Source organism: Martes martes (genome assembly GCF_963455335.1).
Source record: "Martes martes genome assembly, chromosome: 10".
Classification (NCBI taxonomy): Eukaryota; Metazoa; Chordata; class Mammalia; order Carnivora; family Mustelidae; genus Martes; species Martes martes.
The window spans coordinates 55,366,925-55,502,605 of record NC_137898.1 but is presented as its reverse complement, the minus strand read 5'-3'; the positions used below and the strand labels follow the sequence as shown (position 1 = coordinate 55,502,605).

General features: G+C 40.7%; 5 protein-coding genes across 6 annotated transcripts; all 5 read left to right on the top strand.

Annotated features, from left to right (window-relative positions):
- Positions 1 to 16,207: 16,207 nt before the first annotated feature.
- LOC308350154 (olfactory receptor 52B6-like) lies at positions 16,208 to 17,188 on the top strand (the record flags this gene model as incomplete). Its single annotated transcript, XM_080815157.1, has 1 exon — positions 16,208 to 17,188. The coding sequence occupies one exon, from the start codon at positions 16,208 to 16,210 to the stop codon at positions 17,186 to 17,188; it is 981 nt and encodes a 326-aa protein (XP_080671283.1).
- A 16,922-nt stretch (positions 17,189 to 34,110) lies between these two features.
- LOC308350163 (E3 ubiquitin-protein ligase TRIM34-like) lies at positions 34,111 to 84,108 on the top strand. The gene is given in 13 exon segments (XM_080815166.1): positions 34,111 to 34,584; positions 35,061 to 35,156; positions 35,843 to 36,073; positions 39,994 to 40,129; positions 40,405 to 40,431; positions 71,306 to 71,337; positions 71,339 to 71,794; positions 72,631 to 72,726; positions 73,371 to 73,601; positions 79,573 to 79,595; positions 80,814 to 80,914; positions 81,208 to 81,234; positions 81,535 to 84,108. Coding segments are annotated over 13 exon segments (2,445 nt in total). The 5' UTR covers positions 34,111 to 34,161; the 3' UTR covers positions 82,101 to 84,108.
- Positions 54,409 to 55,353, top strand: LOC308350084 (olfactory receptor 52B4-like; the record flags this gene model as incomplete). The annotated part of the gene is made up of 1 exon (XM_080815086.1): positions 54,409 to 55,353. One exon carries the CDS (start codon positions 54,409 to 54,411, stop codon positions 55,351 to 55,353), a length of 945 nt encoding a protein of 314 aa, XP_080671212.1.
- A 2,375-nt stretch (positions 84,109 to 86,483) lies between the features above and the next one.
- Positions 86,484 to 105,395, top strand: LOC308350136 (tripartite motif-containing protein 5-like). 2 transcript variants are annotated; one of them, XM_080815140.1, is made up of 7 exons: positions 86,484 to 86,606; positions 94,664 to 95,150; positions 96,038 to 96,133; positions 96,769 to 96,999; positions 101,966 to 101,988; positions 103,208 to 103,308; positions 104,797 to 105,395. In XM_080815140.1, the coding sequence occupies exons 2-7, from the start codon at positions 94,725 to 94,727 to the stop codon at positions 104,808 to 104,810; spliced, it is 891 nt and encodes a 296-aa protein (XP_080671266.1). In that variant the 5' UTR covers positions 86,484 to 86,606; positions 94,664 to 94,724; the 3' UTR covers positions 104,811 to 105,395. The 2 variants fall into 2 exon arrangements, 1 of the variants encoding a protein (XP_080671266.1); XR_013967501.1 differs by having other exon boundaries at positions 86,494 to 86,606; positions 103,208 to 103,906; positions 104,797 to 104,964.
- A 6,014-nt stretch (positions 105,396 to 111,409) lies between these two features.
- On the top strand, positions 111,410 to 125,917 carry LOC308350003 (E3 ubiquitin-protein ligase TRIM22-like). Its single transcript, XM_080815004.1, has 8 exons — positions 111,410 to 111,516; positions 115,958 to 116,425; positions 116,997 to 117,092; positions 117,735 to 117,965; positions 120,834 to 120,856; positions 122,062 to 122,162; positions 122,441 to 122,467; positions 122,726 to 125,917. Exons 2-8 carry the CDS (start codon positions 116,015 to 116,017, stop codon positions 123,319 to 123,321), a joined length of 1,485 nt encoding a protein of 494 aa, XP_080671130.1. The 5' UTR covers positions 111,410 to 111,516; positions 115,958 to 116,014; the 3' UTR covers positions 123,322 to 125,917.
- Positions 125,918 to 135,681: the final 9,764 nt, after the last annotated feature.

Sequence of the window (135,681 nt, the reverse complement as noted above, 5' to 3'; positions counted from 1 at the left end):
AGTTCCAAGATTATCTTGTCCTCACCAAGTAATTCAGTCTGAGATTTCTCAAAGATGGAAGTACTGAATATCTTACCAGGCACAAGTCTCAGTAATATCTTCACTGAGGTATCCATTCAAAGAAATAACAGGGACCAGGCGTGAATTAGTAAGTCTGCATTCTTCATTGCCAATAAATCATTAGGACTCTGGCGAGCCAATCTACTACTGCCTATTTGTTCCAATTCCTTAATATCTGGAAGAAAATCTCCATCTAAATATTCTTCTGTAAATTCATGGACAATTCTCCAAAACCCATTATTTCTTCCACCTGCCAGTTTCCTGACCAGCAGCATTTGTCATCACATCATTCTCCCACCACCGGAGCATGGTGGTCAGAGGGTTGACCCAGACTCTTCCTCCTTCAGTCCCTATGTCTCATTTGCTGGCTATTCTGATCCTCTTTGAAATCCTGTCTGATCTGCCTCCTCTACTTTTCCACTTCTTCACCTTTTCAAGTCATTAATCACTAACTGGAGCCATACAGTAAGAATCCCAGTTCTTCCGATATCTTGGGAGTCTCTTTCTTTATCTCATGCTGCCAGATTGCTCTCTTAAAAATATGAAATTATTAGAACATTCGCAACCTTGCTTAAAAGCTTGTCATTGGGATGCCTGGGTGGCTCAGTCAGTTAAGCATCTGCCTTTTGCTCAGGTCATGGTCCCAGGGTCCTGGGATTTAGTCCCCCATTGCGCTCCTTGCTAGGCAAGGAACCTGCTTCTCCCTGTGCCTGCAGCTCCCCCTGCTGGTGCTAGCTCACACGTGAACTCTCTCTCTCTGACAAATAAATAAAATCCTAAAAAGTATTAAAAAAAACAAAAGCTTGGGGCGCCTGAGTGGCTCAGTGGGTTAAGCCTCTGCCTTCGGCCCAGGTCATGATCCCAGGGACCTGGGATAGAGCCCCGCATCGGGCTCTCTGCTCAGCAGGGAGCCTGCTTCTTCCCCCTCCTCTCTGCCTCTGCTGACTTGTGATCTCTGTCTGTCAAATAAATAAAATCTTAAAAAAATAAATAAATAAAATAAAAAAATAAAAGCTTGTCATTGCCGCCATTACACATACAGAATATATTTTATTTCCTGCTTGGCAAATCAGTAGTTTCCTTATGTATTTTTGTTCTACCTATGTGAATGTGTCTCACATTTTTCCTACAAGGTGTCCATATCGACCCCCACAGATTTCTCCTTTATTCCTACAATTCATTGCTTAGATTGCTGCCTTTTCCATCAGTGTAATCTTGTTTTCTCTCAACCTGTGTAAATTCTATTCATTGCTCTTGATCCTTACCAACACTGATGCCTCCAGCACACCTTCTCCTGAACCAAGCAGTCCATTCCCTCGCTTGTAAAATCATTTTAATAATTTTACCAAACAAATTACCAGATGACTGCATTTTTACATTATTTTCATGCTTATTCTCTTGGATTCTCTTTTCTAGATATGTGAGCATCCTTTGTTAATGATTGGGAACTCCTCTTGAGGACAATTTTCTGTCCTCATGCATCTCTTCTAGAATAAAAGAAGGCAGGATTTCACATAGAATAACCATTCATACAATCTCAGGAGTAAAACTGGTATTTCAAGCTTGTCATTCTTTACTTATTTTTTCATTGTGTCCTGTTTGGGTCAGAAAATATTGAATATATAGCTTGAATACACACACACACACACACACCCCACACACACATTTCCTTGGCTTATTGTCTCATCCTCCATCTTCAAAGATAATAAAAGTGGGTTGAGTCTTTTTTTAGTCTCCTTATTCTAACCTCTACAGTCACATATCTCTCTCTGACTCTGAACTTTTCTATCTCCCTCTTCTACTTTTAAAGACCACTGCAATTACATCAGAATCACCCAGATAACCCAATGTAGTATTTTAAAGTCAAGTGATTAGCAGTCATAAATATCTTTTGACATATAAATAACTTATGTGCAGGTTCCAGGAATTAGGATATGCATATCTTTAAGGGGTCATTCATTATTTTAGCTACCATAATCTTTCCCTGGATTTTTCCCAGGATCTTCTCCAGTCTGCCTCCCCAAGACACCTACCAACATTACCACACTCAGATTATACTCACAGGCACCTTATTCTGATGTTAGGAAACCAATAAAGGGCTTGAAGAGGATAGCTCCAAGATAAGAACAGAAAAAGATACAGGAGGTAACACAACACAGTTGGGGAGAACATATAAAGAGAAGGGTACCCAGACAAGAGGTGAGGCATAGGAACAAAGAAATTTAATTCCAGCCAAGAAAGACAGGCACACCTGGACAGCATAACCTTTTATTTCTCACTGCTTTTCTCAGGGGATGGAAAGACTGAGAAATGAGGTGTCTAAATTCTAGGGGGACTCCAGGGACTCTAGTCACCAGTCAATACTATTAGTATTAGTATATAAATGTTTCCATTAATGTTTTCCTGGTCTAGAAACATGGCATGATTCAGGGTTTGGGACAGAGAGGAGGAACCAGGAAGTGCTGGAATACTTCAGCCTGCATAGAGTAGTCATTTACAGAGAATTCAAGAAATAATTTTTTTGAAAGAAAAAAAAACTAATTTAAATTAGCTAGGCTCCAGGTTCTGACTCTGAAGAATCGTGTGATAATAACCCTTTAAACTCAGATCTCAGATGTTTATGTGAGTGTTTGGAGGAAAACAATCGATTGATTAGGGATGTGGGTGAGTTCCAGATATGGTTGTAGGACAGATATGAGTATCACCTGTTTCACCAAATGGGGCTTTCTGTTCTCTACTTCTAACGTACTTTGAAGAAACTCTATACTCCTGAGCAAGATAAGTTAATCTTTTACATAAACAACTCCCTTAGGTCTTTGCATATTATCGAATGTTTAACTTACTGCTGGTGATTATCATTAACAACCAGATGCTTATGGCAGAAACCTTAAAGTTATTCTTGAAACCACTTCTTCTCTCACTTCTCTTATTTTCATTTTATTGATTCTGTTAATGTATTGCCAAAAAGAAAACAAAACAAACAAAAAAAACACAACAACCTACCACAGGTCTTAGTGCCTTCCAGGGACATTTCACACTTGAATTGTCTTGACAGTGTAACAGATCTGCTTACTAAGGAAAGAGCTGAAGAGACATTGCAATTTTGTGGTACTAAGCTTTCCATTTTACAAATCAGATAAAAGTATCAAGTTCAGAGTATCTCAAGGGAAAACAGGCCAGAGTATTAAAGGTTGTATGCTGGCCAGCTTGGTATATCAATTGTGGCACATAAAAATGGGTAAAATAGGGGCGCCTGGGTGGCTCAGTCGGTTAAGCGGCTGCCTTTGGCTCGGGCCATGATCCCAGCGTCCTGGGATGGAGCCCCGCATCAGTCTCCCTGCTCAGCAGGGGAGTCTGCTTCTCTCTCTACCTCTGCCTGCTGCTCTGCCTACTTATACTCTCTATCTGTCAAATAAATAAATAAAATCTTAAAAAAAAATTGTTTTAATGGGTAAAATAATCTCCTCCTCCCCTAAAAATGTATTCTTTTGACTCTGCTGTGCCCCTGAGTTCTTGCAGATCTTTAAGCAACTTACATGAAATTGACCTTCTTTCATCTCAGCAGGTCAAAGTGGAAATTCCAGAACAAAAAATCAAACTCAGCACAGGGTAACACTAACCCCATCCATTTCAACAATATAAAAAAGTAAGTCTAGCATTCTAAAATAAAAACACTTAGTATACACAAAAACTCCATTTCAAAAACATCAAAGTAAAATAGTGACACACTGAAATATTTTAAAACTAAACTGTTCCATCTAAGAAGAGCCTAAGGAGATATGAAACTAAATACATGAAGTTTCCAGGATAGGACTCTGGGACAGAAAAAGTACATCAGTTAAAACTAGAGAAAACTGTTATGGCTGCTTGTACTAAATTGTCTTTGTCTCTGGCCGAGGAATTTGTGTCTTCTACCAGCCACCATGAAACTGTGGCAAGATAACTTGGTTAGCTTGAAAGGAGAGGAAAATTTCAGACTCCCCACAGTTCTTAACATAGACAATTTGGGAATATAGAATAAATACATCATACTTTGAGTATAAAACCAAGTAAACAAAATATCCCTAAGAAACAATGACTCACAGAAATGAAACGATCTTTATTATCAGCTGTCCTCTTTATAAAGGCGTCAAGATTGATTCTTTGGAACAAATAAATTTAATTATAAAATGATTTGTTGAAAATGAAACAGATATATACCATTCTAGGATGCTATATCAAAAGAAGTAGTGTTGAGTTATAGCTCTTTCTAACAAGGTTGTTTTCTGAACCTATAAAACATATAGTAAATGCTCAAAAGATGTTTAACTATTATAATTAGTTCTTGTATATAAGAAAGAATATATGGGGTGAGCGTGGTAGTGGTATTAGGGAGGGCACATATTGCATGGGGCACTGAGTGTGGTGTATAAACAATGAGTTTTGGAACACTGAAGAGACATAAAATAAAATGAAAAAAAAAAGAATATACATGTATGTATGTATCACCTATAATTATATCATCATCTTTTTTTCTGTACAAATAATCTTAGTTATATATTGGTATTTCTACTGCAAATATACTGTAAACAGAAGTAAATCTTTCTGATATAAATTATATCTGAAATGAACCTTTGTTGATATCACTTTACCTTCATTAATAATAATGTGTCAATATTGGTATATTGGTTATAAAATGTACCATACTAGTATAAGATATTAGTGATATTTTATTATTAATTATAGGAAATCTCTGTATAGTCTTTGTAAGTTTTCTGTACCAGAAACTACTAAGATAGGAGTTTATTACAGTAAAGGGATACAAGATAATGTTTTTTTTAAAACTCACCAGCATTTCTCTTCTCTTACATAGTCCTAAGACTATGAGAAAAAATGCTCCCCTCATTATAGTTTCCACTTCTTTCTTCCCATTCTTTCATGAACACTCTCCAGTCTCTACCACCCACTAAAACTGCCCTCTTTCTGGTGCCCAGTGACCTCCATAACATCCAGTCTTATGGGTAATTCTCAGCTGTCTATCTACTCAACACATATGCAGCATTTGGAAACTACAAATGCTTCCACCTACTCCAATTTTTTTCTTTCATATCTTGATTTTTATATTTTCTCCTGTCCCTTCTTCTACCTCATTGGCTGATTCTTTTTTTCTCCCTTTCTAGGTCCTCTTCTTTCCTTTTTTCTGAATCTTTTATTACTCCAGTGCTCCGTCTTCAGCTCTCCTTGCTCTAGTTTTATTCCACAAAGTGTGTGTGTGAGTGTGTGTGTGTGTATTTTAAGCACCATTTATTCAGTCATGACTCCTAAATTTATATTCCAGATTCCTAGATTCAACTGCTTTCTCAGCACATCTACCTAATGTTGTATAGGCATTTCAAGCGAAACATGTCCAAAATCAGACTCTTCCTCCTCCTTAAACCATCTTTATCACTGTAAATAGCAACTCCATCATTCCAGTTGCTGAGACCAATAACCTTTGAATCATTCTTGATTCTTTCTCTTATACCACTTGCGCGATCATCATTAAATCCTATTAGCTCTACTATCAAAGTGTATTCAAAATTTATTTTCAAAACCTCTAATTCTCCGTCCCTAGTCCATGTGGCTATAATCTCTCATCTGGAAAGTCAAAATACCTTCTTACATGGTGTATCTTCAATTTACTTACCATAGAAAAGTCAATAATATCTCTAAACACGTAAGCCATAACATGTAATTTCTCACTTCAAAATCTTTTTGACGACCACTATGGAAAATCGTTTGACAGTTCTTTTCAAAACTAAAAACAGACTTTCCATGTAACCCAGCTATTGCACATTTTGCAGTAGATATTGGGCATTTATCCCAGAGAAACAGAGATTTTTTTTCATGCATGAATTTATAGTTGGATGCTCATAAGGCTTTATTCATAATAGTCTCAACTGAAAACTACACAAATATTCTTCAAAAATGATGGTTAGACAAACTGTAGTATCATGGAATACTACCTAGCAATATACAGAAACGAACTGTTGGCACACTCAACAACTTGCATGAACCGCAAAGAAATCGTGCAGAGTGAAAAGCCATTCTCAAAAGAGTGCATACTGCATAATTCCATTCATGAAACATTGGTAAAATATAATTATAGAGATAGAGACTAGAATAGTGGCTGTCAAGGGTTAGGAAGAGGGAAGGGATAGTCATGGCTATATAGCAGTAAAATGTGGGAATCTTGTGGCAATGTTCCATTTGAATATCATGATTTTGTTGGTAGTTTAGCAAGGCAATACATGTAATAAAATTGCATAGAAATATACATACAGACACAAATGAGTGCATGTATAAATGGTGGAATTGGAATGAGCTCTAGGGGTCCTTGTCAATTTCTTGGGTTTGATATTTTGTGATAGATATTTAAGACATCAACATTGAAAGGCTGGAATAAAGGTGCATGAGATTTCCTAGTATGTTTCTTTGTGAACTTCTATGAATTTATAATTATGTCAAAATTTAAATAGTTTTTAAAGACCTCTTATTGTGCTTTTCTAGTTCACTAAGAATAAAATATAAAATCTGTATTGCATGACTTACTGAAGCCCCTGAATCATGCAGCCTCTTCCCCACCCAATCACTTATCCCCACCAATCCTCCAGTCATAATATACCACTACCTATTCTTCAGACACACCAGTCAAGCTCATGTCTCTAGGTCCTTGCTCTTAATTATACCCCTGCTAGGGAAGACCTTTAACCAAAACTCTGAATGTTTGCTTTCAACGTCTAATTCAAGTATCTGATATGACATCACTCCTGATTGATCCTATGCAAAATAGAACCTATCTGTGCCCCCATCATTCTCAATCCCTAAATCCTTACTTTATTTTTCTTCATTTCTCTTATCACAACCTGCCATAATTGTGGATTCACTTATTTATTCACTTATTATTATCTACATGTTTCTACTGGGATATAATTTGCATGAGAGCGATGACTTTATCTGGTTATCACCAGTAAGTACTCAATAACAAATATTATTGACTAAATAGTGTTTGACTCTACAGGAAAGAGGGCTCTCATACAGCGTACATATAAAATCACATGACTGTTGGTTTGCAGAGAAACTCTAGTGAATGATAATAATTTTATGTATACTAAAAATATTTGACAGAATCAAAGGAACAATTTCAAAGAACAGAGCAATGACTGCCAGAATGGTATTTTACTAAGGCAGCTACTATATCCAGGGTTACAATTTAAAAAAAAAAAAAAAAAACAAGAATCAAGAAGCTAACACTTCTGCCATGAACATTAGCACAAGTGATTCTCAGTTCCCAGAATAAACCTCTATACCCTACAATCTAGGGGTCACAAGTTAGAATCAAGGAGTCACCAAAGACAGCACCATCAATGGCTATCACATCAACATATTAGTCATACTGGAAGAATGCGAGTGAAATAAGTCAAGCAGAGAGAGTCAATTATCATATGGTTTTGCTTATTTGTGGAGCATAAGAAATAACACAGAGGACATGGGGAGATGGAGAGGAGAAGGGATTTGGGGGAAATTGGAGGAGGAGACGAACGATGAGAGACTGTGGACTCTGAAAAACAAACTGAGGGTTTTGGAGGGGCAGGGGCTGGGAAGTTGGGTGAGCCTGGTGGTAGGTATATGGAGGGCACGTACTGCATGGAGCACTGGGTGTAGTGCATAAACAATGAATTCTGGAACACTGAAAAGAAATTAAAAAAAAATAATAAAAATTAAAATAAATAAAATAAATAAAAATTAAAAAAACAGATTAAAAAAACCTTCACTTTGAACATTTTTGGGAAAAAAAAAAGGGAATCATTATTTCTGACTTACTCTTTCCTGATAGATCTTTAAGAATACATCCAATTGAAGGAAGTTAAATTTCATTCAGATGTAGATATAGTGTTCCAAATTTTTCAAAAAGAAGGAATGTTAAATGGAAATTTAAAAAACCAACTGACAGAATTCAGGGCAAATATATTCTCAAATACATATATTAAACATACAGGTGTCTTTGTCTTTTCTTTGCCTACTTATTTAAAGACTTTATTTGTTTATTAGAGATCACAAGTAGGCATAGAGGCAGGCAGAGAGAGAAGGGAGGAAGCAGGCTCCCTGCCGAGCAGAAAGCCCGATGTGGGGCTCGATCCCAGGACGCTGGGATCACGACCTGAGCCGAAGGCAGCGGCTTTAACCCACTGAGCCACCCAGGCGCCCCTCTTTTTTTATTTTTAAAGATTTTATTTATTTGACAGAGATCACAAGGAGGCAGAAAGGCAGGCAGAGAGTGAGAGGAAGGGAAGCAGGCTCCCTGCTGAGCAGAGAGCCCGATGCGGGGCTTGATCCCAGGACCCTGAGATCATTACCTGAGCCGAAGGCAGAAGTTTTAACCCACTGAGCCACCCAGGCGCCCCCTATTTGACCCATTTTCTATTGCAATTTTTGTCCTTTTTTCTTATTTATTTATTTATTTATTTATTTATAGGACTGCCTCATAGTTATTTTCCCATTATTAAAAAACTACTTCCAGGCTGATACTTATCATTTTACTTATTTTATATTTGTCTATACAGACATTTTCTATGTAGGTATAATCAATTGGTTAAGCGTTAATTTTATTATTTGTACTTTTTGGGTTCTAATAAGAAATAAGTTCTTATCCAGTTGTCATAAATTTATTTTCCTATATTTTATTCTATATATTTTACATGTTTGCATAGAATATGAAACACCCCTCCCTTTTTAAAATGACAAAACTTAAAAAGAAGGATTGGTAGAGAAAGACACAATCAGTTTTTGAAACTCTTTCAAGCCAGCTCAAGCACACTTCTGCTCCTATGTTTAAGAATGCTTTTTAAAATTTTTCCATTTGGATGTTGTTTTATTTTCCATATCTGTATTATAAAATAGGGGAAATTCTCCCCCCAGTGTCCCAAATGAGGTAAAAATTATGATGAAAGTTTACTATAGGTTCACAGTTTCTCCCTAAGGGATGTAATCTTGTACATAAAAGGGTCAGAATAGCTCCCTTGTGCAAAATGGCACAAGGCTAATCTTTTTAAAGTTTTGTTAGTGAGACTACATCTGTTTATTTGATTGTTATTTGCTTCTATTTGTTTCTTTTTTTTATTTTGTCTTTTCTTCATCACCGAAAGAACAACACCTGCTTGGGGTTTAGATGTTCATGGAGAATTGAAGAATCTGACCTTAAAACAGAGAGCTGAATACTGGGTTAGTGCTATTTGAACACCATTTATCATTATTTTAATAATGAAGAGAAAATCTGTTAAGACTTATGACCAGGGCTTATCAATATGTCCTGAAATTTCAATCTCATTTTAATATTAAGACAACCAAATTAAGGAGATGACATGGAAAAATGGATGAGTAAAGACCTTTAATAGTTTGCCCTTTGTAAAAGTTATGAAAAAAATTAGTTAAATAATAAGGGTCAACTTATTCATAATTCTGGGAGTTAATCAAATGCTTGAAGCCACTTGCAGAGCATTTATTCAAGAAAAGTGGCTCAACAGAGCAAGAACAAAGAGCTTTGTGGAGTTTTAAGTTGTCTGAAAATTATTCTCCTCTCTCCAGCTATGTAGAGCCTTAAAAATAACAGCTTACATTCCCAGAGAAGTTTGGCAGCCACTGGAGGAAGCAAAATGGAAACTGGGCTCATTCAAATCCTCATTCCCAAAGAATTTTCATTATCTAACTTGTCTGGTAGTTCCTTGGAAGACCTGACTTACACAGTTGAACAAAGTTTGTCCAGTATTAAAAGGTTTCTGGGAGAAGGAGACATTTATTGAAAACAAAGCTGGCAAGTGTTTTAGTTTTGTTGCTGCTTGAGGCAACATAGACCATTACAGCAGACAGTAAACTAACCAAAAAAACTGAAAAGTTAAAGCTGTAGAAATGAGACATCTGTAGAAGCTTTGGAAAAGACTGGCATATCCTTGTGAATCTAGACACTCAGAGACATGTGAGCAGTGAGCATGCTCAGGAAAAACCTAAGAATGCTCTAAGTTCTCACCTCTTGCTAACCTCAGGCTCTGCAAAAGCTGGAAATAAGCTGGAAATGAAGGCTAAGGCAGGGTTGTAAACTGCATGGCTGAGTAGTGACTATGTGCTCTAAAATGCACACAGAGCCCCTCAGTAAAGACTGGGTGGTTTATTGTTCTTGGTATTTACGAAAATCTCTGTTTAATCATTAGCTGAACTCTAGGATAACCTAGTAGAGACTTCAGTGATCACATGAGACAAAAAATATAAACTTTAGAGAATTAGTTCAAGAAAGTGATTAAACAAACAGCAGCTAGAACAATTAGCAACACAAGCATACCCTAGGAATAAGGGAAAATCCAATTTCCAGAGTTACCACAGTTTAAACCACTGCCCAGTGTCTTTGCATGTCTCATATAATTCACAGACTAGAAAAAGAATAATCAATAGAAACTGTTCTTTAAAAGCCCAGATGTTTGAATTATTATACAAAGACTTGATATCAGCTATTTTAATATGTTCAAAGAGCTAAAACCAACCATGTCTATAGGATTAGAATTATAAAAAAGGAAAAGAAAAAGAAAACAAATATAAATACTGGAGTTGAAAATTATAATAACCAAACTAAAAGGGGCTCAAAGGCAGATTTGAACTAGCAAAATAAAGACTCACCAAATGAAAAGACAGGTCAATTGAGGTCAACCAATCTGAGAAACTAAAATTTTAAAAAGTAATAAAAAATGAATAGAGCCTAAGAGACATGAGACACTACCAAGTGTACCAACATATGATACATAATGTGAGTCTGAGAAAGAAAGGAAAGAGGGAACAGTGCAGAAAGAATATTTAAAGAAATAATGGGAGTGTCTGGATGGCTCAGTTGGCTAAATGTCTGCCCTTGGCTCAGGTCATGATCTTAAGTCCTGGGATTGAGTCCCACTTGGTGGGGAGTCAGTTTCTCCCTCTCCCTTTACTCCTCCCTCCTGCTTGTGCTCTCTTTCTCATAAATAAATAAATAAATAAATAGATAGATAAATAAAGTGATAATAAAGAAAAAAGAAAGAAAGAATGGCAATAAACTTCCTAAATGTATTTTTAAATGAATCTACACATCCAAGAAGCTCAATTATTTTTTGGTAGGACAAATACAAAGAAATCCACAATGAGACATTTCATAATGAAATTGCTGAAAGCCAAAGACAGAGTATTGAAAACATGGAGGGAAGCAACTCATTATGTACAAGGACTTGTTAATAGGACTGACAGCTAATAATTCATCAGAAACCATGGAGGTGAGAAAGCAATGGAATAACATTCAAAGGGCTGAAAGAAAAAAAAAAATCTCAACTAAGAATTCTATATCTCACAAAAACTCTTCTTCAGAAATGCAGATGACACTCAACAAACTAGGATAGCAGTTCCCTCAACTCAATAAGTTGCATCTGTGTAAAGTTCACAGCTAACATCGTACTTGATGGTGAATGATTGGATATTTCTCCCTAAGATCAAGAAGATAGGATGTCTGCTCTTGTCACTTTTATTCAACAGTGTACTGGAGGTTCTCGCCAAGGCATCTAGATTGGAAGAGAATAAGTTAAACTATCTCAATCTATAGTTGACATGATCTTTATATAGAAAATCCTAAGGAATCCACTAAAAATAAAAATAAGAAACCATTAGAACTATACATGAGTTCAGCATGTATAGTTAATTACACAATATTTAAGGTCAATATACAAAAATTGCTTATATTTCTATTCATTTGTAATGAACAATCTTATAACAAATTAGTAAAATGATTCAATTTATAAAAACATCACAAAGAATAAAATACTTAAGAATAAATTTAGGGGGTGCCTGGGTGGCTCAGTGGGTTAAAGCCTCTGCCTTTGGCTCGGGTCATGATTCCAGGGTCCTGGGATTGAGCCCCGCATTGGGCTCTCTGCTCAGCAGGGAGCCTGCTCCCTTCCCCCTTCTCTGCCTGCCTCTCTGCCTACTTGTGATCTCTGTCTGTCAAATAAATAAAATCTTAAAAAAAAAAAGAATAAATTTAAGATGTATAAATTGTATACTCTGAAAAATAGAAAATATTGTTGAAAAATTAAAGGAGACGTGCTCTGCATAATGAATGGGGGAAATATCACATGTTCATGGATCGGAAAACTCAACATTGTGAAGATGGCAATACTTCCTAAATTGATCTGCAGATTCAACTCAATCTCTATAAGAATCACAGCTGACTTCTTCATAGAAATTAACAAATTGTTTCTAAAATCCATATGGAGTCTCAGGGATCCAGAATAGTCAAATCAATTCTAAAAAAAAAAAAAAAGCAGTGTGAAATAGGAGGACTCCTAATTCCTGAGTTAAAACTTATAATGAAACAGTAATCAAGAAAGTGTGATGCTAGTGCAAGAATAGGCAATTAAATCAACAGAAACTTACAAAGTTCTTTCACATTCATTGTCTCACTTGTCACTCACAATAAAATCATAAACACACATGCACACACAAATCTGTGCACACCACATACTTTCAGTCCCAAGTGCAATTGGACACTCCCTGAAGCCACCCTAACTTTACCAAGCAGAATTATACTTCTAGCCTCTGGATTGCCATAGGTCTTTACACCCACTGTCTTACTTAATTACGCGTAGCTGCTCACGGTAAGAAGACATGTTTCCCTTACCTGTAGACCTGGAATATTTACTAAAGAAAGGAACACTCTTGACTTTTCCAGTTTTTAAATGAGCAAGATAGGAACAATAGTCCCTATATATCCTTTCCTTCAGGATGACATTTGAATACAACAGATTTTAGCAATGAAGGGGTAAAGAGAGAGCATTAACATAAAAAAGGAGCAGAGGTTTGAAGACAGACACTAGACAGATGGTGAATGAAAGAAGCCCAAGAGGAAAATGCTCTAGGAAGGACAAAAGGATGAGAGAAAGAGAGGAGAGAGAGTGGGATTGAAGGCATGGAAAAGAACTAGTATCAGGAAGGAGATGCAAAAACAAGTTCAATGGAAACTCTCACACTAAGTAAGAGCCTCTGAGTTGGTGCTGACCATCCCTGCACCACACTCCTTTGGTTCTCAGAGTGTCTATCAATTGATTTCTTTTCTCTGGCTCTATGCCAGAACATCTCCTTGTGTGCCTTAGATCCTGTGTTGAATAGAAGTATATTGGCCCAAGTGTCAGGGGAGGAATTCGAAACTAAGGGGGAAAGGACATAAAAAAGGAGGAGAATCCGTATCCCCAAAGGAAAAGAGGAAACAAAGACCATATTAAGCAAGGCCCTAGATTCAATTCTATATATTGAGGAAGGCTGAGCTGTGCAAGAAACATTGAATGGAAAAACTGTGAACCTGAAAAGGTGGTCTCAGAGAGGTAAGTCTGGGTCATATATTTTCAAGTTGGAGAGGAGGTTATTAATATGGGGGAATGAATGGGTAATGGGTACAAGATAAGTAGACAGCTCTTAGCAACATTCAAGGAGATGTGAACGATGAAGGGGAAGAGTGGACTAGGTCACCCGAGGGAATTATGTTCTTCTGCAGGGTACAATGGGGGAAGAACAGTTTGAAGGGTCACTTTTTATAAAGGGTCTCTTTTATACAGGTGAGGATTGATGAGCAGATGATCCTTGGCTTATAAGAAAGATAGTAGACTCATAAATGGCACACAAACACTATCCTCTGACATTGAGAAACAGTGGGGAAAATGTTATTCTACTGCAGTTGCGGGGGGGGGGGGGGCATTTATAAAGGATAAAGTTCCTGGATGGAAGAGTCAGTTAAAGGACTCCAAAACAGGTGGGAGTTGGAAATAGAAGGAATACTTTTTCTGGTAGTTTCCCCAAAGCTGAGAAAAGCAAGAACTAGAGGGCAAGGGAATTGGGCATAGAAGGAGTGGGAGATCTGAAAACAGGGGCTTCCAGAGAGAAACTTGTGAGTGGAGCTCCTAGGGGTACTCCCTAGTTTGGGGGTGCAGCAACATCAAGGCTGCCTCAACTGGACTGAAAACACAAGCCCCATGGATTAGCAATAGGGAGCTGCTGTAAACTAAGGCTGCCTTGGAGGCTGATTATGGAGAAGGAGAACTGAAGCCAGAGAAGAATGTTGACTCGGGCAAATGGGACCCAGGAAGGTGGGAGCACATAGTGGAGGGTGCCCATGGTGAGTGATGCTGGAGGAAGAATGAAGGCAACAAGTGGCATGGGCTGTAGACTAGAAGAGAGTGTGAGAACAGAGGGTCTGTGCAAACCCATGGTTTTTATGGCATGAGTGTATGCCCTTGACAGTGTGAACTTATGTGGCCATGTGAGTGGAGCCTTACCTATTCTCTCATCTTTCTTAATGCTCACCACATGTCAACTCTGTCCCAGACACCAGTGAATAGGACAGCAGTCCTGACCCTTAAGGAGCTCACAATATATTGGGGCTGAAAAGATTTCAGTGTGGTAAGTTCTAGAGGGAGACAGGTGCTTGCAGGGCAATGCAGGTGCCTTGAGGGTGCACACAGCCTCCCTGGGGGATAAGGAAAGTCTTCCTGAATGAGAAATACAAACTGGGTAAATAAAAGTGTGGATGGAGGTAGAAGAAGCAGAATATAGAAAAGACCACAGAGAAAGAAGAACAGGTTCAGAGACAAGTATTTGATCCAGTTTCAGCAGAGGAAGCAGGAAACATATTTGGGTGAATCTTTCAGGCAGAGGGAGATTATGATTTGTAATCAAGTCAGTACTGTGCTCAAAATTATCTTTAGGAAACAATTTACATATGGAGGCTGGTTTAGAGACTGGAAGAAGTGCAGACTAGGTGGTGGGAGGGGGGGCAGTGTTCAGGTAAATGGATCTGAAGCCTGGTAAACTGGGTAGATGACAAATATAGATTTGGGAGGTATTAGCACCTGCACACTGAATGAAGCCCAGACCGTGGACCAGATCAGCCAAGGCGAGTGGGCGAGTGAGGAGAGTTTGCAGACAGCCCAGAGGAAATAACGACAGTCCTGGTGGGACAGCGTAAGGCTTGATGAGGATTGGAAAGCAAGGCCAGGAGACAAGAGAAGAACCAGTGGAGGATCAAGAAATCAAAACCTAAAGAGGTGTTTATGGAAGGACTGACTTTAAAGGAAAGAAGAAAGAACAGGTTACTAGAATAAGATGTTTATATGAGAGCTGTTGTTGTTTTGTTTGTTTGTTTTCAAGGTTCTAAAGACGTGAATATTTATAAATGCAAAAGATCTAAGAAAGAAGATTCAAGAAAAATTGGGAGAAATTGAAGATATAGAAGAGAGAAGTAATTGACGGAACAAAGTCCCAGAGGAGGTAGGAAAAAAAGAGGATTCAGAGAATAGATGGGGAAATTATTCTTTTAGACATGCATACATACTTACACACAAATGTACATATATACATAGGCACACATGCAGGAATGTGTGTACGGGTGTGTTTACGCAGCTAGTTTTTAAAAATAGTTCAAGAACACACACACACATGAAAGTAACTATGTGACTTGCAGACCCAGGTCTTTTCTTTTTTTTCCCCACATAATGTCCAGTGCTCTTTCTAAATGCCACAGCAGACTTCACTGCCTCCATACTTGTCAGAGCATCTGTGATGGGGGGAAAAGAGATGCAGTGTCTTCAGTGCCCACTGCCCCCAATCCCACTATCCCGCATGGTCTGCCAAGTAAGACAATTGCTCGTTGGTGTGGGGCTTTGGCCTTCTGGGCAGAGCCTGGGGCTTTCACAGAGCTCATTACAGTTCACATACCTATAGCAATTACAGAGATTGCTTTTGGTGTTCTAGCTGTTCCCATTCTTTTCAGAACCTGTGGCACTGTACTGGGTTTGGCAATGTTTTCGAGCCCTATGAAAGTCCTAGGATGATACTGAAAGCCTCAGAATAAGAATACAGACCCCTTCTGTGGGCAGGGTCTATAACCATGCCCTTTGTGCAGAGAGCCTGTGGGTCATTGTCTAGAGAGAATACGCCTGCACAGAGCCCAGAGTGGTTGTAGGACCTCTGAGTGTGTGCAGACCTTGCGGCTGTTTGCAAGCCTCTCCGTGCACTCTGCTGGTGTGTACGAAGTCTGAAGCTACATGTTTCCCCTTTGGTACAGGAGAAGAAAATCATGGCCCTTTCCTCTGCCAGCAGCACAGCTGCCGGGAATGACTCTGACACTCGAGCGGCAGGCTGCCTCCTCACTGGCATCCCTGGGCTGGAGCACCTGCACATCTGGCTCTCTATCCCCTTCTGCACCATGTATGCAGTTGCCCTGGCAGGCAATGGCCTTTTAATTTGTGTCATCCTCTCCCAGCCAGGCCTGCATGAGCCCATGTATGTATTCTTGGCCATGCTGGCCAGTGCTGATATCTTGCTCTCCACTTCCACAATGCCCAAAGCACTGGCCAATTTCTGGCTGGGTTCTAGCCACATTTCCTTCGATGGCTGTCTCACCCAGATGTTCTTCATCCACTTTCTCTTCGTGGCCGACTCTGCTGTCCTGCTGGCGATGGCCTTTGACCGATTTGTGGCCATCTGCTTCCCGCTAAGATACGCCACAGTCCTCACGAGCTCAGTCATTGGGAAGATCGTCGCTGCCACCCTGACCCGCAGCTTCATCATCATGTTTCCGTCCATCTTTCTTCTCAAGCGCCTGCACTACTGCCGGATCAATGTCATCGCACACACTTTTTGTGAGCACATGGGCATTGCCCGTCTGTCCTGTTCTGATATCTCCATCAATGTCTGGTATGGGTTGGCAGCTGCTCTACTTTCCACAGGCCTGGACATCATTCTTATCACTGTTTCCTACATTCATATCCTCCGAGCCGTCTTCCGCCTCCCTTCTCGCAATGCCCGGTCCAAGGCTCTGAGCACTTGTGGCTCTCATGTCTGTGTCATCCTGCTCTTCTACATCCCTGCCCTCTTCTCTGTCTTTGCCTACAGGTTTGGTGGGAGACGCATCCCACACTATGTCCATATCCTCCTGGCCAACCTCTATGTGGTCATCCCACCTATGCTCAATCCCATTATTTATGGAGTGAGGACCAACCAGATTCGGGAAGGGGCTAAACAGATGTTTTCCCATCTTGCCCAGGAATCTAAATAAATGTTCTCAACTTGACCTCAACCTAATCCTTTCTGTATCTATCGGTTATTCCTATAGTCACCCTATCCTTACGTCTACATCTCCCAGGTATTGCAGAGCTATTCTCATCTATGTCCCAATTTATTTAAATACACGCTCTACTCAAACCCACCTTCAATTTCTTTATTAGAAATCTACAGTAATACCCACGCCACTTTATTCTACCTGTTATTCAATATCTTTTGATAACCCACTGTCCTAAGAAAAACTGATTAGGGGAAATGTGATAACTTATCTGAATCTACCATCCAAATTAGACTTTTCTCAGCATCCACTTGTATCTTCTCTTTAATATATGTATAAGAATATGTATTATATGTATTCCTATATACATATAATACATATAATATATAAAAAATATATATCGTATACTATATATATATATACAGTGCTTGGTATATAATAAATGCTTTGCAAATATAGCTTTATTTGTATTGTTGTTTTAAGTAATAGCTCATCCAACTCAATTAATAACTAATTATCTCATAATTAATAATAAGTTGTCCTGAGAAAAACCATAAAAGACTCTTAATTATAGGAAACAAACTGAGGGTTGGTTGCTGGAGGGAAGAGTGTGGAGAATGGGGTAACTTGGTGATGGACATTAAGGAGGGCATGTGGTGTAATGAGAACTGAATGTTATATGCGACTAATGTATCAATGACCTCTACTTCTGTAACTAATAATACAATATATGTTAATTAATTGAATTTTTAAAAAAATTAGTCCTGGGACCCAAGCAGAATCATACATGAATTTTATCTCTACCTAGAAGAATAGAAAAGAGAACATAAGATTTAAAAAAGAATTAATCTAATATTTATAATAAGGGAATTCAACCAAATATAATTTTTAAATATAAAAATTAAACATATTTAGAAATTGTTGTAGACACTGTTTTAAGTATACCTACTACAAAATACATAGACATTATTGCTGTTTTGCAGACACACCAAGTTCATCTCCTCCTCAGGTCCTGGTACCTGTCAGTCTGATGCTTGAAACACCCTCTTCCTTTATCTTTACATGACTCAATCCCTCCTTTCATTCAGTTTTCTATTTATATGTTTCTTCCACAGAGATATTCCTATGATCTTCCAATAATAAATATTTCCCTTTTTTTTCATGGCAAAACAACCAAAACCAAAGCCCTCCCCCCCAAAAAAATCCCCAAAATAAAATGCCATAAGCAAAATCAAAAGTCAAGGTCAAACTGGGAAGAAATATTTTCAAATTATATTACAGGTGAATGGTTAAGTTTTTCTAATATATAAAAAGCCCATAAAATGTAGGGAAGAAAAGATCAACAATCTAATGAAAGAGGACAAAGTCAATTGGAATATGCTTAACTATTAACAAAAGAAAATGTTAAGGCTACACCAAAATACAATTTCTCACCTGTCAGATTAGCAAAAATTAAAAGGAATATCTCTGTGTTGGCAAAGATTTAAGAAAACAAGCTCTCTCATACATTGCCCATGAATATAAAATACGACAGAATTTTTGTGGAATTTGGAAATATCTTGACAAAATTCTTATGCATTTATCCTTTGATCCAGCAACCACACAGGAAATTGCCTTTTAGACATATCTTCACAGGTACAAAACAACATATACACAAAGTTGGTAATTATGGCAAAGTTTTTATAATACTAAAGTAATTGAAAAACTTAAATGGAGTCTGAATCCTGGGCCCCAGTGCTTACTAGGAGTGGTATATCCTCCAAGTTCCACAAAGACTTTAAAGCCACACAGATTTGACTTAGAGAAATTCACCATATTCAATACATACCAGCCATTTGTCACTAGGCAATATATTGAACCTCTTCAAACTTCTTTTCCTTCTCTGTAAAATGTAGTAACACCCACTTCAGAGTTGTTTTGATTATTAAAGAGATTAGCCTGACATAACAAAATAAATGGTTTTTTAATGGACATTTTGTTGCTATCAAATTTGTCACTACTGGGGCTCCTGGGGGTTTGGTCAGTTAAGCCTCCCACTCTTGATTTTGGTTCAGGTCATGATCTCAGGGTTCTGTATCAGGCTCTGCACTCACCTGGGAGTCTGCTTAAGATTTTGTCTCCCTCTCCTTCTGCTTGTGCCCTTCTTTGTCTAAAATAAACAAGTAAATCTTTATTTAAACAGGTGTCACTATTATAAAATAGCTGGAAATACACTTCCTTTCAGGTGTATTTGTGTGCACCTCTGGGGGAACTGTATTTCTATAGGTTTAATACCTCAAAGTGGAACAGTTGGATGACAGACTATGCATATTTAAAATTCTAATAAAGTATGTCACTTTTATTACAAAGAAGGCTTTTTTAAAAAGCCTTATTCACATATTTTTGTTCATATCAGTTATGACTTGAATTAAACAACCCTACGGTATCTGTTCCATTTTAGCAAAGTCTTGGTAACTGCTTTAGTGATTTTGGTAATGTATTCTCTTTTTTTTGGTCCTTCACCCCTTAGTCTGAATAACCTTTAAAAAATCGAGAGCCTTGAAGGCCTTGATGGAAAGAGAATCTCACCAATCTGAATTAGGAAAGAGTTGCTAATGATGAACAAGGAAAGAGATAACCTGTGTCACCATCCTGGACCTTCTGACAATACCCTTGAGCACCAACTATGTCCCCAGCATCCAGAGAGGCTGGCTGCATCCTCAGAATCTGGGAGAAGTAGGAGTCAGCCAAGGAAAAAGCCAAGCCTTTTCTACTGTATCCCATGTACTGGATCATCTTCCAACCTAGAACACTGTACCCTTTCTCTATCTGGCCATCCTGGCTGAAAACTGCAGGGCACTGAAGCTGGGTCCTAGAGAAAAACTTCACAAGAATTGTCAAGAAACATTGGCAAAGATTTGGAAATGGGAGAAAAAGATTATTGGTGCTCTTGGAGTGGAATTTTGGATGTTGTCTAGCAGACTCTGGGAATTATCTGGTTCTATAAGGATGTACTACTGTGATTATCTTTGATGGACTGGGGTCTAGGCTATTTTGAAACCCTACAAATTGTAGAAAATGTTAACAAAGCAAATGTTTTCTGTCTGGCATCGCAATTGATTTCTGTTCATGGCAAATGAAATTAATTTTGTCTGCTGAGAATACAAATTTCTTGTCAACTGCTGGCTTCCTCAGAGTAACCCATAAATAATCTGCTGACAAAACAAGGCAAAGTTTAGTCTTAATGTAAGAAAGGAGCCAGTGTCTTCAAAGGGAGAGTGGTAAAGTTGAGATATTTATGAAAATTTAGACTTCTATTCAAGATAGGTCTTGCAGTTCGGGGGCTTAATTAAGACTGGGTGAGGATAACACTTTAAGATTGATGGAAACAGTAAGGTAAGAAGAATTTTAAGATAAGGAGGCTTGAAAAGTCTTGAGGAGTTAATGCTGTCTATTAAAGTTGATCACATATAATTGTATTTCTAGGTTGAATAATAAACTTATTTGAAATTTTTACCTTCCTGGACAAGAGCCTCCTAAAATAGCAAAATCATGTTGGAATAGTAAGTTTTTATTAATGTAGAGGGTAAGTTATGTAGGATGTAGAATGCTTCCATTCTCATTCCTCAAGTCATAGTCTTATTTGAACTGATTTTAGTATCTTACTGGCTCCTTCCTTAATTAATGAATTAAATAAATCTTTGACATGTGTTTATTTATAATTGTGTAAATGTTGTCCATTTTATCTTTGTTTTAAATCCCTTAATGAGAAAGGAGATGAGAACCTAGGAGGATGAGGGGGAGAGAAAAAATTATGTGACATTAAAGACTCACGTGAATTTAAAGTGAGGGGTGCATGTGTGTCAGCTAACTGGAGAGAGAAGCAGCAAAGAGTCAAGTAAAAACAGAATTTGTATTTTGCTAAGAAGCCACAAAGAAGATGGAGAATGGCAAAGTCTTTGAACATGTCAAAGAGTGATTATAATAGTGGAGTTTAAACTGGGAAAATTAAAGAGTAGTACAGACATGGAGGGAGTACTGTAGACAGGGAATAGGAGGCAGGAACCAGTTTCATTAAGGTGGGATTAAAAAAAAATTATGGTGAAGGTACCTACAGACAGAGAGTGAAATAATTGAAACCGAGGTCATATAGAGGTTTTGTAATTACGTGACAATAGGTATGCAGCATGACCATGGGAAGGAGGGGCTGAGAAAGGACGGAAGACAAGCTTATTTTAGGAAAGATAGTGAACAGAATGAAGGTCAATAGAAGCAAGGATCCTCTATGAATAGAAATATTAAAAATCATGATAAGAGAGTTATGGATAGAGAGAGAGAGAGAGAGAGAGAGAGAGACAAAGAGCCAGAAGCAAGACCAAGAATGTAAAGATAATATTCCAAGAAGCTGAAAATACAGGGAATTTTACTGATAGATGACTATAAGTCTCAGATTGTCCAGTGGAGAATTTCAAAAGTTGGAGAGGGGTGGAATATGGAATTAAAACTAGGGATATCCAGGGTCTTATGGCATGAGAGTCTGCCCAATGACCTCGAATCATGAGCTTCTTGCATGTGACATAACAGGGATAAAATGCATAGTGACATTGTTCCTAATGGTCTCAAACCAGTGAGTGGTGGTGAGTATCCTGAAGAAGGAGGTGTGACAGGTCAGTCCAGGAGAACTCATCGTTGTCTGCTCCAGCCTCTGGAGATGTGGAGGCTGGGGAAGGGCTGGTCTTCTCTGAGGCAGAGGGTCACTGTCTTGATTCCTGGGGCATCACTCCAACATTCCATGCTCCTTTTGGACAAGATGGACATCATCTGTTCTCCACAAAGCAGTCAAGTTCTCCAAGGCTCCCTTCAGCCTTAAACGCACAATGTTAGACTCCAGGACCTCTTAGGTGCTTACGAAATATTTGATTCTTAAAAACAATATTGCCTATAATATAGGGGACGGGTAAGCTTTAAAAACAAAATTAATCAATACTTAACTGTCTATTAACCATACTGTTAGGTTTCAATTCGACTGTCCTAGTTAATTATTTTGAACATGTGGGATGTGGGCATTTTTTCTTTGTTTTAAATCATGGAGGAAAAATAAACATCCCTGAGGCCAAGGCCTCAACATCGCCATCTCCTAACCTCTGATAATACCCAAGTTCTTTGTATTTGCTGTTCTTCAAGATCCTGTCACCGTGAGGCAGGCATCTCTTCCTCTTTCAATTTTACCATAGATGCTGTAGCATTCCTGACAAAACCCCACACTGAAAATAACTGGATATGCTTTGAAAACCTCCCTAGAGCCGGCTTTCGGGCTCCTCCAGTCCCATCCCATTCTTTCCTCATATACCCCTACCCCACCCCCAGAAATTGTCCTTGCTCTCTGTCCCAATCTGCACATGCATGTATAGGTGAATGAAACCAGGCGTCCTTCATCCTCCCTCCAGAGAGTTTCACCACCCCTGGAAGACTTCAGAGGTGGGCTGGTGTTGAGTGGAGAAGTGTAGGGGATTTTGCAAATTTTAAGTTGTGACCTGAGCTTGGGGAGAGAGCACAGAAAAGCTGATCTTGGGCCCAAAGTAGCTGTGTAAAGGCCATTGTCCAGCAGACCCTGATACAGAAAGCTAAATGGAAGAGGAGAGGCAGCCCTGAAGCCCTGAATAAAGGGATGGGGCCATCCGATGACAGAGACTGAGAGGCCCGCAGCCCACATTTCTCTTTCTCTTCCTGCTCCAGGAGGTAAGCCCAGTTTCTCTCTTTCCTCCTAGCTGCCACCTTCGTCGGACACCTTAAAGAGCTACCCAAAATACAAGAAGTTACACTTTCCATTGCTTATAGGATAATAAAAGTAATCCCCATAAGGACCCCTGGGTGGTTCAGTCAGTTAAGCATCCACCTTCGGCTCAGATCATGAGCCCAGGGTCCTGGGATCGAGCCCCAGCCTCCAGCTCCCTGCTCAGTGGGAAGTCTGCCTCTCCCTCTGCCCCTACCCTTGCTTATTCTCTCTCTCTCTCAAATTAAAAAAAAATAAATAAATAAAATCTAAAAAACACAAATACAAACAAAACAAAACAAAAACAACACATAGAAGATATTTATTGAATGGAAAGTAAACTAGCCGACACATTACAGGACAAGGTCTATTTAGTACCTGACATGCCAGTTAATTTTAGGCAAACTAACGTACGTTGAGTTTCTTAGGGTTTCTTTCTAAAGCAGATTTCCATCTTTCACTATCTTTTCTGTGATAAGTTGAATTTTTCAGGGTGAAAACTGAATTGTTAAAGGCCTGTGAAGGGTGAGGGTGGGTGGACTGGGCTTGCATGAAGTAGGGTTTCAACACTGTGGGGAAATAAGAGTCCGGGAAATAAGAGAGATCAAGGAAAACTTGTTAAGAGAACTCAAACTGATTTGAAAGATAAAAAGACGTTTTAAAAGGAGCAAAGCAGTGTGGCATTTAACGTGGAATTTTGGAGTAGCTAGTCCTTTGAGAGAAATACAAATCAGAAGAGAAATGCAAATTGTATCAATTGGAATCAGGTATCCACTCTGATTTATTTATTCTCATGTTGAAAAAAGATTTTGATGATGGGGCTCCTGGATGGCTCTGTCGGTTAAGCAGCTGCCTTAGGCTCAGGTCATGATCTCAGGGTCCTGGGATGCAGCCTCACTCATGTCAGGTTCCTTGCTCAGTGGGGAGCCTGCTTCTCCCTCTGCCTGCCACTCTGCTTACTTGTGCTCTCTCTCCATCTCTCCGTCAAATGAATAACTAAAATCTTAAAAAAAAGATTGTGATGAAAAGAGTTTTGAGCTAATCCCTATGCTAGATACCATCTTTCCTTTGTATCTTTTCCAGACCTAGACCTCAGACTTCTCCTTTAAAAAAATTGTTATTGAGGGGCACCTGGGTGGCTCAGTTGGTTAAGCAACTGCCTTCGGCTCAGGTCATGATCCTGGAGTCCCAGGATCAAGTCCCACATCAGGCCCTCTGCTCATCAGGGAGCCAGCTTCTCCCTCTGCCCCTCACCCCTTTCATGCTCTCTCTCTCTCTCTCTCTCAAATAAATAAAATCTTTAAAAAAAAAAAAATAATAAAAAATTGTTATTGAAGTACAGTTGACATACAATGTTGTATGAGTTTGACACGTACAACATAGTGGTTCGACAATTCTATAGATTACTCAGTGTTCACTACAATACGTATAGTCACCACCTGCCACCATAGGATGTTATTACATATTATTGACTATTCTTTATGCTCTTTTTCATTGTGACATTTATTTTGTAACTGGAGCTGTGTTAATTCCCTTTACCTATTTTGCTCCCCACCGAACACACACCCCAGGCCTTCTTTAATATTGGGGTTCCCTTGAGCTTTCTCTTTGACCCTTTGCTCTGTTTCTCCAAGGTGCTTTCCCTGGAAGGATGTGCCTTCAGTGTACTCCTTTGAATATCACTTCATATATCTTCTTACTTGTATTCTTCATCTCTTAAGATGTGAAAGTAAGAAATCTGGATGTATATCTAGAGTTACATATCCTTAATCCTCATATACATATTATCACCAATTTGTACGGAGAGAAAACAAATTATTTCACAGATCCACTCTCTTTTATCTGAACTCAAGAACATCTAGTTAAGCATGTTTTCCTCTGCACTAAAGCAATAGCTAGACATTTACTCTCCCTGGATTGAGGCATTTTGTTACTTGCAGACCTCTGTACCCTGCTCACTGCTACTAGGTGATCTCTTATGTATCATTTACAAATTCAGAGCATATCACTCCCCACCTGCCCCCTACCATCTCACATCTCACACACACACACCCCCACACACATACCCCTGAATAAAACTCTTTAGTGGCTTGCCAGTGATGTTAAGATCACCCAGTGGGGCAAGAATATGGTCCTGGGACAACTGGATATCCATGTGCAAAAGAATAAAATTGGACTTCTATTTCACACAATAAAAATGAACTCAAAATAGATCATAAACCTAAGTATAAGAGCTAAATCATAAAACTTTTAAAAATATATAGGAGTAAATCTTGATAACCTTGGATTATGTAAAGCCTTTAAAGATATGACAACAAAAGTCTAAGTGACAAAAAATAATGACTTTCAGCAAAAGTCAAAATTTGTTCTTCTAAAGGATCCAGTCAAAAAAAAATGAAGAGACAACCCCTAGCATGGGAGAAAATATTTAGAAATCAGAATTCACAAAGGACTTTTATCTTGAATATATAAACCCTTACTTAATAATAAAATGACAAATAACCCTTTTAAAAAAAAAAGGGGGGGGGGCTAAATAGACATTTCTCCAAAGAAGATATGCAAATAGCAGTAAAGTATATGAAAAGATGTTTAACACCATTAGTCCTTTCGGAAATGCAAATTAAAATATCAATGAGCTACCACTTCACACCTACCAAGATGCCTATAAAAGTCATAATAACAAATACTGGCAAGGATGTGGAGACATTAGAACCCTTTACACTGCTGGTGAGAATGTAAAATGGTGCAGTCACTGTGGAAAACAGTCTGGAAGATTCTCAAGAGTAAATACATACTCGGGCAATTCTATTCTTAGGTATATGCCCAAGAAAAACAAAAAGCCTATGTTAAAAACAAAACAAAACAAAACAAAAAACAAACTTGTAAAAGAAAATTCATAGTCACATTATTCATAACAACCAAAAAGCAGAAACAATCCAAAATACCTAAAACCTGATGAAATGGTAAAGAAAATGTGGAAAATCCATACCGTGGAATGTTATTCAGCCATCAAAGGAATAAAGTACTCACACACATGCAACAATAATGAACTGTAAAAATAGTATACTAAGTGAAAAAATTCATGTTACCCAACTCTTCTGTCCTGACTTTTATCATGACATCCCCCGCCCCCAGTCAGCCTCTCTGCAGGCCCTCCTCCCCCAACCCACTTTCCCAGACCAGGTCAGGTTCATTTCCTAGGTTCCCTTGGGTCCAAAGCTTGCCCTTCCTTTTCTTCTCAAAAGTCGCTGTGCCGTTGAAACATTATAGTTAGCTCTCAGGCTTCATAACCTTTGCATGGATTCACAAGGACATAAAAACCCATATATATGGTCTCTCATAGGGTTCATAGGTCATATAGGTTAAAATCTTGGTATAATTTTTAGAGTTAACGGTGTTTTTGCAAAACATACCATTATGATGCGAAACGGTTATCTTTACCTACTCGTTTAAGTTTGGATACTCTTTATTCAGACATTTTAATCAGGCGTATTTTCAGTGTTCCTCAACTCTGACACGAAGTCGGAAAACCCAAGGGATGACCACTTGCAAGCGCCATCTCCGGCGTTCAGGTGTTCTCCTGGGCCCCAGGACGTGCGGCGCACAGGTAGGCGGAACAGCGCCCCCGCCGGCAGGTGGGGCCCGCGGGACCACACCCCTGGAGTGTCGGACCCGTGCGGCGCTGGACTGGCGGGCCCTATCAGCAGCCCTCGTCCTCCTTCGCCCCGCCTCTGGGCCGGGAGTCTTCTCCGCTGGGGTGGAGGAGGCCGCTGCGGTGTGTCCTCGGCTCCCATCCAGGCCCCAGAGCCCAGGTTAGTGAGCCACTCTGTTCTCAGGCCAGCCACCGCTGTCCGCGCAGGTTCTGGGAGTTCGACCCGCCCTGCAGGCTGGGTTGCGGGGTTCGCGGGTGGACAGGAGTGAGGGAGCCCTCTGCGGTTTTGAGTTGACTCACTTTTGCATAGGAGCTCCTCAGGCCAGGCTCCTGCTGGCTCGGGACCCGGGAATGGTCTGTGCAAAGGGTCGTGACAAGGGACCGCAGGAGGTAGGGGAGGCGGTCCTGAAAGTTTTTTGAGTTCGGGAACGCGTGCAAACCATGGGACTGGCGTGGATTCCGAGGTCAGCATCCCCTCCCCCATCTCTGCCTCTCTGCCCCAGGAAGTGACACCGCTTATCCTCCACCCGGGAGGCCCTGACCTCTCCACGGGGAGCAGGAGGGTGAGGCTTCCGCCCTCGCCGGACCTGAGGGTCTGTTCCAAGGCTGGGTCCTCGAGCCCTGCGTTTCAGGGAAAGGAGCAGGCCCACGCGCCCCAGGTCCGTACAGTCTACCCAGAACTACTGGGAGTCTTGACCACCTGGGGCTGCTCACATCTGGATCCTCTAGGGCTTCTCATTCTGTCGGTATGCCGGTCACAGGGAGACGTCTGCCCTTCTGTGACGGGCCACTAACTGTCGCTCCTGGCAGAGGTGAGAGAGCAGGAAATGATGCGGTCCCTTCGCTTTCCGAGCTCATGATATAGGTCATTTTATTTTTATTTCCTTTTCATCCTTCTGACACTAACCTCTTGGAGCTTCCGTGTTTTCTTCCATCTGTAAAATGGACCCAGTAATATTTATACCCTAGAGTTTGGGTGAGAATTAAGTGAGGGAGAGGTTTAACATGGGCGACTGCCTGACAAAGTGTAAATTAAGTCTTTATTCTTGAAAAAGTCAATGCTGAGCTTTTAAAAAATAGCCAATTTTTTTTTTTTTTTGCAAGAATAGAGCGGGGAATAAAATGTGTTAAAATGCACTATGGTAAAGAATATAGAGGGGCGCCTGGGTGGCTCAGTGGGTTAAAGCCTCTGCCTTCGGCTCAGGTCATGATCCCAGGGTCCTGGGGTGGAGCCCCACATCTGGCTCTCTGCTCGGCAGGGAGCCTGCTTACCCCTCTCTCTCTGCCTACTTGTAATCTCTGTCTGACTTGTGATCTCTGTCTGTGAAATAAATAAACAAAATCTTTAAAAAAAAAAAAAGAAGAAGAAGAGTATAACCAACATCTAAACAAATGAAAATATAATAAGAGTTTTAAAAATTTGGAATTGCAAGTGGAATATCACAAATGCAGGAAAAAAAATAAGAATTTTGTGAATTAGCCTTTAAAAAAAACCAGTTATTGGACTGTCTAAAACTCTGGGAAAAGAAAACTTGTGCAGGACAGTATTTTAAGAATTTGCAAAGTTATTTAATTGTACGTTTCTGAAATGGATGGGATAGAGATTCTTTTGAAGTAAATTTTAAAAAGAATTTGAGACTGATTATGTTCCAGTTCCAATATTTATCAAGTGTCACCTGTTAGATTACCGTTCCAGATAATAGGTTAAGATAGAATATAACCCTACACAAAGATAAAAAAAAAAAAACAAAAAACAAAAACTGTTATTCCCGAAGTACAAGAAACTTAACTCTCTAATAAATGCAGCTTCTACCTGTTTAGGTTTTTTACCACATTTTCAGTAGAGCTCCCAGCTGGTGGGTAGCCTGCCCATCTTATTTCTAACTCATTCTGAGGCCCCATCCTGGGCTAGCCTGTAGTATTTCTTGCCCTGTCACTGACTTTTATTCTGAAGCCATTTGATATGGAATTGTAAGCTTCCGTTGGAGTGGATGCTTCTGATCTAACTAGGAGCTTGTCCTCTGACTTTTCCTCCCCACCCCACCCCCCCTTCTAGCTGTTTTGCCTCCAGTTTGCATCTGCCTGGGAAGGACGTGCCTTTACGTAAGACAGGGCTTCTGAAACCTTGCTGTGCATAGATGTCGCCTAGAGATCTTTATTGACTTGCAGAAACTGAATTGTCCACGATGAGGCTAAGATTCTGCATAAAAAGCCCCAGGGATGCCAAAGCTGATAGTCAGCAGACCACCAGACATCCTTTTTCAGGCATCTGCTTCTGATATAATAGTTCCACTGGGACATGAATTTGGGCTCTTTCATTTGCAGATTTGATCCACAGGGCTCTGGCATCTCAGCCTCTGGGATCTGCTCTCCTCCCACAGCCAGGTTATCATCTCTCAGTCCGACCACACTGCTCTTGAGACAGGCTTTCCTGGGAGACTGAATTGACCCGCCTTGGCTCCTTTGGGCTGCGCTCTGGTGTCTTGGGTAGTGGGCAACAACTACTAGACATGCTAACTGTATGCTTCCCTCCACAATTTCTTCCTTTCTGCAGCCTCAACTTTATACCCTCTGACAAGACACATGAACTCTTTCAGCAAAAATCTTTCTCTGTCCTGAATATCTATAGTACTGCATTAGATGGAAAAGAAATACAGAAATATAACGGGACCACTTTTATCATTTTAAATTTCCCAATGGCCTCATTAAAAAGAAGAAACAGGTGAAATTGATTTGAATATATTTTACTTTACTCAGTGCATCAATAATATAAAATATTAGGATGTGTAATCTATATAAAAGGTGTTAGTGATATGTTTTAGATTATTTTTTCTAACAAAATCTTGGAAATCTGGTGTGTATTTTATACTTAAAACATCTCATTTTTTGACTAGTCACATTTCAGGTGGCTACAATATTAGACAGCTCAGTTCTAATTTATGCTTAGAAGATCAGAAAGCCAAGCCTTTAACTTTTCTCAATGTGTTTCTTTGTTCTGTTTTTGTAGTAATCAGCTCTAATAAGTTATAATTTACATCTATAAAATCAATTTTAAAGCATACAATTCTGTGAGTTTTGTTTCATATACAGTTGTGCAACTGCCAACACAACCATTTATAAAGGGCATTTCCATCACCCCCAAAAGTTCCTTGTGTCCTGATGTAGTTAATCCCCTTCTCACAACCCTGGGTTTTGGCATCCACTAGTCTGTTTTCAAATAGCATAGTTTTATTTTTTCTAGGATTTCATATAAGTGGAACCATACAGTAACTTTTGATATCTAGCTTCTTTCCTTTTGTATCACACTTGAGATTTATCTTGTGTAAGTATCAGTTCCATTTTATTGTTTGGTAATATACCATTGTATGGAATATACCACAATCTTTTCATTTACCAGTTAATGGTTTTATGGATTATTTCCAGTTTTTGGCTGTTATTGCATTGCATCTATGAGGCAGAAATGCCCTGTGTCCTGTCCTGTACATGAAGGTCACAACTGAGACCCCAGGGCTAGTGTGCCTTCAATGAGGTGGTGCATTTGTGAGTTGGCTCTTCTTTAATGTCCCCGAGAAGAGTCTAGCTAGGTGAGCAGAGCAAATGGCTTCCAAGGAAAGTGATTAAATGCAGAAACACCTACTCACTCACTCTATACATACATAGATACATACATAAGAAAAAATGTCTTTAAAAAATTCTCATTGTGATTGAAGACAATAGTAATATAATTGCACAACTGAAAATGTCTAATAATTGAGAATAAAATAGTGTTTTTCAGTGAGACATCTGTCTTAATTCAGCACAAACAGTAAAGTTAGAGTAAGTTCTAGGATCTCAAGTTGTATAGTTAGAGAAGCTTCTAGCTTGCTTTTTTTTTTAAATTTTATTTTATTTTTTCAGTCTTCCAAGATTCATTGTTTATGCACCACACCCCAGTGCTCCATGCAATACGTGCCCTCCTTAATACCCACCACCAGGCTCACCTAACCCCCATCCCCCTTCCCTCCAAAACCCTCAGTCTGTTTCTCAGAGTCTGCAGTCTCTCATGGTTTGTCTCCCCCTCCGATTTCCCCCAACTCACTTCCCCTCTCCTTCACCCAATGTCCTCCATGTTATTCCTTATGCTCCATAAGTAAGTGACCATATGATAACGACTCTCTCTGCTTGACTTGTTGCACTCAGCATAATCTCTTCCAATCCCGTCCATGTCCATGTTGATGCAAAAGTTGGGTATTCATCCTTTCTGATGGAGGCATAATATTCCATTGTGTATATGGACCATATCTTCTTTATCCATTCATCTGTTGAAGGGCATCTTGGCTCTTTCCACAGTTTGCCAACTGTGGCCATTGCTGCTATGAACATTGGGGTACAGATGGCCCTTTTCACTACATCAGTATGTTTGGCTAAATACCCAGCAGTGTATTTGCAGGGTCATAAGGTAGCCCTATTTTTAATTTCTTAAGGAATCTCCACACTTCTTAACTGATCCTTTCCACAGGCACGCGGAGACAACTAACTCAGGTCAAGCTCTCTCCCATTGTCCTTAAATGCCATCTCATTAAATCTTGCTATGAATTTTAATAGTGGATTTTTCTCCTAGTTCCAAAAGAAGTAAGAAGAAATGAAAAGGGGTAAGAAAGTAATTCATAAATTCTTATAACAGATATTTATAAAGAGCTATCTCTCTACTACACTTTGCTTTGTCCCCGCTAAAAATATGAAGGAGCCCTTTTCCTCCTGGTGGCAGGCAAGAGCACTGCAGGATGAGAGAGAAGCACGAGCATAAGGGTAACCATAATTAATCTTTATTGAGACTATTCTCTGCATTGGCTTAGGTAATTATCACAGCTATACTCCTAAGGGAGGAATTGATCTCAGCAATGCACAAAAGACAGAGCCGCATCTCAGATCAGGAATCATTCCAGTGTTCTAAAACTAGATCAATATATTTAGGATTTAGACCTGCGTCTATGTTGCTCTAGCACCAGTGCCTTTTCTGCCCTACACTGCCAGGGAAAAGAAAGCAGCTTAGGTCTGTACGATGTGCTGCCAGGAAGGAAGCAGAGCGGGACTGTGGAGGGAGCCTACAGATATCTTAGGAAGAGCTGTAGGGTGCTTTTCAGTGCTAAGAAGAACGGAGCTATCATGAATCAGCGCAGCGACGTCACGGCCTGAGTGCCCTTGCAGGTGGTGTGGGTAGCGTGAAGAAAACATTCCCTTTAAGAACCAGATGGGTCCCTGGTTAATAACCTGAGACTGGGAGGTGCATAAAACTGGATTGTAATCTTTACTTTGTCACTTACTCACTCTGAGACTTTTGGCAGTTAAATACCTTCTTAAGAAATTCATTTTTCAGGGTGCCTGGGTGGCTGAGTGGGTTAAGCCTCTGCCTTTGGCTCAGGTGATAATTTCAGGGTCCTGGGATGAATCCCCACATCAGGCTCTCTGCTCTCTGCGGGGAGCCTGCTTCCCCTCTCTCTGCCTGCTGCTCTGCCTACTTATGATCTCTCTCTGTGTCAAATATATAAACTAAATTTTTAAAAAAGAAAGAAATTCGTTTTTCACCTTCATAAAATAGGTGTTATTAAACTTCCCTTATAGAATTATTGAGGGATTTGCTTTTTTTACAGTATCTTTTTTTTACAGTTCAGCCATTGCCTAGCACTTAAGAAGTGATCAGAAAATGGTACTGATGATGATTTTCCGCCTTCCTGTTACTGTTCTTGAAACAAATACCTTCATACATCATTATCTCCCCATACCAGCCACAGAACCATGCTTGACTCTCTAGTCTTTTCCCACAAGCACACATCTTCCTGGGGTCCTACACTAGAATGCCTGTGGCCTTCACCACCCCACCTTTCCCTTCTCGCCTTTCCCCCCACCGCACAGGTCCCTGTCAAAGTTTATGACAGGCCGTGTTGAAGTTTCACCAAACAGAACCTTTGTCATTGCACATTCCTAAAGCACTGGGTCTGTGTTTGACTTTTACTACCTTTACCACTGAATGTCTGGTCAAAGTTCTGAGGTTGAGGACGGGGCCTTGAGCTAGGACTGTGGACATGTTAGGTTCTGCCAACTCTGTGACTCACAAGATGTTTGATTTTATAATGTCATTCATGTCTGTTGTTTTATCAGAGAGCCACAAATACTCTTACTTATTTGGAGTTTTTCTGTGAGGGATAAGGAAAGCAGGGAAATGTGAGTTTTAAATCACAACTAGGTATCAGAGTGTTGTAAAAATACTACCTCAGGGTTATTATGGTCATTGTTTTTTCAGTGTTTCTGGGAAGGTGACCATGACGGATGAGAGGGCCCCATGAGGAGCAGAATTCTGAGAAGCTGCAAGTGTCTTCACAGTAAAAGGATTCTCACGGGAAAGCTCATGACAAAGGAGGTTCTAGATGTTCATTCCTCAAAAGTTGAGGACCTTAACACACTTGAAACTAATATAATACTGTATGTTAACTCTACTGGAATTAAAATTTAAAAAGAAGTTGAGGACTTGTGTGTAGACACTGCTATTTCTGAGGATACAGTACTGAACAAAACCAAAACAGTCTCTGATTCCTAGAGCTTATATTCTAGTGGGAGGATTTAGGCAACAAAAGGTTATACATTAGGTAGTGATAAAAAGAAAAATCAAGCAGGTTGGCATATGGAGAGTGACTGTGTGGGTGGCCAAGCTTTAGTTAGGCTACACAGAGCCATCTCTGCCGATAAGGGAGTGGGTAAGGCGATGCGGAATGAAGTCACTGAGTCAGGCGGATATTCGGGTGAAGGGTCTTTCTTGAGGAAGTAACAACAAGTATAAATATCTGGAGGCAGCACTGTGATTTGGTGCTTTTATTTGTTTTTTAATTTTATTTTATTTTTTCAGTGTTCCAAGATTCATTGTTTATGCACCACACCCAGTGCTCCATGCAACATGTGCCCTCCTTAATACGCACCACCAGGCTCCCCAAACCCCCACCCCCCCCTCCAAAACCCTCAGATTGTTTCTCAGAGTCCACAGTCTCCATGGTTCGTCTCCCTGTCTGATTTCCCTGAATTCACTTTTCCTTTCCTTCTCCTAATGTCCTCCATGTTATTCCTTATGCTTATTCACAAGTAAGTGAAAAACCGCAGTGAAAAGAAGGGCCGTATGTACCCCAATGTTCATAGCAGCAATGTCCATGATCACCAAATTGTTCCAGTGCTTTTAACACCAAGGTTGTATGAGAAAAGATCAAACAGATGGTGGCTCATTCAAGGCCACTCCTCTCACGGGCTTCACTTGGTCCCTCCATCCACCAAGAGTGAAGGAAAATCATAACCCTTGTTCTGATGAGGGTACAAATTGATGTCTAATATGAGCTGGGGATGAATAACATGTTTGAAGCTTGAATAAGAAGCCCTTATGACCCCAGGTATCTGGCCTGTTTGTCCAGGATACTCAGCAACCTTTTATTGACACTTGTTTCTTACCCTGAACCTTTTTATCCCCCCCACCTACCCAGGATTCTGTAAACAAGAAGCACCTTAGAAATTTTGGCTGGGCAGGCAGGAGCCAGGAGAGAAACTACAATGACCTCAGCGCTCCTGGTGGACATACGGGATGAAGTAACCTGCCCCATCTGCCTGGAGCTCCTCACAGAGCCCCTGAGCATAGACTGTGGCCACAGCTTCTGCCAGGCTTGCATCATGGGGAACAGCACAGAATCGGTGATGGGCCAAGAAGGGGAAAGCAGTTGTCCTGTGTGCCAGACCAGCTACCAGCCTGGGGATCTGCGGCCAAATCGGCACCTGGCCAACATAGCGGACAGGCTCAGAGAGGTGGTGTTGGGCCCCGGGATGCAGCTGGAGGGGATTCTCTGTGTGCACCATGGAGAGAAACTCCAGCTTTTCTGTAAGGAGGATGGGAAGCTCATTTGCTGGCTTTGTGAGCGGTCTCAGGAGCACCGTGGTCACCACACGGTGCTTATGGAGGAGGTTGTCCACGAGTACCAGGTAGGATTCCAGAGGGAAGGCAGGGAGGAGCAGGGCCCTTGGCAGGAGAGTGAACTTTTCTCCATGCTGTAATCTCATTTCTTTGGTTTTCCCATTTGCCTAGAGGATGACCCTAGAAAATGCCCCCCTGCCTAAGAGTAGAGACTTTATCTCTTCCTTGCTGCTCAAGACCTGCTCCGCATGAGTACAGGTTGCTGCGGAGGGTAACTAGGGGGCTCGGTGGTTGAGTGTGGGGGATATGGTGGTGGGGAGTGGAAAGTCCTGCATGGACAGGTTCCCTGGGAGGAAAGAGAATCTGCCTGCGCCCATTGGCTTTTTATGCACACCCTCCTGTGCATAAAAGAGCCTTAGGCCTTCTTACTTCTCGGCCCAGCAGGACAGGCTTCTGAGGTCAGCGTACTCTCCCCCCATTCACTACGTTCTGAGCACAGGGATGAGGTAGTGCTTGACCCTGCTTGCCCTGATGTTTCTTTAAGGAGAAGTTCCAGGAGTCTCTGAGGAAGCTGAGGCTAGAGCAGCAGGAAGCTGAGAGACTGGCCGCGGTTATCATAAGGAAGAGGACATCCTGGAAGGTAAGGATTCTTCTGGGAGGTCTGATGGTGTTCTGGGAGAAGAATTGGGGCAGGGCATGGGAGTCTGGGTCCTGTCTCTTCCTGATTTGTCTGGCAGAGCTTCTCTTTGCATAATCCTTCACTGCAGCCCTTCCCAACAAAGGCGTTGTTCATGGCGCAGGGATAGAGAAGGGGGAATTAGAGAATGAACATATCAAAAAGGAATTCAGGTTTTTAAAGATACTTACATAGGAGGGGAACCATGGCCATTGGCATCCCGCAATTCCTGATTCCAGACCTTGTTCTACAGTTGGAAGTTCTGAAAGCTCCCGGAAAGACAGGTCACACACCAGCTTATCATTCCGACATGGGTACTCAAAATTGGAAGGGGAGATGGATGCAGAGGCCCAGGAGGCTGAGAGGCAGCTTTAAATCTAGACCTCCCCTGGGAGCCACAGTCTATGTCTTAGAGTCCTAGATAAGGTAGCCTGGGGCTCACAGTTTGGGAAGAGCTGAAGAGAGAGCAGAAGGAAAGAATAGGTTCTGAGGGACTCCTTCCCATCTCAGCTCCTCCTTTCCCGGTGAGACCTGACCAGGAGAGCGGTGCTGAGCCTGACCCTCCACCCCTGCGCACCCCCACCCCAGTCGGAGAGCAGAGACCCTAGCTCAGCAGATGAGCAGGCTTTTTCTCTTGCATGTTCCCAAAGAATCAGATGGAACCCGAGAGACACAGGATCCAGACAGAGTTTAATAAGTTGAGAAGCATCCTGGACAAAGAGGAGCAGCGACAGTTGAAAAAGCTGGAGGAGGAAGAGAGGAAGGGGCTGAGTATTTTAGAAGAGGCTGAGAATGAGCTGGTCCGGCAGAGCCAGTCACTGAGGGAGCTCATCTCAGATCTGGAGCTTCGGTGTCAGGGGTCAGCGGTGGAGCTGCTGCAGGTAAGGCTCATGAGGAGCCCCCAGTCTGAGAGTCAAGGCAAAGGGAGAGCAACATTCCTTCCCTTCATGCATGGGATTCATGACCTGGTAGGGGTAAGAAAAAGATTTATTTGGCCCTGGATGGATGGCTCAGTGGGTTAAGGCCTCTGCCTTAGGCTTGGGTCATGATCCCAGGGTTGTGGGATTGAGCCCCACATCGGGCTCTCTACTTGGTGGGAGCCTGCTTCCTTCTCTCTCTCTCTCTGCCTGTCTCTCTGCCTACTTGTGATCTGTCTGTCAAATAAATAAATAAAATCTTTAAACAACAACAACAACAACAAAGAATGATTAAAGTACAAATGCTTGGGGACTGTCTCATTTTTATTTATTAAATACAAAGTGTAGTCGAAAAGTTTATTTGTTACCGTGGAGATCTGTTATACCCACTGATGTTCTAGAGCAACATTTCTGAATCTCAACACTACTGATACTTTGAGCTGGAAATTTGTTGCCATGAGGGGCTGCCCGGTACCTTGTAGGATGTTTGGCAAGCCTCCCTGGCCTCCATGTACTGGATGGATGTCAGTAGCTTCTCCCCTCAGCTGTGACAACCCAGAATTTTCCAGATATTGTCAGATGTCCCTGTGGGGTAGGTACATAATCCTCTCTCCTCCTATTGGGATTCACTGGCCATGTGGTACCTGTTGTCTCTGAGGCTGTGTTGGGATTTGTCGGGTACTTTTTACCCCAGCTTAGTCACAGACACACACACGTCAGGCTCAAGTACTTAGAGATTCTGTATGTCATCATCATTCCTTCTTTGCTTTCACTCTCTCCTCTTGGGAGGAATCATTTAACATGTTGTAATAGAAGTATAAACAGCTCTTTTTAAGGTACAAAAAAGGCTGGGCTCTGGGGTGTGTGTGTACACACGTGTGCATGTGTGTGTGCTAGGAGGGTACAAGGTGTCAAATTTGGACAGATTTGATGCAGGAGCTTGAACAGAAGTTGAAATATTTTCAGGTGTTTTCTACATAGAGTGAATGGTGTGACTGATGATGGAAACAGGATGTATTTTGTAACATTCTGGAAACTTCAGGTTATTCCTTACTTTTTTGCTTTCCTCTTGCTCTCCATTTGTTGGTAGTATAATCACTTCTTTACTTATTCTTGGGCCCTGGCGTTGGGGTCATGGAGAAGCTACACTCTACCTATTGGGGCTTTTCTCACGTGTCGCTTCTGGTTTCCCATCTTCGTTTTATTCCTCTTGCCCTTTTTCTTCAGCTTGGATATTGGGTTACCCTAACCTCCCTGCCGCACTCTAGCTCCTCCATGGATTTTTTAAGCTGTAAAAATCACTCCATAAGTGCAGAGAGATCATCAGTTTATATGATCTCACCCAGGTCCCTGTCGAGACCCTCACACCTCTTCATATGACTGCCCAGTCGGTCTTTTAACTTGAGTGCTGTTTCACAGTCAGGGTTTCTAGAGCTCACCCAGCACACTATCTTCCTCCTCTTCTCCATATCTCTGTGACTTTGTTGCTCGTTAAGATTTGATAACGGATGGAAGTCTGCAGCTCTCAAGTTTCAGTGTGACCCTTGAGAGTAAAGCTAATGCAAGAGAAGGAGCCAAGAAGTGGCACCCAGATTTGGCCATTTGAGTTCCTCCATACAACCATGCCTTAAGACTGATGCATCCTGGATATTCGGTGTAAATTGACACATCTACCCCCTTTGCTGCTTTCTGTATTCAAGCCGTTTGAGCTGTGTTTCTGTCAAATGCCGCTGAAAATATCCCCAACACAGAGAAAATAGTTATTCCTGTGTTATGTAGATCAAGCCTTTTCTTCAGTTGGTGTGGTGTATAGAACAGAAGTCAGGGAGACCAAGGGGGAGGCCATGAGATAGTTTTGCTCCAGGGAGACCGGCAGTGACAGTAATGACAGTGAAGAGCAGGTGGCTAGAAGATGGGGACTGGCTTTGTTTGAGATGGGACATCAGGGTGAATAGAAGGTAGTTTTTAGGATCACCCTTTGTCTAAATTTAGTGATTAAATGGATGGTGGCAGCACTGAGGGAGATCAAAGGAAAGAGACCTCACAGTTGTACGAAAAGTAAGGTTTTGTTTTTTATTTTTTAAATGTCTTGATTTTGTGGTGCCTATGGCTCATTTGCTGGGATATGTGAGAGAGATCTGAGCAGGACAGATTTGGGAGTCACGAACATGGGTGTGTTGAAATCAAGAAAACTGGATGAAGTCAGCAAGGGTAGCATAAAGGGTGATAAGAGGTGAAGTTTGAGAAATAACCACTTTTAAGGCTCTTGAATCCTCAGCAACATCTCATCTTTGAGAATGGCAGCATCTCAAAGACAGAAATTATGACTTAATCATGTGGGATTCTCTAGTGCTAATAGATAATGCACATACACACGCTCTATCATCAAAATAAAGGTACTAATGAATGAGTTCAGTCATTTCCCAACATCTCTACGTAGGGTCTCAGGGACAGTCTACTCTGAGTTCTTATTCTGCTTTGTGGCCTCCATTTGAGTCTAACTTTATTCCCATCATACCATGGGGTGGTGGGGTTGGGATAAGGAACATGGATGAGGCCTATTACTCCCTGACTTAACATTTCTCTTTCCTCCCTAGGATGTGAGTGATGTCATGAAAAGGTATGTTTAGGAGAGAACACAGGGTGGTTCCCTTGGGTTGACAAAAGATTCCTATACCCATAGAGTTAATCTTATGGTCGGTGGAAGAGGAAAGAAGAAAAATCACAAGGCAGGGAAGATTTAGGACTGTGATGTCATGAGTTGCTCATCTTGAGAATTTTGGGGTTCCCTGAAATAAAGGGAATTACCTAGTTTCTATGGTAAGAGAACTTGGGGTAATTTGGGGGGGGGATGGTCACAAATTGGGGACAGTAGTGTTCTTAAGAATAAAATTTGCAGTATCACTAACTCCTGTAGTAGCCCATGATGTGACCCTTTGCTACAAAACTACCTGTTTCCAGCCCTGATTCTAGTATTTTTTAGTATTTTATTGGGGAACTTTCCCATCTGTCTTTCCCAAGGTCCAAGAATCAGCACCTCGGTCATTTGCTTTCAATTTCCCTTTCTCTCGTGGCTTTAGAAGAGTCCTGCCTTGCTACCTATTTTTCCTCAGACGTCCCATTTTTCTCAGTTCCAGTAAAAACATAGACATGAGGTCTTGAGAAGATTGGTTTTAGCCCTGGAACAAAACATGTTCTCTTCTCTGTCCCATACTCTAGAATCTCATCCATCAAGGTGATCTCTGAGGTTCCCCACACACCTGGCACCTTTAAGCTTCTCACAGACACATGAAATACGGAGCCTGTTGTCACTTCTGAAGTGTTCATTCATGGTTTGGAGGTGAAGATGTCTCCTTTCTCCAAGTGGCATGATATTCCCAGAGACAGTGCCTCCTCAAACACTGTTCTGGGGGCCTTTGTCCCTAGGCCTCTGGCAGATCTTAAGGCCTGACCTCACTGTTCAGAAGGAAGCCCTTTACTCAGTACTCTCAGAGCCCCAGCAAGCAGGTTCCTGGTGTTCTCCCTGTCAACACACATATCTCCAGCCCCTTACACTAGACCCTTAAGATGGCACTGACTGTAAGTATTTTGTATCTTTCTTAGAGTTAGCAAAAGATTTCCCAGTGATGGTTTAATTTTATATAATCTTAGGATGTAGAGAGAAGGGGAAATGGTATTTTACAAAAACAAAACAATCCTTTGCAGGATTAGATCTTATCAAAGATTGCACAGATGGTGAGAAACTAGTTTCTAGTCTAGATCTTCTGGTCCCAGTGCCAGAGCTCTTTGCAGAAGGATGCTAATTTTCTTCAAGAAAGAATGCTGAAGTTCTCCCAGGGGCTTGCCCGATGAGGGGGATGGATGTTGGAGAAACCCAAGGCCAGCAGTGTAGGACATTCATAAGGTCTGTTCTCTCTAGAAGTGAGTTCTGGACCCTAAAGAAGCCAGAAGCTCTCCCTACTAAGCTGAAGAGTATGTTTCGAGTTCCAGATCTGAAAAGGATGCTGCGAGTGTTCAGAGGTGAGGAGATTCAGGGGACAGCTTTTTGGAGGTGGAATTATTGTAGCATAAGCAATAAATAGAATAGAGTATAGAGTCGGTGTTTGGGAGTAGTGGTGCAGAGAGAGGACAGGGAGAGAGGGACATTCAGTGCTGAGGAAGATGCAGTTCATACTTAAGGGGGAGCAAGATGGCCAGCTTGCATCCTTATAGAATTCCCTACCTCACCCCTTGACCAAGCAGACCTGACCTGTGTCCATTCTGTACAACGTAATTGACTGTATTTATCGTTACAGAACTGACAGATGTCCAGAGCTATTGGGGTAAGTAGCAACCATGGCATCTTTGAGCTGACGTGTCCTTATCCTTCCTCATATGCTCCCCCCTGCACATGCCACACACACTCTGTTACAAGGTGTTAATACCATCCCTCCATCACATAGTTCCAATTCCTAAGACCCTTGTACCCATCGTCATCTGCTAAATCTGTGCCTTTTCCCACAGTGGACGTGACTCTGAATCCACACACAGCTAACTTAAATCTCGTCATGTCTAAAAACCGAAGACAGGTGAGATTTGTGGGTGCCAAGCTGTCTTACCTGGAAGAGCATTATGACTGTGGTATCTTGGGCTCTCAGCACTTCTCCTCCGGGAAACATTACTGGGAGGTGGATGTGACCAAGAAGACTGACTGGATCCTAGGGGTATGCAGTAATTCAGTTGACTCTACGTACTGTTTCAACCAGTTTACGAACAATCGAAATGTTTACTCCAGGTACCAACCTCAGAGTGGCTACTGGGTGATTGGGCTGCATCATAAACATGAATATAGAGCCTATGAGGAATCTTCCACTTCCCTGCTCCTCTCCATGATGGTGCCCCCTCGCCGTGTTGGGGTTTTCTTAGACTATGAGGCTGGCACTGTCTCCTTTTATAATGTCACGAACCATGGCTTTCCCATCTACACCTTCTCTAAATACTACTTTCCTACCACCCTTTCTCCATATTTTAATCCTTGCAACTGTGTAGTCCCAATGACCCTGCGTCGGCCAAGCCCTTGAACGTTCTTCCACATCTGAGCAGGATCCTTCACTCTGAGATTCATCCGTACCTCAGTCTCTCCTTTCTGAACTTCCATTTTCTCATATTCTTAATCCTTCCCTTCAGACATTTGCTCAGTGCCAGAATATACCCAGAGGTGATAGTGAACATCCCTAATTAATTACAGATCTTTGGATGGGTTGCGGGGGAAGCTTTCAACATGTTATCGTTAAGCATGATATTTGATGGAGTTTTTTCGTTGTTGTTGACTCATGGGAGCAAATTCAGCAAATTCTTTTCTATTAATTTGCTATACTTTTTTGTACTGAATGGAAAATTGAATTTCAGCAGATAGTATCTATAATTATTGAGATAATCCTGTGTCATTTTTATTCTGTAACTGGAGTACATTGATTTGTTTCCATTTTTAAGTGTAACACCAAGCCCTGGAATAAATCACTGTTCTTCATATGTAATATTGGATTTGTTTTTGCTAATACATTATTTAAGTTTCATTTCTATCTCTGTTTATGAAAAAAATTGACCTGTATTGTAACATTGTTGTCAGGTTTTATAAAATGCAATAAATAAGCAAAGAAATTACTGTATTTCTGTGTAAGTGTATATAGGATAGAGTGCTAAAAAGCATTATACAAGTTAACTTTGGTGGATTTAAATTCAAAGAAAGAAATCTTAACTTCAGTTTTCACTGCAACCTTCATGGATTTAAAAATTTAAGGGTAGTAATTGAAAATTTAAAACAAATCTCCCAAATTCACTGAAGTAGATAAAGGGGAGAAGAAAATGATCAATCCAATACAGATTTTTCCCCCAGAATGGGAGGGAAACGTACAAACAAAATATAAAGTGGTTTTAGGAAGAGAACGAGTTTTTCGGGCTTCACGGCCTATCTTTATGCCCAAACGTGAATGGCTTGTGGGTGAGCTGCTATGACTTTGCTAGAGGTGGTGTATGCTTTTGAGCCAGCTCTAGAAGAAATTAGGAGGTGGATGTGAGTGTGGAAACAAATATTAAGGAGTCGACTAGAGCTGCTGTCCAGTGTGGTAGCCAAGAGCTACCAATGGCTATTGAGTACTTCAGATGTGACTAGTCTGAATTGAAGTGTGCTTTATGTATAAAATGCACACCTGACTTTGAAGACTTAATTTTAAAAAACACTGTAAAATATCTTCTAGCTTTTCTGTTGTAGATTGCAATGATATTTTGCATATTCTGGATTAAAAAATATGTATTAACTTCACCAGTTTCATTTTGCTTTTTAGATACTAGAAAATTTAAAATTACATGTGGCTTATTGTCTTTCTATCGGACAGCTCTTTCTGTAATGCAATCTCTATCCCTACCAGGGCCTTAGTGTGGGGCAGATAGGTTCATCTCTACACAGACCCCTTACCCTTCTGAGGTATTTTTGTAGAAGGTAATGGCAGAGAAAAGAAGATCTCAACATATTTAGAAATTTACGAGGTGGAAAATCATAGAAATGGATCATGGCCAGAGAAAATGATTTTGCCTAGTCCAGTCCCTGTCTTTAGCCCTCAGTCTGTTGGACATTTGATGTTCCTTCATGATTTGAAGAAATAGTAACTAGTTCATCCTCAGGGCTTAGCTCTGTTGTCTGTGGGGACATGAAGTACAGGTTACAGTAAAAACCCCATACTGGTTTGCTCTAGGGCAGAATTCTCTTTGGGAGATGAAATTTGTGGGAGACCAGAGGCCAAATGCACTCTTCATCCTGATTTGCCCTTCAGTGGATGAATGGATAAAGAAGATATGGTCCATATATACAATGGAGTATTATCCCTCCATCAGAAAGGATGAATACCCAACATTTATATCAGAGTGGGAGACAAACCATGCATTTCAATTAGAACTATGAAAGGAGATAGAGCAGGCAACTCGTCCACAGAGCTGGTGGGGGTCTGAGGATGAGGGATGGTAGAATCTGCCTGAGTAATTGCTCCCTTCCACTTATTTCCCATGTAATAAGTTCCAGGTAAAAAGGAGTTAGCCCAGCTGTCCTCTGCCAGTGGAGGTGTTCAGTGAATGGCCTTAGACAGTAAGGAAAGACAAAGTATTTGCTGGGATTGTGTAGGTGAGATCTGGGGAAGGTTGTCCAATGAGATTTGGAGGGATGAATTTGCAGCCCTGACTCTCCTGGGGGGTCTGGGCAGAGGCATAGTGGCCTTGACATTTTGGGTATAATGCAATAGACTAACCTGCTATGAAAAGTAAACCCCAAAACAATGGATCAAATACAAAAAAAAATTCTTATAAAAATCGAACATGAGTGTATTTAGTGCTGTGTGGCACTGTTCCATGTGGGTTTTATGCACCAAGCTTTCCTCCATCTGAGTCTGCCATCCCCAAAGACAGTATTGTCTTAAGCATCAAGCCTGCAGAAGGGTAAAAAAAACCTGGGGAGGCAGTTTGGTTCTTAAAGTCCTCTCTTAAGTATGGGATTCATAATTTCTGCTCAATTTCTATGCTGAGAATAGCCACAGGGCCATACCTACCTGCAAGGAAAATTGTAGAACTGTCTAGCCATATGCAATTATGTACAATCAAATTTCAAGGAAGGGAAAGTGCACAGATTTTTGTGGAGACCTAGTAGTCTGTTACATGGGCTACAAGAAGCACCTGGAACTTTAGGGTATTCCTTTTTCTCATAGAAGACCCAGAACCTTAGCTTTTTTTTTTTTTTTTGAACTATGTTTATTCCATCCTATAGCCTAAAATTGTGAAAGAAAGGGGAAGAGATGAGATGCTTTGCTGTCATACACATGGGCATGGGCTAAGTAGCAACCATCTTTTTAAATTAAAGGCCAAGCTAAGATCAAATAGTAAATAAGTTAAAGGAGACAGAACAGAAGGAATGGAACTGGTGGAGAGTGTTATCAGGATTTTCAGGAGGTTGGAGGACAACCAGATTTGGAATGTATGCTCTGCTCTGATTGGATGGACTCTTAGTAAACAGATTGCAAATGGGTTTTGTCTCTTACCTTGTCACTTCCAGGAAAGATTTTGCAGAGGTTGAGGTGAGATCTAATGAGAGCTGAGCTGAGGAGGTTGTGCCTGTGGACATACACAAAGAGATGAAATATTCAAAAGGAACCACAGGAACAAACATGGATGGATAGAATAATTTACTTAAAAAAGAAATAGATGTCCATTTAGTTACTGAATAATGAAGTTAGAGGGAAAAGAAATAGATGTTAAATAATCACAAGAAATTGAATGTCAATAAATTATTGAAATGTTTACCGAAAGAAAATAAGAGGTCAAACTTCCTCTGCCTTCCCTTAAGTTATTGATGTGATAATTCCATATTACAGGTAGAACCTCTGTTCACCAGTAACAGTAAAATGGTTGATAGGAGGACAAACCTACAACATTAGAAAAACTTATAGAAGTAATACAGAGAGAAAAACTTATAGAAGTAATACTGAGAGATGAAAATGGGATGGCCTGAAGGTCTCAGGGGCAGCTATTATGCCAGGAAGCTCAGAAGTAGAACCACCTTTTTAATATCTCTCTCTGTGACCCACGTATACAGGCTACATATTTATGGCTTTTTAAACCTGCACGTCCCTCCACAATACCATCCCTAAATGAGGGTTGCACATGTGTTATTTCCAGTAAATGAATTGTTAGCATCTGTGCCCCAATTTTCACTCGAAAGGGAATTAATAAATATTCTAAAATTTGTATGGAACCAGAAAAGATCCCAAATAGCCAAGGTAGTATTGAAAAAGAAAGCCAAAGCTGGAGGCGTCCCAGTTCGACTTCAAGCTGTATTACAAATCATCAAGACAGCATGGTTATGGCACAAAAACAGAGACACAGATCAGTAGGACAGAATAGAGAACCCAGAAATGGACCCTCAACTCTGTGGGCAACTAATCTTCGACAAAGCAGGAAAGAATATCCAATGGAAAAAAGACAGTCTCTTCAACAAATGGTGTTGAGAAAACGGGACAGCTACATGCAGAAGAATAAAACTAGACCACTTTCGTATACCATACAAAAAATGAATTAAAAATGGATGAAGGATAGTGATTTGAGGGGGTGCCTGGGTGGCTCAGTTAAGAGGCCGCCTTCGGCTCAGGTCATGATGCTGGGGTCCTGGGATCCAGCCCTGCATGGGGCTCCCTGCTCAACGGGGAGCCTGCTTTTCTCTCTCCCTCCACCTCTCCTCCCCCCCTGCCCTCTTGTGCTCGCTCTCTCTCTCTCTCTCTCCAAAATAAATAAATAAATCTTCAAAAAAAAAAAAAAAAGTAATTCGAAGGGGCACATGCACCCCAGTGTTTGTAGCAGCAATGTACACAATAGCCAAAATATGGAAGGAGCCCAGATGTCCATCAATGGATCAAAGAATAAAGAAGATGTGGTGTAAATGAAGGGGGAACACAGGGTTCTTGTCTCACAGTTGAAGAATGAATCTTGTGCACAATGGAGCGTGAGTAAAGCAACCTTTTATTAAGGAAGGATACAGAGGGTCCCAACAGTCGCCACTGAGAGCTTTTAGGGTTGGTCTTTTACAGAAAGCTAACCAGGGAACTTAAATCTTTTTGGCTTCTCTGCTGACAGCACCATTGATTTCACCATTGATTAAGGACTAGTGATAAAACATCTTTAATGACTTACTTCTTTTTAGGGTCTGGTTATTTTCTGTTGACCACAGTAGATGGTTGTAAGACTTACTCCTCGGACACCTGGGGTGAGTGGTCTGGAGAGTTCCCTTATCTCTTGTTTTCTTACATCTCCACATTTTTGGGGATTTCTGTGAGCTTGATCATGGAGCCCCCCTTTCTATCTCTCCCAACCCAGCCCCACCTCTTTCTCATATATATATATATATATATATATATATATATATATATATGATGGGGATGGGGTAATTGAGTGATGGGCATTAAGGAGGGCACTTGATGTAATGAGCACTGGATGTTATATGCAAATGATGAATCACAATTCTATCCCTGAAATTAATAATACATTATATGTTAACTAACTTAATTTAAATAAAACAAAAAAATCAATATATGTTTAGAACATTAATTACAAAAAGTATATTCCTTCATAATTTGGAAAAACTTGAACTTAAATACATACCATATTAAGTAAGTCATTTAAACTTGGCATTTTTGATAATAATGTTTTAATATTTACATGAGAATACTGACATTTTGTCTTAATCTATTTACACTACCTTTATGAGCCAAAGTTATTAGGATGGCTGTCATCAAAAAACAAAACAAAAGAACAACAGAGTAACTCACAGGAAATTTTAAGTGTTGGAAGAAATGTAACCCCTGGGCACTGCTGGTAGGAAGGTAAAATGATGCAGGTGTTATAAAAAACAGTATGGTGGTTCTTTGAAAAATTGATAATAGATTTACCATATGATTCATCAAATCCATGCTGGGTATATATATCCAAAAGAATTGAAACCAGGGTCTCAAAGATCTCTTTGTATACCTGTGTTCACAGCAGAATTATTTGTAATGGGCAAAAGGTGGAAGCAAACTAAGTGGTAATCAATGGATGAATGGATAAACATGATGTGGCTGCAATATTGTAATTTATAAGAAATATATGTATCTGGTCACCCAGAGGCCCAAAACCTAGTCCTCATACATACTTGGTCTTCATTTGAGGTTCCTGCCTCACAGCTCTTTCTAACCCTTGGAATTTCCTGTGATAAGGGTAACAAAGGTATCTTTTGTTATGTTAATAAAGGTGACATTAGGCCTCCACCCAGGAGCAAGGCCTGGTTCCCCCAAGGACCAGTTTGTGATTAAGGGGTTGGAACTTTCGGTTTTGGAAGGGAGAAGGGCTGGAGGTTAAATCACCCAATGGCCATGACATAGTCAGTCCTGACCATGAATGAAGAAGCCTTGGTAAAAACCCAAAGACTAGGACCTCGGCGCGTCCAGGTTGGTGAACCTGTGGAGATGTAGGCAGAGTGGTGCACTCAGAGAGCGTGGGTGTCCCTCACCCTTTCTCCATACTTCACTCTCTGCACATTTCCCATCTGGCTGTTGACTTGATCCTTAAGCTGTTAAATGTGTTTCCCTGCCTTTTGTGGGCCACCCTAGCAAATTAAAGGACCCTAAAGAGGAGGCTGTGTGAGTTAGAAGCCAGGGTAACAGCCTGGGGCTTGCACCTGGCATCAGAAATGGGGGCGGGGCAGTCTTGTAGGACTGAACACTTTGTGGAATCTGACGCTCTTTCTGGGAAGGTAGTGTCAGAATTGAATTGAATTCTTGGACACCCTGGTGGGGGCCTAGAATTGCTTGGTGTTGTGTGGAGGATCTCCCCCATGTTAGAACTAGGTCTGGGAATGCTTAAATGAGTGGTATATACATATAATAGATTATTGAGCCTTCAAAGGGAAGGAAATTCTGACATATGCTACAACATGGATGTATCTTTAGGACATTATGATAAATGAAATAAGCCAGTCACAAGACAAAGAGTGTATGATTCCACTTATATGGGACCTTTAGAATAGTCACATTGACAGTGACAAAGAGTAGAATTACGTTTGCCAGTGGCTGGAGGTCAGGGGGGAAATTGGTAGTTATTTTATGAGTATAGAGTTTCAGTTTTGCAAAATCAAAAGTTCTGGAGTTTGATTGCATGACAGTGTGAATATGCTTAACACTACTGAATAGTACACTTAAAAATGATCAAAATGGTAATTTTTATGATTATATATGTGTGTACACACACACACACACATACATACATATATATATATATATATATTTTTTTTTTTTTTTTTTGAGAGGGAGAGAGAGCAGGGGTGCACAGTGAGGGGCAGAGGGAGAGAGAGAGAATCGCAAGCAGGCTCCATGGCCAGTGCAGAGCCCAATGTGGGGCTAGATCTCACAACCCTGAGATCATGACCTGAGCCAAAATCAAGAGTTGAATTCTTAACCAACTGAGCCACCCAGGTATGACTTGTGTTATACATATTTACTACAATTAAAATTTGTTAAAAATATAAAAATAATAATTATGAAATGGGTAGGTAAAATATGATTTTATCATAAACTGACATATTTTGCATATATATTGCAGAAAATGTGTTTGAAATATAATAACTATTATAAATCTCCATAAAAGATTGTTTATGAATATAAAAAATATATAGAAAAGAGCAAAGAAAAAATAAATTAAACCATACTAACAACAGCTGTTCATTTTATGGATTTCATTATTTCTTATTATTTTAAAGTGAAAATTTCATGATTTTATATGATTTAAAGAGAAAAATATTATAAACATCTTAATGTAATACCTATTCTGTCAGATTATTTGATAGACTAATGGAGCAATATATATGGAATTCTGAACCTCCTGTAGATGGGACATGTTGGGGAGGAAGAATTTCTTCTACCCTTCAAAGTCCTAGCTGGACTAAGAATCAAATTGACATGAGACAGATTAACAGGACAAAATCAAATTTAATAGCAGTAGCGTAGATATGGGGAATCCACACAGACATGGAAATCCCAGACAGTGAGGCAACATGAAGCTTGTATGAACTAAGGAGAGAGATATGGGTCTGAGGATACAAAGGAGAGAAAGACCATTAGCAAGTAGGTGAAAGGAGGAGTTTGGCAAACAGGTTGTCCTTTATGCAGATAAGATTCTTAGGTAAAGAGGAATCTCTCTGTTAATAGCTCTCCTAGTACAAGCTGGCTGTTGAAGGAGGGTAAAGAGTTTTTCCTGAATCTGCTGGGTTTTGGTTGCTTTTTACTCAAAATAATATTCATGACAAAGTGGCTTATCTTGGGGCAGCCTGCTCTTGTTCCCTACAAACAAGAATAAATAACTAATTACAATGATGTGTGAGAAATGCTTTTTAAAAGAGTGTACTTGGGGGCACCTGGGAGGCTCAGTCGTTAAGCGTCTGCCTTGAGGTCAGGTCATGATCCTGGGGTCCTGGGATCGAGCCCCACTTCGGACTCCCTGATCTGCAGGAAGCCTGCTTCCCTCTCCTACTACCCCTGCTTGTGTTCCCTCTCTTGCTCTCTCTCTCTCTGTCAAATAAGTAAATAATGTCTTTAAAAAAAAAATAAAATAAAAGAGTGTACTTGGCTAAATTATACATGGGTAAATTATAAATGTCTGCAGAAGTCCGTATGTTTGTCATGGTAATATGTCCACTTTATATTGTTAAGTGAGGAAAATGTGTTCCAGAACAGTGAATAGTATTTGGTATATTTTAAAGGCAAATATGTATCTAGATAGAACACATACAACACAGAAAATATTTAGCAATATTATCTGAAATGATAGTAGTGTATATCTCTACATTGAAAAAATAATGATTTTGGGGGGCGCCTGGGTGGCTAAGTGGGTTGAAGCCTCTGCCTTCGGCTCGGGTCATGATCCCAGGGTCCTGGGATGGAGCCCCACATCGGGCTCTCTGCTCAGCGGGGAGCCTGCTTCCTCCTCTCTCTCTCTGCCTGCCTCTCTGCCTACTTGTGATCTTTGTCTGTCAAATAAATAAATAAAATCTTTAAAAGAAATAATGATTTTTATAAACACTTTATTTGGACTCTTGTCAAATTGTTCTACATTTACCTGCTTTACTAAAAAATATATTTTTTTTAAAAAGAGGAGTGTGAACATGTTGTTTTCTTATCAAGACAGTATGATTTTAAAATGCTGCATTGGGAAAATGATTTATAACATACTCTACAAAGGAGCTAAGATTTTAGATGGTTGAGATCTGAGTACAGGTTCACCCATCAGTCAAAGAAACGGGATATTCCTGGCAGAAGAAAATCAATGAGGATATGGACACAGAAGTAGTAGAAGCACATGGCATGACTAAGGAGGGGTGAATGATGAATTATGCACTGTGTCTGAGGAACAGTTATGAAAGAGGAAATGAGAAATATTGCTGGAAAAGTAAGCTGCAGCAAAATGCCTAACTACCTGAGGTGGGAATTCTTGAGAAACTTCCCTATGAATTGAATAGTGAGAGTTTCCCAAATCCCATTCCCTGGCATCATCTAACACCAATCAAACATTCTAAAACTACCAAACTGTCCCTGACTGTGGGATCACCAGGCTTCAGGGTATCCAAGCACCTTGAAAATTAAACCCAGCGACTGAAGTCATATTTCTATCCTTCAGATAAAGGTTATTCATTCAATCGTATTTCATTCAATAAATATCGTGGTCCTACCATATGCCAAGAACAGGTCAGGTTTATGCTATGAAGAAGCAACTACAGCAAACCCTTCCCTTTAGGGCAGCTGGTGCGCTTCTGTTGTCCTCCATGTGATCTCTCTCCACCTGGTCTCCTAGTCATTTGTCTAGCCTGAGCTTTTTAACTGGCTGCTGGCTTCCAAGATGGCAAAATGGAAGTTGCAAGGTCCGTATGCCCTGGAATTCACAGATCATTTCAACCCTATTTTACTGGTCAAAACAAGTCATAAGGCCATCCCAGATTCAAGGGGATGGGGAACAGATTGCACATCATGACGGTGGGAATTGGCTTATGCGTGCTGCAGAGGAAAGAATTACTGTCAGCCGTTTTTGCAGAGGGGCCAGCCACACTAGATAAATTATCAGTGAAAAATGGTCAAAAGCTTGACAACAGGGATGCCTGGGTGGCTCAATCATTAAGCATCTGCCTTCGGCCCAGGTCATGATCCCAGGGTTCTGGGATGGAGTCTTGCATCGGGCTCCTTGCTCAGTGGGGAGCCTGCTTCTCCCATAGCCTGCCACTCCCCCTGCTTGTGCTCACCCTCTGACAAATAAATAAATAAAATCTTAAAAAAAATCATTATTCATGATTCTAAAATTTGCAACTTATTAAAATCCAGGGGATGAATATAACTTCAACCTAAGTCTTTATGAGGAACAAAACTTTACAGATAGAAATCATTGGTACATATTTTTATATTTATATTCCCTTTGAAAATGAGTTAACATTCATTAAATAGGCCTCTAGGAAGGCTAGATTAGGTGGAAAAGGCTTTCCAGGAGAGAAGATTATCAAGAGGAGAGGAGGGGAGATGGGAAGTGGTTTGAGAGAGCCAGCCTATTTGGGAAGAAGGTGAGGCTGGTGGAGACTGGCTCTGTCCCTGGAGCCCTAGTGGAAGTGTTCCCTCCACGGTTCCACAAAAGAGGATAAACAGCCCAACTCCAGACCCACAACCTGAATTTTATTATGGAGCTATGCCTCCTGCTCTGGAGAGTCAGCCCAAGGCTGGTGAGTGAATTAGTCATCTGAGGGTAGGGAGGTTTCCGGATCAAGGTAAGAACTGGGCTGGTGTTCTGTCCCCAAGAGACCAGAGGTGACAGGACTCTTGAAGGCTATTGATTCATGTGGACAAAATGGTAAAGACCAGAGGGGCAAATCTGATTGGTTCTAGCAGATGTGGAAAGTGAGGTCTGGGAGGGGAGCTGAGGATATATGGGCTGGATAGAAGCTCCTGACGAGTGGCAAATCAGGAGAAGCCATCCTGCCGGTGGCAGATGTCCTAATAATTATACACTAGAGATGAGCAAACAGAAAATGCATTTGCTTAGACTACAGATTCCTGGAAAACCGTGCAAGGAGCCCTGAGAACGGCAGCAAGCTGGCCACCTGCCCCAAGCCAGATGTCGGAGGCGACTCTGAGGAAGGAGCCAGAGCATCTCTGCAGGTGTGAGAACTAGGAGCCAATTTTCCTTCCGAGAAAGAAAGAAATCAAGGCAACAAGTGAGGGAGCTGGAGTGGAAGAAATAATGTTAGTAAGTGTAAGATTTTTCTTGGCCCCTGAGCTAGATATTTTAAGATACCCCTTCATCTAATATCTTCAGAAACCCCGTGAAGAAGATACTTTATTATTGGCTTCATTTCTTCTTCATTCTGGAGAAAACAGGATGAGATATGGTGCTCTTCTCAGGAGGTGCCCTCTGAGCCACACCTGGAACATTTTACTGATCCCGTCTGTGTACATACCCACCACTCTCTCAATCCGTAAGCCCAGTTAGGACGGATGCCTGATACAGCCCACGCTCCAAACAAGCTTCCTGAATGATTAAGCTAATGAATGAAGGAAAGTTTGCTAGGAAGCAAATGGTGAAATTACATGGTAGTTTCTAGCAGAAGAATCTTCCAAATATCAAGTATTGCACACCCTCCCCCAGAAGTAATGCCTTTTCCCCCCAACTTTCTGTCATTTCTTACTATTTTTTAATTCTTTTTAAAATTTTAAGTGTCCTTTACACCCCGTACAGGGCTCAAACCTACAACCTCAAGATCAAAAGTCGAACAATCTGCCGACTGGTCCCCCAATTTCAGTCATTTCTAAGCTTTGGTCCCCAAGGTGTGAACATTGAGACACAGAAGTCCTGACTATTACCTCTGAAAGTTCTCGTGACCATCTTCCCAAGTGAGCAAAATGTATGTGATGAAGTCCAAGAGATTTCAAACTCATTCCATCAATTATTGTTGTGAAATTTGGCAAGTGATTCATATTCTCTGAGTCTCTCTTTAGGTGTGAAATGGAGACAATGAAAATATCCATTTCCTAGATTGGAGGTCTGCTCGCTACATGATGCTACATGCAATGTGGATACTATAGTTCCTGGAAAAACAATGACTAGGAAATATTAGTTTAATTCCTCTCTGACTGTATTACATTCAGATCCATTCTGTTCCTTAAACACAACTTACTTTTTAGCGTCCAGTTTCTCAGTCAATTACTAGTCTAATAAATCTTCAAGACAGGTAATGGCCACCCCCTGGGTAAAGGGTGAGGTCTAAGTATGAAGTTATGATCAAAGCTCTTCACTGCCTGTGCTCCCCTCCCTGCCTCTCAAGCATTCCCTATGCACCTGTCACCCTCGGCTGGAAATGTTTCATGAACATTCATGCAGGGATCTGTATATTCACCTTTTCTTATGCTGCCTCCCTTCTGATAAATTAGTCAATTTCAAGCATCTTTTACACTCTTCCTAGTCATGCATAATGAGTTTCTCTGTTTATGTATAATCCTCTGTTTGAAAGTGAAATACGTATAGTAATGTTTCTGACTTTAGTTAGTTGGAGGTGAGTATAATTGGCTGTCACTCACTGAGGCACAGACTATATCCTTCATCTTTGCATATTTTCCATTTGCATGTTCCGAGAAGATGAAGAATGTGAGATATGCCAAAAGCTCTAATATTCACAAAGAATATTAGAATAATTCCCCTTAAGAATATATTAAAAAGAATATGTATTTTCAGGGCGCCTGAGTGGCTCAGTCAGTTAAGCATCGACCTTCGGCTCAGGTTATGATCTCAGGGTCCTGAGATTGAGCCCTGTGTCAGGCTTCCTGCTCCTGAGTCTGCTTTTCCCTCCCTTTGTCCCTCCCCCTGCTCATGCTCACTCACTCTCTCTCTCTATCTCAAATAAATAAAACCCCTCTCTCTCTCTCTTTTTAAGAATATGTATTCTGAAATTAGCAAGACAGGAAACAACGTGTGTTGGAGAGGATGTGGAGAAAGGGGAACCCTCTTACACTGTTGGTGGGAATGCAAACTGGTGCAGCCACTTTGGAGAACAGTGTGGAGATTCCTCAGGAAATTAAAAATAGATCTTCCCTATGACCCTGCAATTGCACTGCTGGGTATTTACCCCAAAGATACAGATGTAGTGAAAAGAAGGGCCATCTGTACCCCAATGTTTATAGCAGCAATGGCCACGGTCGCCAAACTGTGGAAAGAACCAAGATGCCCTTCGACGGATGAATGGATAAGGAAGATGTGGTCCATATACACTTATACACTATGGAGTATTATGCCTCCATCAGAAAGGACGAATACCCAACTTTTGTAGCAACATGGACAGGACTGGAAGAGATTATGCTGAGTGAAATAAGTCAAACAGAGAAAGTCAAGTATCATATGGTTTCACTTATTGGTGGAGCATAACAAATAATATAGAGGACAAGGGTAGATGGAGAGGAGAAGGGAGTTGAGGGAAATTGGAAGGGGAGGTGAACCATGAGAGACTATGGACTCTGAAAAACAACCTGAGGGTTTTGAAGGGGCGGGGTGGGAGGGTGGGGGAACCAGGTGGTGGGTATTAGGGAGGGCACAGATTGCATGGAGCACTGGGTGTGGTGAAAAAACAATGAATACTGTTACGCTGAAAATAAATAAAAAATTAAAAAAAAAAAAAAAAGAATATGTATTCTGTAAACAGAAAGTAAGATCCCAGGTCATCTGCTCCAGGCATGACTGCCTTAAACCACACTGGTGTTAGCCACACGGTCTTCCGCTTACTGGGCATCCCCGGGCTAGAGGACCAGCACATGTGGATTTCCATCCCCTTCTTCATTTCCTATGTCATTGCCCTGCTTGGGAACAGCCTGCTCATCTGCATTATCCTCACAAGGCACAGCCTCTGGGAACCCATGTTCCTCTTCCTCTGCATGCTGGCTGGAGCAGACCTTGTGCTCTCCACGTGCACTGTACCTCAGGCCTTGGCCATCTTCTGGTTCCGTGCTGGGGAGATCTCCCTGGATCGCTGCATCACTCAGGTATTCTTTTTCTCTTCCACTTTTGTCTGTGAGTCAGGGATCTTGCTGGTGATGGCGTTTGACCGCTACATTGCCATATGCTATCCTCTGAGATACACCGCTATTCTTACACACGCTCTGATTGGGAAAATTGGAGTGACTATCTGTCTGAGAAGTTACGGTACAATTTTCCCTGTAATATTTCTTCTGAAAAGATTGACTTTCTGTCAAAATAATATTATTCCACACACCTATTGTGAACACATTGGTTTGGCCAAGTATGCTTGTAATGACATTAGTGTGAACATCTGGTATGGATTTTCCATTCTAATGTTAACAGTGGTTTTAGATGTTGTGTTAATTTTTGTTTCCTATGTGCTGATTCTCCATACTGTCTTCCACATCCCTTCTCGAGATGCTCGCCACAAAGCTCTCAACACATGTGGCTCCAACATCTGTGTCATTGTCCTCTTTTATGGGCCTGGGATCTTTACAACCCTTACTCAGAGGTTTGGACGCCACATTCCTCCTCATACCCACATCTTGCTGGCTAATGTTTGCATGCTTGCCCCGCCTGTGCTGAATCCTATTATTTATGGGATCAAGACCAAGCAAATCCAGGAGCAGGTGGTCCATGTGTTGTTTACAAAGCAGAAATAACTTCGGTTTAAAATCTGAGTTTTTGGACTCTCCAGCCATCAGTGAGGTGGTCTCTGGAAGTGGTGGGTGGAAGGGATCCGCTGAAATACTGGGAAATGGCTCAGTGAGTTCTGTCTCTGGGGCAAGTTCACCAGGGGGTTGCAGGACTCACTCCTTTGTCGTCAAAACAACCTGAGCACAGCACTCCCGTTGGAATGAGCAAGCCAGCTCCCGCAAAGACCCTGGGACAGGATGTTTTGATTTTCAGAAGTCTTATATCCTTAATGACTCTAACATGATCTTTAGAAACAGATGAAGTGAGAGCTGTGCTCTGGGCTGGGATTTTGTTCAGCTCTTCCTCAGTGAGCTTCCTCAAGCTCTGAGATGTCTTGTCTTGTGATGTCTCTAAACAATCATATACTCTTTAATGTCCTTCATTTTGGCTAATGACATTCTTAGAATCAGTGATTCCTATGTTTTATAGTTATTCCTATTATATTATAATTTATATCCTGTCAACATGCATGTCTGTAATAAGAGAATGTAAATGAATTGTGTGTTTTGTATTTGGCAGAACAACCTCTGAGGGGATTGAGGGAATGGACACTGGTCCCTCCTGTGATTTCTGAGGGGTGATGTGTGCTGGGGGATGATGAGAAAGGGGTCCTCCAATCTCAATGTCAGGCCATGTTCTTCAGTGATTCCCCTCCTCAGTGGGGCATTCAAGGCCTTTATTGACCTGACTCCTGACGTCCTTTACGGCAACAGTGCCCATGTCACCTCCATCGGACACCAGGCCATTAAGGCCTCACCATTTCCAGATCATGCCACATTCTCCATGTCCCTGCTCTGCCTTGGGATAACCTCCATCGGCTTGTGGAAACGCCCGTTCCTCCTTCCACACCCACTTCTCACCTGGTCTCCTCTGTGACACGCTCTCCAACCACAGCTCCTTCCCAGTGTGCTCTCTAGTTGGTACATCCTCTCAGAGAAAGATCACGTGCTGTCCATATTTCTTTTTTAAATATTCATTTAATTAAAAATCTATGTCCCTTGTAGAAAATATTAGAAATTATGAAAAAAGACAAACATGACATGGAACTCATAACCCCATAAATGTACAGCCCCTAAGCAATTTTATTGTTAAAATTTTGTCTCCTATGGATATAGATCTGTATCTGTATATGTACATATCTTTATCTGCATCTGTATCTATATCTGTGTCTGTATTTTTTTCTCCATCTGTATCTATAGCTTGATCTACTCCTTTATCTACCTGGAAAATATTATATGATACATATATAAAATACTGATTGTACTATGCATATGGCCTATAACTACTTTTCTGCTCTGGCAGTACTTGTTGACATTGTTTGCTTATAATACATATGCATTTATATAATTAATTACTGTGCCTGCATAGTATTTTTCTGCAGGGTTTTACTGTATTTTATAAAACACTATTCTTTTAAGCCCTTTTTGTGCGGCATTATGACTATATATTTACAACTTCAAGGCTGAATTCTATTTGCTGTTTAAGTATGTAGTCCAGATACATTTAGATAAATTATTTTTTAAGTGTTATCTTTCAATATAAGGTGCAAATACTCAGTGTTAGACAGCTGGAAAACAACAAATGTATAGAGAAAATCCCTAGTCAGGAGAAAACCACTGGTAACATTTTGGTATATTGCCTTACATTCATTATTCTTTGCATATATTTTTTTAAACATTTTAAATTTTATTAGACATTTGGAGTGGTCTGTTTTTAACTATGCATTTTAGTGTACTTTTCTTTCTTTACATTTTTTTTATTTGAGTGTAGTTGACACACAATATTAGATTAGGTTTGGGTGTGGAACATAGTGATTGCACAAGTCTAGACACTGTTCTGCATTCACCACAAGACACACAATATTAGATTAGGTTTGGGTGTGGAACATAGTGATTGCACAAGTCTAGACACTGTTCTGCGTTTACCACAAGTACCACAATAAACACTGGGTGCATGTATCTTTTTGAATTAGTATTTTCATTTTCTTTGGGCAAATACCCAGTAGTGCAATTGTCGGGTCATAGAGTAGTTCTCTTTTTATTTTTTGTTTTTATTTTTTAAAGCTTTTTAAAAAATTTTATTCATCTGAGAGATATACAGATACAGAGTACAAGCAGAGGGAGAGGCAGAGGGAGAGGAAGCAGCAGACTCCCCGCTGAGCTGAGAGCCAGACATAGGGCTCGATCCTAGGACTGGAAATTGTGATCTGAGCCAAAGGCAGATGCCCAACCATCTGAGCCACCCAGGCACCCCAGGTTAGTTCTATTTTTAGTCTTTTGAGGAACCTCCGTACTGTTTTTCACAGTGGCTGCACCAGTGTGCATTCCCAGCAACAGTGCATGAGTGTTCCTATGACATCACGTCCTCGCCAAAAGGTTGTTTTTTGTGTTTTTGATTTTAGTCATTCTCTTCAGCTTTTTTCTTACTATACCATTGGAAGTAATGACTTTCATGTTCTTTGCATGTTGGAACTAAAACTGCAAGTCTCTGATATTCTTTTCTAATTCTCAGTAACTCTCTTTCACTAGAAACTCTTACTCTCTTTGCCCAGCTAAGTGTTCATTTTTCAGTTTGCTTGCTCACATTTTGACTGACAGTGGCAGAGGAAGGTTCCGGAGTGCTGGGATGGGTGCCGTCAGTAGCCGTGTAGGTGGGTGGGTCAGCGTTGCCTTTCGCCTGGAGAGCCTCCCTCTTTCCGGTCAGGAATGAGGTAAGGCCTGTTCTGTGCCTCCAGCACAGAGGTCAGATGGTGTCGCCATACTTGGTAATATCCCCAGGTCTCTGGCATTTTCACTGCGGGTTCTCCCTTACCAACTTCTGAACTGACACAAATAGAAGTAATGAGCTGCTTGACCAAGTTGTTTCTGCCAGGAATTTTTCAGTCCCCCTGCTCCCAGCGGATGACCTTTGCTGAGGGAAGGGATATCAAATAGACACACCCAGTCTCTCTGCACGTGGACACACACCTTTATCTCCAGCACTCATCCATGGAAACTGACAGCAATCAGCTTATATCTATTTCCTTTGGACCCTTGCATACCAGTCACTTTATCACAATGCAGCGCCGGCTCTTGAATTATTGACCAAAAAACTCTCCAGGGACAGTCGGGTCTTTCACTCTTTGAAATTCCCAATTCCCCAGTTCGAGATGAGAAAGTGGTTACAGAGTTAAAAAAAAAAAAAAAAAAAAAAAAAAAGACTTGAAATAGCAAACCCCAACAGAAAGATCTGCCAACTAAGGGTCATGCTCTTTTCTACAGAGCCCTCAGCCCTAGAAATGGCGCCCTCTGCTGACAATACCAGGAAGCCTGCGAGCTGCTTCCAGTTTTTCCATTTTCAGGGAAAGACCAGAGAACGGATCTGAATTCAAAATGAAAAAAAAAATCCTGTGGGTACCAAGTGTGGATTCTCACCACCCAGGAATCAGTTTTAGGACTTTCTCCTTCTCATTATTTCTGAAAGTGTATGTGACAGGAATGCCATCTGGTATTTCTGGGGCCTTAGGACGACGCTGGGCCATCGTTAGAGATGACATGTCCACCATGAAAGTCTGGGGGGATTCAGGAGAAACTCAGGGCATAAGGAACCTTCAGTCCGCAGGACTGTCCATGGTTAGTGAGCAAGCAGCAGTAACTAGAACCACCACCAGAGGGCGATCAGAAGCCTCTCAACCCTGGGAACCTGAGATCATGGCTGGAATAGACGTAGGATAATAAATAAAATCTTTAAAAAAAAAAAAATCTTTCCAGCACACTTTTGGGAGCTGTCCATGAAGAAGGAGCCTATAATAGGTTGGCTGCAGAAGGACCCTGATCATCAAGATTCAGAAAATTTAAAACAGAGCATGATTCAATATGTTACCAGGTGTTTGGGGATGTAATTCCCCCTTCTTAATTTTTTGAAGTTGGCATTTTATTTTTTTAAAAGATTTTATTTATTTACTTGACAGACAGAGATCACAAGTAGGCAGAGAGGCAGGCAGAGAGAGAGGAGGAAGCAGGATCCCCGCAGAGCAGAGAGCCTGATGCGGGGCTCCATTCCAGGACCCTGAGACCATGATCTGAGCTGAAGGCAGTGGCTTAACCCGCTGAGCCACCCAAGCACCCCGAAGTTGGAGTTTTAATGTACCTCAAGCGCATTCCACAATACCTTGACCCTGAGGGTTATAGGGAATGCCTGTTTGTAATGTGACCTGAAAAACAGCACAGGACAAAAAGGCTTTACTAGCGTAGGCAGGGGCCTTATCAGTTTTAATAATTTTCGGAAAACCTAAAATAGAAAAGGCATAGAGGCAATGAGCAATTACATGCTTAGTTGCTTCTCCCATTTGGGCTAAAGCAACAGGGAAATAAGAATAAGTGTTGGTAATAACATGGACATAAGATTGTTTATCAAAAGATGGGACCTGAGCGACATCCATCTGCTGAAGGTGACCTTGACAAACCGCGAGGGTTAATGCTAAAGGACGGGACAGGGAGAAAGACAGGGCAAGCAGGGCAGGACTTTATGATCTGATGAGCAGCCTCTCTAGCGAGAGAGAACTGTTTGTAAAGAGCGGAAGCATTTTGATGATCAATAACATGAGACTGAATGGCCTGATCGACCTGCACAGTTGTAAGGAAAGGTGTATGCATGGTCCTATTGGCTTTTGAGCTTTCATGACCAAGGGACGTGGGAGAAGTGAATGAGCTTGAATGTGACTGACTAAACAGGGAGCGGAGCTAGTTCAAATAGGTTTTTGCAAGGTTAAAAATTGTTGCAGGAGAGTAGCATTGGGGGTAGAGCCAAAAGTTGCAGTTTCAATAGTCATAAGAACAGTGCACATGTATTTACTATCTGTATATAAATTGAAGGGGTGGGGCGCCTGGGTGGCTCAGTGGGTTAAAGCCTCTGCCTTCGGCTCAATCAACCAACAGCCTGCAAGAGGCAAGAAACAAAATCCTAACAAGGCTCTTCGCATCCCTGTCTAGTTTTACTCAATTCCTCTGTCTTTCTGCCAGAGTCAGGCAGTCGCCTCCATGCTTGTGTGGTGAGGCGATTAATTTGGTGATTAAGGAGCAGCTGGATACGTGAGCTGGGAATCCATAGGTGCACGTTGACCCTCTCCTACCAACCTATCAAAAGTTAGATTACTTTGGCGACTCCGTTCAGCTTGCTCGAAGCTCCTCGGAACAATCGGATTTCCACAACAAATAGTCTCCCCGGGAGAGGCAGGCACAGCAAAGCATCACCCATCCTTACCAGGAATAGCCTCAGAAGCAGGTCTATCCACTAAAGCTAAAGTAAAAAGAGCTCTAGGGCCGTGCTGAACCAAGTGGTCTTTAATTCTTTAAGAGTCTTAGAAGGTAGTGGTTGATGCTCTCGAATGACCTGACCTTGAGGCTCCATGACTGGGAAGCAGCTAAAGCCCGTGGTCTCCTCCCCACGTCGCTGTGCCTGCAAAGTGCCCACGGTAAAGGAGACTGGACCGGAGCTTTGAGATTAGCTCCAGCCCACCGTATGTGAAGAGGAGGAGGAGGCCGGGAAGGGCAAGCCAGTGCCAGGGAAGGTGTAGAGGGAGCAGCAGTAACAGCTAATTTAGAAAAGGTAGCAAAAGCCTCACCAAAGTCCTCCTCATCCTCCTCCTCAGTCTCAGAGGGAGGAGGCGATTCCCTTCCCTTTTCATACTTTCCTTCCTCCTCCTCTAATTCTCTTTGGTATTCCTCTGGCAGAGGCTGATCCCTTAGCCTTGGCTCCAGAGGAGCAGAGGGCTCCATTTGAGCTTCTGCATAGGTCTTGACCTGTGCATCCATAGGCCCATCATGCTTTCCATCCTTCGGATCAAGACACTCACGGACCAGCCTCCACAAGGGGAAGGTGTCTACTAGCATGTGCAAGGGGCCACCAACAGTATAATGAGCTCACAAAAACAATGCCCAGCCTTTTCCCAAGTAGCCAAATTAACTGTGCCCTCCTCTGGAAACTAGGGACAGACATCCTGGACATATTGTGAAAAATGTTCCAGTTGTGGAGTGTGGACCCGACAGCCTTGAGCCTTATGCATAGATTTCAACATCTGTACTAAAAGCTCTCTCTCCTTGGAGCCTAACTGTCCCATAATTTATTACTCCTGACTAAACGTCTCCCCACAATAATAACCTACTGCGCGCCCTGCACGGGGAGTTCCTTCACCTCTTCACTTTCACTTTAAAGGCGTCTTCTCCTTTGTGGGTCCATGTTGGGGCACCACTTGTCGTGAACCAGCGTGAGAAGTCCAAGGGAAGACCGAGAGAGATGGGTGGGGAATTAAGAAAGACAATTCAGGAAGCTGGGATCAGGAGGTCTCCATGGGAGTCTCCCAGTGGAGTCCCAACATGCATGAGAGTCTTTATTTTATAGTTCAATAACAAGAATGTTTATCAAGGAACTTGAGGTCAGATGACCACAAGTTCCACACAGCTGCTTTACTTCAAAACAAAAGAGTTTATTTGAGCGTATTTACTGAGGGACTCAAGGACCCTGTCAGCTTGACCCAGAGCGCTTATGTAAACCAAAGCAAATAGTGAGTTACCTGCAGGCATTTGCTGAGCTAGCCCTTGGCAAAACTCCCTTGACTGCAAGGACCCTGTCAGCTTGCAGTCAGTTCCTCACATATACCAAACTTGCTTGTCCTTCCTTTCAGGCCATTCTTGTCTCCTGGAAGCATAGCTCAGCGGACAGTGCCATGCCAGAGAAACTCTTGGTACCCTAAGAGGAGTTTCCAAAAATGCCATTTTCTTCTATGTTTAATATATTACATGTCGGTAGATGGTTGTTAAGGAAATAATAAAAAGATGGCAAAGTCATTGCATGGTTGCAAGCCCACTGAATTCATAGAAAAATCAGGTATAAGAAAAATGGGGGGAAAAAAGTGAATAACATTAGTGTTGAGAATTGGATGTTACTCACACAGAAGTGATGGACAGTGCTGAGGTAATTTACACACCCAAACTAGTGATTTACACACCTAACCTAACAAAACTGTCTAATGACTTGTTATCAGAATGATGTAAATTACCAATATTGAATTAAGGGTAAGCAAGCCTAAATGGGCAATTATTGACTCCTTAAAAGTGGTCAAAGCATATGTCTAAATAGAATAGATACAGAAATTTTTATGGGAAAGTTGTTAAAATTTCAAAGCATTTTTTAAATTGTCTTTCTGCTAGGGGCTTGCCCTTGGGCCCCAAGAGTGAGCCAGGTGATGAAGTAGAGCAGAAAGAACAATGGTACCTTGGAAAGCAATTCCAGAGGTGGTGCTTTTTATGTAACCTGGTCTCCAGGAGCCCAGGAGACTAGGATTTCCTTGCTGAGTACAACATAGAAAATTAATCCATCAATTTATTCTCCTCATATGCTCTTCATGGAGGCACAATGTGCTGGGATCATCCTGCACCCAGAAAAGGTGGTGATTCCTGACAGGGACACCCCTGTTCAATATGAGGTCCCATCAAGTGTGGTGTCAAAGGTTATCTCAATTTCAAAGCAGTCCTTTCTTTCCCAGGCCCCCAAAGGCATAATTCCATTCCAGGCCAGTGGTTCTCAACCTGACGCTCAAATAAGAATCACTTGGAGAGACTATATCAAAATAAAAGGCTTCTGCACAGTGAAAGAAACAATCAACAAAACTAAAAGACAATCTAGGGAATGGGAGAAGATACTTGCAAATGACATATCTGACAAAGGGTTACTATCCAAAATCTGTAAAGAACTTATAAAACTCAACACCCCAAAAAACAGATATCTAACTAAAAAATGGGCAGGAGGAATGAATGGACTTTTCTCCAAAGAAGACCTACAAATGGCCAAAAGACACATGAAAAGATGTCCATCATCACTTACTGTCAAGGAAATGCAAATCACAACTACAATGAGATATCACCTCACACCTGTCAGACTGCCAAAAATCAACAAGAAACAACAGATGTTGGTGAGATGTGGAGAAAAAGGAACACTCGTGCATTGTTGTTGGGAATGCAAACTGGTGCAGCCACTCTGGGAAAGGAATTGAGTTAAAAATACAACTACCCTATGATCAAGGAATCACATTATTGGATATTTACCCAAAGAATACAAAAATGCTAATTCAAAGGAATATATGCACTCCCTCATTTACAGAGACATTATTTACAATAACCAAATTATGAAAGCAGCTCAAGTACCCATCAAATGATGAATGGATAAAGAAGAGGTAATATATATCTATAACGGAATATTATTCAGCCATAAAAATAATAAAATCTTGCCATTTGCAATGATATGGGTGGAGCTAGAGACTATAATGCTAAGCAAAATAAGTCAGTGGGCGAGACAAATGCCACCTGATTTCACTCATGTGGAATTTAAGAAAGAAAACAAATGAGCAAAGAAAAAAGCAAAGAGATGCAACTGCCCCTCAGAACAATGTATTACTTAAAATATAGCCCCTGGAAGATTTTACTAGTTACCAAGCACATTTAGATATAGCTTTAAGAAAAACAGGTACTGGCAACAGGTCTTTGGGGAAGAGGACGATATATGACCTTGAAGCCGAGCTGCTGGGGATGCCCTGCTAGCTCAGGTGGAACTCTGCCTGCTTCCCTTTTCCATTATCTCCCCTTTCCCCTCCCCAAAGCGCCTGTTGTTAGTTAGATGAATCCTTTGAATGTGCTTGTTTAACTATAAACTTTACCCTCCTTGTTTGTCCACAAGACATGTGACTAATGTCTGACCTTCATCGACTCTTCTTTTGGTTATTGTTTCTATCTAATAAAAGTGAGACTGAGGAGTTGCTCGCCGCAGCAGTCTTTTCTACTGTTGTCCCTTGCTCCCTTTCTCTTGCAGCATACTTGCTTGTGCCTCATTCTTCTCCCGTTCACAAAGAGAGAAACAAACCAAGAAACAGACTCATAACTGTGGAGAGCAAACTGATGGTTACCAGAGGGGAGGTGGAGGGGGGGGTGGCAGGTAAAACAGGTGCTGGGGATTAAGGAGTGCACTTGTGGGGTGCCTGGGTGGCTCAGTTGGTTAGCAACTGCCTTCAGCTCAGGATATGATCCTGGAGTTCCAGGATGGAGTCCTGGCGTCAGGCTCCCTGCTCAGCAGGGGTCTGCTTCGCCCTCTGCCCCTCCCCCTCCTCTTGTGCTCTTTCTCTCCATTTTCTCTTTTTCTCTCAAATAAAATCTTAAAAAAAGGCGTGCACTTGTGATTGAGCACTGGGTGATGTATGGAAGTGTTGAATCACTGTATTGTACACCAGAGACTATAGTATACTGTAAGTTAACTAATTGGAATTAAAATAAAAACTTAAAAAGCCAAAGTTTTACATCTGCATGACTACTGCACAAATAGGAATTAGAAAATAATACTCCAAAAAGTTGTCTTGGTCCTTTGTAGCCAGCTCTTCCAACACCCTCCTTCCCTGGTCTGCCCAACTCCTGGCTATTTCCTACGGGGTGGTGGTGTGCTCTTTGGGAGCAAATGGAAGGGGGGACCTGAGAGGATAATTTAAAATTGGTAGGCTGAACTGACAGCCTGTGCACAACCATAAAATGGGCGAGACTCTTGGTGCCTGGCTGGCCCAGGAAGCAGAGAGGGTTAAATCAGCCTCTCAACCTCAGCACCCAGCACCATGGACATGTTGGACCAGATCATCCTTTGCTGTGGGAGGTGTCCTGCAGAGTGGTTAGCTGTACCCCTGGCCTCTACCCACTAGATGGCAGTAGCATAAGCCAGGTAGGACAACCAAATCTGTCCTCAGGCTTTGCCGAATGCCCTTGGGAGGAGCCCTCCCTCCCCCAGTTGTGAACTAATGAGCTGAAGCATTTCTCTTCCAGTGGCCCTGTAGGGGGTGCTCACTGGGTCCACAAGCTCCTTCCCCTTTCGTTTTCCTTTCATCGCTGAGGATTTCACTTTCATTTCCCCTCCAGCAGCTCAGGAGGAGTGGCTTCAGGCCGACCCAGCGGCCTGTTTGGTGAGGAAATGCTGACCGCGCCTGCCCTGGCTTTTCTTCACCACTTAAATCAGGAGCCAAGACTTCTCTGCTGGGACTTCAAGGTGCGTGGGGAAGTTAGTGGGGGGCAGGCAGTGGGAGACGTCAGAAGGGAGGTACCATGTGAAGGTATGTGAGTTTAGTGTGTGGCCCAGTCTCGGTCTGAAGGGAGGAAGAGCCAGTTTGTGGACTTTCTGTCTGAGTGCAGAGTCCTGATTTTGGAGATGGACGGCCTGGAGAAAAAGGAGCGCCCAACAGGTGGGGGCGTTGTTTCTTTCCTGGAGGGGCCCATCTTTCTCCAGGCTGCATCCGCCCTGATCCCTTCCTGTTCTGTAGTTTGAATTGTCTGCATCACGGGGGAGAACTGGAGTCCTTTCCTTCTGTCATGCTCTCTTCCTCTTTCTCAAAGATGAACAGAAAGTTATCTTCTGTTCTGCCCGGCTCTTCCTGCTTGAAGAAAAGCCGGCAGAAGAGGTCCCTGTGTTCTCAATGTTTGAAAACCCAGGCTCCTAGAGCGGAGCACCAGACAGAATGGAGTTTGGGGGGCAAGCATGCAGGGCTCATGTTGAAGCTGATTCTCTCATTCCCTGCCCCCTGCCCGGAACCACCTGAAGGGCTGTCTGCGGCCTTCCCGGGAGGTCTCCTCAGCTGCTGGCCTGTAGGGTGATGTGGCTGCCACCTGCTTCTGTGGCCCCCTTTCACCCTGTGTCCTTCCGAGTGTCAGTCTCAGGGGTCTCCCTGCACATCCCTGCATAGGCCGCTATCCTCTTGCTTGCAGGAGGCTTGGCATTCCTCCTCTGCAGACACACCGTCGTTGCATGGTTACCTCAGATCCTTACCATTTTTCTTCATTCAGAGCTAATGAACAGGAGCTGATTATTCTTCAGAAGGAGCCCAGAGATCCAGTGGTCTTGTTGAGAAATCTGCGTCATGACTGACAGTGATGACATCCCATCTTGAGCTCACTTGGGAGCAATGTTCACATTGATGGGTTGGTTACATACCTTCTGACACATGTACCTCCAGTACCCCTACTTTCCAGAAGTCTCTTCCTGGGGTCTATGCTTTACTCCTGGATAGGGTCCATTTCTGCGCAGATACTGATGTCCCCCAGGGTCCAACACAAGGCCCAACACGTGGCATGAAATTTATTTATTTATTTATTTAAACAATTGATTTATAGGAACTAAAGCTGCTGGTGTAAAAAAAAAATGCAATGAATATGCATTCAACATGGAGTAAATGTTAAATACATATAGGAGCTTACAGTTGTATTGGGGAGAGATTGTAAACAGACAAATAATTGATACGTATACAAGAAGGGGACTAATATTATGGGATAACAGTTTTTAAGTGTCAAATGTAATGACTTGGTAAAGGCCTTGCAACTGTAAGTCGTTTTCCTGAAGGCATCCTCGTGAGGAGATACTTGAGTAGAATCCTAAGAATGTGAGGGATTTAAAGGCCTTAGCATGAGTTTCCTCCGGAGATTGAAAGGAGGCCCCACATGGGCTGAGGCAGAGTAGGCCAGGAGGAGGAGGAGTTAGAGGGGTTAGAGGTAGGAGGAGAAGGTATGTCATGTGGCCCGGACTAGTGGTGATGAGGATGGGCTCACGCTGGACGACCTGGATTTGAGCACAAGGGTGACAGGACTGGTGTCTGCTCTAAGGAGCACTCTAGTCAGAGGTGTGAGAACACTGATGGCCGCACACTGAGGAAGGGCAATGATAGTTTCAGGGAGAACCATTTCCCAGAATCCACACAGGAGACCAGGTGGCTCCTGCCAGGGGAATGGCAGTGGAAATGGTTGGGACTGATTTGAAGAAAACACTCTTAGCATCTTCTGATGAACCAATGAGACCAGGAGCAATTTAATGAAAGTGATCCCATGTTATAAAATGAGTTTTTTTAAAAATGACTTTTTAAAAATCACTACTTTCTAAAAACATATTCACCAGAGAGCTAGCGGTCTTGGAGAGAGGGTCCTGAATGGAGGTCTTGGGGGTGGGGAGGTGCAAATTTAGTCCTGGATTCTAAGGAGTTGGCTAAAGCAGGAATTCTATTCAATAGAGAGTTATGGGAAGGGGGAATTGCAGTATTTCTGAGTTCCCCAGGTCTCTACATGACAAAAACAGGTCCATCTTTCCCCACAGGCAGTTCCTGGCCCAGGAAACCGTGAGAAGTGTCTAAGACACTGAAACTTCAGAGAACATCCTTCCCTCCACGCCACTTCCTGGAGACACTTTTATTTTACTGTGTGACCTGGGGAGAGGCAGAGAGTTGCATTATCATGAGTCCAGATGTTAGGAGAAGACTCCAGTGTAGGATACAGTTATCTGACACTTGTGACAGCCAATTTACCTGGGACTCCCATCAGGCAGATAGTACTTGTATTCTCTTCTTCTTTTACTGATCACTGCTGGGCTCTTGGGTCACTCTTGGGCATTGGTGGGGTCACTGCCCTTGTGTAGGGGCTCTGGCTCCTTTGTACCTTCCTCCTCCTGTGGCCAATGTGATGACAGTTGCTTTACCATCAACTTCTTGTAGCCCCACTGTGAACATATGGGGTTTATAACCTCATAGTAGAATACATGGTCCACTCCCCTGTAGACTTTAGATGTTTCTCAGCATTGGTTGGATACTGAACAGAATGAAAGATAACAGAGAACCCCACACCTATGGTTGGCTTATAGCTTCATTTGTAAGCAGGTATTACAATATTATCATGTTGTATAAACTCCTGCTCTTGCCAGTCAAACCTCTGCTCTTGCCAGATTAGTCAAAGCCTAATCTGACCATAGTCACTGTGGCCAGGAGCTGACAGCATATGGCCTTTGGACAATTTTCAGTACCTGTACCGTTGGCTATATCACATTGACCAGCCCACTTTCAGCTTTATTTTTCACCAGGTTCACTTCATGGATGATGGGAGAAGTGAGCCTATTTATCTCCATACAGCATTCATCATGCCCCTCTTTTCTCTTTTTAAAGCAAAGGGAAGGTTATAGTTTATTACAAACCTCGGTTCTTTTTTTCATTATCGGACCTTTTCAACTGTGTTATTTTCCTAAGGTTTTATAACAAATTATGGATTAGAACCACAGGACTTTATTCTCCCACAGTTCGGGAGGCCAGAAGTCCAAAGTCAGGGTGTTGGCAGAATTAGTTTCTTCTGTAGGTACTGAGAGAGAATCTGTTCCACATTTCTCTCCTGGCTTCTCGTGGTTTCTAGCAATCCTTGGCATTCCTTGCCTTCTTGCTGCACTGCTGCAGTCTGCTGCCATTCCCACAGAGCCTTCTTCCCTGTATGTGGTGTGTCCTCTCCTCTCCTTTAAGGACTCTGGTCATTGGACGTAGAGCCCACCTATTCCAGCATTGCCTCATCTTAACTTGATTATGTCTGCAAAGACCTTATTTCTAAACAAGGTCACATTCACACAGGTGATGTCGATGTGGGGAATAGAGTTCAATCATTTAAGAGTTTTGAGGAGGATCATGATTTAATTGAAAACATTTAATGTTTTTAAACATTTAAAACAAGTATCGTGGGACGCCTGGGTGGCTCAGTGGGTTAAAGCCGCTGCCTTCGGCTCAGGTCATGATCCCAGCGTCCTAGGATCGAGTCCCGCATCGGGCTCTCTGCTCAGCGGGGAGCCTGCTTCCTCCCTTCTCTCTCTGCCTGCCTCTCTGCCTACTTGTGATCTGTCTGTCAAATAAATAAACAAAATCTTTAAAAAAAAAAAAACAAGTATCGTGACTAATATCTACTGAAAGCTTCCTTTTTATTTATTTTTTTTATTTTTTTCTGCTTCACAGTTCCTTGTCTATAAGTCTGGGTTCTGAGAATCAGCAGCGTCTCCATGCTGTCACTGTGATATGCCTTCTGACTGACTACCAGCAATAGTTTTAGTTTGGTTTGCCACTCCCACTCATGTGACTTAGCAGGGCAGAAACCAGTCAGGTTCACACAGCTCAGCTGAAGCATACAGGACAGGAGACTCAGCATGGCAGCATGGCTGCCTCATATGAGCTCTCAGTGAAGGTCCTTATAGTGTAGGAGATACTTTATCCCCTTCATCAGGTCATTTATGAGAGAACAAGACCATAAGGTATGTATGAAACTAGCATAATTTAGGGTGAGTCTTGCGCCAACAGACTGACTACCTTATAAAAGAGCCATGAGCATAGCTTCCGGGACCCTATAGGCAAATATTTCATTATACGAGCCACAATGCACTTGTGGAAGTGGAGGTCTGTGCTTACTGAAAATAATAAAAATAAGACAAAGTGGTTGGAGAAGGTAATGTCAGTGTCCTTTTTATGGGAAGAAAAGACTTAAGCCTGATGATGACCCTCTGTTTCCATATGTCCAACCTAACTCCCAGTCCTGTCCCTTTTATCTTACCATCTCTGTCAGCCTCATCTACTTCTCTCCATTCCCTGCAACGACTGTCCTACAAACTTCTGTCACCGATCCCTGCTCTTTGGAGAGAGACTGTGTCTTTCACATTGTTTAGAAAGTGTCACATTTTTTGGTCTCTGCTGGCACATTAATGCCAAAAGTCTAGCAGCTCTCTGCACACCAGCCATATGGGCATTTTAAAACCTGTGGAAGATGTTGTGCCTTCCATCAACAGGGCATTCATAGATGTGACAACTTCTCTCTAAAATGTATTTTTCCTCTTCCTCATTCCATATCCTTTCCCGCTACTTTTAGTTCAACCTTTACTTATTCAAGGAGGATATCTTTGATATTCTCCTGTTTGGCAAATCATTAGTTCCCTTTAAACAGGGACCTCTGGGTGATAGCGTTTATCACACCTAACGGACCTCTGAAAAAGAATCCTGAGGACATTGTATTCACCCTAATCCAACTTACTGAATGAAATAATCTTTATAAACTACTTCATTCAATTTGCATGTTTCAATAAAGTACTCTATTTCTCAAGGACTTTTGTATAAAGAATAAATAGGTCAAAGTGATTTATAAATTGTAACTGGTTCTACAATTCTTAGTGGTAAAATTCTTTCCCTGTTGTGGCCTTGACTGTTTCTGTGAGTGTCTCTGGGAGTGAATATGAGATAATGGAAGGGTTCTGTATGGAACAGATAATATGTGGAGGTAAGCTTTTCTTATGTGGAAACTATCTGTTGTACCAACATTTACCTACTGGAGAACAGATAATTAATGGAACAGAAAGATGGAATGCTGATAAAAAAGAGGTCTAGTCACCTATGGAGAAATGAGGAGGTTCTTTTTTTTTAAGATTTTATTTATTATTTGGCAGAGAGACAGTGAGAGAGGGAACACAAGCAGCGGGGGTGGGAGAGGGAGATGCAGGCTTCCCGCTGAGCAAGGAGCCAGACGCAGGGCATCTGCAGAAGGCAGCCGCTTAACAACTGAGCCACCCAGCTGCCCCGAGGAGGTTCTTTATATGTTCATCAAAGGTTGTGTTCCTGTGCCTTCCAACATTAAGGATACAACAGTGAATAAAAACAATGGGCCTGATCTATGTGTGGATTATATTTTAGGCATAGGGTATTTAAGAAAAAGATACCCTATAGTGATAATAAGAAAGGATGGCAAATGTGTAGTGAATGATGTATTGGTAATTGTGCTATAGATAAAATAATCATTAGGTCCTTCTGACGAAATGATATTTAAGGAGACCGTTGGATGAACTGTAAGAGGAAGTCACGCACAGATCAAGGGATGGATGGTTCCAGGCTTAAAGAAGAGCAAATGCGAAACCTGGGGCATTAGCAGTTCACCCAGGCCACTGAATTTCATTTCTTTTTTTTTTTTTTTTTTTTGGCCCCTCTTCTTTTTGTCCTTCAGCATTTCGGTTTTGGCCAATCCTTAATATCTGCACAATTAGAATCCTTTTTATTTCTGTCGTTCTTACCTCATCCCCTTTCAATCTGCCCAGCCATCCAGGAACGTTTAGCCAAGAGGAGCTCCAGGACTAAGGACTGGAAGAAGCCAAGGGAGATGTACTATGGCTTTAAAAATCCTGAACATACAAGATGAGGTGTCCTGTCCCATCTGCCTGGAGGTTTTGACAGAGTCCCTGACTCTAGACTGTGGACACAGCTTCTGTCAAGCCTGCATCACTATGAATAGCACAGAGGCAGAGATCAGCCCAGGAGAGGAAAGCAGCTGTCCCGTGTGTGGTGTCAGATACTCACTTAGAAACTTATCTATGAATCAGCATCTGGTCAACATGATGGAGAGAATCAGAGAGTTCAAGTTGAACCCAGAGGAGAAGCTGAAGAGAGACCTCTGTGTGCGCCATGAAGAGAAACTCCTGCTCTTCTGTAAAGAGGATAGGAAGGTCATTTGCTGGGTTTGTGAGCGGTCTCAGGAGCACCATGGTCACCACACATTCCTTGTGGAGGAAGTAGTCAAGGAATGTCAGGTAGGGCCCAGGACGGAGGGGGGAAGAGAGGAGGGTGGTACTTGGTGGGAAATCTCACCTTTCCATACCTTGGCACCACGGTACTGAATCCTGTGATCTCCTTCCATGTTTGTCTCTTACACTATGCTCAGCTTCCAATGCGTGAAGGACATTTCTGCGTATTCTTTCCACTTACATAAAGGATGAGCCTTGGGGTGCCTGTATGGCTAAGTCAGTTAAGCCTCCAACTCTTGGTTTTAGCTTGGCTTGTGATCTCACGGTCGTGAGATCTGGCCCCACATGGGGCTCCCTGCTCAGTGGGGAGTCTGCTTCGCCTTTCTCTCTCCCTCTGTCCCTTCCCTCACCCCCATTCTCTCTCTCTCTCTAAATAAATAAATCTTAAAAAAATAAAAAGAAAAAAAAAGGATGAGCCTGGAGTCTTGAGCCTACTCTTGGCCAAGGGTGAGAGATTTTCCTTTTTTTTTTCCCCTTTTGTTATGTGGGTAGAGAGCTTGGCTCTCATTTTTCCCCTCAGCAGGATGGTTGCTCTTCAGCATTGTAGATTAGATTTGGAAATAGTGTCACTAAGAGTATAGGATTTTTCTCATGACATCAGAGTCAATCCTCTATGAAAAGCGAGAACTAGGCTACTCTTGGTGAGGGATGGTGACGCCCAGGAACAAAGGATGAATCCTCCTTAGCTTTTCTCCTGTATCATAGATTCTAATCACAATTTCTGTAAACTGGTCTCTGCAGGGATCAGCCTGATTTCTTCCCCATTTATTCTTTGCTGAGAAAGCTCATAGAGTGATGATGAGTCCTGATGTGAGTTATCTGATGTGACTTCTCTTTCGCAGGAGAAGCTCCAGGCAGCTCTGGAGAGGCTGAGGAAAGAGCAACAGAAAGCTGAGAAGTTGGAAGCTGACATCAGAGAAGAGAGGACTTCCTGGAAGGTAGGAAGATACTCTTTCTAAGGGGTTTTGACACAGGAATCTTGGCAGGATCTTTAGTCCAAATCACAAGGGAGCCCCTTCCTCTTTGCTGCCTGACACAGAATGCATCCAGAAGTCATTTGATTAGTTTTCCTCTTTGTCCTGTCTCTGTTACATAGAGGACTAGAGAGTGGACATGTTACAAGCACACACAAGTATTTGGAATTGGGAATAAAGATAGACTCTCAGTGAGGAGGGATGGAAAATTCTGTCTTCCATTCCTCTTTCCCAGTGAGTCTCTGAACTTCCAGTGAAAGGCAGTGGGCAAAGGACCAAGATTTTCCCCAAAGTTCAGACTTGGAAGTGTGGTAATGCAGGGAGGCATGAGTGTCCAGTACGGCCATCTGCTACCTAAACCTCACTTACGTTTTACATTTCATCCCAGGGTTGGCCTAGATAAGGTAGTCTGAGGCCTGTTTTGATGGGTGCTAAAGGGAAAATAGTAGGAAAAACGTCCAGCTTTCCCCAAAATTGCCCCATGCCTCCATTTCCCTCTTGGTTGGAACTTAGAGAAAAAATATTTCTTTTCCTGGCTCCTAACCCCTTGTACATCAGGTTTTCAGACAGATAGACTCTTTACCTCTTTTGTTTATCCAACCTTGCAGTACCAGATACAAACTGAGAGACAAAGGATATGGACCGAATTCAATCAGCTTAGAAGCATTCTAGACAGTGAAGAGCAGAGAGAACTGCAAAAATTAGAAGAAGAGGAGAAGAGGATATTGGATAGCTTGGCTGAGGCTGAGGCTGAGCTGGCTCAGCAAAACCAGTTGGTGAAAGATCTCATCTCAGATCTAGAGCATCGCTGTAAATGGTCATCAGTGGACCTGCTGCAGGTAAGAGGAATGCCCCAATCTGAAGTTCTTGAAACACAGTCTGGGGTAACTACCTTCTTTTCTGTGTCCTTGGGCTCTAATCTTCATGTTTTCACTGAGAGGTTCCTTTGGCTTTGTGGAGCCCTTCTTTACCATCCATTCACAATATCATGGACCATTGAATGTAAACATTCCAGGGGAGTGTCCTGCTTTATTATTTAATGAAGTAAGGGAATACATTTGACCTTGGAGAGAAGATCCATGGTATCCAGCGATATTTGCTGGACTCCTATTATCTGTGATCCAATGTTGGACAATTGTCAAATTCTTTTCATTCATCTTAGCCATAGGTAAATACATACATTTTCAGGTATAAGAAATGTATCCTTTTAAAAAAAAATTAAAAATCTATATTTATTATTACAAACTTCTCTTGTTAGATTTTTTTTTTAAACATGAAAAGAAAGAACATTGAGTCTTAGGAGAATGGGCAAATATATAGATAGGAGGTGTTATACTTGAGAGGTGAGAGTCTGTGTGCAAGTGTGTATGTGAGTGTGTGTGCCGGAAAGTGCGCTGGTGTCAGGAAAGCATGCTAGTGAAAATCTATAGACACTTGAGGGAACAATTTAAATTCATACAGGTTTTTTTTTTTTAAGCCTTAATATTGTGACTATGATCCTGAGCCATGGTAGAGAATTCCAGACTTTTCACATTTTTTGCTTGATTCTCTGTCTATCTTCTCCCTTTTCTTTTCTGGATTTCCAAACGCTTTTTTTTTTTTTAAATTCTTGATGTCAAGCAGAAAGCAGGATAATTGATTTCACATGTTGGCTTCTTTCCTCTGTATCTAAATTTTTTCCTTTTCTCTTTTTTTTCAGTTCCCTTTACTCTTTTCCTCTTTTTTGATTTCAGATTACTTTGGGATAGAGGTCACAAAATCTTTTTTTTTTTTTTTTTGTATCGAAATCACCTGGGGTACTATAAAAACCTTAGGTCCTAAGACACATTGTAGTAACATAGCTTTTGCATTTTTTTTTTTTAAACCAGGATCTCTAAGTGGTTATAACACCAAACATATTTTAATAAAAACTACAATAGGTCTTTTCAACAAATTGGGCTACGAAAACAATATCTACATGCCAAAAAATGCTCGTAGACTCCTACTTGACACTGCATACAAAAATTAACTCAAAGGTAGATCAAAAATCTAAATGTAAGTTAAAAGTCAAAAATTCTAAGACTCTTAGGAGAAAGCATGGGTATCAATCTTTGTGACTTAGCTTTAGGCAATAGCTTTACAGATAGGGCCCCACCAAACAGAAGCACCAAAAAGCAACCAAAAATAAAATAAATTGGAGCTCATCAAAAGTTAAAAACTGTTGTATTTCAAAAGAAACCATATAAAAGTGAAAAGAACATCTCACAGAATGGGAGAAAATATTTTCAAATCATATATCTGATAAGATTTAGTATTCATGATATATAGAAAACCTCTCACAACTGAACAATAAAAAGACAACCTGGGGCTCCTGGTGGTTCAGTCATTTGAGCATCTGACTCTTGGTTTCAGCTCAGGTCATGATCTCCAAGCTCCACATCTGACTCTGTGCTCACAGCAAAGTTGGCTTGTCCCTCTCCCTGCTCCTTTCCCACCACCACCTCCTGGCTTGCCCATGCCTCTCCTCTTTCTCTCAAATAAACATAACTTAAAACACACACACACACACACACAGAGCAGTAAAAAGTCAACCTAATTTAAAAATGGATAAAGGACTTGAGGGGTGCCTGGATGGCTCAGACTATTAAGCATTCACTTGTGATTTTGGTTTAGGTCATAATCTCATGGGTCAAAAGATTAAGCCCTGAGTCAGGCTCCACACTCAGAGTAGATTCTACTTGGGATTCCCTCTCCCTGCCCCTCTCCCCACTCACTTGCTCTCTCTGTCTCAAATAAATAGATAAATCTTTTTAAAAAAGGGCTTGAATAGCTGTCTCGCTGGAGAAGATCTATAAATAGTAAATAAGCACCTGAAAAGATTGACATCATTAGCCATCAGGGAAATGTAATATCAAAACCACAGTGATAATACTATCAGAAAAATGGACAATACCAAGAGTTGACAAAGATGTCAGGAATTAGAACTATTGCTAGTGAAGTTGTAAAATGGTGAAGCTGTTTCAGCAGTTCCTCAAAAAGTTGAAGATAGAGTTACAGTATGGCACAGTAATTCCATTCCTGGAAATGAAAACATGTCCATACTTAAACTTGTAAACAAAAGTTCATGGCAGCATTGTTCATAATAGCCCAAAAGTGGAAATAAGCCAATTGTCCATTAACTGAAGAATGAATCAAGATAATGTGTTCTATGCAAACAATGTGATATTATTTGGCTCTAAAAAGAAATTAGCACTAATAGATGCTACCACATGGAAATATAAGTGAAAGAGGGCAGACACAAAAAGCCCTTATTGTACAATTCCATTTATATGAAGTCTGTAATTGATAAATCCATAGACGCAGTCATTAGATTAGTAAATTGCCAGGGACTGGAGAGGAGGCAATAGGAAATGATTGCTACTGAGAGTAAGGTTTCTTTACTTTTTGCAATAATAAAAATGTTCTGGAATTAAGTAGTGGTAATGGTAAATGTACATTGTAAATATACTGAAACCTACTAAATTGTGCACTTTATAGTGCTAGGTCTTTTTTTTTTTTTGATATTTTATTATATCTGAGTAAAAACAAAAAACTTTGCAGGCTTATTCCTTGTCCCTTGTTTGTAGAACATCCATAAGCTCTTCACAACTCTTTCAACTGCCAACTTCACGAAGACTCTTGTGTTTATGTCACTTTTCCAAGCATCTGCTCCACTTAAGCCAGCTTAAGTTGGTAACTGGTTACTTGTAATAAAAACTGTGCTCAGTAGACAAATGTTATAAATTTTGGGGGATTAGCTTCCCTTATTTAGGTAACAGCTTCAAAGAATGACAAATGGGCTAAACCAAGAGACTTACTCTTTTACTAGATTAGGGTGTTTGGGTGTTCCTTTCCAACTTGTTAAGATACATGCTGTTGATTGTAGTGATGTCCCTTAACCTTCTCCCGAAGAGCTCTTAAACAGCTTTTCTTTTATCTGGATCTGCATTGTAGTGATTGGGTGGGTCATTTTATCATATGCTTTTTGTTTGCTAGAGAGGCTGTTGTTTGCGTGAAGGCTACACTCAACACTGAGTGGGAAGAAAGAGCTAACAGAAATGCCAAACTTGAAAATGGATAAAAACTTAGTTGAAGGGGCGGGGTGGGAGGGTGGGGGAACCAGGTGGTGGGTATTAGGGAGGGCACAGATTGCATGGAGCACTGGGTGTGGTGAAAAAACAATGAATACTGTTACGCTGAAAATAAATAAAAAATTTAATTAAAAAAAAAATCTTAGATGAGATTTTAGGTTATTTACCTTAGGAAGGAGGCACTTCTGTTCTTAATGTTTTTTTTAACAGTATTATTACATTGGGCCATTTTTGTTTTTCAGATTTTGTGTCATGACACATGAGTGAATGACAATAGTCAGTTAAATGATGGAGAGAGGATGGCACCAATTATTTTTATCTGCTCAATGTCCATTCACTCTTTTCCTGGTAACAACACCTGGGATTTCTTTCTGACAAAACAGAACATGTCTCTTTATATCCATGTACTTGTTTGGGGCTGAGATCATCAGCATCATGGAGGATGGATAGGTTAATCTTCATAAATTAGTTTACCTAATTCCTGTATTGCCACAAACTACACAGTTGCACATTAGAAGTTGGGCGTATGACCCAATTTTGGTCAGTGGCTTGAGGCATCAGAATTGTATTGTCACTACATTGAAGAAAATTTGTCCTTTTGCATGTGAATTATCAGTGAAAATAATTTAAACCAGGAGATTTTCAAGTTGCTATCAATTAAAGCCTGAGAATAAAGGCAACAGAAAGGGAAGAAAAGAGAATTATAAGACACAGAAAAGCCAGATATATGACAACATTTGAGCTTCCAGATCTATCGGTGACTGAAATAGTATTTCTCTGGCCACATGGTTTTTTTTAGAGGGGGAGGCAAGTGGGGGGGTTAGTTTAAGGCAATGTTAGTTGACTGCTTTGTCATGTACAACCAAACTATACTAATACAGAGAAGCAAAACCATTCCCTTGTTTTGGTTGTAAATCCAGCTGGTTGCATTTAAGAGTAAGGCCAAATAATATTGGTGTATATTGTTAAAAACAAATAAATCCACAGTGGTGATGATGTGGAAATGCAGGCTAACCAAAAGAAGTTAAGGATGTGGAAAGGACTGGCTTGGCAGGGTGTTTAGTGTTTGGGACAGGGACTAAGTGAATATCGGTAACATACTTGACAAGTGGACATAAGAGAGGACACAATATACTTGGTGAGTAGTAGGTTATATTTTAGATATTCTGAGCTTTTGGTACCTGTTTCTTTTCCATTGTGTATTGTATTAGCCTGTATACATGATTTGAGACAACAGACCGTGATTAGACTATATAAAGTTTGGGATCAACAGCAACAGCATGTGAGCTAAAATTTCGGAAGTAGAAGAGGTTACCTAAAGGCAGTGTATGGAGCAGAGCTTTGCTATATATAAACTATGTATTCTGCAAATAAATATAGTTTTACTTCCTTCCAATATAAATGCCTTTTATTTTCTTGCCTAGTTGCCTTGACTAGAACCTCTTTAAATAGAACCACTTTAAATAGAAGTAGTAAGAGTAGACATTCTTGTCTTGTACCTAATCTCAGGGGGAAAAATTCAGTTTTTCATCATAAGGATGATGTTTGCCATGAGTTTTTCATAGATGCCTTTTATCAGCCTGAGGAAGTTCTCCTCTGTTCCCCTCTATTTCTGTTATTCTTCTTTTTTTTTTTTTTTTTTAATCATGAAGGGATGTTGAATTTTGTCAATTTTTTCCTTGTATCTATTAAAATTGTCATGTGGTTTTTACCTTTATTCTGTTAATACAATGAATTACATTAATTGCTTTTCTTATGTTAAACCAACCTTACAGTTCTGGGATAAGTCCCACTTGACTATGGTGTATATATATATATTCTTTCATATTGTGCTGGATTCAGTTTTTTAGTATTTTGTTGAAGAAGTTTATATCTATATTTGCCGGTAGTTCACTTTTCTTGTGATGTCTTTGTCTTATTTTAGCATCAGAGTAGTACTGGCCTCATAGAATGAGTTGGGTACTATAACCTCCTTTTCTGTTTTTTTTTTTTTTTTTTTTGGAGTATTTGTAAAGTATTTCTGTTATTTCCTCCTTAAACCTTTAGCAGAATTCAGTAGTGAAGCCATCCAGGCCTGACTTCTTTCCAGGGAGTTCTTGATTTCCAGTCTAATCACGACATGTTTTTAGGACTATTTAGAATTTCTATTACTTTTTGAATCAGTATTGGTAGTTTCTCTGTTTCTGGGAATTTGTCCATTTTGTGTGGATTATCTAATTTGTTGGCATACAATTGTTCATAGGCTTTATATTCCTATTAATTTTTGTAAAAGTAGGCAGTAATGTCTTCACTTTCATTCCTTATTATAAGATTTTTTTTAAATTTATTTTTTAGAGAGAGAGAGAAAAAGAGAGAGAGTGTTCACGAGCAGGGAGAGGGACAAAAGGAGACGACGACTCCCTGTTGAGCAATGAGCCTGAGGGGGCACTCAATGGATCATGACCTGAGGCTCATGTCTGAGCCTAAGGCAGATACTTAACCAACTGAAGTACCCAAGTGCCCTCATTCCTGATTTTAATAATTTGTATTCTCTGTTTTTTTCATGGTATGTCTGCATAAAAACTTGTCAATTTTGTTGATGTTTTCAAATAGTTCACTTTTGATTTTTCTGATTTTCTCTAGTCTTTTTTGTTCTTTCTTTCATTAATCCTGCTCTGATCTTTATATACTCTTTGACGCATGTTTTCTCTCTTCTTCCTAGGACATGAGTGGAATCATGAAATGGTATGTTTGGGTGACCAAGAGTGGTGCTTTTGTGTTATGAAGAAAGGTTTGTAGCCTTAAGAGTGTTCTAATGGTCAATCAGAATGAAAAATATTCCAAATCAGAGAAATTTGGTTGTAGTATTCTTTTAAATTGCTCGTCATGGGCAATGATTTGAGTGTTCCCTATCTATGGAGAACAGATCAGAATCTGTGGTAGTAAATTCAGTGGTTGGGGTTCATGGAATTAGGGACAGTAAGGGTAACAGGGATCAGGGATTTCAACTATCAGACTCTTGTGACTTCACTTTGCCCTTGTGCTCATTCCTGTATTCTATAGGTGCCTATCCTATCACATGGAAGGCTTCATCAGGTCCCAAAACAGGTTATAGGGTCAGCTCCTTTATATTTACTTCACTTACATGGAAATATAAAAGACCAAGTCATTCTACAGGGTTCTGTTTAGATTTCTAAAAACAAAACCTGAGCCTCAGGGTTAGTGACATTGACCTTGGTGCCATAACTAATCTCTTTCTAGTCATGTGTTAGAAACCTATATGGGAAACTGTAGTTCTTGTGGCTTAAGTTGCTAACCCATCTGACAATTAAATTCCTCACAAATGCATGGAATTCTAACCATTTGTACTTCCTTTGCCAAGTGTTTTTAACTTTTTTCAAGAGCACCTGAAATCTCCAATGTTATTTGCGGGTCTCACCAGTGGGGTTCAGGTTTTGGACTAGAGCACAAGCTCATAGGCTCTTAAAAAGAGACTTATGGATCTCACATTACAGCTAGGATCTGCAGCCTCAGTACTGATCTATCTGCCTGGGAAGACACATATATGGCCGCCATGAAAGACCCACTGCAATTGACTTGCCCATATATTACATATCTCTTTTAGGGGTAGCAAAAGCTTTTTCTGCATGTCATTTTATCAAATTTTCTATTATGTCCATGAGGTATCAAGAAAAAGGTTAATTATTACATTTTTCGAAGAAGAAACTGTTCCATTGAGGTGAAGACCTTCCCAAGATTACACAGATAGTAAATGAGAAGATAGACATGAGCACATTTCTTCTGGCTTCAGCATCAGAACTCTCCCTATTCCCCGCCCCCGGCTCAGGCTTCTCAGGGAGGAAGGTTCAAGTGCATCAGTGGCATGGAAGGAGAGAGAAAGGCAGTTGTATTGGAAGGTTGCAAGGTAAGAGATGTAGGGTCAACACTTTTTGTCATGCCTAGGAGTGAGATCTGGACACTGAAGAAGCCAAAAACTGTTTCCAAAAGACTGACGAGTGTATTCCATGCTCCAGATCTGAGCACAGTGCTGCGCATGTGTAGAGGTGAGGAGAGCCAGGACAGGAGGGTGGAAGCGAGATTCCTGTGGTGTCAACAACTAAACTGGGGAGCTGGTATAGTTTCAAAGAGAGGAGTGTATTCAAAGAAGGAGGGATATTGCTGAGAGAGATGTGGTTGTATCTAAGGGGGAATGGCAAGGTGCTTAGTTCACCATTTCATTCACCAGTTCATAGCCTCCCAGGGCTCCCCTCTGCTGGCCCTACTCCAGAGAAGAGATAGGTATTAGTGCTTAATCATTTGCTTCCAGTCAACATCATTGAATCTCTTATCATTTCAGAGCTAACACATGTCCAGTGCTACTGGGGTAAGAATCCCTGTGTTTCTCATGTCTTTTCAGAAACTTGTGATTTCAGTGTGATCTCATGATCTTAGGTCCATGCCTTTATATATAATATTGTATATTCATATATATACATATGAATATATGTATACATATACATATGAATATATATATGAAATATATTCCCCAGTGTTTCACCCCCTCCCCAATCCATCAATACAAGCTCTACCTAGCCACTTCCCATGTTCCCTCTTCACAATGTCACCAGATAAACCTGCTCCATATTTAATCACCTGATCTTAATTTTTTTTTTTTTTCTTGCAGTGGACATCACACTGAATCCAATCAACTTAAATTTAAACCTTGTCCTTTCAGAAGATCAGAGACAAGTGATGTCTATGCCAATTTGGCCTGTGGACTGTACTAATTTTGGTATCTTGGGGTCCCAATATTTCTCCTCAGGGAAACACTATTGGGAAATAGATGTATCCAAGAAGTGTGCCTGGATTCTGGGGGTATACTGTAGAACACGTTTCCATAATACAAAGTCTGGTGTTAGACAAGGCACAGATCATCAAAGTGCTTACTCCAGATACAGACCTCAATGTGGCTACTGGGTTATTGGGTTACAGAATGAATTTGGGTATAAGGCCTTTGAGGAGTCTTCTACATCTCAACCCATGGTCTTGACTATTTCCGTGGCTGTTCCTCCCCATCGTATTGGAGTTTTCCTAGACTATGATGCAGGCATCGTCTCATTTTTCAATGTCACAAACCATGGGTCACTCATCTACAAATTTTCTAAATGTTGCTTCTCTCAGACTGTTTATCCATACTTCAATCCTTGGAACTGTCCGAGCCCCATCATTCTGTGCCCACCACATTCCTGAACCTTTTTAACACCTCACCCACTTCTGTGTAGAGCCTCTTTTCCTGGGGCTCACCTACACCTAGTTTACCTGCACCCTTCTGAACACCTCTTCTTCCTTCCTTTCTCTTTTTTATTACAGAATGGCTTTGTGCAATGCTTTTCTGCATGTATTGAAGTGAACATGCAACTTTTCTCCGTCTAATTGAACTACCTTTATAGTTTTGTTATCATTGTAGTTTAGTAGTTAGTCTGTGGTTTAAGCCTGTGTTGTTAGTACCTTGATTTTTTTTTCCCACAGATGACTGAGGTTCTCTTCATTATTTTCATACAGGATAATTTCCCTTAATCTAAACTTTAAGTTCACGTAGTCTTTCTTTTGTGATCCTGAATTTCTCTTAAGCCAGTCCTAGATTATTTTTTGAGTGATTATAGCTTTTAGTTTTAGCATTTCAATTAACAAAACTATTTTTATTTGTTTTTTGACATTTCCTATTTGCTTATTATTATAAACATATTTTCTTTCATAGTATTTAACCCTAGGTATGATAGCTGCTCTCAAGTCCTTGTCTTCCTGTTGTAAATCCTTGTCATAAATATGACATCTGCATTATTTTGGAGTTGATCTCCATTGATTGCCTTTGTTCTTGAGTATGGGCCATGTTAGTTTCTTTGTATGTTGAACAATTTTAACATACATCTAAAATTCCCCCAGGAGAATTGTGAATGAGATGTAAAGACTTTGGATTCTGTTTATTTTTCTGAAGAATTTTTTTTTTTCAAGCCTTTGGTTGAAATCACATTCAAAAGTCTCTCATGCATTTTGCAGAAGCTGAAATCTCTGGTCAGTTCCTTTAGCTCAATTTAGGCTGCTTGATAATCTGTCTCAAATGTGTAGTTCAAAGAGTTGGTCAGTGTGTATGTACAATTTGAGATTTACTCCTCTGAATCTCTCTTTTACAGACATTCTCCTACCATTTTTCAGCTGTTACGATAGCCCCAAATCATTCTTCTTGCTCATCAAGCTAATAAGTCTGTATGCTGCTGAGTTTTAACTGTCCCACTCATTACCAATTGAGTTTTGCTTTCAAATAAAAAGCTATAAAATCAGAAAACTTGTCCAGTCGTATTCCCTTCTTCCAATTGTCTGTTACACCCTAGAATCTAAAAGTTTTGTCAGTCTCTAGTGCCTTCATGTTTTTGTTTGTTTTGCTTTGTTTTTGCAATTGTTCATGGTTTATACTATTGCTCTGTAGGTTATGGGTGCTGTTTTGTTCAGATAAATACCTCCATTCATGGAAACACAATCTCAGTTTTGCTTTCTTTGGATATTTTAAGCTGTAAGTTCAGTTGCTGAATTTTAGTGGGTTTTTTTTTTCCTTTTTTGTTATACAAACTGATAGATTTTATTCAGTGATTATACCATTTTGGATTCCCACAAATTCAGGAAGGGAACAATGATGGTATACAGTTGGGTGGTCAATGCAGAGATATTGAATAGAGATATTTTCGGTATATTTGGTTGAAATTGAAGGGGATTGGAGAGCTCAGAGTCTGACTGTCTGATGAGCACAGCATAGTGGTATTGATTGTAGTGATCAGAAGGAAAGCACTTCCTTAGACAAAGACCTCTTCTCTGTCTGGTACTTAACAACACAAAAATAACAACACAAAACTCACTGATACAGAGATCAGATTGGTGGTTGCTAAAGGCCAGGGTTTGGGGGTTGGCAAAATGGGTGAAGAGGATCAAGAAGTAAAGGCTTCCAGTTACAAAATAAGTCATGGGGATATAATGTATAGCATAGTGACTATAGCAAATAGTATTGTGTTGCAAATTTGAAAGTTGCTACAAAAGTAAATCTTGAATGTTCTCATCACAGGAAAAAATTTTTTCTCATGACCTCCTATGGTAATAGATGACTTGATTAACTGTGTTGAACATTTCACCATGTATGCAAATGTTGAATCAGTATGTTGTATACCTAAACTAATGTATGTTAATTAATACTTCAATAAAAAAAGTATCAAAGGGGAATTAACGTATGTTATTGATACCAGAAGAATAACTGAATTTTTTAAAAGGATTTTATTTATTTATTTGACAGAGAAAGAGTGAGCACAGGAAGAGGGAGTGGGAGAGGGAGAAGCAGGCTCCCTGGGGAGCAGAGAGCCCAATGCAGGACTCAATCCCAGGACCCTGGGATCATGACCTGAGTCAAAGGCAGGTGCTTAAATGACTGAGCCACCCAGGCATCTGGAGAATAACTGAATTATATGATGTGACAGCAACTGTGTTCATAGCAAGAATGGTAGACTAGAAATATGATTTATCATCAAGATATTCCATTCAATTATAAATATTTTTATAGTTACATATCTGCATATTCTGTCTATCAATCCTTATATGCAATAGCTTCTAATAGATTTGAGGCAACAAGCAACAGAATAGAGAAAGTCGCTCCCTGACTTCAAGAAACTCACAGTTAGGGGTGCAGTGTGAGGTAGGGGTGATTACCACTGATAAGATCAATAATAACGCCAGGTTTCTCACGCACATCTCTTTCTGGCCTTCCACTCATGCATTTTCATTTTCTAATTAAAGGAATGGTGACTGAGTCCTCACCTCTAAGAGTAACCCTAGTTTCGGCAATGACTTCCAGAAAAATTCCAAGGGGGGAAGTCCTAGACAAGGCACCTATGGAGTGTCTGTGGGCCACATCCCAGACTACTGGACCAGTTCTGCACTGAGAGCAGCAGAGAAGAGAACTAGGCCTGGCTCTTCTGCTCAGGGATGAAAAAGGTACTTTGAGGAAGACAACGGAGGAAAGTCAGAAAGTTCTTTGAAGCTTAACAATTTAACAATAATGTAGGATTTCTGCATGACTCTCCACAGAAATTCCTAGCACCCTGTCCTCCCTGGGTTTGGAAGCCTTAATGGGGTGATGATTGCTCTGCTTTGAAGTTTATTTGGTGTTTTCTAGTCTTACAAGCTTTCCAAGTTCAAACTGAGGGATCTACAGCAATTCACACAAAAACAACAACAACAACAACAAATACACAAACCTTGCTCCTCCTCCTCCTCGGGCCATTTCTGCCACCCAGAAGCTGACCTCACCTGGGAGATCAGCCAGAAGAGCGCATAGGAAGAATTTCCATAAGGGACGTCTTGACAACTTTTAATAAAACAAAATGAGGGGCACCTGGGTGGCTCAGCAGGTTGAACATTCCACTCTTGATTTTAGTTCAGGTCTTGATCTCAGGGATCAAGGACCAACAACAACAACAAAATGAGGTGCATGCTTGCTGTTAATAATATGAAGAGACCTCAGAAGAAGTAGCATGATAACGAGATCCTAATGATGAAGTTCTAGAATATAGGTGAGGTCCGGAGCTGATGACCAAGAAAGAATTCTTGAGATATCTTTGGTACAAAATGGTTTATTAAAGCATGGGGACAGGACCCGAGGGCAGAAAGAGCTCCTGCCCCGGGGTTGTGAGGGGTGGTAGGTTGTGTACCATGGAGTTGGGGGAAGGTAAGGAAAAGGGAGGTTTCAACAGAACTTCATATGCTAAAGAGGACCTACAAGATACTGGATACCAGAGGCCTTGCCATTGCCAAGGTCGTTTTACCCTCTAGCAAGGTATTAACATTAAGGTGGGTGGGAGATTCCTAGAGAATGTCACATATGTCCCACCCAGGAGTGGGGGTAGGCGAAGGTTGGAGGGTGTCAGCTTTTGCTTTGTCCTCAGCCAGGCTTCTGTTCCCTCATCACCCCACAATGATTTTCCTGATTCATTTTTATTATGCTAAGGTTATAAAGATTATATGTTAAATAATAATAGATGGCATTGCCCAGCAAGTGACACTGCCTACAGTTTTATCTTCCCAGCATCTTTAGCAGAAGGGTTATTTTGGTGGTACTGAATCCAAATTCTGAAGGTCAGTCTCACTGTGCTGCCAGTTTGGGATAGTCACTGACTGTCCCATGGAGGAAATTTCAGAGTCCGGTAGCCCTTCCCTCTCACATGCCTAATAGGATTAACTTACCTTAGGTGAATACATAAGACTAGAGAGCATATCCCCAGGGCTGCCTCAGGGCAGCCTTCAGCGTGGGTCCCTCCTTGTGGTAAAGGAGGAATTTTATTCCCCTCCACAGGAAAGCTCATTTCTGGGATAAAAAGTTAGGGGGATTTGTGTGAAATTATATTGTTCAGGTAAGCCTAGTGCTCCAAAGGACTGATTACCTTGAAAAGACATGAGAGCATCTTCTAAGAGTGGAACAGACAAGAAGGAGTTCACACAAAGCCTTGTCACTTCCTGGGGTCCCATGCGCAGGCCTCTTATTGGTCTGTGGCATCTCTCCTCCTTTCCTGCCAGTCTGGGAGAATTTAATTTTCATTTTCACTTAGCACTTCGAGAGCTTGGTGGAGATTGGCCCCTAGTTTGCTGAGAGAATCCTGACCACACCTGGCCTGCCTCCACACTTCCCCCAAGGAGCCACGATTTCTCACCTGGTGTCTGAAGGTGTGTGGACCGGTTTGCAGAGGGCAGAGGTGGGGAGAACTGAATTTTGGAGTGGGTTTAATGTGTGTTCAGGCAGCTGTGGTGAAGGGCAGATGGGGACAACGCCCAGCTTGCAAGCTTCCTGCTTAGAGTGTGGGGGTGGGGTGGGTGGGAAGAGGCCTGGGGGAGTTGGGGGAAGGGCAGTCCTCAAAGAAGGGAAGTTTGAAGACTTGAAAGGCTTTGTGCTTTCCTGGAGGTGATGAAGTTCTAGAACCTAGGTGAGGTTAGGCGGGCTGAGGTCCGCAGCCCATGACCAAGAAAGAATTCTTGAGACATCTTTGGTGCAAAATGGTGGTTTATTAAACCACGGGGACAGGACCCGTGGGCAGGAAGAGCTGCTGCCCTGGGTTGTGAGGGATGGCAGGTTATGTACCCTGCGATTGGGGGAAGGTGAGGTAAAGGGAGGTTTCAACAGAGCTTTCATATGCTAAAGAGGGCCTACAAGGTGCGGGGATACCGGAGGCTTGATCAATGTTGTCTTTTGGCAAGCCATTAGCATCAAGATAGTTGGGAGATTCCTGTCTAGCAGGATTGTGATCTCTGCAAGTTAACTATTTGTTTCTAGTTTATGGCAGTCAGGGGTGCCTGAGGAATGTCACACATATTACCGAGGGGAGCGGGTGGAGAGGGGATGCAAGGTGCCAGCTTTTGCTTTGTCCTCAGCCAGCCTCCTGCTCCCTCATCAGAGGTACCATTATTTCTACAGGTTGAATCTACCCCGGAGATTCTCCTTCCCATTCTATAATTCTGAATTGCGTGTCGCTGAGGACCAACCAGAATCCTCTGTTTTTCAGAGGTAGAAAGTTCCTTCTCTCCACAGCAAGAACAAAGGCAGAGGGATCTTTGAATCCTAACATTTTAGTGCCTGCTGGGTAATACTGTAGCATTTCTGCATGACTCTAGATAAATTCTCATCACTTTGGTTTGGCTGTGCTTAGGAGTTTGATGGGGTGACAGCTGGCAAGCCCAAATCACTAACCTTACTCATCCTCTCCCAGGGCCATATCTGCCACCCAGAAACAGAGGCCACCCGAGAGATCAGGGGCAAAGGAATAACTTTCCAAATGTGGTATCTTTTCTAAATTTAATTTAATTTAATTTAACCTTATTTTATTATGTTCAGTTAGTCACCGTATAGTACATCATTAGTTTTTGATGTAGTGTCCAGTGATTCATTAGTTACATACAACACCCAGTGCTCATCACAACATGTGCTCTTCTTAATACCCATTACCCTGTTACCCCATTCCCCCATCCTCCTCCCCTCTAAAACCTTCAGTTTGTTTCCCAGAGTCCATAGTCTGTCATAGTTCCACCCCTTCTCTGATTCCTTCTCCTTCAGTTTTCCCTCCCTTCCCCATGGTCCTCTGTACTATTATGTTCCACATATGAGTGAAACCATATAATAATTGACTTTGCTTGACTTATTTCACTTAGCATAATCCCCTCCAGTTGCATCCATGTCAGTGCAAATGGTGCATATTCATCCTTTCTGATGGGTGAGGAATATTCCGTTGTATACATGAACCACATCTTCTTTATCCATTCATCTTCTGAAGGGCATCTTGGCTCCTTCCACAGTTTGGTTATTGTGGACATTGCTGCTATGAACATTGGGGTTCTTTTCACTATATCTGTATCTTTGGGGTAAATGCTTAGTAGAGCAATTGCTGGGTTGTAGGGTAGCTTGATTTTTAATGTCTTGAGGAGAATCCACACAATTTTGCAGAGTGGCTATAGCAGCTTGCACTCCCACTGACAGCATAAGAGGGTTCCCCTTTCTCCACATCCTTGCCAATATTTGTTATTTCCTGCCTTGTTAATTTTTGCCATTGTAACTGGCGTAATGTGGTATCTCGTTATGATTTTGATTTGTATTTCCCTGATGGCTAGTGATATTGAACATTTTTTACATGTGTCTAGTTAGGCATTTGTATGTCTTCTTTGGAGAGGTGTCTGCTCATGTCTTCTGCCCATTTTTTTGACGTGATTATCTGTTTTGTGTGTGTTGGGTTTGAGGAGTTCTTTATAGATGTTGGATACCTGCCCTTTATCTGTAACATCATTTGCAAATATCTTCTCCCATTCCATAGGTTGCCTCTTAGTTTTGTTGACTGTTTTCTTTACTATGCAGAAGCTTTTTATCTTGGTGAAGTCCCTAATTTTCATTTTTGCTTTAGTTTCCCTTGCCTTTGGAAATGTGTCTTGAAAGAAGTTGGCTGTGGCTGATGTCAAAGAGGTTACTGCATATGTTCTCCTCTAGGAGTTTGATGGATTCCTGTTTCACATTTAGGTCTTTCATCCATCTTGAGTTTATCTTTGTGTTTAGTCTAAGAGAATGGTCCAGTTTCATTCTTCTATATGTAGCTGCCCAACTTTCCCAGCACTACTTACTGAAGATAGTCTTTTTTCTTTTTTCTTTTTTCTTTTTCTTTTTTTTTTTTTTTTTTTTTTGATTTGTCAAAGATTAGTTGACCATAGAATTGAGGATCCATTTCTGGAGTCTCTGTTCTGTTCCATTTGTCTATGATTCTTTTTTTGTGCCAATGCTATGCTGCCTCGGTGATCACAGTTTTGTAATATAGATTGAAGTCAGACAACATGATGCCTCTAGCTTTGTTTTTCTTTTTCAATATTCCCTTGGTGATTTGGGGTCTTTTCTGGCTCCATACAAATTTTAGGATTGTTTGTTCCAGATTCTTGAAAAATGCCAATGGTATTTTAATAGGGATGGCATTGAAAGTGTTGATTCCTCTGGGTAGGATGACATTTTAAGAATGTTTATTCTTCCAATCCATGAGCATGGAATGTTTTCTCATCTGTGTCTTCTCATTTGTGTCTTTTTCTCATTTGTGTATTTTTCTCATTTGTGTCTTCCTCAATTTCTTTTGTAAGCGTTCTGTAATTTCTAGATATAGACCCTTTCTAAGATACAGACCCTAACCTCTTTGGTTAGGTTTATTCCTAGGTATCTTATGTTGTTGTTTTTGTTTGTTTGTTTGTTTGTTTGTTTTTTGTGCTGTTGTAAATGGAATCAATTTCTTAGTTTCTCTTTCTACAGTTACACTGTTAGTGTATAGAAAAACAATTGATTTCTGTGCATTGATTTTGTATCCTGCCACATTACTGAATTGCTGTATGAGTTTTAGTAATTTGAGGGTAGAGTCTTTTTTGGGGTTTCCACATAAAGTATCATGTCATCTGTGAAGAGAGTGAGTTTGACTTCTTTGCCAATTTGAATGCCTTTTTTTTTTTTCTTTTTGTTGTCTGATTGCTGATACTAGAACTAGTTCTATGTTGAATAGCAGTGGTGATAGTGAATAGCCCTGCCATGTTCCTAACCTTAGGGGAAAAGCTCTGTTTTTCCCCATTGAGGATGATATTTATTGTGGGCTTTTCATAGATGGTTTTTATGGTATTGAGGAATATCCCCTCTATCCCTACACTCTGAAGAGTGTTAATCAGGAAAGGATGTTGTATTTTGTCAAATGCTTTTTCTGCATCAATTGAGATCATATTTTTCTTACCTTTTCTTTTATTAATGTACTCTATCATGTTGATTCATTTGTGAATGTTGAACTACGCTTGCCTCCCAGAAATAAATCCCACTTGGTCATAGTGATTAATCTTTTTAATGTACTGTTGGATCCTATTGGCTAGGATCTTGTGGAGTATTTTGGAATTCATGTTCATTAGGAATATTGGTCTGTAATTCTTTTTGGTGGGGTCTTTGTCTGGTTTTGGATTCAGGGTAATACTTGCCTCATAGAGTGAGTTTGGAAGTTTTCCATCTGTTTCTATTTTTTGAAGCAGCTTCAGTAGAATAGGTACTATTTTTTCTTTAAATGTTTGGTAGAATTCCCCTGAGAAACCACCTGGTTCTAGACTCTTGTTTTTTGGGAAGTCTTTGATTACTGCCTCAATTTCATTACTGGTTATTGGACTATTCAGATTGTCTATTTCTTCCTGTTTCAGTCTTGGTGGTTTTAAGTTTCCAGGAAGACATCCATTTCTTCCAGGGTGCTTAATTTGTTGGCATATAGTTGCTAATAATAATTTCTAATAATTGTTTCTATTTCCTTGGTATTGGTCATGATCTCTCCCCTTTCATTTATGATTTTATGAATTTGGGTCCTTTCTCTTTTCTTTTGGATAAGTCTCATCAGAGGTTTCTTGATCTTACTAATTCTTTCAAAGAACCGGCTTCTAGTTTTGTTGATCTGTTTTACTGTTCGTCTGATTTCTATTTCATTGATCTCTGCTCTAATCCTTATTATTTCTCTTCTCCTGCTTGATTTAGGTTTTATTTGCTGTTCTTTCTCCAGGTCCTTTAGGTGTAAGGTTAGCTTGTACATTTGTTTTTCTAATTTTATGAGAGAGGTTTGGATGCCTATATTTCCCCCTTAGGGCCGCCTTACAATATCCCATTGGTTTTGGACTGATGTGTATTCATTCTCATTATATTCCATGAATTGTTTAAGTTCTTTAATTTCCTGGTTGACCCAATCATTCTTTAGCAGAATGCTCTTTAGCTTCCAAATGTTTGAATTCATTCCATTTTTTTTTTTTCCTTGTGATTGAGTTCCAGTTTCAAAGCATTGTGGTCTGATAACATGCAGGGAATAATCTCAATCTTTTGGTATCGGTTGAGACCTGATTTGTGACCCAGTATGTGGTCTATTCTGGAGAAAGTTCTATGTGCACTCAGGAAGATTGAGTGTTCTGTTTTTTAGGGTGGGATGTTCTATAATTATCTATGAAGTCCATCTGATCAATGGCCCAAAACAAAGGTCTTGTTTTTTATTGATTTTCTGCTTAGATGATCTGTCCATTGCTGAGAGTGGAGTGTTGAGGTCTCCTACTATTAATGTGTTATTATCAATATGATTCTTTATTTTGTTTAATAGCTGGTTTATGTAGTTGGCTGCTCCCACTTGAGGGCATAGATATTTATAATTGTTAGGTCTTCTTGTTGGATAGACCCTTTAAGTATGATATAGTGTCCCTTTACATCTCTTACTACAGTCTTTGGCTTAAAGTCTAGTTTGTCTGATATGAGAATTGCTACTCCAGCTTTCTTTTGAGGTCTCTTGGCACAATAAATGGTTCTCCATCCCCTCACTTTCAATCTGGGGGTGTCTTTAGGTTCAAAGTGAGCCTCTTGTAGAGGGCATATGGGTGGGTACTATCTTTTTATCAATCTGAAATCCTGTTCCATTTTATTGGAGCATTTAGGCCATTCACATTGAGAGTAACTATGGAAAGATATGAATTTAGTGCCATTATACTGCTTCTAAAGTCCTTGTTTCTACAGATTGACTCTGTAAATTTCTGGTCTATATTACTCTTGGGGGTCTTCTTTTATAGAATCCCCCTTAATATTTCTTGCAGGGCTGACTTGGTGGTCATATTCTTTCATGTTTCACATATTCTTTCATGTTCAGCTGGTCCTGGAAGCTCTTTGTCTCTCTCTCCATTCTGAATGACAGCCTTGCTGGATAAAATATTCTTGGGTGCATATTCATCTCACTTAGTACCATGAATATGTCTTGCGAGCCCTTTCTGGCTTGCCAGGTCTCTGTGGACAGGTCTAAGATTATTCTGATATTCCTCCCTCCATACATAAGAAATCTCTTCCCCCAGCTGCTCTCAGCATAGCTTCCTTGGCTCTAAGATTTGCAAGTTTCACTATTATATGACTGGGTCTTGGTATTATTGATCTTGGAAGGGGTCCTCTCTGCCTCTTGGACATGGATGCTTATCTCCTTTCCTAGATTAGGGAAGTTCTCAGCTATGATTTGGTCAAATATACCTACTAGTCCTCTCTATTTCTCCACCCCCTCAGGGATACGAATAATTCTGACACTGGAACATTTATGGCATCCTCCATCTCTCTAAGTCAGTTCTCATGGGCTTTCAGCTGCCTATCCCTATCCTCCTTGGCTTCCTTCCTTCCTATCAGCCTATCTTCTGGATTAGTAATTCATTCTTCTGACTCATTTACCTTGGCTGTTAGAAAATCCAGTTTTCACTGAATCTCATTCATAGTATTTTTAAGTTTAGCCTGATTAGATCTCATTTCTGCCCTTAGAGTTTCTGTATTTTCATTAATACTTTTTTCAGTCCTAGCTATTGACTTCATGATTGCTACCCTGAAGTCTATCTCTGACATTTTGCTTATATCCATATCCATTAGATATGTGGCAGGGGACATGGTCTCTGGTTCTTTTCTTTGTTGGGAGTTCCTCCTCATACTCATTCTGTTGAGGGATGGTTGAGGGAATGTACAGAATCCAAAATATCAACCATGACCCTAGCAAGATGCACCCTAGGAAACTCCAGAGCAGTTGGAAGCCACCACCAAATAAGCAAAGCCAAAATGAAACACAAGAATAAAATTTATAAAATTAAAAATTTTTTTAACATTAAAATTTTTTTAAAAAGTGGGGTGAGGGGAAGGAGGGCTATAATCGCTCAGTGTGGACAAAGTAGGGTGTTTCATTTGTTCCTGGGCATATTTTGGTCTGTATATTAGAGGACACTACTTCTCAAAATTACAGGGAAAGTAAAACTTGTATATATATATATATATATATATATATATATATATATATAAAGGTCATATTGAATAGGGAAAAAAGGACTACAATGAAGCATATACCTATAAAAAATATAGGTGTGAAAAAGTACAGTTTAAAAACCTACTATGAGGGGTGCCTAGGTGGCTCAGTCAGCTAAGCATCTGCCTTCAGCTCAGGTTGTGAACCCAGGGTCCTGGGATCAAGTCCCATGTCAGGCTACCTGCTCAGCAGGAGGCCTGCTTCTCCCTCTCCCTCTGCCTGCTACTCTGCCTACTTGTGCTCTCTATCTCTGTCAAATGAATAAGTAAAATATTTTTAAAAAGTAACAACTGCTATGAAATAGAAGTTGTTGTATTAAAGATCTGGTTGAAATGAGAAAAAGGTAAAAAGAAAAAACAGAGAAGTCTAAGAGAAAGAACAACAAAAAATAGAGAGTTGTATTTGAAAAATAAATAAGCTTTGAGGCAATGCCTGGAGCTAAATATATTTTCCCCTGATGTTGGGATTTTACAATCTTATGAGATCCAGAGTGTTGTTGTCCCTTTGTTCTTCCATCCTGTCTTCTGGGGGTGGGGGGGCGTCCTGCCATGCTGCTTCTCAGGCAACCCTGCTTAGGAGGAGTTGTGCTGCCCCTGACAGGGGATGGGCTCACTGGAGCTTTTGTTTTTATTTGAGCTTTTGTTCTCTGGTGGCTTTCTGTACCTCTTCAGAGGGTCAGAGCAAAAATGGCTGCACCCAAACCTCTGTCCCAGAACAGAGAAATCGCAGTCTGCTCTTCACCGAGCCCTCCAGGACAGAGTCTCTGTTTCTGTATGTGCTGCTGAAAACTGCAGCCTCCCGTGGTGCATGTCCGCAGTGACTCTCCCAGAGGTCATCCCAGGGGCCCCCACATGTCCCTGCCCTTTGTGCTTCTAAAACATCAAGGAGCTGTGGGCTCATGCGTGCACCCTCAGCTCCTGGATCATGTCTGGGTGCTGCTCTAAAGCCTTTCCCAGCTGCTACTGCTCTGAAAGTTTTTGCTGACCCTGGCAAACTATGCTTTTGTGCTCCAGTGTTATATCACTTTCCAGAAGCCAGCTTAGCTAAGGTGGTTCCCACCCGCTTCTGCTTATCTTCTGATATCTTCCCGCAGAGTCACTAGTCAAGTCACAACTCTGCCCTTCCCACCTTGTGATAGGCCCTGCTTTTCTGCTTGCAGAGATCCCAGTACATTCTTACATTTCAGACTGATTTCACAGGTGTTCAGAATGGTTTGGTAGATATCCAGCTAAATTCAGGGGACTGGTTGCAATGGGGTCCCCTACTCCTCCCTTCTCTACCTTTTCATTCTTGTCCTTCAATATTATGATTTGGGCTTGTCCTTAATTTCTACACAATTAGTATAATTTTATTCTTAACCTTTCCAACTCTGCCCCCTTTTAACCTTCCCTCATGCAGGGATCTGTGAGCAAGAGGAATCACTGAGGTCAGGAGAGATAGGAGCAAGGGAGCCACTATTATGGCTTTTAAACTCCTGACAAACATAAAGGAGGAGGTGACCTGCCCCATCTGCCTGGACCTCCTGAAGGAACCCCTGAGCCTGAACTGTGGCCACAGCTTCTGCAAAGCCTGCATCACTGCAGCGAACGAGGAGTCCAAGACAAGCCAGGAAGGGAAGAGCACCAAATGCCCTGTGTGCCAATTCCATTACTGTGCTAGGGAGCTGCGGCCTAACTGGCATGTGGCCAACATAGTGGAGATGTTCCAAGAGGTCAAGGTGAGCTCTGAGGAGGGGCAAAAGAGAAATCTCTGTGAACGCCATGAGGAAAAGCTCTTGCTCTTCTGTAAGAAGGATGGGAAGGTCCTTTGCTGGGTTTGCGACCGGTCTCAGGAGCACCGTGGTCACCAAACGGTCCCCATGGATGAGGCTGTCCAAGAGTACCAGGTAAGAGACCAGGATAGAGGGAATATAGGGCAGAAAATAGAACTTGATGAGAAATCTCCACTTTGCTTTCAACTTTCATTACCTTGTCATCATAGACCCGAGGCCTCTGATGTCGTTTCTTTCTATTCTCACCTTCTAAAGGCCTGATGAACATTTTAAAAAATTTTTTTGTCTGAAGGACATTTTTGTGTATTCTATTAAATTACAAAAGGATAAACCTACAGTACAGATTTAGTCAAAAGGAGATACTTTTGTACCTTGTGCTAGACGGGCAGAAATGTAGTGCCCAAGAGAGACCCTCATCACTGAGTTGAACAGGAGGGTAGATGGAGATGTAAGTTCTTTCTTTGCTGGAGGGCTTGGTTTGTTCTAATAGTACAAACAGAATCATCCCCTCTTTTTGATGCGGGTTGGTGACGTCTATCACCTGGATCTTTTTTTTTTCCTCTTGATTAATTTTGGTTTATTTTTTTAAATGCAATAATTAAATACTGGGAAATCTTTTAATATAGTTTTCTGAATAGAATGCAATTTTGTTAATATAATTGATACATTTATATATAAAAAGTGATTATTTCTGTAGATGCTGAAAAGATTTTTTATTATTATGTTTAGTTAGCCAACATATAATAATTACATCATTAGTTTTTGACGTAGTGATCAATGATTCATTAGTTGCAAATAACACCCAGTGCTCATCACCTGGGTCTTAAAGAACACATTTATCACGTCAAGTTTTCTTCCAAGTCACAGTTTCTAATTGCTGTTCTCACTGATTCTGTAAACTCTAGTCTCTTTGGACATTGGCCTAATATTTTCTCCATTTATCCTCTGTGCTGACACTTAGAAATCTGACAGCTTGACTCTGGTGTGACTCCTCTCCATAGGAGAAGCTCCAGACAGCTCTGCAGAAGGCGAGGGAGGAGCAGCAGGAAGCAGAGATGTTGAAAGCTAACCTCAGAGAACAGAGAACCTCCTGGAAGGTAGGGAGAGATACTTCCTGAGTGAGACAAAAATATAGACAGGACCTTGGGTGTTACTCATAAGGAGCTCCCTTCCTTTTTGTTTCCTGATAGTCAATGTGTCCAAAAGTCATTTGGTTAGTTCTTTATCTTTTCCCTGATAAAGGTGGGGGCTGAAAAATGAACATGTTTTAAATGAACACAGACAATTAAAGGGAGGTATTCACATAGAGGATGGCTAGTGAATTCTGCGTTAAATTCCTGTTGCGATTTTGAGTCTTTGACCCTCCTGGGGGAAGACTGTTAGCAATGACTCAGGGTTCTGTCTGTATTGTTCAACTTTCAGCCAAGGGTGAGGGGGTGGGAGTCAGGAGTAAAGCAAAGAGAACTTGGTTGTCCTGGACAGCTGTGTGAAAGAAGAGCCATACCCAAGGATCCTCTTTGGGCTCAGGTTAGCCTCAATAATGTAAACGTGAGGCCATTATTTTGGAATGTGATGGAGAAAAAATAATGGGAAAAGTCAGCATCCCCAAGAATTGCTCCTTTGCTTCTCTCTCATTTCCCAGTAAGAAGTTTCCAAAGAAAATAGTTCTCTTTCTGGCTCCCGGTCTTTGCCTGATACCCCGACTACCTCTCTCTCTTTCTCATTCCTGAAGAATCATATACAAAATGAGAAAAGGTGTATCCAGACACAGTTTAAAAAACTGAAGACTATCCTGGAGGATGAGGAGCAGAAGACAGTGCAGAAGCTGGACAGAGAGGAGAAAACTATTCTCGACTCCTTGGATTCAGTGGAGGATGAGCTGGCCCAGCAGAGCCAGATGGTGAAAGACCTGATTTCAGAACTAGAGCATCGGCTTCAGGGGTCACCAGTAGACATGCTGCAGGTAAGACTCAGGAAGAAGCCCCAGCATCTGAGATTTGAGAAAAAATGAAGACCGTGTTTCCTTCTCTCCCATGTTTCTTTGCTCTTCCTGGTGATGACACTAAGGTTCCTTTGGCCTTGCAGTATCCCCTTTCCTGTATCTGTGACAGAGATTATAGGAATAAATAACAAGGGACAATCTCGTATTTATTTATCAAGTGCAGTGCAGAAATCTGACAGGCAGAATTTGCATGGTATCCAGGGATAGTCTAGAGGCCTCTGTGATCATTGATCTAGTGCTAAAAGACTTCTCAGTACCTCTTCATGAATCAGCTTGATCACAAACAAGTGAATGTCACATTCTAGAACCCTGTTTTCCCCCCTCATAGAATAAACTAAGATTTTTCTCCCTCTATTTCTATTTCCTGAAAAACAAATAAACAAAAAACAAAGTGTGAACTACTAGTATTATCTTGTCTTTAAATATTCAATTGAATTCACCAGTGAAGCCATCTCATCCTATTTCTTTTTCAAAAGGGTTAAAATAATATTTAAAAATATGTATTAGGATTACTTATATTTTTACCATTATTAAGTCAGATTTTGATAATAAATGTCTTTGTAGGGATTTGTCCACTCTAAAGTTGCCTGATTTGTAGACATAAAGGTAGTCATAATAATCCCTTATAATCCCTCTGGTTTCTATAGCACACACAGTAATGTCCCCTCTTTTAGTTCTGATTTTGATGATGTGCTTTTTCTCTTTTTTTCTTGGACAGTTTAGTTGTCTTTGGTCAACTTTTTTTTTTAATTTTCTTCAAGAATAAACTTTATTACTTCATTGACTTTTTTGATCTCTCTTTCTTTTTTTTTTTTTTCCTTGAAGACTTTATTTATTTGACAGGGAGAGAGAGGGAGCATGAGTGGGGTGAGGGGCAGAGGGAGAGGGTGAAGTAGACTCCTCACTGAGCAGGGAGACCAACAGGGGCTCGATCCCAGAGCCTTGAGATCACCACCTAAGCCAATGACTGCTGCTCAGCCAACTGAGCCACCCAGGCACCCTGCCTTTTTTTTTTTTTTTTTTTTTAACATTTCTATTTCATTTGTGTCTGGTTTCATCTTTATTGTTTACTTTGTGAGTGTATGTGTATATGGATATATGAACATGAGAATGTATGCATACATGAACATGAGTGTGTACACATATGAACAAAAGTGTGTGTGTATATTAGGATTAGTTTGCCATTTTTTTCCTAGTTTCTTAAAGAGAAAACTTTGATTACTTATTTGAGACCATCATTTCTGATATAGTATTTAGTGATATAAATGCAATGATTTAGAAATATTCCATATATTTTTTATTTTTATATTATTTATTTATTTACTTATTTAAATTCCAGTTAATTAACATACAGTGTAATATCAGTGTCAGATGTACAATATAGTGATTCAGCACTTAACATACATTACCAGGTGTTCATCACAAGTGCCCTCCTGAATCCCCATCCCATCACCTATTAAACCCATCTCCCACCCACTGATCATCAGTTTGTTCTCTGTGGTTAAGTGTCTCTTTCTTGGTTTGTCTCTCTCTCTCTCTCTTTTCACTTTCCTCATTTGTTGTGTTTCTTAAATTTGACATATGAGTGAAATCGTATGATATTTGTCTTTCTCTGACTGATTCATTTCACTCAGCATAATACTCTTTAGTTCCATTCATGTTGTTGCAAATGGCAAGATTTCATTCTTTTGTATGGCTAAGTAATATTCCATGGCATATATATCTTTATCTATCTATGTATCATCTATCATCTATCTATCTATCTATGCATATCCACCATACAAATAAATACCACATCCACATTATTATATAAATAATTTATTTATATAAAATACATAAATAAATTATTATATATTATAATATATATACAACACATCTTCTTTATCAGTTGTCAATTGATGGACACTTGTGCCATTTCCAAAATTTGGACATTGTAGATAATGCTGCTGGAAACATTGGGGTGCATGTATCCCTTTGAGCTAGTATTTTTGTATTCTTTGGTTAAATACCTGGAAAGTGTGCAGTTTAATTTAACAATACTTGATTTCTTACTTTTTCTTCTGATGTGGATTTCAAATATAATTTCTTCATAATCAGAAAACACATATTTTTTCAGTGTTTAAATATACTGATACTTGTTTTATGGACTAAAATATTGTATGTCCAGAAAATTTTTCTATGTGAATTTGAGAAGAATATGTATTCTGTATTTATTAGATTAAATAGTCTATAGATGTCTGTTAGGTCAAATTGGTTAATGGTATCATCCATGTCTTCTGTATCTTTGATGATTTTCATACACACTGTTCTATCAATTATTTAGAGTGAGCTATTGAAATATACAACTACTGAATTATCTATTTTGCTTTTTAATCCTTTCAATTTTGCTTTGTGTATTTTGAAGCTCTACTGTTGGGTACATTTACACTTGTAATTGTTATATCCCTTCTTGATGTACTGAACCTTTTATCATTCTGAAATTATCCTCTCATTCTCTCATAATACTTATTGTCTTAAAGTCTATTTTGTGTAATATTAATATAGGCACTTAAGCTATTCTACGATTACTGCTTGCATCATGTATATTTCTCTATCTTTTTAGTTTGGCCATATTTGTGTCTTTGGATCCAAAATCATCTCTTACAGATAGCAATAGTTGAATCTTGGCTTTTTATCCAGTCCAACAATCATTGCCTTTGAATGGGGGTGTTAATTATTTGTGGAGCATAACAAATAACATGGAGGACATGGGGAGATGGAGAGGAGAAGGGAGTTGAGGGAAATTGGAAGGGGAGGTGAACCATGAGAGACTATGGACTCTGCAAAACAACCTGAGGGTTTTGAAGGGGCAGGGGGTGGGAGGTTGGGGGAGCCAGGTGGTGGGTATTAAGGAGAGCACGTATTGCATGGAGCACTGGGTGTAGTGCAAAAACAATGAATACTGTTACGCTGAAAAGAAATAAAAAAAATATGTAAAATTCGTGATCACAGAGAAAATACAAGATTTTCTCTGTTAAAATTAAATTAAAATTAATTGTTTTAATTGTTAAAATTAAAATTAAAACACAAGATTTTCTCTATTAAAAACAAAGAATAAATAAATGGGGGTGTTAAGAAAGTAACATTTAGTGCTAATGTTGATGTAGCTGTATTTATATTTTTCATATTGCTGTTTTTTTTCCCATGTGTCACCTGTAGCTTTCATTGTCCTTTCTCCTTAACTACCTTTGCTTGAGTTAAGTATTTCTAGTATAAAATGTTAAGTTTTCCTATTTCTGTGGGGGTTTTTGTTGTTGTTGTTTGTTTTTTCATTTTTTTTTTCCTTCCCTAGTGGTGGTTCTAGTGATTACAGTATGCATCTTACTCTTTCGTGGTCTACTTCAGATTAATACTAAATTAATTTCAGTAAGATATAGAAAGTCACCTCCAAATTTGTTTCATTTCCTTCCAGCTCCAACACAGGTATAATTTAATATGGGTACCTGATCAATGCAGAGCAATGACACGCAGGCGTAAGAGTTTTTTGGTTTTTGTTTTCTGTTTGTGTTTTGTTGTTGTTTTTATTCTTATCGTTTATGTTATTGTTTTTAACTGGGAAGAGAAGTTCTCTTTTCTTCTGGAGCTTATATCAGGAGATTCAAATTTCCTTCATGAACGGAGAGTAAAGTCAATATAGAGGGAATAAATAGAATTTGGAGGACATAGACCAGATCCTGAGCATAGGGTTTGAGGTTCAAAATTCAGCTTTGATTAAAGTTATAACTGCCCTCCCAAATCCTTTCTCCACTTAATCTGGTTTTCTTTTTTGGCATATACAACATAAAAGCCCTAATACAGAGAGCGATTTTTTTTTTTTTTTTGCACTTATTGACCCACCTGTTGGCCTATTTTTGGTGACATGAAAGAAGTAAGGCTGAGGTAAAGGAAACCAAATATATTGGTAGATATATCTTCAGACAACCAAAACAATACCTGTGATGATAAAATCAGATGGCTAAAAACTGTTAAGAATGTGCACTAAACTGAACTAATATTACACCGTTAACTAACTGGAATTTTAAATAAAAACTTAAAAAAATTAAAACAATAACAAAAAAAAAGAACGTGGATTAAATTGCTCAGTAGAGCCTGAAGTGCAGGTAAAAATTGTAATTTTAGGACAGTGGTTGAATGGATATTAGTAACATTATGAACAATGGAGTATAAGAGAGGAGATGATTTGGTTGGTGAGTGGTAAGTTACATATTATACCTCCTAACCTACTAGTTATTATGACTTCTTTACTACTGTCTATGTTAACAAGCATCTAAGAGACAAAACTGAATAAAAACAAAGAGTTGGAAATAAGTGCACATATGTGTGTGTTGAATTTAAGAGAGTGGACAAGGTCAACTGTAGATAGTGTGTAAAATGAGGAGATAATTGAAAAACACCTAACAATATATTTGCTTGTATCCTCCACAAAGCCATGTAAACTTCTTGAGGGATGCTACGATTTACTCTTTTTTTTTTTCTTTTTTTTACTCATCTTTGAGTCTCCAACGCCTGTCCTGATGTTTGGCAAATAATAGTGTATCACTTTACATTTCTACTGAGTAAATGAAGGAAGCATTGCATTATTCAAACCATCTCATGCATTTAGGAAAAAATTACAGAAGTGTAGTTTTCCTCATAAATAAGTCTCATTTCCAAATACTAGAAGCTTCATGCTATAATTCTGCAAGGCTCAAAGCTGTTTCTGCCTTTTAGGAATCTGACAACCTCACATGAGTCTTCTGGAATGATTAGCCTGGGTCTTATTTTTACTTACTTGCTCTCACATTGGGGCCATCTTTACTCCTACCATGGGATTGGTGGGGATGGGATGAAGCTTTCTAAGGGGGAGTTTCTATTACCTCTTGACTCATGTCTTCCCTTTTCTCCCTAGGATGTGCATCACATCATGGAAAGGTATGTATGGGGGATCAGAGATGGTCCTTGTGTGCGGTAAAAAGAGGTTTAAAGTCATTAGAGTTCTGTGATGATCAGTTAGAATAAAACATCTCTCAGGGCAGGAAAATTTGGGTGTAGTTATATGCCAAATTTCTGTTCACAGATCATGGTTTGAGTGTTCTATAACTATTGAGAATGGACCAGGTACTATGGGAGGGAATGTGGGTGGTGGGAAGTCACAGTGTGGGTCAGTAGCAGTACTGGGGATAAGAGGTGGCAGACCCCTGTGACTTCATAAATTTTATCCACCTGCATGCCCGTATCTAACTCAGGTACTTTTATTTCATAGGTGCTTGGCTTATCATGGTAAGTTTATGTCTGCTTCACCTGCCAAGCACCTAGAATTGGAGAAAATCTCCTTATATTTAAACTTCTGCCCTGGGAATTGAAGAGACCTTCTATACGGCTCTGTTTAGATCTCCAAAAACAGACTTGAATCTCAGGGAATATTTTGGCTTTAGTACACACAAGTGATCCATCTTGGTCACATACTTTAGAAGCCAGAATGGAAAGGTAACATCCTTGTATCTAAATTTGCACACCTACCTCACAGCATCAAGCTTTTTCCTAACACGTGAAATTCAGGCCATTATTAGTTTAGTGGTTTGTGTCTTCTGTTCTGAGTGTTTGCGAATTTTCCCAGAGAACTTAAAAGCTCAAATGTTATTCTGAGGGTTTCCTACTGGGCAGAGTTTAAAGAGCTTGGTTCTCCCCAGATAATATTCCCATACATGATATGTTCCAAACATTCAGGAGTCAGGTTCTGCAACCTTACTTTCTGATCATCTGCCCTGGGAACCCACATCCATGCAGTGAACCCACATCCATGCAGTGACTTTTCCACACATTAAGTTTTTTTTAAGGTACCAAAGTTTTGTTTTGTTATATCCATTATTTCATAAACTTCCTAGGAGATCGAGAGGTAGAGGTTGATGATTTAATTTTTGAAGGAAGAAACTGTGTCTCCAAGATCTCAAGACTTTCCTAAGGTCACACAGAGGGTAATTGGGAATGTGGACATGAACACATTTCTTCTGGCTCCAAGGTCAGGAGTCTGTTGTCCTCTTTCTCAGGGTCTCTGGAGAGGAGGGTTCAAACTCTTCAATGGGGTGAATAGGAAGTCATTTTGAAAGGACAAAAATTCAGAAGTGTGGGTTTCAATTTTTGTCATCTTTAGGAGTAAGAACTTGACTCTGAAGAAACAAATAACTTTTCTCAAGGAACAAAAGAAAGTGTCTGGAATTCCTGATCTGAAAGTGATAATGCAAATGTTTAAAGGTGAGGAATGCTGGAGCAAATAAGTGGCTGTGGGAGTCTTGCGGGCAGGGGCTAAAAGGAGAAAAGGGCACAGTTTCTATGTATGGAGAGAGATCACAAAGGACATCACATGATGATATGGTCATATTTGATGGGGAGTGGCCAGGTGTCTGGGTCATAATCTCCTTCACCAGTTCACTACCTCGCCATAGTATCCAGTCCTTACTCTATACTTTAGGGGAAGAGATTTCAGGGCTGCCTCCTTTGCTTGTCTTGATTATGTTTTTTTATTATTTGAGAGCTGACACATGTAGTGCTACTGAGGTGAGGAGAAATCAGTGTCATCAAGCCACCTTGTTCTCATCACCTTTCAGAATTTTTCATTCCTTGTAGGTCTCATGTTCCAATACCCATGTTTTCCCTTCTAACACATACATACATATTCTGCTTCTGTAGTATTATACCTCTCCCCAAGAACAGAACAGAATTCTTATTTCTCACTCAGGTTATTCCCAAGATCCCTCTCACAGTGTCATGAATAAAGCTATGTCATGTCTCTCACCCAGCCCCAATTTTTCTGCAGCTCATATGACTCCAAATCATCTCCAAAATACAACAGGTACTGCCTGTTTCTACAGATCAAAGACAAATGAGATGTATGTGCTGTTGGAAATCGAATAATGCATATAATAACAATTAATGTTTCCTGGGCTCCCTGGTTATTGGGTTTTGGGAAACATTACTGGGAGGTAGATCCTGGAGGTATAGGAAGGAAAATGCCCAGAACCAAATGTGAAATTTCATGATAGACATGATTGAAATGATCAACATCTTTATTCTATGTTTCTACCACATATGATTACTGCATTAAAAGGTGCCACATCAACTTGAATATAATGCTTTTGAGGAGTCATCCTCCTCTGATCCTTCATCTTAATCCTGGTCCTGTTTGTTCCTCCCCACTGTGTTAGAGCTTCCCTAGACTCTGAGGCTGGCACTGTCTCATTTTTGAGTGTCACCAACCATGGGTTTCTCATCTATAAATTCTCCTCATGTTCCTTTTCTCAGGAAGCTTTTCCGTATTTCAACCCTGTGAAATGTAATGACCCTATAGTCTGTGCTCACCAAGCTCTTGAACCTTCTTACACACCTGCTAATTTCCTTGTAGTGCCTCTTGCCTTGGGTGCAGCTGATGCTTCAAGCTTATCTGTGCCATTCTCATCATCTTTTCCTTGCTGCCTTCCTTCCCTCCATTTGAACACCCTTTATTCAGGAGAAGATATCAAAATTAATAACTAAGAGTGATAGTTTTGTGTCCAGAGTGTCTGGGTTCCTGTCCTGTCTCTCCACACAATTCAGTGGAACCTTGAATAATGTACATGAATGCTGTGTTTATTTTCTTAAAATCATCTTGGTGTGAAAACTGCAGCATATTTAGGATTACTGTAAGAAAATAAATGTCATTAAGTATAAAGACCTAAGTGTTTTTATTTTTTATTTTTGTAAAAGATTATTTTATTTGAGCAAGAGCAAGAGAGAGAGAGAACAGGAGGATGGGCAGAGGGAGAGAGAGAGCAGACTGCCCACTGACCAGGGAGCCCGACATGAGGCTCCACCCCAGGACTCCGAGATTGTGACCTGAGCTGAAGGCAGATGCTTAACCTACTAAGCCACCACGCACCCCTGAGTATCTTGATTTATTAATAAATATTTGCTACTAAAAAATATAAGCTGTGTCAGTGTCTCATGAAATTCTATGGGATTCAGTTTTCTCATTTGTTAAAAAAGAAAGAAAGAAAGAGAAAACAAAGAAAGAAAAAAGTGTACCTGATGTAGAATTGTGAAAATTAACCAACAGAATGTTTTCTAGCACATAAGAAGGGATCTAGTAAGTGTCTATTTTTTGGCCCCCTCTCGTTCTGACTAAAATAAATGATTTTAAGAATACATATTAGCTTAATGTATTATTACATGAAGAATATAAGTTCTTACATTCTTGTTTTGTGTTAAAACCCTTGGTCCTTGTTTTGTGTTAAGAAATAAAATAACTGGGTTAAAGAATTAACAATTGTCTTTAAATTTTAGCTAATAAATGTTTTTGTATAGCTGCCTAGTCTTTTTTTTTTTTTTTAATTTTTCTGCAGTAATTCTATTTCATTGAAATTGAATTTCATTTGGGCTGTTTACCCAGGTTTAAAAAGTTATTATTCACAGCGATACAGTAACAGAGGTATGATTGCAGGATTTCTTAACAATGGTGTAGGAAAGTTTGCTTGTGTGATCAGCTTTCCTTTTGCAGTGACTTGAAAGTTCTCAGGAAGGTAGAGGAAAATCTTGCTCTCCTCCTTCAGTGAGATTGGAGGCGAGCTATCACTACAATGGATGTTCATTTCGGGTTTGTTCATAAAAGACATCCCTATGTCTTTCAGCATTTTTATTCTCAACTCTTCTTTAATTATGTTCAGAGCTAGGAGAAAAAAAGTGTGCTGTCTGGTTAAACAGTATCTGCTCTCACTCCTGCTTGTCCCCAGAACCCTATGGGCCTCATCTTTGGATGACCTTTGATGACACAAAGGATTCCAAGGTGAATATTTCTAGAATCTGTGTGTGTGCACTGTGTGTGTGTGAGTGCACACACAGCCCCCCTGTATCTCAGCACTCATCCATGGAAACTGGAGGAAACTGATCTTCTAAATTTTCCCTTTGACCTCTGCCTTCCTGTTACCCCATCGCTACAGTGAATAATTTGAGGAATATAAAAATGACCTCTAGAAGTAGCAGAAAATGTGATATGATCGTAATAATGAAAGTGTGCAAAATTATGAAATTAGAAGTGCCAAAGTATATGAGGCAGTGCTCCTTTTGATAGTTCAGCATCTGGGTCACTTCTGTAGTTAGGGATAGCGGATGATATCCCTGTCTGCCCTGTTTCAGGAGGGAGAGGGAAATGAGGAGACTTCATGATCTTAAAGCCAGAGGGAGCTAGGAAAGCCAATCCATTTGCTTTTGTACTTGTAAATATACAGTGTGTTTGTGATCCTATGGAGAAATTCTCAGGGCTCCCTTCACCTATGTAAAGCAGGCTTGATGACAGGGTCCCTGCCCAGTTCTGCAACCTCTCCTCTCTTCACTTGTCTTTCTTGAGTCCCATGCCCAGTCCTCTCGAAAATTGAACAGGTTTCTGAATACTCACACTTCTGCCCAGGCCCTGTCTGCCACCCGGAAATAAAGCTCAGCTGAGGATGCAAAACCAAAGGAAAACTTGGACCCTAGAGAAGAATTTCCAAAATTGTCTACATTTAAAAAAAAAAATAACTGTAAATTCACATACATTTGTAAGAAATAATACAGAGACATGCCTTGTACACTTTCCTCAATTTCCCTCATTTTTCTGATCCTTGGCACCACTATCAAGACTATTCCAATTCTGCTTTTGATACACACACACCCTCATAGGCAGACTTACTTTCAGGTTTTTAACAGCTTTGAGATACTCTTGCTATATAAAAGTTGTAAATATTTAAGGTATACAACTTGATGGTTGAATACATGTTTATGTTGTGAAATGATCATCACAATCAGGCTAATAAACATATGCATCACCTCTACATGGCTATCACTGTGTGTGTATGTGTGTGTGTGTGTGTGTGTGTGTGTGTCTCCCCATTTCCTTCTCCGCCCAGCCCGGACAACCACCATCCTAATATTTACTTCCTAGTGTAACTGTTGCAGATCCTGCATATAAGTGAGATCATGCGGTATTTCTCTATATCACAGGTGGACCTTTATTATAATTCTGGTGTTGCCACACACTGGCCCTTATCAAATAAACTAAATTTTATGAGATATGCTTTCTCATTTAAAAGAAAAACAATGAAAATCACTTGATGAGTTTTGGTTAAAATTAAGTAACAGAATATTTTAAATAATTGTACTATTTCCTAACATAGGAGCAGTGATTTAGAATGATGTCCATTAGTTTTCTGATTCCCTGTACCTGTGTGACTTGGAAATAAATTATTTAAAAAAACACATATCCGTTTACTTTCAAAATTATTGCATTTGCTTTGTCTTTTTTTTTAAACAGAAATTCTTTTTTTTTTTTTAGATTTTTATTTATTTATTTGACAGACAGATATCACAAGTAGACAGAGAGGCAGAGAGAGAGGAGGAAGCAGGCTCCTCACTGAGCAGAGAGACCGATGCAGGGCTCATGACCTGAGCCGAAGGCAGAGGCTTTAACCCACTGAGCCACCCAGGCGCCCCTGCCTTTGCTTTGTCGTAACTAATAGAATAACTTGCTTACATAATTACAGATTTTTTAAAGAATTTCATCTGCCTGCAAAATAAATATTTTAGCATTATACGAGTTTTTTCTTATCACCTTCATAGTTGCCCAGTCTTATTTTATAATTATAATAGCCTCTTTAACTGAGTATACTAATGAAAAGTTAATATCCTCCCCTGTTTCTGTAGTAATTCTTTTCCTCTAGAAATCTCCTTCTGTTTGCCTGGCTTTATTCAATTATTATTCATGACTATATGGGAAGAGTCCAGAGTACTTTGTGGGATTTCTCAACAATGTCCTAGACCAAACTTTGATTTCTCCTGGTTTGCCTCATTCTTCCCAGTGAGCTGATGGACTCTGATAATCCTCAGGAATGAATAAAAGCAGGTTCTCCCTTCCTTTCTTCCAGAACTGGTTCTGCAGTGGTTCCTCATGCAGGCTTGGATGAAATCTGTCAACTCCTCGAAAAATCCAAACCGATCATCCCTTCTGAGTGAATACTGTAAATTGATTTACTGGTTTTTAGAATTAATGCATATTTTATGTCATAACAAACTGCCAGATGTTCTTCACAGTGGCTGTCCCTTTTTTTCATTATCAGAGGTCAGAAAGGAGAAAAGATGATATGGTATGTTGTGGTGAAGGGAGAGATGTACTGTAGATTTGACTTTGGGATAGTCATTATCAGAGGTCAGAAAGGAGAAAAGATGATATGGTATGTGGTGGTGAAGGGAGAGATGTACTGTAGATTTGACTTTGGGATAGTCTATTTTTGCTCTTACTGACAATTAGAGGGGAGTGCAGGGCTCCAAGTGTGTGTATATTTATGGGGTGTGAACAGGGGCAGGGTAGGTGAGTTGATTGCGGGGACCAAGATGAGTTCCGAATACTTCTTCCTTTCTCATGCCTCCTACAAATCCCATATCCATCCTTTTATTCCTTTTGAATCTCTGATTTGATCTCACATCCTGGCCCCAAACACCTAAGGTTTCCTTCCAGACTTCGTGTGAGAAGTTTGTGTGAGGGCAAGAGCTTCTGAAATGTGAAGAAAGAGATTTTTGGCTGTATGGGGTGTAAAAGCTGACTTTTTAATCAGGATCTCTTCTCTTCAGCTCTCCAGAACTCCCTTACTTCTAAAACTCAAATCCCAGTACCTGTTACGCATTTCTGAGTAAGTTGAGATAGGGCAGCTTTGGGCTGTAAAACCTTGGCTCAATCTGTAATTTGGAAATTACACTTACATAGAGGATCTGATGATTTTGAGTTTGTCTGAGAAGAGATAACAACACATTCATCTGGAAAATGTGGGAGGGAATCAGAGACCCAAAAGAAGATGAGAGAAGATGAAGGGTAGGAGGGTAGGAGGATGGTTCTGGAGGATGTCCTGGGAACCACCTCTGAGACATTAGATTCAGGTGGGAGAAATTAGTGAAGAAATCAGAGCTTGCCGGTACAAGGAAACACGGGCTTGTGGTTGGAAACCTGAATGAACCTTACTTCTCCTACCACCGAAAATTTGTCTCTGGAGCTCACCGTATTGCTGCGATCCACATTCCAGTTTACTATGCTCTTGGGGATCAGGGAATAAAAAGTCCTCCTTCGGGCTCTGTGTCCCCCTCCATTTCCTCTATCTCCTGCTGGGAAAGAACCTAAATGAAAGCTTTCCCACTTTGGGCCCACGAATTTTAACTGTTTTCAGTCCGAAAAACCAAACCAAACCAAACACAGGCCACAAGAAGTAATGTGGTTCAATTGTGCTGGTGCAGCATGAGTGAGCAGCAGGAATTGAGATTAGTATCTGAGCAAACCTTAAAAACAAAACAGAGAAGACAGGAAACATTGTTAACATTCTGCACAGGAATTGACATCAGGGTTCTATCAGAAGTCACATGCACCACAGCGATCATGTTGGCTGCAAGAGTAATAGTGCAACAGAACCATGATTATTGTCAGCATGTTCAATGCAATTAAAATAATAGAGCTGTATAACTGCATGTTTTTCTATTCAAATATCATTCCTTACTATGCAGCCATCAAAAACAAAACAAAACGAAACACCCCGAAATCTTGCCATTTGCAACGACATGAATGGAACGAGAGGGTATTATGCTAAGTGAAATAAGTCAGTCAGATAAAGACAAGTATCATACGATCTCACTGATATGAGGAATTCGAGAAAGAAGACAGAGGATCATAGGGGAAGGGAGGGAAAAATGAAACAAGATGAAAGCAGAGAGGGAGACAAACCATAAGAGACTCTTAATCTCAGGAAGCAAACTGAGGTTTGCTGGAAGGGACTGAGGCGGGAGGGATGGGGAGGTTATGTGCTATGGTGAGTGCTGTGAATTGTGTAAGACTGACGAACCACAGACCTGTACTCCTGAAATGAATAATACATTATATGTTAACAAAAAGAAAAATCATTCCCTGTGTTCAGCACCTTGTAATAGAGCTGAGACAAAAAGGAACAACATAGAAAAGTTCCCTTCCTGCCTTCATAAAACTTACTGTTGTTTGGGTGCGGGGCTGCAGGAAGAAGGATACTTGATGATAGGATCATAAGACAAAGGTGATTAAAAAATGCCAGCTCTCAGAATGTAACTTGTCCAAAATTTAGATGATTATGATTGCACTTGAAAAGCGTCCCAAGTTTATTCATTATTATGAAAACCTTACTTCAGTATGGCTCAATAATTATGCTTGCATGATTTTCAGTTCCTGCCTCATAGCTGTAAGTGATTCAAAAGGAGTTTCTAAGCCATGATTACCTTACATTTCTGTGGGTTACAAAAAATACCAAAATATCTGTGCTTTAATTCTCCAAGCATTGGTTTCTCAGTTGCCCTACAGGGTCTCACGTTGGCTCATGTGGGAAGTTTGCTGTGCTCTGCCGTTCTGCCAGTCAGGGTCCATGGTGGAGCTTCCACCATCATGCAATTCCCCATCTAGAACATGTCATCAGAACAAGATAGATAATGGCACAAAAGTGTGTGTAGGAAATACAAGATGTCTCAGTCACAAAAGTGTGTGTAGAAAATACAAGATGTTCCAGTCCTGCCTCTGACTGAGATTAAAAAGGGCAAACTTTTCCCAAAGGAAGTAAAGAAAGAAAAATTATGGAGGTGTGTTACTCAGTAAAAGATTGTGCTTGAATACTACCATGTATTAACCTCCATGTTCTCACCTGCCTCCTAGCTGTTGGGTAACAAGGCACTGACTTGGTCCTACTATGGTTAATTTCTGCAAACCTTCCTTTTCAGACCTGTCTGCATAAGAAATAGAAACTGGTAGTTAACTGGTGTACTCCTAAGATTCAATGACATTTTATAAAAATTTTCTCCATAGGCTCACACTGAAGAAACTTTTAAATTTGGTTTTTACTATTCACAATGATGCCTGCTGATAGTCACTATGTCTGCCCATATTTACAGAGCTTTATGACTGATTATCTTTCCCGTCACAGTCTGCATTGCAAGAGTTCAGGTGCCACGCCTTTCCAGATCATTATTTTATCTTTTGTGGCTTGACTGAGGCTTGAATATAGCATAAGCTCAACAAATAATTATAGGATTGAATTGAAATGCTGAGTATTCAGTCTGTATCATTGTACTTCTCATTTTTTCTTACTCAAATATTCATGCTGGAGTAAGCTAGGGTAGGAGGAAGAATGTAGTGACTGGGTGCCTGGCTGGTGCAGGTCCTAGAACATACCCTTTCCTGACACCCTATGTGGTGTCTTCTCACTGCTATTGTTTTTTAAGTTTCCATTCTGCTTCCTTTCTTTCATTTCCCCTTCTCAGATTTTAAGTTTCATTTCTACCCAGTTCCTGTAGGGAAACTCCCTTGTTTTCAGTTACCAGTTTTCTGGCTTGGTGAGTGAATCTTGCCCATACCTGCTTCTGATCTCCACGGAGACAAGACTTCTCCACTTCAGCCTAAAGGTCTGTGGGGCAGTTTGTGAAGGCAAAGGGCAGGAAGTTTGGGAGGAACAGACTGAATGTATTTGGATGAACTTGTGGTTCTGAAGCTGCTCTTAAAGCAGAGAGCCTGCTTGTATGTTTTCTGCAGAAGAGAGATATATTGAGTCTGGGGATGGCATGACAGCTGGAAAAGGAAGACTTAGGAACACTGAGACCCTTGTTTGCTTCTTGGAGGGATCATCATTATTTCTCAGGCTGAATTACACTCATCTTCTTTCTGTTCTGAGGTTTTGACTTTTCTACCTTGCTAAGGTGAGCCAGAGAAACTTTTTTTTTTTCAGAAATAGAAAAATCTGTTTTTCTTTTCCTCCAGTGAAGTGTGTGAGATGGGGTCCTGTTTTCCCTCTTCATAAAAGCCCAAGCTCCGGGGTGCCTGGGTGGCTCAGTGGGTTAAAGCCTCTGCCTTTGGCTCAGGTCTTGATCTCAGGGTCCTGGGATCAAGCCCTGAATCGGGCTCTCAGCTCAGCAGGGAGCCTGCTTCCCCCTGTCTCTCTGCCTGCCTCTATGTCTACTTGTGATCTCCCTCTCTGTCAAATAAATAAATAAAATCTTAAAAAGAAAGAAAGAAAAAAAAAAAAAAAAGCTTAAGCTCCTCGAGAGAGCCAGTAGAGACAAGAGTCCTTATCTGTACTTGTGGGAGGGAAAGGGATCTTAGGGCCCGTGCCAAGGAGAAGACACTCTTGTAACTCCTCCTATTACTCTTCTTGTACTGATAATTTCTGAAAAGTTGTCCAGAACTTTCGTGATGAATCACCAGACTTTTGGTCAGCCTGATGAGAGAGGCTGGATGATCGGACTGCTGTCCATCTCTGCAGCTCCCCCACAATCACTTGTCTCTCTGGGGCTCCAGTCACAGGGAATTTGTTCTCTTCTGAGTGAACATAGCTTACTCTCACCTCAGCAGCACCCCACAACACTCTGGTGTCCACTCCTGATTTAGAACTTGTCCTCCATCATCTTAGACATAGTTTTCCATTGCTAAACTCCTTACTTTTCAATTGCTAAACTCCTTACTCCTCCATTGCTAAACACCTTACTCCATTTTCTCTGCACAGAGCTAAGGAAAGGAGTCGGTAATTTCTCAGAAAGAATTCCATCTTAACCTTACCTCTGAACACTTTGTATCATATCTCTGTGTTACATAATATTTTGATGTGTACTTTCCTTTCTTCTCCCTTTTCAAAAGTCATTGGTCTGTCTCTTACATCTAGACAAGTTTCATATCTGGTGCGTATTAATTGTTTACTCAGGGGGCTAGTACAGTGTCCAACGGATGGGAGAAAATGGGCTTTAAATTTTTTAAAATACTTTTGATTAAATTCACAAGAGCAAAAGCATATAACTGTGATGAAAAAAAAATTGTATTAACACCTACTGAACTGTCAGGAAATATTAAACATCTATAAAGGATTATAATTTGGGTGAGTGGAGAGAAAGTAAAGAAATAACTAAAGAATGATGCAGTATAAGAAAAGACAAAAACAAAGAAACAATAGCATTAAAAGACAAAAAAGACCCATCACAAGGCTCAGTATTTATGGTGTACCCTGCTAAAGTGCTTTGCAGGTTTTTTTTTTTAATTATTATTATGTTCATTTAGCCAACATACAGTACATCATGAATTTTTGATGCAGAGTTCAATGATTCACTAGTCACAGATAACACCCGTACAGGCTTTGCAATTTAAAATAGTTTTCAGGCTAGGTCTCAGTGTGGGAAGGTGATTTTCAGCTGAGTTTTCAAGGAATTGATGGATTTAAGATGGATTTTTGCCCAGAGTGATCAAGGAACACATAAGGCAGCCAGTGTGGGTGGGGGAGGAGTGGGAGCTGGGCTGAGGGGATGATGCAACAGAAGGGGATGTATAATGTGGACCGACGTTGACCATGATAAAGAGTGACTCAAACTGAATGACATGCATTTGACTGGAGAAATAGTAAGATTAATATGCTTAAAAAAAAAAATCATTCTTGCTGGTGGTGTGAACAGTGATGAGAGCTGATTGTATGAGATGAATGACAGTATCAGGGAAACTGGTGGGGGACCTTTTCCTGGAATTCAGGTAAAAGACTCAGTTGGATGAGATCTAATTTGAGACAGACAGGGATGAGCCTGCCATACCTTATGGACTCTAAAAGAATGATCTGTAGGTCATTTGATTCTATTTCTACATTTGAAGAAAGGGAGTACTTTTATTTCTCAAGGATTTTTATATAAGGGATAAATAGGTCTAAGTGATTTGTAAATTGCAACTGATTATAAAATTGTTAGTGATGAAATTACCTCCTGATTGTGGCCCTTGCTGTGTCTGTAGGTGTCTCTGGGGAATGAATTTGAGGACATGGAAAGGCTCTGGGTGGAACAGGTACATTGGGAGGTAAATTCTTCTGGACCATTAGAAAACTGCTAATGGAAAGGAAAGATGAAAAGCTAATGAGAAAGGTCTAAGCATGTACAGAGGGATGAGGAGATTCTAACTTTATGTATTCATGACACTTTTTGTTCCTGTGTATGATGCACTGTTCTAGGTACTGAGGCTCTGTCAGTGCACAAAACCATGCCTGATGTATGCATGGATTGCTTTTTAGGAGGAAGAGGCAGACATTTAAAGATGCTATGTATTACATAGCAAAAATAAGAGAAATATAGCAAATGTACAGCAAGCAATAGTATCAGCAGTTTTGCTATAGAGAAGTCAAAGCAGGTTCTGGTAAGAGAGCTGAAGAAGAGATTGATGAAACCAAAGAGTGAGTCATGCTGAGATTGGGGAGTGGTTCCCTGCAGAGGGACAAGCAAGTGCAAAGTTTCTCTGAGGCAGCAGTGGCTTTTGTACTTTTTTTTTTAAAAGATTTTATTTATTTATTTGACAGAGATCACAAGTAGGCAGAGAGGCAGACAGAGAGAGAGGAGGAAGCAGGCTCCCTGCGGAGCAGCCCGATTCAGGGTTCGATGCGGGGCTCGATCCCAGAACCCTGGGATCATGACCTGACCCGAAGGCAGAGGCTTTAACCCACTGAGCCACCCAGGCGCCCCGGCTTTTGTACTTTTGACTTTAAGAAACTGGAGAGAAAGGCAGGATAGATGAAGCTCAATAGCAGTATTCTAGGGGAAAGAATTCAGTCTCAAAAGATCATGTTATAATTCTACTTATACAAATTGACCAGAAAAGGCAAATCTGTAAAAACATATGATCAATGGTTCCCCAAGGCTCAGGTTCAGAATGGGGATGACGTCTAATGGCATCCAGTTGGTTTTCAAGTGATGGAAATGTTCTGAAATTGGACTGTGGGGAAAGTTATACAGTTCCCTAAGTTTGCTAGAACCATTGTATTGTACTCTTAAAATGAATGCATTTGATATAAACATAACTTGATAAAGTTGTTTTTATTTTTATTTTTATTTTTTGGTTGGTGAATTAACTTTTATTTTTTTCAAATTTTTAAATTTTTTATAAACATATAATGTATTATTAGCCCCAGGGGTACAGGTCTGTGAATCACCAGGTTTACACTGTTCACAGCACTCACCATAGCACATACCTTCCCCAATGTCCATAACCGCCCCCCTCTCCCCGCAACCCTCAGTTTGTTTTGTGAGATTAAGAGTCTCCTGTGGTTTGTCTCCCTCCCAAACCCATCTTGTTTCATTTATTCCCTTCCTGCCCCCCAAACCCCCCACGTTGCATCTCCACTTCCTCATATCAGGGAGATCATATGATAATTGTCTTTCTCTGACTGATGATAAAGTTGTTTTTAAAAAGTGAGTCATGCTAAACCATAAGACATTCAACCTCATAAAGCAAACAGAGGATTGCTGGGGGGTGGGAGGGTAGGGATAGGGTGGCTGGGTTATGGACATTGGAGAGGGTATGGGCTATTGTGAGTGCTGTGAAATGTGTAAGCCTGATGATTCACAGACCTGTACACCCGGGGGCGAATAATACATTATATGTTAATAAAAAAAAAAAAAAAGGTGAGTCATGCAAATATCAGGGGCAGGATCACCCACACAGGAGAAGAGCAGTGCAAAAACCCAGGGGCCATAGTGGGTTTAGTGTATTTAACAGAGAGGATGTATTTGCGGGTGGGGAAAAAAAGACAGAAAAAAACTGATGGGTTGCACAAGATTCTTGGTAGGAAGGGCTTCAATACCAGTAGAAGAAGAGAAACTAGCAAGCTTGCCCTGGTGGGGTGAAATTTGTCATGTAACATTAAATGAGAGGAAAGTGTTTACAATTATTACCAAGAGCCTGAAAAGGGCTGATACTGACCTATTCTTCCTGTTTGTTTTCTTTCCTTTATTGTATATTAATGTTTTGCCCATTCTAAATCTCTACATAATCAGTATCCTTTCTATTTCTGCCTTCCTTATCATGCTCCTTTCAACATTCCCTGCCCTGCAGGAGTCTGTGAACAAGGACTCCACTGTCAGGACAAGAAGAAACGAGGGGAGCACTGCAATGGATTTTCCAGCACAGATGAACATACAGAAGGAAGTGACCTGCCCCATCTGCCTGGATCTTTTGACAATGCCCCTGAGTCTAGACTGTGGCCACAGCTTCTGCCAAGCTTGCATCACTGCTAAGAGTAAGGATTCAGGGGTCCACCAAGGAGGGGAAAGCAACTGCCCAGTGTGCCAGTGCAAATACCAGTTTTGGAATCTCCGACCTAATCAGCCCCTGGCCAGCATAGTGCAGAAAGTCAAAGAGAACATGAGGCCACGGCAGAAAAAGCTCTGTGAGCACCATGGAGAAAAACTCCTGATCTTCTGTAAAGAGGATGGGAAATTCATTTGCCAGCACTGTGCCCAGTCTGTGGAGCACCGTGGTCATCAAATATTCTTCATGGAGAAGGTGGCCAAGGACTGTCAGGTAGGCCCAAAGGAGGAAGTAGATGTGGCAGAAAATTACCTCAAGTGAATCCTTCACTTTTTAAAATTATTTTCTTCCCTTTGTCATCATAGAACTGAGCTCTGCGATCTCTTTCCATATCCTTGTTTAGCTTCTGAGATTTAAAGGAAATTTTTGTGCACTCTATCATTTGATCAGAAATAAGTCTAGGCTACAAAGAGAAGTTGGATGAGTGGAGAAATGCTCCCCAAGATAAATTCTGATTTCTCCTTTGAGCAGAAGGGTTTCTGGAGAACATGGTTGGTTGGATGAGAGGAACCTGTCAATGAGATGAGAGGACTTTCCTTGCTGCAGGATCAATTCTTCCTCTCGGAAGAGAGAGAATCAGGTTACTCTTGTTCAAGGGATGATAGCTTGCATCATCCAGGGATGCAGAGTATATTAACCTCTTCAGGTTTTTGTCTACATCTTAGATTCTAATCACCAGTTTCATTTCTGTAACCTGGTCTCTTCTGAAATGAGTCTGATTTCTTCCCTCTCTCCAGGTGCTAAGAAAGCTCATAGCTTAACTCCGGTGATTCTTTTCTCACAGGAAAAGCTCCAGGCAGCTCTGAAGAAGCTGAGGAAGGAGCAGCCGAAAATGGAGGAGTTGGAAGCTAACATCAGAGAGGAGAAAGCTTCCTGGAAGGCAGGAAGAGATATTTCCTGAGGGAGTACTGAGACAGAAAACTGGCAGCACCTCAGTCCTGTCACAAGGAGGCCCCTTCCTCTTTGTTACCTCAGATTAATGAGTTTGGGGGCTTCTCAATTAGTCCTCATTTCACTCCTTTCCTGTTGAGGGTTGGGTGCCAGAGAGGATACATATCACAAGTGAAACCAAATATTTGGAGGTGAAGACATGGAGGAAAGCAATGTAAAAATGACTCATGAATCCCATGTCCAGTATCCATCATCATGTCTGAGGCACGAATACTTGCAGAAAACACATCAAGGAAAGCCCAGTGTTCCCTATTTAGGAGCTGTGGGTGGAAAGGGTTCCTAGGCAGTGTGGCATGATTACCCAGGACAGGTGTCTGCAATCCCAGCCTCATCCAGGTGTCGCTTTGTGTCTTGGGGTGGGCTTCGTTAAAGCAGACTTTAATATATTCCTTTGGGAGAAACTCAGGAGAAAATACTGGGGAAATGGTTTTCTCAGTAGTTGTTCTCTGACTGTTCCCTTCTCTTTGAGAAGTCCCTGAAGAAAATAGTTCTTGTCTTGGCACCCAGGCCCAGACAATGTAGGCTCTTGGCCAGAAAGACTGACTGCCTCTTTCTCTTCTCATCCCCAAAGAATCGTATACAGACTGAGAGACAAAGGATTCTGAAAGGGTTTAATGACATGAGAGCCACCCTAGACAGCGAGGAGAAGAGCGTGCTGCAAAAGCTGGAGGAAGATGAAGTGAATGTGCTGGATAACTTGGTAGTGGCCAGAGACCAGCTGGCCCGGCAGAAGCAGTGCTTAAGGGAGCTCATCTCAGATATTGAACATCAGATATGGGGGTCATCAGTAGACACAGTGCAGGTAAGGCTTGGATTGGAGCTCCCACATGATGAGATTCAGGGTAAACAGAGAGACAATATTTTCTTCTCTGCTGGGTCCCCAAACTTGCTTCCTCATGGCGACATTCAAGGCTCTTGGGACCCTCAGTACACCTTCTGTGTCATTTCAAGGGTCATAGGGATAATTCAAAGTATGAATGACAAAGAAAATTGCCATTGTTCGTAATTAATGAAAGGCAGTGCAAAAAATTCGGAGAGAAATTCTTTATAAGCTCCCATTATCTGTCTTCTTGCATTTGCAAGGCATCTTTCACTAAGTTTAATCAAATACCACAAATCTCTGTTTATGTTTGATTTTCTTGTTGTTGAGTCCAGACTGTGCAAAACCTGTGGTTTTGATTTGCATTTCCAAGTGTAGACCAATAATGTTGAACATCTTTCCATGTTGTTTATTGGAGATTTGTATATCTTCTTTGGAGAAATATCTATTTAAATTCTTTCCCCATTTTTCCAGTTGGGTTGTTTGCTTTTTATTGTTGAGTTGTAGGAGTTTGTTGTATGTTCTCTATACTAATACCTTATCAGATATATGATTTGCAAATATCTTATCCCTTTTTGTACATTGTCTCTTCACTGTCTTCCTGGTGTCCTTTGATGCACAGAAAATTTTTAACTTCGGTGTGGCCCAACTTAGTTATTTTTCTTTTATTCCCTGTGCTTTTTTTCCTGTCATATCCAAGAAATCATTACAAATCCAGTATTGTGAAGATTTTTCTTTTTCTTTTCTTTGAACAGTGTTATACTTTCAGATCTTAAGTTTAGATCTTTAATTGCTCTTACATCATAATTTACATGTGATATTAGTCATCCATTTTTTTTTAAAGATTTTATTTATTTATTTGTCAGAGAGAGTGAGCACAGGCAGACAGAGAGGCAGGCAGAGGCAGAGGGAGAAGCAGGCTCCCTGCTGAGCAAGGAGCCCAATGCAGGACTCGATCCCAGGACCCTGGGATCATGACCCGAGCCGAAGGCAGCCGCTTAACCAACTGAGCCACCCAGGGCTCCCAGTCATCCATGTTTAATATTATTGTAACTGTTGTATTATATTGAGCCTTTTTGGGGAGAAATAATTTGGTAAAAAGGGTGAGGAGGTGACAGTGAAGGGATAGGCTGTATGGGACATCTGTCCAATCTTAATTCAATTAATTCATTTTTTTTTCCCTTGGTAACAACCTCTTGAATTACCCATTAAGGAACCATCCTCATCCTCAGTCCATGGAGTTGGTTAGGGTTTATAATATTGGTAGCATCAGGGATGTATGTGTCTCTCAATTCTAGGTAAATCAGAATATGAGATTCCCATATGCTTACCAATGATGCAGTACTTAATTAAGATAGGGACCTGACCCAATTTAGGTCAATGATTTTTATGCCTTAGAATTTTACTATCATGACTAGAAAGAGAAGTTCCCTTTTTCAGCAAGTAACATATCAGGGATTATCATTTAAAGCAGGAGAGTCAAGTTGATTCCATACAGTGTCTAAGAAGAAAGCCAATATTGCAGGTGGAAAATAGAATTTGAGAAGAACAGATTCTGATGACAAGATTTTCATTTAAAAACCTAGGTATGACTAAAGTTACACCTGCCCCGGAATTTATTCTTCTTTCTTTCTTTCTTTCTTTTTTTCCATTTTATTTTTTTTTTCTTTTTAGTGTTGCAGCATTCATTGTTTATGCATCACACCCAGTGCTCCATGCAATACAATTCTTCTTTCTTTTAAATTTAAAACCAGTTTTAGTCATATACAATAACAAAAAAGCCTAATACAGAGAATAAAACTTTATGTGAGGATCTAGAGCCAACTGGTAGTCAAGACTTTATTGGTATAAAAGGGTTAGGCTGGAGAGAGGGAAACCAAATATATTGGTACATTTCTGTTCAACAAATTAGGCAAATAACGTCTATGCTGGGAATAAAAAGATGGCTAAAAGATTTTGAGGATATAAACTGGACTGGCTTAATACAATATTGGAATTCAGAGTAGAATATTATAGTTTCTAAAGCAGTGACTTAGTAGATATTGGTATCATTTTGGACAATGGGATGTAAATAGTTGGGAAATAGTAAGCTACATTTTAGACTTCCTCAGGTTCTGGTTCCTGTGGCTTATTTCATGCTTAAAACTGGGGAGAGTAATTTTAGGTAGTATAGAGGACATATATAGAATGAGTAGAGGGAAGCCAGAGAAACATTTGTTTGAAGTTCTTGATTACTTGTACCTGCAGTGAAAGAAAGTATACTTTTGGAGAACTATTATTATTAATTCGTCATCTTTCACTCTCTAGAGCCTGCAATGATGTCTGGCTAATATGGGTTTCACCTTTATTTCTCTCTAGAATACATAAAAGCATAATGAGTTAATGAGGTCTCCTCATGAATGTATTTTTTTAAATGTCAAAGTCTCTTATCTACTTGTTAAATATATCACATCTCCAAGTACTAGAAATCATCTTTCTAACAGCCTTACATGAGCTCTTGGGATGGTTGATCTCGGTCTTATCTCTATATTTCGTCCTCCATACTCTGATAATCTATTTATTCACATCATACCAAGGAGCTTTAGGGGACTAAGGTAGAGAAAACTTTTTAATTTAGGAGATCTTATAACTCTTGGAGGGTTGCTGGACAAAATACAGGATGCATAATTAAATTTTAATTTCAGATAAACAATAAATTGTTTTCTTGTAGTAGAAGGGTATTCTGGCATCCTAAATATTGCAAGAGGTGTACTTAAACTAAAGTATCTTAAATTAAATTTTAATCAGCCATTTTTATTTTCTAAATATGGCAATCCTATACATGACTCATGTTTTCTCTCTTCTCCCTAGGATATGATTAATGTCATGAAAAGGTATGTGTGGGAGACCAGGTATGGTCCTTTTTTTATGTGAGGACAGAATTATAGCCACGAGAGTTACCTTGGGATCAATCAGAATTAAAAAAAAAAAAAAAAGTCACCGAGCTGGGGAATTTGGGAATTATATTATTACAAATTTTTGATCACAGATGAAGATTTTCAATGGAATTGGGGTGGTGGGAGGTCACAGAGCTAGGGCAATGAGATCATGATTTCACTCATTCTGGTCAAACCTGTCTATGCTGCAGTTTGTTTCCATATTTCATGGGTGCCTATCTTATTTCAGAGAAGAAACCTATCCTCCCTCTGCCAAGCTCCCAAATTTTCCACAAGGACAGCTCCTCTGCATTTATTTTGTTCATGATATTAGAAGAAACAAGGTCTTTCTAGTGGTTTTAATTGCACTTCCAAAAAAAAAAGTCTCTAGTCTTGGGGAACAGTGGCTTCGTCCTGATGCCAATAATTAATCTCTTCTTGCTTACATACGTTTGCATCTTGTATAAAATACGGTCTTTTGTCTAAAGTTGCCTACCCACTTGGCAGCATCAAGGTCTTCCTAAACACATGAAATTCAGGCCACTATTAATTTAGTTGTCATAACTTCTTCTTTTCCAGATGTTTGTAATGTTTCCCCAGAGAATATAACCTTAAATATTATTATCTGGACATCTGTACTGGGATAACAGGCTTTGGAGACCCTTCACACTTTTAATACAAGAGCTCCATACTTGATAACCTAAATCCTTCCATAGCCAAGCTCTGGAGCTTCTTATTGATCACATGCCTGGGAACTCACATCTCTGGCCTGTCCCTGGTAGAACCACTAAGATGGCAATGACTTCTTCATATATCAAATAATTTTTTTTTTAGAGGTATAAATACCTTTTAAAGGCACCATTATTTCATCTAGCTTTATTATTAAAAGATAGAGTATGTGGTTAATTTTTCCATTTTAGGAGGAAGAACATGAGTTTCTTTGAGGTGAAGACCTTCTGAAGATCACACAGAGGGTAAATGGAAAGGTAGACATGAGCATATTCCTTCTGGTTGCAGCATCAGGGATCTCCCCAAACCCCCTTCTCCAGGATCTCCAGTGGAGAAAATTCAAGTGTATCAGTGGAACGAAAAGTAAGGGAAACAGTGGTCTTGCCGAGACTTAAGGTCAGAAGTATGGGGTGATCAATTTTTGCCTTCTCTAGGAGTGAGAAGTGGACCTTGAAGAAGCCAAATATTGTTCCCAAGAAACTGAAGAGTACATTCCAAATTCCAGATCTGAGTGGGATGCTGCAAGTGTTTAAAGGTAAGGGGAATCAGAGGAAGGTTGTAGGTGTGGAATTCTTGTAGTATCAGGGCAAAATAAGGGGGAGGAGTTTTCTGGATGAGAGAAGATGGAGGCCTGACAAGGAGAGCTAGATTTCTTATGCTGAAAGACCTAAGGGGGAATGGGCAAGGTGTCTGTCATTCACCAGTTCATAGGCTCACAGGGCTCACCTCCCTATCCCCATCCTAGTGAGAAGATAAGTATCAGTGTTTATTCCTTTGTTTCTAACAACATCATTGAAACTTTTGTTATTTCAGAGCTGACAGAGGTCCGACGCTACTGGGGTAAGAAGGAGTTACAGGTTCTTCAAATCACAATATTATGATCCCTTTTTAAACATTGTGGGTACTATTAGGTCCCGTGATCTTAGTCTCATGTATTCCTCCCCAAACATGCAGGCATACAACAGTTCGTAAGTGTTCTACTCATCTCTGACCCACCACATAAGTTCCTCGCAGTCCATTCCTGATATCCTACCTCACAATGTCACAAGACACACCTACTCTGTATCCATCACCTGACCCTCTCATTTTTTCCTACAGTGGACGTGCTGCTGAAGCCAGTCAATGCTATTTCGAATATTGCCATTTCTGCTGATAAAAGACAAATGACAACTGTGCACAACTTCTCTCTTAAAAATCCATTTCTATGCGATTTCTCTGCTTTTGATGCCTTGGGCTACCAACATTTTTCCTCAGGGAAGTATTATTGGGAAGTAGATGTGTCTGAAAAGATTGCCTGGATTCTTGGGGTGTACAGTAAAGCAAGAAACCTCAAGAGAAAAGAGAGCTCTGGGTTTGTTTTTGATCCAAATGTAAATCGTCCAGATGTTTACTCCAGATACAAACCTCAGTTTGGCTACTGGGTTATTGGGTTACAGAATGAATCTGAGTATAAGGTCTTTGAGGAGTCTTCTACCTCTGATCCCAAGATCTTGACTCTTTTCATACCTGTTCCTCCCTGTCGTATTGGGGTATTCCTTGACTATGAAGCACGTATCGTCTCATTTTTCAATGTCACAAACCATGGGTCACTCATCTACAGGTTTTCTAATTGTCAGTTTTCTCATACTGCTTATCCATATTTCAATCCTTGTAACTGTCAACGCCCCATCACCTTGTGCCCACCGAGTTCCTGAACCTTTTCAGTCCCTCACCCACTTCTGTGTAGCGCCCCTTGTCCTGGGGCTCATCTACAACTGAGCTCCTCTGCACCATTCTGAACATGTCTTCCTTCTTTTCTCCATCTTTCATTTTAGAATGTTTTTGACATAGTCTGCTAGGACTGCTGTCACAAAATACCACAGAATGAGTGGCTCAAACAACAGAAATTTCTTGTCTCACAGTTCTGGAGGCTGGAAGTCTAAGACCAAGGTGTCAGCAGAGTTGGTTTCTTCTGAGGGCTGTGAGGGAAGAGTCTATTCCTCGCCTTGTAGCCAGCTGTCTTCTCATCTTCCCAGTGTGCATTTCCATGTGTCTAAATCTCTCTTTTTCTAAGGACACCAGTCAGATTGGAAAAGGACCCACCCTAATTACATCATTTTAGTTTAGTCACCCTGTAAAGACCCTATTTCCAAAAGGTCACATTCTCAAGTTTTGGGGGTTAGGATTGTAACACGGGAATTTGGGTGGAACACAAGTCAACTCAGCAGTCTTTTATACATACCTACCATGCAGTGAAAGCTTGAGCTTTTCCTTCCTAATATTTTGTCTTCATTAGGGGAGAATGCTTTATTTTTCCTTATTAGTTTTTGCTTAGTATTAAGAGAGAATGCTTACTTGCAAAGGGAGCACATCTAATCCCTTTTATAGAAAGAGCAGTATTGCTGTACCTCCTCTGACATCTCCTTTCCTCATTCCCTCTGCTGTTTAAGGGAATTAACAAAGGAAAAATTATAAATTCTATCCAAGTGCATAGGACATAGAACAGTGCATAGGAATCTGTCACTAGGTAATGAATCCTTCAGAGTGTGTTGCTTTACCAATAACACCTCTTTATGTATCACAGAGTTAAAGCAGACGTGCATACGTAAAATATATACTAAGAGTAGATTTTTGGTACTCAGAGTCTCTAAGGTCAAATCTTGTCTCTTTGCTTATAAGTTGTGTAAATTTGAACAAGTCACTTAGCACCTCTTGGTCTCATTTTCCTAAAAAAAAAAAATTGATGTTAAAGATTGTACCTATTTTGTAGGGTCCCATTGAGAAATCGAATTTTATTAGAGGTGAAGCACTTACCTAAGCGTCTTCTGTGTAAGAATAAGTATCTGTTGTTGCTGGAAAAATATAAGCTGTATCGATGGGGAACTTTTTTTTTTGTTGCTTTGGGTTTGGTCTTGCTTTAATAAATGATAATTGACTCTACTGAAGTCTCATTTCTCAGGTCCCCAAATCCCATGCAGGCAGTATGAGTTTTCATGTTGTGCCCCACAGAGAGGATCAGGACTAGGCTCATCTGTGCTTATGAGAGACAGCCTTCTGGGGCTCGGTCTTTTTCCTCGTGGTGCAACACATGAATATGCCACTGCATTTACCACCCTCTGCACCTTTCACCTGCTTCTCTGCCTTCTCCTTCTCCTTTTTCTCCCCTTTCCCCTCTTCCCCCTCTCCTTCTCCTTTGTCGCCCCCTTCCCCTCCCCCTTTCCCCATGACCACCTTCTCCCCCTCCTCCCTCTCCATCTTCTCCTTCTCCTTCGTTAGAGAATATGAATGGATGATAGAACTACCTAAGAGAGTGAAAACACAGATTGTTCTTTGAGAAGCATGCTTTATAAATTAGGACAGGCTAAGCCACTATACAAAATTTGAATCAAGATTTGCAGGACAGGACAGAAAGATGAGAATCTTGGCCATGCTGGATGAAAATGAATATGTCTGGCATGGGAGCAATGTACATATCTGTACATGTCTATCTATGTGGGTGTGTGTATATACATATGGGTATATATACATATAATCGTTTGTATCAATACATGTACATGTATTAACATTATCCTGGTTAGTCCTAACAAATATCCTAAGAGGGAGAAATTTACATCAGGAGATTAAAAGGATTTATAAAGTGAAAAGAAAGGAGTTCATAAACCATTAAAATGTTCTCCTATGGTCCAAAGGCTAATGAATAGGAGAGGCAGAATTAGTACCAGTTGTGTGTTACTCCAGCACCTGTGGCTCTCCTGTGCACCACGCCACAGAGAAGGCAGCAGCCGGACTCCCAAGGTGTGGGGAAGAAGGGAGAGCCAGGAAATGTTACGTGCAGGGGAAGCCTGGTGCAGCTTAGGGAAAACCGGAAGGGCCATGAAATGCAATTTGATATGCTCAGTGCCTCTAGCCTAAATGAGACAGAAGTAGGTCATGACCATAGGCAATATTATGGTGAGCTTCTCCATGGTCAGCGTGTTACTGCAGATGACATGAAGAAAATATCCCCACCCTTTGTGTAGATGGTGAACATTGGCATTGGAGGTCCTAAGGCGGGACTCTGAAAACAGATCAAATTTTGTATAATGATGCTATACCTCCTTTGCGGCCCTTATCAAATTAACGAAGTTCTATGGGATTCAATTTCTCCTGTATAAAATAAATAAAAATAATAAAACTTACCTGGTGGGGATGTTGTGGGATTTAAATATTAGGATATTTGCGATAACCTGTTATTTTCTAGCACATAAGCAGTGCCCCAGATTCGTGCCAATTTGCGCTTTTTATTGGTTTCTTTTCTGACTTGAAATAAATGCTTTTAAGAACACACATTCATTTATTCTAAAATCATTAACTTTGCTCTATTTCAAGAAATAGAATAATTTGAGTAACAAAACAGTCTTTCACATTTCCTTCTATCCAGTTTTAAGGTAAATATTAGAGTATTGCAAAAATAACTTCATACTCCTCATCTCCTATAATCATAGTAAGCCCCTTCAACTTAACGTATTAGGTAAAAATGTATTCATATTCTCCTGGCTTGCAACAAACTAACACAAATTCACTGACGTTCTTAACTTTTAGGCTTAAAAGAATGCACAGTTACTCTACCAGAGTTTCTGTGGATCAGCAGTCTGGGCACAGTTTTGCTGGGTTCTCTCTTTTAGCGTCTCCCTGGGATGTGTACAAGGTGCTTCCTGAGATACAGGCGAGAGCAGGGAAGGGCCTGGATCTAAACTAACTTGGGATTTTGGAGCATTCAGTTCCTTGCATTTGCAAGACTGAGACCCTCAGCTTGTACAGAGGATCCAAACGTCCATAGGAAAGTCATAATGTGGCTGTTACTTCTTCAAGGCCAGCACCTCCAGGAAGACGGCCTTAGATAACGTCACCTACCCACTGTAGTGACAGCCCATCACCTTTGCCACATTCTGCTGACCACAAGGCATTCACAAATTCTGTCCTCTCTCTAGGGGAAGGGATTGCACAACGTCATGAACACCAGGGGTCTCTTCAGGGAGAGGGGTTTGCAGACAGCTAGGGAAACTCTCTCCCAGCCACTGCCCAGGGCCCTCTCTCATGTGGCAACAGCCCATGGGCTTCTGGGAGCTGAATGACTGAACACAGGCCCGATGCCCTGACAAGCACTCTGCAGGGGAGGCAGATGCTGATACTTCAGAACAAAAAGAAAGAGTGTAGAGCCCTTTGGAATCCATTCACCAAGCCACCCTGAAGAGGTGCTAGAGCCTTAATTAGATCCTCTCTGGAGGCAGGCAATGTTGCTGCAGTTGGTAAGCATGAGAGGCGCTGTGTGGTAGCCTGAGAGCAAGCCCTGTCCTTGAGAGGGCATTAGAGGCCCTGACAGCAGATGCTGGCCCAGCAGAACACCAGCAGCAGCCAGTGCTCCCCGGCATGGCCAGCAAAGCAGGGGGCGGGGGGGAGGCTTGGGCTCAGCTCACATCAGTCTGCCCCCTCTGTGCCACCTGCTTTCCAGTCCCTACCTGTGTCCCAATCCTGAGGGCCACCCCTGTGACTCATCCAGGGGCCAGGCCTTCCTGGGGTCCCCAGGGTGGTGGGAGAGTGGTGGGAGGGCCCTGCCACTTTGCCCACATGTTTCTGCTTTCAGATATAACCAAGACTAGGAGCTCAGTGGATGGCCCTCTGTGCCTAGTAAGGACCGGATCCTCTTTGCCAAGGTTAGAACTGCATAGGAAGATTAAAGAGAATTGCATTTTTTAGGTATTTTATAGAGCCACGCACTGGTTACTGTGATCCCCGGCAGCAAAATGAAGGAAAAACAGATAATAGTCTCTGATTCGGGGTCGGAAGCGACCACCATTTAAAGAAAGTAAACTATTCAGGACACTTGTTAAAGATGGAAGGTAAGGAGGATTTTATTCCAAGGGGGCTACTACAATGGGGTGCTGTAGTGGGGGAGAGAGATTAGCCGAACTCTGAATGCAATAAAGGAAAGTGAGGATTTAGAGCCAAGGAGTAGGATCAGATGTTAGTAGATGGAAAATTACTAATATTACTAGAAAATCAATAAAAGGGTAAATATTGCTGAAATGACCAACAGAATTTTTGTTGAAGGCAGGCCAGGGTGATAAGATGTTGAAGGGTGTTCAGACCAGGAGTAGGAATTTCTAGAAAATGCAGCAGGATTCTAGACAACGCAGAGAAGGATACCAGAAGCCTGAAAGTCAGGGCCCAGCTGAGAAGAGAGTTCAGAGGATCCTGACTGAGTTCGATCAAGGAGACAATTGTCACCACCCAAGACTTTGCCCAAGCCTGACGATGGGCAGGAGTCTCTGGGCCCCTGCAGCCTTCTATTGTGATGTCCCCCACTGCTGAATGTATTACTGGTATTGATAAATTGTCTGTGCACATCTTTGCTAATCCTTTGCACCCAAGCCACCATAGGGACGTTTTTGTGGGGCATGTGGAGGACTGCAAACCTCCCTGATTTGGGGGCTATAGCAAATGGCCTGGCTGTTTCATTGGGCCTCTAGAGAACTTTAGGCTGGCATATAAAACAAGCTTCCCCATGGAGATGGGGCATTTGGAGAAAAACCCGTTCTGCTCCTACTAAGTTTTTATGATTCATATGGATGCTCAGCAGAGAGGACCCCACACTTGTCCAAGGGAACAATCAGTGAGCAGAACCTGATTGTCAACTAAATGTGGAGAGTAAAGTGTCCTCCATCCCAGAGCCCAAAGGTATGTGTCCAGTCTTCTGAATTCAGGTGAGGAAGGCCTTTGAAAAAAAAAAAAAAAAAAAAAAAAAAAGTTGTCATAGTATCCTAAACACCCACCAAAAACATCTAACATCTGATCCTACTCCTTGGCTCTAAATCCTCACTTTCCCTTATTGCATTCAGAGTTGGGCTAATCTCTCTCCCCCACTACAGCACCCCATTGTAGTAGCCCCCTTGGAATAAAGTTCTTTTTTTGTTTGTTTGTTTGTTTGTTTGTTTTTATTTTGAGAGAGAGAGACAGAGTGAGAGAGAGTACAAGAAGGGAGGTCAGAGGGAGAAGCAGACTCCCAATGGAGCTGGGAGCCCGCTGTGGAACTCGATCCCAGGACTCTGGGACCATGACCTGAGTTGAAGGCAGTTGCTTAAACAACTGAGCCACCCAGGCGCCCCTGAAACCACTCAGTTCTAAGCAGAATTATTCGGTCTGGACTGGGTACCACAGGGCAGGAGCTCGGTCAGCCTGCTGCACGATGAGTAGATGTCCCGCTTGGGGTGTCCTCACTCTGTGAACCCTGTTTCTAAGGTGACCACATGGGCCTCCTGGGATTATACTTCTTGTATGTGAACCTGACCATCCTGATCTTACCTCAGTCCCTCTGAAAGCCTCACAACAGCCTGAAGCTGTGCTATGCCCAAAGTCGTGCTATGCTTGACTCAATGCCTTGGACCAGATGGGAAAGGATTCCCATAGAAATAGGGAAGAAGCGTCCTGGCTCTCTAAAGTAAACCCTACTGGCTATGAGACATCTTTTTCTGGCTTGGTAACTGTGGAGACTCGTAGTTACATTCAATTCTTCAGACAGGTCTCATCCTACTCAGAGGGCTCTTGATCCTTGTCGGGTCCCCTGCTGCCTCAGACTAATTACTCATGTCCTGACAGAACCCCTCCAAGTCGCACCCATTAGGGTTCGTGATGGGGTAGCCTGTTTCTAGTTTGGGTCCTGAAAATTTAAGGAATGAAATGAAGGATTTTAGCTCAGGCCGACATCCTATGTGTAATTTCTCAGGCCCCTCCCTCGGCGATTGAGAAAACTCTACTTCACAGGGCAGGCCTCCCAAGGCAAAAACCCCCTCCCACACATGATGTGGTGCACAGCCATGCATGGCAGTCTCAGGAGAAAGCTGTGGTCAGGGACCCGGCCCCCTGGCAGGCCACACTCTTGTGCTAGCCCAGAAGCCTTCACTTGGTGGTCTCCTTATTGGGAAACTGGGAGGACACTTTACTCGGGCTCAGTTCTCAGTACTCTTCCTCTCCTAGCCCTGCCCTCTTCAAGTTCCCTCAGGCATGGGCTTCATAAAACAGCGGGAGACTTGCATTCAGGGTTCTTTGGCAGTGAGACAACCCCATGTCTGTTCTGATCTCTCTGACCCCAGACGGGGAGATGGAATGAGGAAGTTGGCACTGTTAAAATCAGTCATAGATTCAGCCTTTGTCTAAGCGGACAAAACCAGTTTAGCCATGGAAAGTTGAATTTAGCTGATTTTGCAAGGCTACCTTGATCTGGGTCACTTCTTGCTTAGGTTTTTGGAAATCAGAAGCAAAACTTGAACTGTTCTCCCCGGGTTGATCTCGGGGAACCACTGATCAATTCCCTGCAATTTATAAGGAAATTCTAAAATTATAACCAATCACTGTGAAGAATCAACAGTCAAAGCTTTCCCCCATACAAGCTGCTTCATACACTCCCATGCCTCATACCGTGTTTTGGTTTGAGTGCTCCTGGTTTGCAAACCGTCTTTTTGAAGTGTGCATGATAAACTTGTACTGATGACCGCTTCAGTAATCCACCGGTTTTACTTCTGTTATTTGTGAACGTGAAGAGCACTTCCTCCTGTTTGAGCCTCTTCCTGATGCTACTAAAGGCTTCACCATTACTTTCATTTTGCCTTATTGCTTTTAATCAGCTACTCTCATGCCTGATTGCTTAGCCCTCCCCAGATCCTCTGAGCTCCAGATCGTCTCATCGTCCAGGTGTCCGTTGTCGGGTTTGCCCTTCGCACTACCTCTGATTTTCTTTGTATTTGTTCTAATTAGGGTCTTTCATAACATGAGGACCTTTTTTTTCTTTTTTTGGCTCATATCGCTTTAAATATTTTAAAATATATATTGTTTTCCTTTACTTTAAATTCTGGAATCCCGATTAAATGTGTATTATTTCTCTTATTTTATCCCAGAAGTCACTGAGACTCTTTTCTTTTTTTCCTCTTCCATTTCAAGTTGGATTTTTTTCCCGCTTTATTGTGATACAATGGACAAATAAAAATCATATATATTTAAGGTCTACAAAACAGTGTTTTGATGTATATATATATACTGTGAAATGATGACCGCAATCAAGCTGATTAATGTATCTGTCTCCTCACAGAGTTACTTTTTTTGTGTGGTGAGAATACTTGAGATTTATTCTCTTAGCAAATTTCAAGTACACAATACAGTATTTTTAAGACATTTTATTTGTTTCTTTGAGAGAGAGAGAGAGAGAGAGAGAGAGGACATGAGCAGGTGAAGGGTAAATGAGGAGGCAAAGGGAGAAAGAATTTGAACAGCAGTGGAGCCCCACAAGGGACCTTGATTCCAGGACTTCAAGATCATGACCTGAGCTGGAACCCAAAGTCGGATGCCTAACCGACCATGCCACCCAGGCACCCCTACGATACAGTATTGTTAACTATTAGTCACCATGCCCTAGATTAGCTCCCCAGAACTTATCTGCCCTGCATAACTATAAGTTTAGACCCTTTGGCCAACATCTTCTCATTTCCCTCAGCCCTCAGCTGCTGGCAACTGTAACTCCCCCCCACACGCACATGATTTGGAGTTACCCATGGGAAAGTTATTTTATTAAAATTTTGTTTGTTTGTTTGTTTGTTTCTCAAATTGTTTGAACCTCTTATACTACTTTGGGTATTAACTTCTTATTAGAGACATGATTTGCAACTGTTTTTCCCCATTCCCAACCCTCTTGTAATTTTTCACTTTTGTTTCCTGTGCTTTTGGTGTCATATCCAAAAAAAGTCAGGACCAGATCAATGTCAGAGAGATTTTTCCCTATGTTTTCTTCTAAGAGCTTCACAATTTCAAGGTATATAAATGAGTGTTTTTTCCATTTTGAGTTGATTTTTGCATATAGTGTAAGACAGGGGACCAGTTTCCTTCTTTTGCAGGTGGGTATCCAGTTGTTGTTTTTTTTTTTTTTTCTTTTCTCAGATTGGATAATTGTAATTAATCTATCTTCAAATTCCCTACTCTTTCTCCCTCATCTCTTATCATTCCCTTAGCCCATTTAGTGGTTTTAACGTTTCAGTTATTCTTTTTATAGTTTTATACTTTTCATTATTTTAAAATAATTTTTATTTTTCTCCTGAGATTTCCTACTTATTCATTAGAAACAAATTTATCCTGTGTCTTTGACTATAGTTAAAGCAGCTGCTTTACAATCTGGCCACTGGGGTGCCTGGATGGCTCAGTCAGGTAAGCATCTGCCTTCTGCTCAGGGTCCTGGGATAGAGCCCAACATCTGGTTCCCTGATCATCTGGGAGCTTGCTTCTCCCTCTGCCCCCACCCCCCCCCACTCATGCTCATTTTCCCTCTCTCTCTTTTAAATAAATAGATAAAATCTTAAACAAAAAAAGAAATGAGAAGAACTGTGTCCACTAATTCAAATGTCTGACTCATCTTGGAATCACTCTCCATTGTCTCTCTCTCTCTCTCTCTCTCTCTCTCTCTCTTTTTTTTTTTTTTTTTTTTTTGGTGCCTGGGTCATATTTTCTCTATTTTTCTTGTATGGCTAATAATTTTAGATTGCATACTGTATTCCAGAAATTGTGAATGGTATATTGTAAAAAAAAAAAAAATCTGGATTCTGTTGTAGTTTTCTGGATTAAATTTATTTTTCTCGGGCAGCTTGCTTGGCTGATCTCAAATTCCATCTTCTTTTCTTCAGTATGTGGTAGCTAAAATACCTCTTCAGCTCTTGTAAGTGTACTTAGCTTGTATGGAGTCTTCCTCAAACGTGTAGTTCAGATATGTGGGCAGCATTTATACAAAGAATTTTTGAACTCTTTCTTTTGTGGGTATTTCTCTTCACTTTCTGGCATATGTGGTACGTTCGCATTTTGTTTTTTAAATTACTTTTCTAGTCAACAAATTGAGCTTTCCTATAAATATTAATTGTGTTACCTTGTACCTCTCAGTTGAAAAGACACAAAAACAGGAAACCCACCCACAATTATTTCCTTTTTTACTGAGGGCATGTTCACTTCTGGTTTCTGACTTTCTTTTATTATTTTACAGTGATTTCAGGTTTTTTTCCCTTCTCCCCTCCCTACCCGCCCCCCATATGATTTTAAGTTATCTATGGGAAGATTAGCTTGATAGAATGAATTTCTCAACTGCTTGAAGTTGAATCTCAATTTTCCAGTTTGGATTTTCTTATGAATGGAATCATGCAGCATAAACTTCATTGTATAAACTTTCTTTCACCTAACTTAACATTTTTGTTCTTTATTCCTATCCTTTTCTGTATCAGTGGTTTGTTCTCTTCTACTGCTGATTAACATTCACAACATTGTATGAATATATACCATCTATCCATTCTCCTGTTGAGACACATTTGAAGTGCTTTCAATTTTTAGATATTATGAATCAAGTTATTATGAACATTTTTATACAAGTCTTCTTGTGGTGGACATGTGCTTAATTCTTTGTGAGAATAGACCTGAAAGTTGCATTTCTTGTTGCTGTGTAGGTATATATTTCACTTTAAGACAAGTGTTAGATTTTCTTCCAGAGTTGTCATAGTATCCTAAACACCCACCAAAAACATATGAGGTTTCAGATTGCTGGGTATCCTTGCCGATGTGTGAAACTGTAAGTCAGTAATTGTAAGCACTGAAGAGACTTTTAGTTCTACTTCATTATGATTTTAATGTGCATATTCCTGAACTCATAAGGGCAAGCACTTTTCATGTGCAAATTTGGCCATTCATAACTTTACCTCAGGTCTGTTCAAATATTCCTCAATTTTAAAATTACAATGACATGTCTATTCAAATCAGTTGTCCATATTAAAATTAGATTGTTTGGGGTTTTTTTTAATTATTATTGATTTGTGGAATTCTATATAGATTCTGGATACAAGACCTTTGTCAAATAGATGTTTGGTGAATATTGGACTATTTTCTTCTCTTTGGCTTATATTGCATGTTTTTAAAGGTGTCTGTGGTTGAGAAGAAATTTAAAGTTTTTGAAGTTTAATTTATCATTTAAAAAATTGTATTTGAGTATTAAAACATTTGATTTAGAGTACAGTTGATGTATAATATTATATTGGTTTCAGGTGTATAACACTGTGATTCAACAATTACATACATTACAAAATGCTCACCATAAGTATAGTTACCTTTTGTTACCACACAAAGTTATTATGATATTATTGGTTATACTCCTTATGCATTTTATCATTTTCTAAAAGTTAATTATTTCTGGTCACCTTTCAGAAAATCTTTATTGAAAAAATGATTAAAGAAGACAATTTACGGGGTGCCTGGGTGGCTCAGTGGGTTAAGCCTCTGCCTTCAGCTCAGGTCATGATCCCAGGGTCCTGGGATAGAACCCCACATAGGGCTCTCTGCTCAGTGGGGAGCCTGCTTCCCTCTCTCTCTCTCTGCCTGCCTCTCTGACTACTTGTGATCTATCTCTCTCTCTCTGTCAAATAAATAAATAAAATCTTAAAAAAAAAAAAAAGACAATTTATTGGGGTGCCTGGGTGGCTCAGTCAGTTAAGTGTCTGCTTTTTGGCTGAGGTTATGATCTCAGAGTTCTGGGGTTGACCCCACCAGCTGAGCCTGGATTTGAGCTTCCTGCTCATGAGAGAATTTGCTTCTCCCCCTTCCCCTCCCCCTGCTCATGCTAGTGTGTGTGTGTGTGTGTGTGTGTGTGTGTGCGCGCCTATGTATGTGTGTGTGTGTTTCTCTCAAATAAATAAGTAAAAATCTTTAAAAATTTTTTAAAAAAAGAAAACAATTTAGTGATTATGCGTGTTACATTCAAGCTTTTTAAATACTTCATGAAGTGGATAGTCTTTCAGACAACCACAAAATGGGGCTGAAGGCAAAAAGCTTTCATGGGACAAAGAATAAACAACAAGGAAGAGGCAAATAAAAAATATCTGACTGGCCAGGGGCCACAAAGTCAACCTTGTGCAAGTTAGAAGACCCAGTGTTGGCTTGATGTTTGGGGCCTGGCTGACTGGATATACTGTGAGTCTGGTGAGGTAGAACGTTTACTGTCTCGGTGCCCTATTGTGGCACCTGGGGCAGGAGTGGCTCCATCTTGGGCTTAAAAATCTTTATTTTATGATCTTTAACTACTCAAGATTGTAAACATGGTCTCTTATGCTTTCTTCTAAAGACCTTATATTTGTATTTTTCACATTTAATATCTGTTTTACTGACTTTCCTTATAGAGCATTGGCTTTTATTTTGGCATGCAGTCACATCGCTTGTGGCTCTTAAAGTCACATTCTGTTCGTAGGAAACGTGATGTTTGCCTCCTATTCAACCCATGTTCTGACACTAAGACACCTTGACATTATATATGGATCTGATTTAGTTCTCAAATAAATTGTAAGCAGCTCCAACGTGGCTGAGGAAATAGCAGTATGAAGCTGAGAATGTGGCAGGCGATATCAGAGACATGATGTGTTGGAACGCAGGAGAAGACTTTTCTGAACACTTTAACTATTCCTCTACTATACTCCCTGTACCCAAAGGCATCACCCTAGTGGGGAAGGAGAGCTGAGAGGTTTGATAGTGGTCGTTTTAGATATGAACAGAGGTACTTTGTCTTTAGTCTATGAGAAGGAAACGGTACAAATGGAACTTTCTCTCTCACTTTAAACTAATAGAAAAATGGGGGAAAATAGATTAAACATTTGTTTTTAGGCTCCAGGAAAATAAATATTGAGGAATTGTGATATCTAAACACTAATGACATTTTGTGGGTCAAGAGAAAAAAATAAAACAAGGATTTTGGGTAAGAGGGTTCACAAATCCCTAAATATTCTGTGTTCCAGATCTAGAAAAAGGTAGTAGCCTAAAAAGGAAATTAGCTCCTGTATGATTTTGACCAGTTCTTTCACATAGAAGATCAAAACTGAGGTCTGTACTTGAGGCTAAGAATGAGGGATGGGATTCCTGCCCTAAAACCTAAATTAAACACACACACACACACACACACACATCCAAAAGCTGGCATCAAACCACTTTCAAGAACTACATTTATAGGAAGTGGTTTACTTAGGGATGTGACAAGGTAG

Coding starts and splice junctions, on each gene's coding strand:
- LOC308350136 (XM_080815140.1), top strand. CDS start 94,725: ATGGCTTTTAAACTCCTGACAAACATAAAGGAGGAGGTGACCTGCCCC. Junction 95,151..96,037: donor AGGCTGTCCAAGAGTACCAG/GTAAGAGACCAG, acceptor TCCTCTCCATAG/GAGAAGCTCCAGACAGCTCT. Junction 96,134..96,768: donor AACAGAGAACCTCCTGGAAG/GTAGGGAGAGAT, acceptor TCATTCCTGAAG/AATCATATACAAAATGAGAA.
- LOC308350003 (XM_080815004.1), top strand. CDS start 116,015: ATGGATTTTCCAGCACAGATGAACATACAGAAGGAAGTGACCTGCCCC. Junction 117,966..120,833: donor CATCAGTAGACACAGTGCAG/GTAAGGCTTGGA, acceptor TCTTCTCCCTAG/GATATGATTAATGTCATGAA. Junction 120,857..122,061: donor ATGATTAATGTCATGAAAAG/GTATGTGTGGGA, acceptor TGCCTTCTCTAG/GAGTGAGAAGTGGACCTTGA.